We start from the raw sequence: 144,179 nt of genomic DNA on the forward strand, positions 1-144,179 counted from the left end.
ATCTAATATTTGGAACATTTGCTTCCCCACCTGCTAAAACCGAATAAGTGCTAAAATTATCTGCCACTCAACAGCACTTTTAGAACATTACCTATTTGCTGATTTGGGTCATAATGCCATAATTCAATTTATGTATCAAATGTATAGGCTTTGTAGAGGCCAATGCAGTCCAGCAGGGGGAACATTAGTCTGAATTCCAAGGCAAAGTATTAGCCCATTTGGCCATGACTTCATTTCCTTTCACTCCCCAGGTGGATGTGAAAGGTCTCTAGTGCTTTTGTAATAGTTGAACAAGGAGAGGCTCTTTTTATTTTTTAATTAAGCAAGCCTTGACCTTCAAGGCTGTAATTGCTCTTGACATCTAACTTATTGCTTAATTAAAACATGGTGAAATAGGGGACTTCACTTCTAGAAAAACAGAGTCATGTTTATTTGTTTTTTTTTAAGATTTTATTTATTCATTCATGAGAGATATCTCTCTGTAGAGAGATAGAGAGAGGCAGGGACACAGGCAGAGGGAGAAGCAGGCTCCATACAGGGAGCCTGACATGGGACTTGATCCTGGATCTCCAGGATCACACCCTGGGCTGAAAGGTAGTGTTAAACGGCTGAGCCACCCAGACTGCCCTATTTCTGTTATATTAAGGTCCCTCTTTTATCTGGAAGATATGGGTTGAGTTTATCATTAGACTAATGTCTAATCTCAGGGAGAAAGGATCCAGCAAGTACCAAATCTAAGGTGAATCATTATCCTTCTGAAACAACTAGAGCTTCTGAAATTAACTGGCAGAGAAAGAGGGGGAAAAAAAAACTACAAACCTAAATCATTTTGCTGAGTTATGTCAGAAGATGGAACAATAAAAAATTAAGGATGATGGCATTTCAATGAGCAACTGAATAGGAATAATTATTTCCCCCTGTTTTAAAAACAAATATTAAATGATACCAATTTTCTTTCTTTATGTGCTTCTATCCCCATGTTTTTTTAAGTGCCTTTGTATCTGCAGAAAAGAAAAAAAAACAACTGGTGAGGCTTTTGTTTTTTTAAAGTCATTGAGGCTTTTAAATGACAATTTTTTTTAAAGACCAACATATTTTCCTTTCTCCATTTTCAAAGGAAGACAAAAAAAAAAAAAGATGAGGGCAACAAAACAAGCAATTTGCAAGTATGGCAGTATAGATGATTTCTGTAGATCATCCTAGTAACTTGGAAAATGTTTAGAAGTATTACTGTATCATTAAATATGTTTAAGTGTTATGGTGACTTAACTAGATAAATCAACAGAGCTTCTATTCATTGAAGATTGTCAGCCTTCTAGCTTAATTGGTTAGAATAACTCAGCAACTCAGCATAAAATTTGTAGTGTTGAGATAATGGAATCCTAACATGTTGGAGTGAGAAGAGGTCTTAAAGGTCACTAATTCCAGATCCTTCTCTTTATAGATGTGGATGCTGAAGCTGAAGAAAGGACACAGAAAGCACAGTAGGTAGGTAATAGAATTGGGAGATTAACTCAACCATTTCTGACTCCCTTGCCTCAATATAGAGCCATTTTCCCATCACTTAAATTGAGATACTGTCCACATGGCCACACTACTCATCTCTTCTAAAATTTCCCTATTGGGAAAGGCAAACAAAGCTATTCTTTTCCTTAAAGATTAACATTTACACTTAAGATGTCTTTTTAACCTAAGTGTGTGTGGGGGTCTGTGTATGTATTTACAGTATTTGAGTCATGCCTTCTTTCACTAAGCACTGTTGCCTAAGAGTTTTCTAATGCCATCAATTTTATTTGAAAAAATGATTTGGCAGAGTTGTATCCCATTTTACCAAATTGACAATAGCATAATCTTCACTTATTGGATATTTAATTTAAAAATAATATTTATATTTTTAAATAGTGATGGACATTGTTAATCAAAATCTGACCGCATTATTGATTGTTTTCTTAACATGAGTTCCTAGACTCAGAATATCTGGGGAAAGGGCAAATCTGTTTTGTTTTGTTTTGTTTGTTTGTTTATTTTGACATATTTTGCCTTTGGAGTCTTCAAAAGAGACTAATAAATAGGACTCCTCTTTCCAGCATGGATTCTGAAGAGTGAGAAGACAAAAACTAAGGTAGATGGAAGTAAAAATGTCACAAAATTGTTAAGATTGGAGTAGAAGACATATCTTAGCCTAAGAGCCCATGGGCTTCCTAACTAAATCCTATGGTCAGACTTATAGTATGCAAGAGTAGGGGAGAATGAATACCTGCTTCCTGTGGGCAATGCATTCAGAAAAGAAAAAAAGGAGCAGCTGAGAGGAGCAGGCATAATTTCTTTTCCCAAAATTACCTATCATGGAAGTCACTCCATTTAGTCTTGGTGCAGCCAGTAAACGAGTAGAAATATCTAGGAATAACATACATATTAAAATTCTGTCTACATAGAAGGACATGTCAAGAGTGGAAGAAGTAGGAGGAGAGGGTTCAAGATGGTAACATATGAAGATCCTGAGCTTACCTTCTCCCATGGGCACAGCAAATCTACACCTACATATGAAATGATCCCTCTGAAGAAGACCTAGCAACTGGATGAACAGAGCTGCCACACCAAGGGACAGTAATGAGACAGGTAGAGGAGGGAAAGATATAATCTTGTTAAAGAAAAAAACCCCCACACCTCAGGCATGGCATTCTATGGTATAGAGGGATCTCAAAGGTATGGATTTTTCCCTGAGGAGGTAAAAGATTTAAGCTTCACATCAGACACACCAATCCTTAGAAACTGCATGGGAGTGATGAGTCTCTCAAAAACCTGACTTTGAAAACCAACAGAGAGTAGGTCCAGGAAAACTATAGAACTGTAAGGAAAAGAAAATCTGCTCTTAAGAGGCCAGCACACAGACTGAGAAGAGTACAAAAACAAGATCAAAGATCACAGAGACCACTGTTGAAGGAAACCCACTTACTAATCTCAAAGTACCCGCTAGTAAGTCAGGAAGCAGCTAGGACTGTCCTTGGGGACTGAGGCATGGCAGCAGCCGTTTTTGCTGTCTCTTTCTGTTCTGCTGATCCAGACACTGGTGGGATCCATTTTGAATCTTCCTTCTAGACTGCTAACAAACAGGGGTTTGTCCTGCTGAGAACTCTGTACCCCATGTGCCTTTGCTGGTCCTCACAGATAAGAGGATGATAACCCTGTACACCGGTGTGCCTGCAGTAGTCACAGCCCCACCACAACTGGGTGGTGCATACAGCCCATACAAGGGCTTTTTGTTTTGTTTTGTTTTGTTTTGTTGTTTAAACAGCCATTATAATTGCTAAACTGTGAAATTAGCATTATTTATGCCTGATCGGCTATACAAAACTCATCAATTTTTCTTTAGAAAAGAGTAGAAATTCCAAAGAATAAAGAAGAGACTACTAATTAAAGGTCACGTTTTACACCTGTGGAGCACCTAGATCTGGTGGCCAGGGAGAATTTGCTTCTAGGCTCCAACAGTCCACTCCTTCAAGACATGAATATGTAGCTGAAATACCTAATACATAGAAACAAACACAGAGAGTTAGGCAAAATGAGGAGACAAGAGAATATGTTCTAAAGGAAAGAATAAGGTAAGTCCCCAGAAAAAGAATTAAGCAAAATGAAGATAAGAAATCTACCCAATGAAGAATTCAAAGTAATAAAGATGTTTACTGAACTCAAGAGAAGAATGGAAGAATACAAGAGAGATAGAAAACATAGGACAGAAAAGAGGTAACAAAGACATAAAAAATATAGGAAAGTACCAATGAGAGCTGAAGAATACAATAACAGAAATGCAAAATAAACTAGGGGGAATAAACAACAAATTGGATGATAGAGAAGAATTGATCAGTGATCTGGAAGACAAGATAGTGGAAATCACTCAAATTGAACAGCAAAAAAAATAATTTTTAAAAATGAGAATAATTTTTTAGAGGACATGTGGGACAACATCAACTATACTAACATTCACATTATAGGAGTTTCTGAAGGTAAAGAGAGAAATACAGTGGCAGAAAATTTACTTAAAGAAATAATACCTGAAAACTTTCCTAACCTGGGGAAGGAAAGAGACATCCAGATCTGAAGCACAGGAAGTCCCAAACATGAACCCAAAGAGATCTACATCAAGCCACATTATAATTAAAATATGAAAAATAAAAAAATAAAAGCAACGAGAAAAAAGTAATCAGTTATGTATAAAGGCATACCTATATCAGCTGATTTTTCAGCAGAACTTTGTAGGCCAGAAGAGAGTGGCACAATATATTCAAAATGCTGAAAGGGAAAGAAAAAAAAAACAGAATTACAAACAATAATAACCTGATAAGGTTATCATTCAGAATTGAAGGAGAAATAAAGTTTCCCACACAAGCAAAAGCTGAAGAAGTTCATGACCACTCAGCTGACTTTAGAGTAAGTATTAAAGCTACTTGTTTAAATGTCAAAGAGAAGGCTTAACTATATATATGTATATATATATATATACATATATATATATCCATATACATATGAAAATATCTCACTGGTACAGGCAAATGTATATAAATATAAGGGATCAACCACTTATAAAGGTAGTATGAAGGTTAAAAGATAAGAATAGCAAAATTGACAATATCTACAATAATTAGTTAAGAATACACAAAAACATATAAAATATAAACAAAGAGAGCTGGGGGAGCAATACTTATATCAGACAAAATAAATGAAACAAAAGTTGTAGCAAGAGACAAAGCACATTACATAATGATAAATGGACCAGAATTGGTCCAACAAGAAGGTATCATGCTTGTAAATATTTGGATGAAAACTTTTTCCATTCCTTTACTTTTAGTCCCATTCCTTTACTTTTAGTCTGTGTTTGTCTTAAGATCTGAAATAAGTCTTTAGATCTGAAGTAAGTCTCCAGTAAGGGGCATATAGTTGGATCTTATATTTTTATCCATTTAGCCACCCTATGTCTTTTGATTGGAACATTTAGTCCATTTATATTTAAAGTAATTATTGATGGGTGTGTATTTATTGCCATTTTGTTAATTGTTCTTTAATTGTTCTTGTAGTTTTTATCTATTCTTTTCTTCTCTTGCTCTCTTCCCTTGTGATTTGATGACTTGCCTATCTTACAAGAGGCACTCACTGTAAAGTTCTGCTTGAGAAGTTTTCTCAAACTTGAATGTGCATCTGAATCCCCTAGAGGGCTTGTTAAAACAGTGATTTCTGGAAACTACCCCCATAGTTTCTGATTCTAAAGATCAGGAGTAGGGCCTGAATATTTGCATTTCTAAAAGATTCCCAGGTGATACTGATACTGCTGTTGGAGTGGAGGGGACACGAATAACTGCTTCATATTTTATGCTTTTTCAGTCCTCTAAATGCATATTTGTGTGTGTGTGTGTGTGTGTGTGTGTGCATTCCTGAAGGCAGAGACCACAAGGGAACAGGAATAAGGTTGCAAACAGTGTGATTTCTAGGTTGTGGATACTTTGTGTGTGTGTGTGTGTGTGTGTGTGTGTGTGTGTGTATAGTATGTATATACAATATATTATATATTTCATATATATATCAAGTAATATGAAACAATAAGCACAATAGAAAATGTGCTGTCTGCTATTCTTCATATCTGATGATAGCTCTGAGAACTCATTTCCTTCAATCAGGCTCGTGGGTTTGTTATTTTGTCTAGGCACACTATAAGCAAAATGACATGGTGATACTTAATCTTTCCTGCAGCTGCCAGGTGAGGATGAGACCTGAAAAGTCAGTCTGTAGTGGCTACAAGTAATAATAGTTATTGTGTGTCTGATATTAAACTAAGAGCTTTATATATATATATATATATATTGTTTTTTTTCAATCCTCACAAAACCATATGACGTTTGTATTCTTTTTTTTTAAGATTTTATTTATTTATTCATGAGAGACACACGGAGAGGCAGAGGCATAGGCAAAGGGAGAAGCAGGCTCCCCGCAAGGAGCCTGATGTGGGACTTGATCCCAAGACTCTGGGATCACAACCTGAACTGAAGGCAGATGCTCAACCACTGAGCCACCCAAGTACCCCTATTTGTATTATTCTTATTCCCTTTTTTCCAGTTAAGATAATTAGGCAGAGATTAAATAGCATGGCTTAGCTATGTGGCTGGTGAATGGGTAGGTCTTTGATTTGAACCCTGGTCTGTCTGACTATAGAATCTTTACTCTTAACCATCAACTATATTGGTTCCTGAGTCCATATGGATATATCCCACAGAACAGGATAACTTTACTCAATGCATATAGCAGAGATAACAGAATTAGAAACAAGGCAGGTGATTTTTCCAATGTCATACAGTGAATTAACAATAGAATCAGAACTAGAACAAAGATATCCATGTTCCCTGAGTCAATATCAATGGCTTTCCTAGTTACGATGTTCTTGCACTTAAGCATCATTATTACCCTGCCTTTCTCTTTGTTCTTCTCCATGACAACTGGGTATCTTCTTTTTTTTATTTTTTTATTGAAGTTCGATTTGCAACTGGGTATCTTTTAGTCATCCCTCTCATGACTCAATGCTGACATGATTTGTGCCCCACCTATACTTATTTATGCTACAAGTCCACTTCCATTCCTTCCCATCCCTATCCTTGTCAGCTCAGGAGGTTTGAGTGTCTTTTTCATTTATACTCATTTTAATTAACCTTATGCAGTTTATCCTGGATGTTAGGTCTGATTTAGCCAAAACTTTATGGTAAGAGATAAGAACTCCATTTTGTCTATCTCATTGCTAAGGGAATGATACTATATAAACCATGGAAGATCATTTGTTCACTCTTATTCATTGTAAATAATTATCAAGAAACCCAGAAATTGACTCCTCAGGCCTTCATGGGCAAATAGCAACATGAGCTAGCCAATGACTACAATCTGTATATTCACTCATGTTCAGACCTGGAGAAAACTTGGACAACTTAGCTCCAGTGGCTTTATAATCACATCTTTCATCAGGATAATAAGATTGAGCCCCTCATTGGGCTCTGTTCTGGGAGTAAAGTTTGCATGGGATTCTCTCTTTTCCTCTCCCTCTGCCTCTTCCTCCTCCGAACCCTCCACCACTCACGTACTCTCTCTAAAACAAAGGAGGGAAAATGAATGGGAAAAATTAGAGAGGGTGACAAAACATGAGACTCCTAACTGGGAAACAAACAAAGGGTAGTGGAAAGGGTGGTGGGTGGAGAGATGAGGTAACTGGGTGACACACTGAGGAGGGCACTTGAAGGGATGAGCACTGAGTGTTTACTGTATGTTGGCAAATCGAACTTCAATAAACAAAACAAATCAAAACAAAACTATGTATATAAAAATCTCATCTTCCAAGACAAAGAAACTACCCAAATTAAGAGAAATTGCTTTTCTATTATCTCCTGGAAACACTATGTCATCCCTTTCTATCAGTGTCCTGTGAAAGTCTGGATACAATCCCCTGTTCTGCATTACCAGAAAGGCAATACTATGAGCATAATGGTGATAACCAATAATATCTTGAATGTATTACTGTTTTGGAAAGTGAGTGGAAAAAATAATTCCAAGGAAAGTAGACATTTATTTACCTCATTTCCACTGGCCTAAAATAAAAATATAATGCTTTCCATGTTTTCTTAGATTCTTCCATTGAGTTTAAAATTTTCTGACCAACATTGGTAATACCTTGTTCTGATTTATTATTTATAATAAAGACTCTGGATGTTACTAACCATAGGATCTGGGAACTAGTGATAATCTGGAGCAAGCTTTCCAAATTCTGATTCAAGAGTGGCTGTTTCTGTAATGTTTCCACTAGTTCATGGTGAAATGATTAAATAAATCAGTGCAATGGGTAGATTGCAAAATTTCCCACTTCCTAATTTTCTTCATGGGATCTCCATTAAGACTTGTCTCCTTCTTCATCACAGTATTTCCTTCCCATCAAGAGTAGCATAGCACACAATGAGCCTTCAGGACATCTCTTTTGAGTAAGTGAATGTAGTCTCTTATTTTGAGAAGAGCTGTTCTTTATTCTGTGATTATATATATATATGTATATATATAGGTGTTAAGATATCTTTTTTATTAAAGGACATAATGCTGATAGAAGTTACTTTCAATCTTTTACTTGACAAAATTAAAGGCAAAGAATCCTATCTTGGTAATCGAAATTTGACTTTTGAAATTTCACTAGATTGAGAATATAATAACCTGGAAATCATTGCTGTAATCTAGTTTATATAAAAGTGGGAGAACTGTTGCTCAGGGAGAGGAAATAACTTGAATAAAACCCCAGTAAATGGATTATTACCAGTTCTCCTCTGTTCCTTTTTATTTTATAGAATTGCAATTATAGGTTGATTCTTTTTATTTTCTTTCTTTCTCTTTCCTCTTTCTTGTTTTTTTCACGAATCATTGTGGTCTCTTAAACAATATTGTAAGCTCCTTGAGAATGTGATCATGTTATATTTTTGTTTTGTAGGGCTAACAACACCCCTTGTTTGGGATGCTATCCATGACACTGAACTTCTTTCTTCAACATTAAGCTAAGTGGGTTTAGATAAAAGGAAATCTTTATTTTGGATGTTACCCCTATATAATATAAGGTTTACAAAATTATCCCATTCTGTAGGCTGTCTTTTCATTTTGCTAATTGTTTCTTTTGCTGTGCAGAAGCTTTTGAGTTTGATGTAGTCCCATTTGTTGATTTTTGATTTTCTTGTTTGTATTTTTAGTATTATATCCAAAAAAACATTACCAAAACCAATATTGGAGAGCTTCTTTTCTGTATTTTCTTCTAGGAGTTTTACAGTATCAGTTCTTATGTTTAAGTTTTTGGTGCATTTTGAGTAAAATTTTGTGAGTGATGTTAAGATAGAAGTCTAGTTTCATTGTTATGCATGTATTTCTCCAATTTTTCCAGCACAATTTGTTAAAGAGACTATCCTTTCCCCATTGTGTATCCTTGGCTTTCTTGTTAAATAATAGTTGACTGTATCTGCCAGGTTTTAATTCTGGGCTCTCTATTCTGCTTCATTGGTCTGTGCATCTATTTTTGTTCCTGTACCACACTATTTTTATTACTATAGCTTTGCAGTATTACTATGGCTCTGAAACCAGACAGCCACAAGCACATGAAAATAAGTTTAGCATTACTAGTCATCAAAGCAATGCAAATTAAGACCAATTTGAGATATCACCTCACACCTGTTAGAATGACTATCATCAAGAAGACAAGAAACAGGGCAGCCCCGGTGGCTCAGTGGTTTAGCGCCGCCTTCAGCCCAGGGCATGATTCTGGAGACCCAGAATTGAATCCTGCGTGGGGCTCCCTGCATGGAAACTGCTTCTCCTTCTCTCTCTTCCTGTGTCCGTGCTTCTCTCTCTCTGGGTCTCTCATGAATAAATAAATAAAATTTTTTTAAAAAAAGAAGACAAGAGACAGCAGGTGCTGGTGAGGCTGTAGAGAAAAGGCAGCCCTTATACACTGTTGGTGGTAATGAAATTGGTCCAACTACTATGGAAAACAATATGGCATTTCCTCAAAAAGATACAAATTGATTTGCTATATGACCTAGCAGTTTTTTTTTTCTGGGTATATACCCAAAGGAAATGAAAACAGGATTTTAAAGAGATATAGACACTCCCATATTTATTGCAGAATATTCACAATAGCCAAGATATGGAAACAACTAAAATGTTCATCAGTGGATGAATGCACAAAAAATAAATGATATATATATATATATATATATATATATATATATATATACACAATAGAATATTATTTAGCCGTGAGAAAGGAAGATACCTTGCCATTTACAACATAGATATACCTTGAATACATTATGCTAAGTGAGATAATTCAGATAGAGAAAGACAAATACTGTATGCTATCATTTATGTGTACAATTTTAAAAGGTCAAACTTGCAAAAAATGGAGAGTAAAACTATGATTACAAAGGGATGCAGGTGAGAGGAAAAGATTGATGTTATTTAAGAGTACAACCTGCAGTTTGTAGTAAATAAGCCATAGAGATCTAATGTACAGTATAGTGCATATAGACAATATTGTACTATAATTATGTAATGTGATAAATTTTGCTACAATGTCAATAACATTACAGTATATAAATGTATCAAAATAACACACTATACACCTTAAATTTATACAATGCTGGGACACCTGGGTGGCTGGCTCAGGTGGTCATCCTGGGATCCTGGCATCAGGTCTGGCATCGGGCTCCCTGTGAGAAGTCTGCTTCTCCCTCTGCCTATGTCCTTCTGCCTATGTTTAAAAAAAAATACACAATGCTTTATATCAAATTTATTCAATAATTAAAAACAAAAGCAAGGAGATTCTATTAATTATCAACCTCATTTCAAAGTATAAATGAAGATAAGGAAAAATAAGCCTAAACCTGACATATAAACCAAATAAAAATCAGTTATCTGATCAGTCCTGTGTAGGGAAAGAAATTGATTTATAACAGATCAGTCAATTCATAAAAATGAGTGAACACATAGAGCACTCTTACCCTGTACATGGATTTTGGGACTAGGTTTGCAAAGGTGATTGATATCCCCTGCCCAAGTAACCCTCAAAAACAGAAAAAGGATAAAAAGGAACACTCTCAATATTGCATGAAAATAACCCATTTCTAATTTTTAAATCAAAGATAAAACATGTAGATATACATACCTAAATTAAATGAACTTTACTAATGATGCAATGAATATTGGATAGATCTAGTAGGAAAATCATAGTTTACTTTTGTCTAAGCATTCTCTGTAGATGCCTGGCAAAAAATAGTAGACCTCTCTTTAACTGTGTGGTTATACATTTTGTACTTTTCTACTTTACCTATTATTAGTTATGCATAAATATCTAATTAGTAATCTTGTTGAAAACTCCCTTTTACACTTTACTCAAATTGACCTGATCTACTAAGGATTGTTCTTTCCCTGTTTGATTCTAATTCCTATTATGTTTTATTTTTGTTTCTAACTTCAGTTGTAATTTCTTATATAACTTTGTTCTTGTTTCTTGTAAAAATTTTTTTTCCTTATATCTCAAATAGTGGGGTAGTAAGGAAAGATTCATTTTTTCCTTTGCTTTTTAAATTATCTGAGTTTATATTATTGCGTGCATTAATTGTGCAACTTAGAAAAGACACAATGAAAATAAAAATTAAATTAAGCCCTAATCCAGGAAAGGACCAAGTGCCTATATTCTCTGTCTGACTCTAAATTTGTCCATATTCTTAAAAACAATTAAAACAAAATTAATTAAACCTGATTAAGGGGATCCCTGGGTGGCTCAGCAGTTTAGCACCTGCCTGCAGCCCAGAGCGTGATCCTGGAGTCCTGGGATTGAGTCCTGCATCAGGCTCCCTGCATGGAGCCTGCTTCTCCCTCCGCCTGTGTTTCTGCCTCTCTCTCTTTCTCTCTGTATCTCTCATGAATAAATAAATAAAAATCTTAAAAAAAAAAAGCCTGATTAAATTTGGGGGAAATTTTAGGGCAATTATTATTATTATTATTATTATTATTACATCTGGTACATTTAAGTACAGCCCTAAATGTTGCCATAGATAGATCATTAAGGATGAGCCAGGATACCAAGTTGGTTTTCACTGCAAGATGCCCATATGCCAAAAGGGTGGGGGCGTGGGTAATATAGGCACGGCAGCTCTGAGAAGACACATTCCGTATCAATGTTCCAATCAAACACTTGGCTATGAGCCTTTGGATGTCACTTGTCTTCCTCCTACTGCAGAATGTCAGCTGAGGAGAGCCTGTTCTTAATAAGAAGAAAAGAGATAATAGAGAAGGAAGCAATTCTTCTGAAATTGGCTTGATGCGAGTTGCTCTCAGTGCAATTATAGCCTTAGGAGGTGAAGTCATCCAGTTAGGCTGCTGCCATCTGGGGGGCAAAGTACCCCATCCCAGGACTGCTCACAGGAACCTATTAATTTCTAGGAGAATGACAAAGGTTCTTGTATACATTCCATATAGTAGATCAAATGGGTTAGGTCCAGCCCACTTATGTATTTCATCCACTAGTTCTCTGAGGACTCATCTGACTTTATAGACAGATTAGAGTCTGTGTGTGTGTGTGTGTGTGTGTGTGTGCATGTGTGTGTAAGTCTTTAGGGATGGCTATGGGATATATTTATCAGAAGGGTACAACACCAGGGCAAAACCTTCTGGTGAGTTTAAGGCTGGAGAAATTTAGAAAAGGTTAAGTTTTACCTATTATTACATTTTTACATCATATTTCCATTTATAAAGTGCTTTCACATTACAATCTGCTTTATATCTTAACAAAAGTTCACTGATGCTACTAGGGCAGGCATACTTATTCCTGTTTTTTTTTTCTTCAAATGATGCGACTAATGTTACATTAATAGCCTGAGAACACATAGTTGCTAAGTGGCACAGCAACCAGGTCTCCAATATCTGACTTTTATCTATAACCATGGTGTTATTTCCCTATGCTCGTATTTGCTGACCAGTAACCATATAATAACTAATTTGTTTGCCTTTATGTTAACTTTAAATTCTGAATGCATCAAACAGCTGAGAAATCTGATTTATCCTTTAATGGTAAGGTCATATTTTTCCTCTAGTATAAAAAGAAAATTTTTCATAAAGTTGCAATGATAATACTGCTGATATTCAAATTGTCATCACACAGATTATTTTATTTGAATTGCAGAACAACTTTCCAAGATGAACAGGCAAGATGGAGTTCTCATTTAGTGTTCATAGCAGTTTATTTGTCATATATAGGAAAGGCCTCCCTAGCCCATTAAATGCACTTCCAGCCTTTGAGAGTTTCTCTAGTCTTTCTTTAATAGCACTGTTTACTTTTCTTGCTTGACTTCAACCTTGGATATCTTTCTGTCCTCCATTTTCTCCATCTCCTGCATTCTATAAGTCCTGTCTTCTAGCTCAGCCCTTATATCTAGTAACTAAACTTGAAGACAATTACACATCCTTCTTTATTTGGGGAAAAAGTCAGTTAAGCCCATTTGACAGGCAGAGAAACTGAAGCTCACATAGTTGAACAACTTACCCAGAGGCTGCCAAAAAACTCCTGATATAGTGTGGATATAGTTGGAACTTTGCTGTTATGAAGGCCTATCATACACGATTCCACATGAGAGCTGATGTTTAGAACAAACATATTTACCATGTGTCTTTGGTGTACTTCTTAAACATCAAATAAAGAAGTATTCTATTTGGTATAGTAATTTCAGGGGTTCCCTAAATAGCCCCTCTCATGGTTGACTTATTGCCAAAATTCCACCATTGGATAAAAACTTCATTATGTCTTTCACTGTCCCTAGCTATTTGTGAATACCATTGGGAAGAATAAATAGTAACTCCCTTCTAGTCACTATGCCATTAATATAAACTAAGTTTTCAGTCCCTTTGTCATTAGGATCGTGGGGAGAGAACATGAGGATAAATTGAAGGAGGGGGTTGAATAATATTCATAATAATAGCTACTTGTTATATTCCACGCACTGTTATACAACTCTACCTACCTCTTACCATCTATTTTTTAAAAACAGTTATATGATGCATAATGTAATCAGAAGAGGAAATTAGCTTATATAGAAGAAATCATTTTTCCAAGATCATGGTGGTTGAAACAGATTTTTAAAAAAAAATTTTTTTTTAATTTTTATGATCGTCACAGAGAGAGAGAGAGAGAGAGAGAGAGAGAGAGAGAGGCAGAGTCACAGGCAGAGGGAGAATCAGGCTCCATGCACCGGGAGCCCGACGTGGGACTCGATCCCGGGTCTCCAGGATCGCGCCCTGGGCCAAAGCCAGGCGCTAAACCGCTGCGCCACCCAGGGATCCCCCCAGATTTTTGTTTGTTGTGTCATTGCCTATGATTATGACTTTTCTGTTATACTCTCTGCCTCAGTGAGATATTTTCAACGAATTGGACAAAACTGAGTTGTTGTTTGTTTGTTTTTAATGCAAAGGTCACCATGGAGCTTCCTATTATTATAATAGAAAAAACATATCTGTCCTACTTCCTTTGTAGTCCATCACTTTTCCATAATAGTGCCCTAGAACCTAAATGTTTACTTATATACTCTTCTTTTCAATTAAGCATATTGGTCTCAGACCCACAGAATTTGAGAGCCTACTCAGAAATTTTAAGAAAAAAGGCCAACAAGGATTTTTTTTTCCTACCTGGTTGAAGTCACTGAAGCCCAGAGCAATTAATCCTGGAAATAATTCAGCCCACACCTGCCTCAGAGGCAGGTCTTACTCAACATGGGAAGTCAGAAATAAGTCTTTGGCCTCCCCAGGATTTCTAGTTGTCCTTTTATCCTTCTTGGACATAAGTCTTCCACTTTTCTATGGAGGCCAGGATGTAACTGTACTCTGTTGTGCATTTCTGTCTCTTTTCCACATGCAAAGGTCCTGTTTTTAGGAAAAGAACTATTAGGCATTGTTTAGCATGTTTGAGAGGAATTTGATGTTGGACTAGGGGTAGAAACTATTTCCAGCACCTTTGGAAGTTTATCCCAAAGAAGTCACTGTTATGGGGGAAAGAGCCTCAATCTGCGTGTCAGGGAAACCTGGTTTCTAGGCTGAGCTTTGACACTGAGCTCCTCCCTGGACTTGGACAGCCACAGTGAGCGACCACATCCACCCAGTAGATAATGCAGTGTGGCTATGGTTTCAATTACTAGTGTTCAATACAGCTCTGTGGTAGGCAAAGACCATCATTGTTGAAATCCCCACAAGAGTCCTTTCTCAGGCTTTTGGACCTTTATATATGTGTATATATATCTATATATATATTATATATAGATATATATATATTTTTAATTGGAGTTCTATTTGCCAGCATATAGCATAACACTCAGTGCTCATCCTATCGAGTGCCACCCTCAGGGTCTGTCACCCAGTCACTCCAACCCCCCACCCGCCTCCCCTTCCACTACCCCTGTTCATTTCCCAGAGTTAGGAGTCTCTCATGTTCTGTCACCCTCACTGATATTTCCCACTCATTTTCTCTCCTTTCCCCTTTATCCCCTGTCACTATTGCTTTTGGACCTTTAAAATAAGTGGACGAATATAACACATATAGGGATCACCTCTAGAACTGCGACTAGAGACTAGTTTTCATGGATTGTGAACTGGGGAGTGACAGCTAATGGGTACAATGTTTCTTTATGGGTTGATGAAAATGTTCTAATAAGATTATGGTGATGATTCCATAACTTTTTAAATATCTAAAAGCCATTGGCATATATATCTTAAATGGGTAAATTGCATGGTTTGTGAATTATATCTCAATAAAGCTTTTAATTTTATTGTTTTTATAGTTCATAACTTAGCCTTTTTTTTTCAACTCTTAGCTCATCCTTTTGTCAGTTTTTACCTCAAGAAATTTGTGCATTTGTAAGTCAATCGGAGAAAGACAAACAGTGTATGTTCTCATTCATTTGGGGAATATAAATAATAGTGAAAGGGAATATAAAGAAAGGGAGAAGAAATGTGTGGGAAATATCAGGAAGGGAGACAGAACATAAAGACTCCTAACTCTGGGAAATGAACTAGGGGTGGTGGAAGGGGAGGAGGGCGGGGGGTGGGGGGGGATGGGTGACGGGCACTGAGGGGGACACTTGATGGGATGAGCAATGGATGTTATTCTGTATTGTTGGTAAATTGAACACCAATAAAATTAATTTATTAAAAAAAAAGAAATTTGTGCATTTGGGACGAGGTATACTTCTTCCCAAATAATGACAACATATTCTTTCCACAGAATACTTAGGGTATGCAATAGGCTTATTGTTTCTACAACTGTTAGGATAGAAAACTACACTTTCCTCTTTGATATGACATTAGCCACACTTTTCTGGAAACAAATTAAATGTGATTGAGAGAAACTAAGGACCATCCATCCCAAATACCCACTTCTACCCAAAAAGTCAGTTACTGTCTTTGCGGATAAGCTTTTCTGTCTCTGGCTCTCTTTGCAAATCCAAATCTTACTTTGAACAAATACTTTAAATCTTCAATTTAGGGCGAATTGGTTGACCTAGTCTGTTTCCTGTGTGACAACGGATGTGATGATTACAATAGTGTTGAAATTCTTGGAGAAAGTATTGAAAAGTAAAATAAGGATTGGAAGTGGAGGAGAACAGAGAGAAGATATGAGACCAAAATAGTCTTTACTAAATTTATAGTCTATGAACTAAAGCTGTAGAAATGTTGACGGTAGGAGAGGTGAAAAATCAAAGGTCAGGGTGGCCTTGACTAGATGCAAGTTGAAATTGAAGAAAGAATGCTATTGAGAAGAAAAGAGAGTATTTAATTGGAATTCCGTAAACATGATTCACTCCACAGATCTGTACACTTGGAAAAATTTATTTGATTAGGAGAGGAAGAAAAGGAAATTGTTTTAAAGAGGGAAAGATGGCAGCAGAGTCAAGACAAAAATCATTAAAGACCAAATATGTTCCTTTCGTCCTGGATTCCATGAACCTGAAGCTACATAATTCTCTCTCCTGAACAACTTGGATGAGATGCAGAGACTAGTGGCATGGGAGATCTTTTGCTTTTGTACCCCTCTACCTGCCTCTCCTAACACAAGAGATTTTGGGGGGGAATGTCCTCTTCATGAACTCCATTCCTAAGATTCTGTAGAAGCAGGCATACTTCCACATGATCCCTCTGAGCTGTTCAGAATTGTTGTCTAGGAATGAACGTGTAGCTGACCTATATAGAAGAGTCCCTTCCTTAGGGGCTTCTGACGCCCAATAACTGCTTTCTCAATAAATGATACATGCCATAATATTATTTTAACATCTATGTACTCAAAGGGAGCTCTGAAGAAAATATTTTTGATTGGCATTTCTTTCATTTTGTTGAATTTTAATTGACATACAGTATTATATTTGTTTCAGCTGTACAACATAGTGATTTGATGTTTTATACATTATGAAATGATCACAATAAGTCTAGTTACCATCTGTCATCATACAAAGTTATTATATTATTGATTATATTCCCTATGCTGTACATTACATCTCTTGACTTGTGTATAACTGGAAATGTGTACCCTTTAATCCCTTTAACCTATTTCACTCATTCCCTACCCCCACCCTCCTGCCCGGCAACCGCTAGTTTGTTCTCTATATCTATGAATCTGTTTCTGTTTTGTTTGTTTTTTTTAGATCCCATCTATAAATGAGATCATATGATATTTGTCTTTCCCAGTCTGACTTATTTTACCTAGCATAATACCCTCTAGGTCCATCCATATTGTTGCAAATCAGTAGATATTTCTAATAAAGGTTGATGTTGTTATTTGATCCATGGACTGCATACTCCATGGACTTGGAAAAAAATCTAAGACTAATGAGAAACTGGTATTACTTGAATTGATTTATAATAGTTCAAGCCACACACAATAATCCAACAATTAAATTGAACACATCATAAACATCCATCTTGACTCTACCTCCTGGCTGAGCAGATGACGCTACCTTAAATTTTTAAATTTCATGATAAAATGCTTATGCTGGTATAATATAATAATAGGGCATTAGCATTAGGGGTAAGATCATCTCTCTGCTATTTGGCTGTTTTATGGAGAGGGAGAATGTATTGCTATTACTAATGATGTTTCAGGGTCAAAAGCATAGCTCTTGCTAGGCAAATATTTTTGACCTAGAAGGATCTAGCTGAAGTAGAGAAAAAACTGGGGCTTTGTTCTATGTCCAGCTCTGCCCATTTCTAGCTGTGCAAACCAGACCAAAACCTTTCCCCTCTGAGCCTTGGTTTCCCCATTTACAAATTATGATATAAGATTAGATACACTTTAAGTATTGAATTTAAATATGATCTGTGTCACATAAACTGGGACATTTAGCCAGATAGACCCTAAACATCATTACTGTTCTATAAATAATTTTATAAAAACATCTCACACTTTGGGTTCAGAGGAACCAGTGTTTGAATATCCGATCTGCTACTTCTTGTGTGTCATCTCTTTACTAAGTCACTTAGATGATCTAAGGCTAGGTGTCTCTGTGACTAAAAGTGGGTATAAGTCCATATCATATTACATCTTACAGAATTCCTGTAAATACAAATGAAGCTTGTAAATATACTTGAATTTTTACATGGTAGAAATGGTGGCAGCGAGTAGTAGTATTCAAGTAATTGAGATACCACCTCAGGTTTATTGAGCACTAACTGTATGCTATTCACTCATTTGAACATTATACAGGTGCTGTCTCATTTCATTCCCATAACAATCACTTGAGAAAGGTGCCTCAATCTTCCCATTTCATAGTTAGAGAATATGACTAAAAACTTCAAGTTACTTGCTCATTGACACAGTTAATAAATTGTGCCACTCAGATGCAAACTTGGGGCAGTCAGACTCTGTGAGTGTGTGTGCTTTTACCCACTGTGTTACACTGATTTATTCCTCCAGTATTAAATAGATTCAGATTTATATGTAAAGATTCCTACTTCCAGCAGTGTTCTTATTTGAAATTGTATTCCACAGAGAATACTGGAAAAGTTATACATCCAAAATCTGTTAAAGATATTGGAGAGATACTAAGCAGTGGGGAATCAAATTAAAAAGATCACTGGGTGTCAAAAATATAAGTATTGGCCAAGGACTCTGAGAACATAACAGGATCAGAAGAAATTCAGATATTAAAAATTATGAATTTAAAATAACTATGTCTAATATGCTCAAGATATTAATAGACAAGATGGAAAATATCCATAGGAAACTAGTATCTACAAAAAGAATAAATATCTGTAAAAAGGAATAAATAGAAATAAGAGTATCTGAAGTTAATAGCACAATAGATAAGTTTAAGGGTATATTTGGCAGATAGAGAAGTGAAAGGAAGAAGAAAATATCTCTGAAATAGACAAAAGGATGCTAGTGTGAGAAAGAGCATAAGGGACATGGAGACATAGGAAAAGAGTTAACATAGGTAGAATTGGGACCCTAGAAGGAGAGGAGAGAAAGAATAAGCTGAAGCAATACTTTAAGAATCAATAACTTGGAGGCATCTGGGTGGCACAGTGGTTAAGCATCTGCCTTTGGCTCAGGTCGTGATCCCAGGACCTGGGATGGAGTCCTGCATCAGGCTTTCTCCCTCTGCCTATGTCTCTGCCTCTTTCTGTCTCTCATGAATAAATAATAATTACAAAAAGAAACAATAGCTTAGACTTTTCCAAAAGAAATAATTTTGTATATATATATTTTTCTATTTTGACACCAAATTGCTAATAAAAATTTAGAGTCTGGGAGTTATTGTTCTTCACTTTCTAGCTAAAAGAGACTTTTCAGGTAATGGAAATTTCAAGCAGCTCTGAAATAATAGTTGGAAAAAAATGAGATTTATGGACATTCTACTTTAAGTACAGAAAGGACCTTTCATGATGTGGAATTCATTTGAGTGAATGAGAAATATGGGGAAAAGATGAGGAAATTTGTATTCAAAGTCTTGCTTCTTCAGTATGTGGAACAACAAAAAGATCATGGTTTTTGGACCAGAAGGATATGGGGCAGAACCATTAGATATGTGTTTTGAGGGAGAATTAGGGAAGTGACTACTTCTATCCATTCTGTGATTAATTGTATCATTCAGCTTCTCGGAAGCCCAGCACCCTTATCTGAAACTAGGAATGACAACACATTCTTCACAGAGTTTTTATGGTAACTGACAACATATGCAAAGAACTGCCCTAGTGTCTGGGATATTCGAGGTGTTCCATTAATGTCAACCCCCTTTCCCTTTCTTTCCCCTATATTAATTACGAAAATCATTTCTGACTTTTGTGCACAGCTTCTTATTTCCCTATTAAGGTAACAATGGTTTTCTGCCAAGCAGAACCAGAAAATAAGGGATAATAAAGAGTTCTGGTGCAGAGCAGTTTTATTATCAATAATATCAATACCTCTGAAAATTCAGTTACCTAGATGCTTGGAGAAACGACAAGGCAAACCATTAGAATTAGCAGGTACTTTTGAGAAGTTAGTGTCCCAATTAGGAAAGGAATCTGCTAATAAATAAATCTCTATTTTCAAGAACAGTAACCAGTATTCACAGGGCTATTGGGGAAACCCTTCTATGTGATCACTTCTAGTGCAATGGTTTTATTTCATCAGTGTGCTATGGTTTCACTTTCTATTTCATCACTCAAGATCTTTCTCTTTCCCTAAAAGCAGGTGATATGATGTTTCTTGTATTTCAGTTTCTTTCTGGTGACATAATCAAAATTCTTATTACACATACTTATTAGAGTTGATATTTTCTATGTTATCAACCAACCCATAATGTGATGTTAGATAACATGCATTAAGCTGTTTTTACCCAATTACAGTGAGTTAAATGGCTGGGTTGGGTTAAGGATGTGACTAATGTCTATCAAGGTCTTCCAGTTGCCCCTATCATACTTCCAAAGGTTCCAAACCATTCTAATATATATTGCCTTTCTACCATATTTATTCAGTGGTAATATTGTGAGAGCTGGATGAAGTAACACATGTGGATTCTAAAATATAGAAAACTTTTAATAATGGTTGTTTTAATGCTGAGGCTGATGATAATGATGGGAGCCAGTGTTTTCTAACAGAAGTTGCAGACAAGTGTAAGACAAATAAAAGAAGATTATTCCTCTCCATGGGGAAAGGTATAAAGTCTGCTGGATAAAGAGGTACCATAGGTTAAAACTATAATAAGGTTTTGGGGAGATGAAATTAATTGAGACTAACTATTAAAGTTGCCACAATTAATTTAGGGAAGGTTACTCAGTCATGTGATCTGGATTTAAGTCCTCCAAAATGCCTTCACTATTAAGTGTTTATTACTCTTTGGGACAAAAGCTGTCTAACAAAATGTAAACAAGTCAGGCAGCTTGTCCCATAGATGTATACTGAAATGAGAGGTTTTCTCTTATTTTGGACAACTTTTGACTTAAAAGGAAGAGCGAAAATGATAACTTAGGTCCATATTTCCTTAGATGTAACTGTTACTTTGTGCTTCAGAGACATGTTCCTAGAGACAGGCTTTGTATTTAGGAAGCAACAGACCATCCCCGTTGGAAAGTTAGGAAGAGCAGAAAAATGTTGATTGACTTAGGTGACCATTGGTAAGGTTGGTGATAAAAGAAAAATGTGCTATTCAGTTTCCCCTTCAAGGACACATGTGGCCCAGGCAACTGGGAATGCTGTCAGTAAACAGCCTTCAGCTGGTAACACCTTCAATGATTGCAACAGCTGTAGACAATTACCCCAACCTACCTCACAGTCTGCCCAGGTGGCCCACCTGCCTAGTTGGCCCACATCCAATGGCTGATTGAGGTTGGGACATAAAAGTCTGGCCATTTTGGAAGAACGTGGGCCTTTGTATTTCCTCAAGTTCCCTGTGGACTGGTGGAGCTCATTTTCTCTCTCTGTGGAATCCAGTTTCCTCCCCCTTTCCACATGTTAATTGCAAGAGTGCTCCCCCAATAAATATCCTGCACATTTAATAGTTTCAGAGTCTGCTTTCCAGAAAACCCAGCCTGTGATGGATTTCTACTACATGGGGTAACTAGGGAAAACTCTGGATTTAGAGACTGAAAACAAAGGATTCTAGTGCTGTCTGTGCCACTTATGCAACCTGGGGCCAGGTATCACAGCTCTTGGTGGCAGGCCCTTGTGTGCTGTGTTTGTGTGTGCGTGTCTGTATAAAATACATGTAAAAATACCTTTCTTGTGGCATCATGTAAGAAATAGGGGGACCCCTCCATGGCTCAGTGGTTGAGTGTCTGCCTTCAGCTCAGGGTGTGATCTGGGGATCCTGGGATCCAGTCCCACATTGGGCTCCCCACATGGAACCTGCTTCTCCCTCTGCCTATATCTCTGCTTCTCTCTCTATGTCGCTCATGAATAATAAATAAATAAATAATAAATAAATAAATAAATAAATAAATAAATAACAACCATTAAAAAATAGAAGAAATAGAGAATAGTGGTGAAAGTGCTCTAAAGGTACAATAATTTGCATGCCACAAAGCATAATGATGATGATAATTACTGAACCCTCATTGTGTATTTCTTTTTTTTCATTGTGTATTTCTTTAACCTCTGAGTAAGATCTCTGTAGATTACCATTTCTGTAGTTAAACATACATGGAAATGCTAACACATTTCTCTCTTGAATACTCTGAGAAAATATTTTGAAAGAGTTCTTGAGTAGTCAAAAGCTTGAAAATATAGGAAAATGTATTTCTCATCAAATGAATGGGTAAAAATATAACTGGTAACTGGTAACTGGTGTCTTGGACTTTATTGTAATTATCTATATTTGTATTCATGTAGCACAACCTCACACTCTTTCATCTCAAAATAAAGATTTCTATGGAGAGAGGAATAGAGAGAGCAATATATAATATTTAGTTTGAATTCTGTTTTTTTCCATGTTCTTCCAGAGATAAGTCCAATATTTTATATTTTTAAGATGCCATAAAGAACAAAACCAGAATTGGGTAACCATGCATCTAATAGCCCTATAAGGGAATCAGGGATCACAAAATCCAGTACCAGTGCAGGAATCTAAGCACTGACATCTGGCTACAAGGGGCCTGTGGTTATGTCCATAGATTATAAATAAAAAGAAAAAGTCTACCAATTAACAGGACTTCCAAGCCTTAGACATTGCTTTATATTTATTAATTCACTAATTTGTTCACCCCAAATAATTGCATGTACAATTTACAAGGCACATGGTCTATGCCCAGAATTTGGCACAGTGGTTGGCACAGGGTCAGTGCTCAAAAGTGTTTGTTGAATTGTTGCATAAATAATTTAATGGAAGCATTAATATGGGTTCTGTAGCTGAAAGCCAAAATGAATTAGACATAGATTGTAGATCTTTGTCTCTTTCTGATGTCTTTCACTGGATGTTTCCTCCTCCACTTGGGATGTAAATATTGCTGGTTGTCAAGGTTTCCGCTATTGTTTACCTAAGGAAGTTCATCAAACTCAAGAATTTTTTCCTTTAAATTAATTGGAAATATACATACAAAAAAGTGCATAGATCATAAATGGAGAGCATCATGATTTGTACAAGATGAATACACTCATGAAACCAGCAACTAGATCAGGATATGGAATATTAGCAGCCCAAAAGTCCCTTTCAAGCCCAATCTGAGCCATCATCCCTATATTTCAATTTTAGTTTTCATAAGATTTTCATTCTGTTTTTGAACTTCATAAAAAATGGAAACACAAGGAATGTACCCTTTCATATCTGGCTTATTTTGCTTGATACTATATTTGAGATTGATCTCTGGGTATAGTAACAATTACTTCATGTTTATTTCTGGATATTGTCCATTATATGAATATAGCACATTTTATTTATACATTCTACTATTGATGGATATTTGGCATTTGAGTTGTTTTCAGTTTTGGCTACTAGGATTAATGCTGCCGTGAATAATTTTGCAATACTTTGGTGCACATCATCAAGGATTTTGTAGAGCATGTATTTATGAGGGTAATAGTATATGCACTTTGTATTTTGAATACATGTATATATTATCAAGGTGGTTGTGTTGGATAAACACTGTATGAGAGTTCCTCCTGCTCCACATCCCTGCCAATACTTGCTATTTTTTGTTTTTTTTCATTTTAGCCTTTATGATATCTCATTGTAGTATTAATTTACATTTCTTTAATAATGAAATTGAAGATCTTTTCATATCATTTGGATATCCTCTTTGGTGAAGTACTTGTTGGACGTTTTTTTGTTGATCTTTAGGGGTTTGTATATTCTGGTTGTGAGTCCCTGTTATATAAAAGTATTGCAAACATATCCTCCAACTCTATTGGTTGATTTTTCACTCTTTCTATGGTGTTTTGTTTTGTTTTCTGATAAGAGGAGTTCTTAAATTTCAAAACAGTCTTGTATAAGAAATTCCCTCCCCCCAAAGTCATAAAGATAATTTCCTATGATCTCTTCTAAAAGCTTAGGATTTTGTTTAGATGAAAATTCTATCTAGATTAATTTTTGTGTACAATGGGGCTTTGGATATATTTTTTTCCATATGGATATCCAATTTATTTAGCATAATTTATTGAAAAGACTGTGGTTTCCCTACTTCGCTGTAGGATCTGTCCCATCTATCATGTGACCATATGTACAAAAGTCTGTTTCTGAACTCTTTTTGTTCCATTTTATTTCTTCCATTTCATTCTATTGGTCTATATTTCTATCCTTGTGCTAATATAGCATTGTCATTGTTACTGCTACTTTTAATAAATTGTGATTCTTGTAAAGCTTCCAACTTTGTTCTTATTTTATAATACTTTTAATATTACTGGTTCTTCTTGGATCTTTGAATTCTATAACATTTTAGAATGAGTCTATAAATTCTCTATCTTCTCTCACACACAACCCATACACACACAAAACTTCAGTGAAATTGGTTAATAATTTAATATCAATTAACACAATTTACATTATTAGAAAAAGGGGAAATATATTTTAACTATTATAGTGTGAACTCCACAATACATTATTGTTAATATTTTTTCATTTATTATTTTTATTGTTACTGTTACTTCCTATTTTCATCGCTTACTGCATTCCTATGCTTACATATAGTATTACAGTTGATCAGTCTTGCCATTTTATAGTAGTTCATTGGCTTCTTTCTTTTTCTTGAGTTGCTCTGTACCTTTGTTTCCATGACAACTCTCTTCTGGCTTACTTCATTCTATACTGACCCTACCTTCTCTGTCCCATGGAGGCTTACTTCCCTTTGATCCTTAAAAGTTAATGTTTCACTGCTATCTTTCACTGATTTCATCTTTTAGTGCTAATGTCCCAGTCAGGCAGAGGAGCAGGCAAGCCCTTTTGAGGTGGCAGAAAAGAATCTCCTGGTGGAAGGAGGTAGGTTATGGAACTTAAATCTTTATCAAAAGGAGAAATGTATTAAACAAAAATAGTAATATTCCTTTTTTGCCTCCTGTTTGTGTTTGAATGAAGCCACCTGCTTCTGTTCCTCAAATGCTAACTCTTAAATCTCTAGAACTTCCTCAGAACTCTTAACTGAGCATATCCAAATATCAAAAGGATGGTCACATTGAAATGTCCCATAAATACCAAACACCTAACACATCCCCAAATAAACTTATAACCCAGCCCTATTCTGTCCTACTAAATGCCATATATCTGTGAATGATACCATTTTTGACTCAGCTATTCACAACAGAAACCTAGGAGTTCCCTATTTTCCTTTTAGTCAATAGTCAGCTCAGATGACCTATTCTCCCAACTGCTCCTTCCAAGGATTTTAGTTACATTGAGTGTATGTGTGTGTGTGTATGAAATATTATATATTATACCATATTCCTATATCTTTTGACATATCTATTCTACTTGATTCTAAGTTACTCAGTGGCAGACACTGTCTAATTCACCTTTGAATACCTGGTGCTTGTAAATATTCTTGAACAATCTGCATAATTTAGGGTTAAATAAGAGACGTGTCATGGAAGTAAGAACAGAGGGATAGCTGTATTGATCATCAGAAGGAAAGGTTTCTTGGGACTGGGAACATCAAGAAAGGCTTCATCACATAAGTGGTAGTTAAATAGGATTGGACAACTAGACATGGCAGGAAGGGGATTCTAGACTGAAACTTACTATGATGTTTCCGGTGGCAAGTTGTATAATATGTGTAAGCCTCTGTTCTTTCTTGTGTAAAATTGAGGTCCTTGGGTTGCTTTTTTTTTTCTTTTTTACTTTATAAGAATTAAATGAGATGGTACATGGAAAGCAATTATGAGAAAACCTGTCACACAATAACCACTCAGTAAATGTTAATTGTTAATATTTAATGAAGGAAGAACTAGAGCACTGGCAGTTAGAGTACAGAGTACAGGTAGGTTATAGAAGATTTGTGTGGTTTGTAAAACAAGACATGAAGGGGAATATTGCAAATTTAGGTGGAAAGTAGAGGGAAATTTAACTCATAGAAGACAGAAAATGCCTTATGTGGTCTTAATTTGAAATATATACTTGTCTGAATAGTAGGACTTAATTAATGGAAGTGCAGCAGATGGGGCATAGAGCTGGCATGTAGGCCTTCACTACCTCAATTTTGTGCCCACAAACAGTACAATTGAATGCCTTACCCGTGTGTGGCTTCCACATTCTCCGTAGATTGAATGCCCACCTGCACCAGTCAACCAAGAACCTACTTACAATCTCTGAGTAGCAAGTGTCTCTGTATCTCCACTTAATTTTGCTTGTGCATATGTAGCCAAAATAAGGAGAGAAATTAGACAATCACTAACCAAATGATGTGAGAGTCATTGAAAGAATAATTATTAGTTAAAAAGCACATTTCTAGACTGTATCCTGAAATATCCAGGCTATTCTTTTATCTCTTGCCATAGTATAACCAACACATCAGAGCTTTCAAAGTCAGTATACATTGTCTCATTTTATCCTCAGAACAGTCTATGAGGGCTTGGAACCAAATACAGAATTCACTTCACAAATAAGTCAATTGATGCTGTCTGATACCTTCAAAAATTTCAGAGTGAATTACTGTTAGAACCAAGTTGAAATCCTGGCCTTGTATACCTAATTCCAAGCTGAGGAAACAGGGCTGATTTTTATGAGTAGGTTTTGCCCTCTTCCTCAGTATTCTAGTGTGGATTCAGTTTCCAATTAACTACAATCATAAGCTTTATCAGAAACACCTTTCCATTCTTTTATTACAATTCCCTTTTAGTTTATTTTTATTTCAGTTACTGAGCTTCAGAAGTAATCTTTGAAAAGAATAGATGCTTAATTAATTGCAGGTTCCCTCCTATTTCTTGTCTAGGGGGCCTGTGAAATATTGAATTAATTGATCCCAGAGACACCCCGTAATAGGAGAATAATGACTTTTTGTCAACCTCAGCCACATGCCGACAACATCATTTTAGGAGCTGGCAGTTTATGTCTTTTGCTCTCTTGGATCTCCTCAGCTTATTTTCTAGACTCTCATCAGGAGGCAGACATGGGATTATTCTATATGCTTGTTAATTAAGACACGTGCAGTATGGCCTCATTAGAGAGGCACAACTAGTAGGAGCAAACCATGTTCCAAAGGAATAAATAGAAATGGAAAGCTGTGTTTTTTTATAACCGAAATGCTCTCACCACCCCTTTCTGCATCACTGGTCCCCAACGACACACCCTTCATAGTCAAGATCAAATTTCTTCTCCCGTGGCGACTTGCTGTTCCTGACCTTTAAGTGACAATCTTAAACTTTATCAGAAAGACATTTTCTATCATTATTATTTTTCTCTCTTGTTCTCTCTCTTGTCCTTCCTTCCTTCCTTCCTTCCTTCCTTCCTTCCTTCCTTCCTTCCTTCCTTCCTTCTTAAATTCTCTTTTGGTTTATTTAGTTTACTTAATGAGCTTCAGAATAATTTTTTTAATTTTTCTTTTTCAGAATAAATTTTGAAAAGAATAGATGCTTAATTATTGCAAGCTCTTTCCTGTCTCTTATCTAGGAGGCCATTATTCTAGATGTGGTTCAGAAGCTCCTCACCTCAACCCTATCCATCAAATACTTCAGGAAAAAGTCTAAAACTGAGCAAAAATCATCAGTAAAGTTTCCTTTACTACAGGACTCAGCCCTTTTGCCTCAAGGAGGGTAAAATAAAAAAAAAACTGAGCAAAAATGATCAGTAAAGTTTCCTTTACTACAGGACTCAGCCCTTTTGCCTCAAGGAGGGTAAAATAAAAAAAAAAAAACTGAGCAAAAATCATCAGTAAAGTTTCCTTTACTACAGGACTCAGCCCTTTTGCCTCAAGGAGGGTAAAATACTAGTGAGTGCACTTGTTTTTTCCATGTATTTTGATTTCTGATTTCTGATCACATTTTACTTCACTTTCTGTTTTATAGTGAAATTTATCTTTCTTTATATTTCTCTAAAGTGAGACTCTAAGCTTCTTGAAACTATAGATGTAATAGATTTATTTGTAGCTTTCATAATACCCAAGATTCTATTGAGATTGTGTTATTAATTCCAAGTTTCAAATATGGAAACTGAGAGTAAGAGAATGAAGTGAGTTTTTTAATATTTCTACTCTTGCCCAAGAATTCTTTGGCTATATCGCCTTATCTAAGTTTTCTTGTCTATTAAACGGGAATATTAATAATAGTATCTACCTCATATCTTTTTAATGAGAATTAATTGAGCTAAAGAAATTCTGTGGCACTGTAGATAGCATCAATGCTCAATAAAGATTATGTATGTTATTATATGCAGATGAGTACATGAAATAAATTAGAATATATTGTGGCCATCTATCACATAACAATGTAACTGAAGTCTTTAGCCAAGTTGTCTTCAGTTCAGCAACTATCATTTTGCCCCTAGTTTATCTGAAATAAGAACAACTTTTTCTCTTGATGACTCTCAAGTAGTTCAGCCAGCCACTGAAAGACAGAACAGCTTGACTGTGGAAGACATTCTATTCCAAATTGTTGGGTTATAATAGGATTCAACCCTAGGCTCACTGTGTTCTAATCTGGAAAGCTCTGTTCCTGTTTTGTATGACCTCCCTCCAGAAAGAAAATATTCTAATTTAGTATTGGGGATAAGGGTAGAAGAACATGGTCAATTTTAGCATATCTTAGCTTCACTGTTTTTGTAGACCAGGAAAAGTATAATGAAAGCTTGAGAGAAGGGAATGAGAAAAATAAACAAGTAGAAACAAAACTTATTACATGTTTACAAGTGTGTGAATTTATTTATTTATTTATTTATTTATTTATTTATTTATTTATTATTTTAAAGATTTTATTTATTTGAGAGAGAGCAGAAGCAGGGGGAAGGGCAGAAGAAGAGAAAGAAGCAGACTCTCCATCGAGCAGGGAGCCCAATACTGGGTTCATCCCTGGACCCTGGGATCATGGCCCAACCTGAAGGCAGACACATAACTGACTGAGCCACCCAGGCACCACAGTGTGTGAATATTTTGAATTTGGAGATATGAGTGATGGAGTAGAACAAGAGTAGAACCTGGAATGAGAGAACCAAGATTCAATCCTGGCTGTATCTTTAGTTTGTTGTGTGTGATAGCTTGAATTTATTTTCTCATCTGAAAGTGGGTACAATAATAACAGCTACCCCATAGGATTGTGGTGAGGGTAAAATGAGATAATGTAGGGGAATCCATCCAGTAAACATTCACTATTGTCATTAGAAGTGAAGGACAATGTTATAACCAACCAGAAAATGTGACATTTCCGCATTGTTCTAGCCTATTATTTGGAGGGAACATAAAACAATATGCTCATTTCACAGAAGCATAACATTAAGGGCACAAAAAATTAGGACCAATTATTTGCACTACAACATGCTTCCAAGTCATTTTTAAAAAATCTCTTCCGTGTATTTACATTGAAAACACATAAGCTTCCTTGGTATACAATTGCTTTTTAATTCTATAAAAGAAAAGGGTTTTGAAGAAATAGAAGACTGAATTTTATTATTGTTTATCGAGGGTCAATCACAGATAATGGTTCTTTTTTTTCTCAAGATTTTATTTATTTATTCATGAGAAAGAGAGATAGAGAGAGAGAGAGGCACAGACACAGGCAGAGGGAAAAGCAGGCTCCATTCCATGTGGGACTCGATGCCGGGTCTCCAGGACCCTCCAGGACCACACCCTGGGCTGAAGGCAGCGCTAAACCGCAAGCCACCAGGGCTGCTCACAGATAATGGTTCTAACAACAATATACTCTATTCAAGTTGTAGAAAATAGCATTTGATTTGCCAATGTTAAACAAATTGCTAACTTTGGGAATACTGAATGGAGGTGTACATATAGTGGTTGAGAACACAAACTGGTTTCAGACCAGGGTGTTATTTGCAAGCCTGACACTTGTAAGCTGCAAAAACGTGGACAGATATGTAGTCCCCTTACCCTCAGTGTTCTAACCAGTATGGTGGGAATATTAGCTGTGTGGCCTATAATGAGGATTAAATAAGATACTACTTTTAAAGGCAATGCCCAGTACTTATTAAACATCTAGTCTAGTTATTTGTTTTCCTTACCCTCTTGCCTTGGGTACTGTTGTACCTTACACTACAGTTATCTAGGGAGGTAGATTGTACATAATCCTTTCTGTATCTATTATATCTTTTTTTAAGATTTATTTATTTATTCAGAGAGAGAGAGAGAGAGAGAGAGAGAGGCAGAGACACAGGCAGAGGGAGAAGCAGGCTCCACGCAGAAAGCCCGACGTGGGACTCGATCCCAGGTCTCCAGGATCACGTCCTGGACTGCAGGCGGCGCTAAACTGCTGCGCCACTGGGGCTGCCCTGTATCTATTACACCTGCTTAAACTAGGAGATACACAGACTATAAGAACTGGCCAGGGCATTAGAGGTTATTTGGATTCAAACCATCTTTTCTCAGAAGGGTTTCTGATACTCCAATTAGCTTTGTTCTGTTTGGAGCCTGGTTCTCTATAACCTGTTCCTCACAGTCCTCTATTGCCTTCATCCCCTGAGGGACATTTGAGAACACAGTGGAAGGGAATGGCCTTGAAAGGTAGAGAGTCCAAAGGCTATGAGAGGAATTTAACCTGTTAGGAAACTTGGAATATGTTTAGAGTTAAATCAGAGGAGAAACATGCCCCTAAGCCCTTTTCAAATAAGCCCATAGCCAAAGGCAATCACTTGGAGCAAAAGAAAACATTGAGTTGAATGAATTAGAAGTTATGTGTGCCAGGGATCCCTGGGTGGCTCAGTGGTTTAGCACCTGCCTTTGGCCCAGGGCGCGACCCTGGAGACCTGGGATCGAATCCCACGTCGGGCTCCCGGTGCATGGAGCCTGCTTCTCCCTCTGCCTATGTCTCTGCCTCTCTCTCTGTGACTATCATAAATAATAATAAAAATAAAAAAGAAGTTACGTGTGCCAAGGTGGAACATACTTGCGAACAGTGAGAGACCCATTTAATGAATAGCAGCTAAGGTATAGATTGATGCACAACAAAATTCTGCATTTGACAGTTTTTTGCTACTCTGAATTTCAAGTTTGTACAAAAGTTAATAATTTTTCTTAAAGGCTATTCTTCCTAAATGCATTTAATCAGTGATAAGAACAACAAAAGGATTTCATCCTATGCCTCACTCTTTATAGTTCTCTGTATGCTTTTACTATGTTTGAAATAAAGTTGCTCATTGGGGAAAGGGTTTAATAGGCTTGAGCAATGCTTTGAATTTTGGGTTAGCACTGAGGAATGTCAGGTCTGAAAGTGTCCTTAGGGATCCCGTTAGAGGTCATTTTATGGGAAACCAAGTTACCAAGGTGATATATAGAAGAAAACCAGGTTCTTCTATAGAAATGTTTTATAAGCTTCCAGATTATAGGTCTTAAGCTTGGGAAAATAAAGTACTTGTTGATCTGCTTATGATTGAGATGCTTCATCTCTACGACCTCCAAGTATATAACTTTGATATTTGAAATTCGAATATTCTTTGAGCCAAGCTTTACTTTAGCCATGCAAAGGGTTCACGGTAACATGCCACTGGCACCAAGTGGTGCAAATAGAATATAGGATTTTTCGGGGGAAAACTTAATGGAGAAGTAGTATATATAATCTTGAAATCTCATTTTCCATGTCTTAGGCCAACCATAACTGTTCTGAAGGCATCATAGTCAGCATTCTAATAGAGGGGCTGTGGTATAATACTCTACATAATTAAAGAGTCAGAGGGACAGGGAACATATACATGACTGTTTTAGTAGTATACTGGAGCAGGCTTATACTACCTCATAAAAGCTGATTCTACTCACTTCTTCCCAGCAGTGCTTTCATGACTTCACTTTGTTAGCTTGGTATTAGTCGTGGTGAGAGTATTTACACATCAAAAATTGACAAATTATATATATATATATATATATAATATTTTTTTTGGAAAGGTATCTTACTGGCATATCACTGCAACTGTGTAATAATGGAAGCTTTCTGGTTCGAGAAGTGCACCTGTTAGAATGATAAAATCTTAGGAGTTAACTCTGACCTGCTGAGGTCATTTCTGCAAAGCTACCCAAAAAGGATGGGTGGGTAATGAACCCTATGGGCCATCCAGATTTGTCCCTCAGTCACTCTCTTCTAAAGGCCTCATTCTCTAAGGGGGAAAAAGACCTATAATAACAGCTAATATTAAAAAAAGCCTTTACCTTATGCCAGCTGTTGTGCTAAGGACTTTACATACATTGCCATGTTGTAAATGAGGAAGCCAATGTTGTAGATGAGGAAACTGAGGCCTGCAACTTACTTGAGGAATTAGAGTTTTATTTTTTTAATTTTTATTTTTTTAATTCTTTTTTCCCTTTTTTTAAAAAAAGATTTTATTTATTTATTTGATACAGAGAAAGAGCACACTCAGGGGGAGTGGCAGACAGATGAAGAGGGAGAAGCAGGCTCCCCACGGAATAGGAAGCACAATGTGGGATTCAGTCCCAGGACTCTGGGATCATGACCTGAGCTGAAGGAAGAGGCTTAACCAACTGAGCCACCCAGGCACCTGGGATTAGAGTTTTTAAAATGGTAATGGTAAAAGTCTATTAAAGTCAAGACCTGGAAATCCTAAGCATGACTATTCTATCAATCATTCCTTTAAGACAGTGACTTCCAATTTATGAGCTGTGGATACTGGGGGAAGGGAGGTACAAAATGAGCTGCAGAAGACTTTCAAGGAGTAATCAAATCCATAGGCACAAGAGTCATTGTCTATAAATCAGATAATTGTCCCAGATGTGTTCATATTACTGTTTTCAAATCTAAGTGCATATTGTTGAGATGAATGCATATTTATATATTGAATTATATTAGTATTTATATTTACATTAAGTGCCTACTATATTTGAGACATTCCACTATATATTGGCCATATAGCCAAGAACTAGGTGGATATATTTTCTTTATTAATAAATGCTATACAGATAATAGTATCATTTTGAGTGAACAACATTTTTACCATTATAAAGAACACCTTGTTCTGGAAATGTCTGGGAACTCCTGCTTTTGTAGTGAATGCCTCATGATACCATAGTAGTCCCCCCCAACCAAATTTCACTGCCATTCATCCTATACTTGCTAATATCTTCTCTTGGGACTAAGATGATAACTCCCTAACTGATCACTCCATTTACTCTTGACCCTGATCTTCCTCTTAAGCACTGCCAGGACCTTTCTAAAGCTTAGAGTTTTGTTTTTGTTTTTGTTTTTGTTTTGTTTTGTTTCCTTAATGCTAGCTTTAATAAAATGATTTCCTTGGTCATGTCTGAAAAACAGAATATGGATTTAAAAATCAATGTATGTTTGTTCAAATATGGTGTAAATGCATATAAGTGAAACTTACTCTCATTTCTTTAATGTTTAGTATTCAGTTATGTCTCCTTTATCCCCCTCAAGATCTATACCCCCCCACACACATACACACCCCAAAAGAAAAGAACAAAGCAAAATAAAACAAAAGGTGCATAAACAACAAAAGCACTTCTCAAATATTTTTAAAGCTTTGGGTAAAGCCAATATCCCATTTTACCAAAAGTTTAGGTGCTGACAAATTTCTGAAACATTCTTCTTGCAAGTCACCAGAATCTCCTCTATCAAATCTAAAAATCTGTGTCATTTTCTAATTCACAGGCAATTTATTTTTGATATTTTCAAATATAATTGGTAACAGAAACATACTGTAGATTAAGCATCATATGCCAGATCTGTTAGTCCTCAGCTAATATACTTTTTTTTAAAGTATGTATACTTTTTATATATACTTAATATACTTTTAAAAATCAATTCATATGTAACTTGAGAAAACCACCTTTTGAAATCTTAATGAAAACCGATTCTGAGAACATTAATTTGAAATGTGCTACTCCTGGGGTGTCTGGGTGGTTCAGTTGTTTCAGTGCCCACCTCTTGATTTTGGCTCAGGTCATGATCTCATGGGTTATGAGATGGAGCCCCACTATGGGCTCTGCACTCAGCATGGAGTCTGCTTGAGATTCACATTCCTTCTTTCTCTGCCTCTCCCCACTCTCTTTCTCTCTAAAATAAATTTTTTTGAAATGTGTTACTCTTTTCTTCCCCAGCCATATGAGGTGTTGCTTTGTATGTGTGTAATCAGAATTTGCAAGGGGAATTTTTCCATATTCCTCTTCACAGACTTATTCTTTAAGGGAAGCATACACTCTAGTTTTTTAAAAAAACAATCAATATATTTTTTTATTATGGTGTAGAAAATGCCAGAGTAAATCAAGTGTGATTTTGGAGGGCTGATTTCTAATTTAGTTGGGCCAGTATAGAAACTCTTGGATTGGTATAGTGATAAAATCCAAAGAAATCATGGATGAGTCTAGGGGGTCAACCTCCCCAACCTCCCCCTCTCAAGTTTTGATGTTGCACTCATTGTGGAAATGTTCCTAGCATTTTGGTATTTTCTGCATGGCCTCCTGCTTGTGAAACCACATGCTAGCACTCTATAGCTTCATTAATGAAAGAAGGATAATTGGAAGATCTCCCTTAGATTTGATAGTGAACATCTGGTTGGGAACATTTGTAATTTTTTCTCTTCTTTCTTTCTTTCTTTCTTTCTTTCTTTCTTTCTTTCTTTCTTTCTTTCTTTCCTTTCTTTCTTCTTTCTTTCTTTCTTTCTTTCTTTCTTTCTTTCTTTCTTTCTTTCTTTCTTTCTTTTTCTTTCTTCTTCTTTCCTCCTTCCTTCCTTCCTTCCTTCCTTCCATCCTTCCTTTCTTTTTTGGCTTCCAAGTAGAACCTCACATTCAATACCAAGATGGAAGTATAATTGAGACCTTCCCTGCTGTCAGCATAACTGCCTTTCATTGCTAAAGCACAAATAATTACTTATAAAACAGCAGGTGGTCTGCTTAAAAAATCCAAATAAATGTTCTAGGTATTTTTAGACATCCTTTGCTACAAGCTCTCCTCATTCTCTCCTAGATCAAGTGGCCACTCTTAAAAGAATCAGCATGATGAATACACTGACATCTGTTTTCTATAGATGTTTTCACCTTAATTTTTCTTTTTTTTCCACTTGTTGAAATTGATTTTGTCCCTTCCCTAAAGCCTGCTACATCTGAAGTATATGGCATTCCGTGTTTTTCTTTACACAATTCTTTTATCCAAGGTCCCAATCGTGAATTTAGTAATTCATTGTGTTTGCCTGTTTCCATCAGCCAAGTACAAGCAGAGAAGCTAAGAAGTTTGTTTGCTGAAAGGAAAACTGGGGCTTAGAATTCAGCATATCAAGTTGGATTTAAATTCCAACCACATATCAAAATTGACTTTTCTACCTATTGTACTTGAGTCTTTCTTTTCCCTTTTTCTTTCCTGTCCTTTATAAAAGCCCCCAGATTATTGATCATATGGAAAGCTATTGGTATCAGGGTTATCTCATGGAATAGAAGCAAGAGAAACTTAATTCGGCTAATTTAAGTACGGACATTTATTTATGGAACATTGGCAATACAAAGGACCAAAGGAAGGTAGTGGCCATATGCAGTAATCAATTGATATTCTGCCTATTTTTCAAGTTTCAAAGTGTTGGGAGAGAGGAAATAATTACTTGAATTTGGGGCATATGCCCACCACCAAACTTTACCTCGGTGAAAAGAGCATGGCTTTAGCAGTAGTAATCCCGAGGAAGTTCCTTAACCATGGCAACATATCTCAAGTAGATTTGTTCATTTGAAATCCTGGAACAGAGAGTGTAATTTATGTGGCCAGTTTCTCAAGTTTTTCAAGAATGTTGCATAACTAGTACCATTTTACATGCATAGGAGAGAAATAATTATGCACAATGAATGCCTTAGGCATCAAGGCTTGATTCTTTCCTGGAACCTAGGTAGCTCCATTTTGTAAAACAGGCATCTTAGCTTACTAGCCCACTGAGACTTCCCTCAAGAGGGGAGATAAAATTTCTTAAAAGGAATCAGGTTGCTATTAGAAGTAGAAGCTGAACAGTCCCAATCCACCCCACTCCCCCCCCAAAAATCTGTTCTGCTACCTATACAATAAATTCTTGACATTCACAAGGCAGCATTTTCCAGTGTTTCACATGAAGTAGTAGTATCCCTGAAGCTACTGATAGGTGTTTCTAGATAAAAAAAAGTTTGGGAAATAGTGTATGTTAGGATCTTTCCCTAGGAGATTAACAATATGAAAGGCTCTAAGGTGTTTCCCAAGCTTACATGATTATCGAATCTTGATAATATATTCCACAGAATTACTATTGTAAAGAAAACACTACATAAATGGTCTTGAAATTATGTTCTGAAACTTTCAAGAATGCTTCAATTTGCTAATATCATTCTAGTGTTTAACTTTACTATTTGACAGGATAATAACCAAAATGGAATACCTTGAAATGATGCCTAAATTAAATTTTTGTTATTCCTTGCCAGTGTATTCACCACTTTCCCATGTATTTTCATGTTGGCCCTGCCCATAAAGAGTGGGAAGATGATTTTATGTGATCTTCTTCTTTTACTTTGGATGCATATTAAGAATTACCTGGTGTGGGACTCCTGGGTGGCTCAGCGATTGAGTGTCTGCCTTTGATTCAGGGCTTGATCCCTGAGTCCCAGGATTGAGTCCAACATCTGGCTTCCTGCATAGAGCCTGCTTCTCTGTCTGTCTGTCTCTCTCGGGGTCTCTCATGAATAAATAAATAAAATCTTTAAAAAAAAAAAAAGAATTACCTGGTGAGCCTTAAAAACAATTGTCTTCCATCTTGAGCTATGAACTCTGCCCTATGTATGTGTGAATGGTGCCTTGAGAGAATAGCCAGTGATAGTGGGGAGCCATCACGAATAGCAGAAATTTTAAAAATAAGCATATTGTACATGAAGACATACCGATACAATGGTTCTGAAGCTTTAGCATGCCTTAGAATGACCAGAAGGGCTTCTCGAAACACAGATGGCCTGGTTGTACTTCAGAGTTTCTCATTTAGTAGGTCTGGGGTGGGGCCTGAGAATTTGCACTTTTATCAGGTTTCTAGGTGATGCTGCTTCTGCTGGTCCCAGGAGCACACTTTGGGAATCACTATGTAGAATATGAAAATATATGATCTACAGAGTTTTGAGCCAGATAGTCCTGTCTACTTCTCAGGTTGGTGCATGTATCTGTGTATATGAGGACACACTGTCCTTTGTCAAGTGCTATGCACTCCTAGAAGTTTATTTTCTTCTTTACCACTCTAGAATGCAGTGAATCTGAGATTAAAATTTGTTGCCCAGACTTGTCTACCATATACAGTGAAGGCAAGTGATATGGTCAAAATTGAGTTTTAAGAACCTAGATTTGTGTTCATTGGGGATCAAAGGCAACAGGGAAAATGTGAAATGTCTCTTAGGTATTTGACATCAGGGATGGATATTAAGGGAGATTTTTTGATATCCCTTATTACAAACTGTTTCTAGAAAGAAAAGAAGAAAGGAAAGAAAGAAAGGAATCTCATATTATAAAAATGCCAATTACGGGTAGAGCCTCTGCCTTTGTATAGATACCCAGAATAAATTCAGGTGGTATTATTTGAACTATTCCCTCAGTCAATAAAGTTATGAAGAATCATGTGTTTGTGAGGGTCATTTTCAGCTCTTAAACTTAAGTATAGACATAATCAGAAACAGGACCTGAATCTTAGAACCAAAGCTTCAAACTGGTTTACCACAAAATGTTAAACAAATTGTTTTAAAGAAATAACAAAGAATTTTTCTAACACATTGTGTATCAACAATAAATATATTTAAATCTTATTTTAAATTATTTTATAACCTCTTTTAATTGTTTACTTTATCACCAAAAAAAATATTTTACAGAACATGGTGTATTAAATATTAAAATATAAGTGCTCATATGTAATTTATTATACACATACAGAGCATTTTCACTGATATGATATTCAATAAAAAGGTTTGGAAACCACTTCTTTAAGAAGTCCCAAATGTCATGGGCATGCTATTTGAGATTTATATCTCTTTTGTGGGTATGGAACCATCCATCTAAAGTGTACCAGGCAACATGTCAGCCCTAGCATTCATTAGTTAATGTTAACCCATCTCTATATGTTGTCAATAGGTTAACTTGCATTTGAATAGCTACTAAGTCCTAAAATATTGGACTGGTTTTTAGACAACAGGGGATTTCTTTGAACCAGAGTTATTAGCTGGCTTTCAACTCATGAACCAGTGATCTTGTAAAAGTTTATTGTCACATGTTAAATTATACTGAGGCATCAATTGCAAAAGATGAGCAGTCCTCTAAGGCACTAGTTATGATCAATGGTTGCTAAGCAAGTGCTCAACCATAAGGTGCTGACCGTCACCTCTTACTATTTAGCTCTCCAATTCTAAGCATAATGGGCAGACAAGAGCAAAATGGAAAACATTAATTGTATGAGGGGAAGGAATTTCTGAAGTCCATTTTTGCTGTATTTATGGTTTCTAAAATGCTAGAATATTAGGGTAGGAATGTTCTTTGTGATAATAATAATATTTATATAGTTCATACCATAGGCCAGCACTGCTCTAAATATGTATTACTCCTTTAAATAAAAAGAAAATATTAAAAGGTATGTACTATTATTTTCCTCACTTTACAGGTGAGGAATCTGAGACAGAGTGTGTAAATGACTTGCCTCAAGTTAAATAGCTAGTGAGTAGTGGAGGTAAAATTCAAAATGAGGTAATCTGATTCCAGAAGTTTGGCTTCTAACTACCTCACTATGTCCAGTGTTCCTAGACCAAGGAGTAAATGTCAGAATCAAGACAAGGAATTCATAAAAGTTACGTTGGCCCAAATTTCACTGTAGACCTAGTGCACTGGGAATTATTCTATATAACTCCCACGCTATCTATACCTATGACCACAAATCTTAGGAACAAACAATGTCATCTAATCTCTTTGTTTTATGACTAAGGAAATGAATCCTACCTGTGCAGTAATGAGTTAATTTGGCAAGGGGGCTGCTCCTGGAAGTTAATCCTTGATTAGTCCCTGGAATATAGACTCTAAACTCTGGGATTATCCTGCCTGATAAGAGTGTTCTTATATACATGGGAACTTGGGTCATGACAGTTTATGCTAACAGTGTTATTTATGATAAATGCCCATTTTTATTCACCTGGGACTCTGGGCCATGATGTATCAGTTTGTCCTTCAGAAGGGTGGTAAAGAATGAGTAGTTAGGGTCATTCACACAAGTGTTCCATGCTTGTGTAAGTACCTCCACTCTGTGCACCAAGGCTCAGGTGAGCTTCTCTGGTTGGCTATGCTTCATGCATGTTGTCACATATTGTTGCTGGGAGAATTATTCACTTTTCTTGTGCCTCCACTGGGAGAAGACAGCTGGAAGCTTGTACCTGTTTCCTTCTTGATTCTGTCCTATGTGCCTTTTACATTTACTAATTTAATCTGTATTGTTTTGCTGTGATATACTAATATTGGGAATATGACAATTTACCTGATGATTAGCCTTCTCTGATGATTCACTAAAGCGCTAAAACTGAAGGTGTGATCTTGTTGATCTCTGGCACCCCACCCAACCCTCTACCTGTTCATAGTTTAATTTTGATATTAGGAATCAAAATTGTTTCTCTGCTTGTTTTCTATCTAGAATGTGCTATCTATTCCATCGTATGATTGACTAAATAAATTGCTTCCATTATTAGGGAAGAGATCTTTACCTAGTGAGCCTTCAAGCTGTTCAACATCATCAAGGGTCCTATCTTTGTCCCATCCTTTCTCGCTGGGATTTGGATTCCTCATTTCCCCTGCTCATGGCTTTTGGCCTTTGTCAGCACCAACCCATTTCTTTCCTCTTTCTCAAGATTTGGGATAAATGGAAAGTGGCCTTGATTTTATAGAAAGTCTATGACCTATAAATAAGAATTTATCCCTAAATCATGTGTCACAGAAGCAGTATGGTGTGCATAACAAAGGGCCATCTGAGGAGAGAGAGGTCACTTCCAGCTGAGATGATCACACAAGCACAGGGAGGAGGTAAAACTATCCCTGGCTTTCAAAAGGTACATTGAAATTAGATATTTGAAGAGACAGAGAAAAGAGCCTTCTTGGTAGATGGGAAAAAAAATGAGTAGTCGCCAAATTAGGAAAATATTGGTCATACATTGAGAATAGCAGGTACTTAGTTTGGGTGAAATTTAGGAAGTATTAAGCAAGTAATGATTAAATAAGAAAATGACTGGAACTAAGTCATGAATCACTTCAAATAACCAAATGAAGACATTTGAATTTTACCCTTCAATCACTGATAGCTATTGAAAGCATCAGAGGAAGGAAATCACATGGTAAAACTGCCTGTTAAGGAGTTGGGAACTTGAGGGGTTGCAATGGGAAAAGGCACTGCAGAAGGAGAAATCAGTAAGGAGACTGTTGCAATACACCCCGGAGGAAAAAAACAAAAACTGTTTTTTTTTTTTTTTCCATCTTTAACTTAACAACAGTTTGCAACAGAACTACATGTCCCTGAATTATCAAAAGCAGCAGCATGTTCATTCTTTCGGAGCCTTGAAACTGGCTTTCTTTTCAAAGGAAGCATTTTGAACCCATTGTAAAATCATACATCAGCTGGGAACCACAGAATTCCCCTGGTACTTTTCGAAGGTCATTACAGGTAATAAGAAGGACTTAGGTAAAAAAAAAAAAAAAAAAAAAAAAAAAAAAAATCAGCATAAAATCCCCTCAATCTTGTTGCACAACAAAATAAATGAGATTTCCCTCCCATATCTTCCCATTTAACATTACTTTACATAGGTGTGTTAGTAGCTTTGTTGACTTATATTGAGTTTAAATGTGCAGAGTAGATATAGACCAGAATGGAGGCAAGTATTAGGAAAATGCAAACCAAATTAAAATTAAATGAACTGATTTCTGGAAGATTTCCTAAGTTCAATTTATGATCAATTACTTTAAACCCTCCATCCTGTTCATTCCATACACCCCTCTCTCTGAAAACCCCTTCTCTTGCTAACTCACTACCTCCAATACTGACTCATCATCTTTTAACCCTACTAGGTCCTCCATTCTGTGGTCCTACAAAATTCCCATTATCCCTCTTGATGCTCTCATTCCTTTTCTTGTCCTGTATCAGTTATTACAATCCGTTCCTTGGTTCTCATCTCTCTTTCCATGGCTTGGCAAAACACAGACTGGTTAAATCCAACCTCTTACCTACTCCAGAATGCAACCCTTTCAGTTTTTCTTCCACTCCCCTGATCATTCCTTGATATTCTTTGCTGGTTCCTCCTATTCTTCCCAACCACCTAATGATGCGATGCTTATTGTACATATTCTATCTCTCCCTGTTTCTATGCTGCTATCATCATATCTTGGATTTAAAAGCCATTTTTAGGGGTGCCTGGGTGGCTCGGTCAGTTAAGCAGCTGCCTTCAACACAGATCACGATCCCGGGGTCTTGAGATGGAGCCCCCATATCAGGATCCTGTTCAGCAGGCAGCCTGCTCTCTCTCTCTCCTACTTGTGCTCTCTTGCACACATTCTCTCTCTCTCAAATAAATAAAACCTTAAAAAACACACAATTTATATTTTATGTGTATCTCCATCTGAGACCTGTCTCCTGATTTTTATATCCAATGGTCTACTCAACATCTCCACTTGAATCTTGGGCTGGTTATTTACCTAATGGCTTTCAGCCCAAAATCTACTCTGAAATTCTGCTCACTGATGCTGGTCATGGTCGTGGTAACACTGAAAACTACATTTTTGAGATTCTCTTGCCCCCAGATCCCTTTAGATTTTCCCAAATAATGTCTTGAGACGGAATGGAATGTAGGTATAGCAGGTCCTGTGGAAACCTTGGTTCATATGCCTTTGACTCCCATCTTATTTCAAGTACAATATGGTGAACAGTGAGTTCCCTGCATGATGACAGTGCTCTAACTTAAGGGCTAGCCATTGCCTTTCAGCTTTTATCCTTCAGTGTTTTCTTCCAAGCCAGAGGACTCAGCCTGTATGAAGGGGCAGCACAGAAATTCAGGTGACATTCCTGCAGAAAATCCTCAACCAATGCAATTGACTAAATACTCCAGCCTCCTGGCCTTCACATAATCAATTCTAGGAGAAATTTTTGATATTTCTCATAGGAACAATCTAGTCCCTACTGCCTAAAATCAACAACCTTTATAATGGATCAATTTTTGGCTTTTGTTTTTTTCCTTTCCTATCTCATTTTTCCCTACTCCTCATACCTGCTTCTTGGGATCATCTCCTAAATAAACTATCTGCATCCAAGGCCTTATACTTTACTTTCAAAGTGATTCAGACTCAGATGACAGGAAAGTTTGAAGAAGCTACCTTTTGCTGTTTTTTGTTTTATTTTCCCTGAGTTCTTTCAGGGTTATTCTACAGTGGCAGCAGTTGACCCAGACTCTGGCTCCTTTCAGCATTGCCAGACCCTGTAAAGTCTACTTTTTTAAAAATAGCATTTATCACCTTCTAATATGCTATTCAATTTGCTTATTTGTTGTTTTTGCTCTTTTGGTTTTGTTTTTGCTCTTTATGGTTTATAGATTTCCCTCTTCGACAATAGGGATCATTGTTAATCTTATTCACTTATGTATTCCAAGTGCCAGAAAGGGTGTCCAAGCCTATAGAAGGTATTCAATAAACATTTATCAAATAAGAGAATAAATGGTGTTGCCAGTAATTATTCAGCTGGAGAAAGCTCCTCAAAGTTTTTATTTCTTTGCCTATAAAATGTGAAAAATAATAGTACTGTTTTGATAAGGTTATTATACAGGTTAAATGAGTTAAAGTAAAGGGCTTAGCACAGTGCCTGGCACATTTAGTTGAGTATTGATACTTCATTCATGGTATCATAGAAATTGGATAATGAGACACACCATTCATGTATCTTCAGGAAAGAAGCAACAACCAGAAAGTTGCTTAATCATAGGCAATCAGCATGGTTTATGCAGACCCAACCCAGCTCTGTCACCTCCTATTTCCTTACTTGGCTCCCTACTACTTAGGAAGACATACTGCCTTCCTTGAAGCTCAGTTGAGAATTTATAACTAAGAATACTCAGGTTTTTCATGATTAAAATTGAGCCTTCAATTCACTCTACCTTCAGGAGAAATTGGTTTATAAATAAAGGCTCCATGCCAAGCAGCTAGATAAGAAGTTAATTAATTGAATGTTCAGTGTGTACTATGGTCAGAAATTCAATGTTTTATAGAATTTTTTCCCTTTTGTTCTAATTTTTTTTCCCCAAATAGCCATAGACTGTTTATTCTCTGCTGATGTTGTGGAGTCACTGAATATTTGAGGTCGACCTTAGAGATACTTTGGCTCGGCAATGTTACACATGGGGGTGGAGGGCAACAATGATGCATCAGAAATAAATCCAGCTCCCCTCAATGGCACAGACACATGGAAAACAAAATAAGAAAACAGGGGCTGTAAGAGGTCAACTGACTTTTTAAACATTATCAAGCAGGTCAAAAGCGAAGGCAGGACTGGATTCCTGGGTATCTGATCCCTGGTTGACAACCACCTGTCTGTTTTCTTATCTTTATGGAAAGATCACATGTAGTTCTTGAAAAATAAAAAACACACATAGTGGGGGGAAATCTGCTTTATCCTTTTTAAACAAGTCTTTTTGAGTTTTACCTTTACTATGCAAGGAGGAATAAGCTTTTTTCTTCCTCCTCCCTCTCCATTGAGCTGTTCTCTCTTACATTTTTAAAATGCTGCATAAAGAAGAAAAAAATCCCCAAATGGACCACATGCTGACAAGCTCCTGGTGTTGTCAATTGGAACTGAAGCATTATGTTTCAAATTTCCTGGTTGAGAACTCTGCCTTCTACAATGGTGCTTTCAATTTGGGAGACTAAATGTTCTCTGGAGAAGGAGGTGGGGTGATAGAGAGGAAGCACTAAACAAATGGAATTAACCAAAAATCAAGAGCCTCTTTGTTAGGAAATGATGCCTTTGCAAACCTGAACTGTTAGAAACCAGATTCTAATTTACAAGCATTTTGGTACTACAGAACCCTGCCCATCAGGGACAGAAAGATAATTTTCTTAGGCACATCAGCAGATGGAAGTAAGCTGAAACTTGTGTCCCATCAGCTGTTCCCATCTGACAGTGAAGCTCTCCAAGAAAAAAAGCATATCAAGCCCTCTAAGCTCTCAGTTTTGTACCCAAGGTGAATATCCATCTGTTTCATAACTTTCTCTTGTGAGGTCCAGCCATGCTAAATTTTAAAAAGTCTCTCCAATGAGTCATACTCTCTCCTACCTCCATGTCTGCATATATGAGGCTCCTACCTAGAACACTCACCACCCTCATCCTGCATTCCATCTGCTTGCCATGTGGTTAAGAGCAGTCCTCCCTTGCTTCCAAACCCAGGTATTATGTTTACTAGTTGTCTGACACTATATAAGAAAAGCGTTGACCATCTCTAAGCCTTACCCAGAGTGCCCTCATCCAGAAAATATAAATAATAACAGTATCTGATAAGATGGTCCTGAGAAATAAATGAGGAATCATCCTATGTAGAGCACTTAAAATAGTCACTGGCACATGATAAGTGCTCAATAAATAGGAACCCTATTATCATTAAGAAAGTGCTTAGATTTTGGAGCCAGATGCACTTGAATCTAATGTGAATCCTGGCTTGGCCACTTACTAGCTGTGTAATCCTGAGCAAGCTACTGAAGTTTTGTCATCTGTAAAAGATGCATCTCATCTCATCATCATTGTCATCACCATCATCATCATCATCAAATTTACCCTCAGAATGTGATGGAAATGAAATGAGTAGCACGCCTGCAATGTACTTAATATTAATCATTCCACTTATTCTTCTAAGTCTCAGCTAGGATATTATTCTTTCTAAATCTGAGTTCTATGCCCCTCGAGGGAACTTACACAGCATCCTGAATTTTCTCCTGCTAAGACTTGCCTTACCATTTTGCAACCTCTGTTTACTTGTCTGTTTGTCACCCTAGCCTCTGAACTTCACCAAGGTAAGGAATGTTGCCTGGTTTATTTCCTATTATATCCTAATCAACCAGCACAAGTCCTGGTACATAGGAGGTACAATAAAAGAATGAAAACCTTTGGTCATACCACTGTATTCTCATCCTGTTTTTTTTCTTTTGATGGTTATAAAGATATCCAGATATGTTTCTTCAAGAACTATGCCAGAACCAGCAAGACATGAGATTGCAGGGCTTTTTGTTAGACAGCATAGAATTTAACTTTTTTGAATTAGTTGTCAATCATCTAAAAATCTGAGGATTTAATAATTACATCTATATTTCTGGTTTCTTATGAAAAAATTGCAAGATATGACAAGACTGAATTCATACATAAAGTCTACTTACATATATTTTACTTATATATATTCAAAGTTTCATTTTGTAATATAGGCTGGAGGCAGATGGTAGTTTCCTCTTTTCTAGCGTGTTTGTTGAAGTCCTCACTCAGCCTGTTGGCACTCATTTGTGTTCCCCTCTGGACTTTATAAGTATTTAACTTTGAAACCTTTTGCTTTAAAGTCTCTGCCCTTTGGCTAAGTTGAATAAATAAACTGATGTTGGATATGATGGGAGAAGGGTCAAAAAGTAGTAAAATTCCATTATCAAGAAAGCTATTTTTTGTCTTAGTTTTTTTAATTGAAATACATTTGACATATAATATTCTAGAAATTTAAGATGTGTAATATGTTGATTTGATACATTTATATATTGTAATAGCCACAGTAGTAATAATTAGCACCTCTGCATGTAACATAATCATTTTTCCTTTTAATGGCTGGAATCATTAAAGTTCTAGTTTCATAGCAAGTTTGATGATTTTAATATATTTTTGTTGTCCATGTTGACTATACGTGCATTTTATATCTAGGACATATTTATTACTTGTTGCAAATGTATAACTTAAATAACAGCTGTACTACACCCCTGCCCCCTAGCTCCTGGTAACCACCATTTACTGTTTTTATGGGTTTGGCTTTTTTAGATTCCACATAGAAGCGATATCATATAGTACCTGTCTTTCTCTGACTGACTTCTCTCACTTACCATAATTTGCTCAAGATCCATCAATATTGTTGTAAATGGGAGAATGGCCTTCTTTCTAATGACTAAATAATATCCCACTGTAAATATATATAAAATCATCTTCATCCATTTATCCATTGATGTGTACTTAGATTGTTTTCATATCTTTGCTATTGTGAATAATACCATAAGAAATATGGGATTGCATATATCTCTTTAATATCACGTTTGAAGGATATTTTTTATTAACCTAAAAAAATGTTTTCATCTTCTTCAAATACATATTTACTGAGCTGTTGTTGTATTCTAAGGAAGACAAAGTTATAGTAAGCCTCTAAAAATCAGAATGTATTTGCTTCCTCTCAGTGCTCTGAGACTTTGGGTGAATGGCATCAGTTGTATGGGCCAGTATTTTCATCTAAAACTAAGGCTAGGGCAGCCTGGGTGGCTCAGTGGTTTAGCGCCGCCTTCAGCCCAGGGCCTGATCCGGGAGACTCCGGATCAAGTCCTGCGTGGGGCTCCCTGCATGGAGCCTGCTTCTCCTTCTGCCAGTGTCTCTGCCTCTCTCTCTCTCTCTGTGTCTTTCATGAATAAATAAATAAAATCTTAAAAAAAATAAAATAAAACTAAGGCCAATAATATCGTGCCATCACAAACATACCACCACCTAATATAACATAGGTCAGTTTAAGGTAAGTGTGAAGAGATCTGATTCTGGAACCAAACAGATTGCAGTTTAAGGTGCTTTATTAGGAGCATGATATGGGACAATATTTTTTGAAAGATTTATTTATTTGAGAGACAGCATGAGCACACATGGTGGGGGAAGGGCAAAGGGAGAGAGAGAAAGAAACTCTAGGAAGATTCCACACTGACCATGGAGCCCAATGTGAGTTCTAAGCCAGGCTCTATCTGACAGCCTTGAGATCATGACCTAAGTGGAAACCAACAGTCAACTTCTCACCTGATTGCACCACTCTCAAGCACCCCATATGGGGCATTTTTTAAAACTTGTATGAATTCAACTGAATTCATGCAATTCCTCTTGGTAAAATTAGGGTAACAGTACCACTTGCCTCAGTGTGTTATTATAAAGATTGAATGGCATAATTGATTTAAAGAACTTATGTTTTCAGAAAAATGATAAGCTTTCAAATGATACCTGTTAGTAGCAGTTATAGCAGCAAAAAGGGATTATTTACAAAGGAGTTATAGAGTAATTAACAAGAACTTCTGAAGGATTAGAACCCTCTAGAAGCTGTCCACTTTGTAGAAACATTGCTTTTTGAAAAAAGTACAAGGACCATTATAGGACAATAATATTTTATTCCCATAAACCATTCCCTCTGATCCTTGACTTCTGGGAATTAATAGAGTAGTATTTATAATTATAATCAAATGTGGAAGTCTGAGAAGCATGGTTTGTTTATAACTAATTTGTTGGGATAAGCAGAAGATTCTGATCCAGCCTATAAAAACATACTTCCTAGAAAAAATATTTACATAGTAATTGAGATAGTGAGTTTTGGAGTAAAATTACTTGAGTTTAAACTACTTGAGTTGGCTCTACTACTTACAAACTGTGTGATCTTGAGCATGTTATTTAAATTCTCTGCACTTCAGTTTCCACATGAGTAAAATGGGAATAATAATGGAATGTCTTAAAGAATATTGTGTGGAACAAATTAGTTAAAACACAACATGCTTAGGACAGTGAATAACACATTGTAAATACTCAATAATTTTTAGCTCATATTATTTTATATTTAAGATGAATCTAACCAGAGTTAAAATACAGATATTGCAGGAAAATTTAACACTAATTAATGCGCATGAGAATTAGATTCCTTCATTTGTCTTATACACACACTCTTAATTGTTGTTTTGTTATTCTTAATATGCTTCCTTTAAGTGAACCAGCCAGAAAAATATGCCTAGAGTTATCCTAGAATGTAGAATAACAACCCAAATTTAATCTCAACCTAAAAAGTATCTTTTTACCAATACAGACTGTTGCCAATAGAATGAGTTTCCCAGAAGCCTGGTAAGTCATTAGGTATAAAAGCATTTGTAGAAAGATAAAATGTGGAGGGATAACATGATTCCTAAGACTCTTACAACCTTTTGATTCCATATCAGGATCCATATCCTATCTTTTCCAACATAGAAAAGAAGGATCAGTATTGTATTGCTAAATGATTTAAATTTTTCCTGAAGAAAATTATAGTGTACTTTTATGTGTATCTCCAAACAGTCCTACAGGAACAGAGAACTAGGGTAGCAAAACTGAACATTCACCAATAATACCTACAATAAACACAAAGTATGGAAGGCTGGGGACAAACCACCAATAGCTACGAAAATCCTGTGTGTGCCATATTAGGCTCTGTTCAGGAGGAAGCAGAGGGAAGTAATGGAGTGTTGGATGAAACAGAACAGTAGAATTCTAAAGTCACAAGTAAGAAATCATTAGAAATCATAGTAGATTAAGAAGAACAGAAGACATCAAAGGATTCTTTGCACATTGCAATTCAAGAGTGAACACAAAGGATTGATGGCAATGTCAGAAGGGACCAAAGCACAATGAACCTGAAGAATTCTCAAAACTGCCAGAACTAAGGAAAATTACTATGGGTGGAATCCAAATGGATTAGAATAGGTATAATGGGGAGAAAAAGAAGGTTCAGATAAAATTGGGGAAGGACAACAGAAGAAGATTTGGGAACTACAAGATTATATTGGAGTGTGTGTGTGTGTGCATGTGCTTCAAAAACAGCAGCACACACACACACACACACACACACACACACACACAAACCAGCAAAAGAAGCTCTATATCAATAAGGCTAGAAAGGTAATCCTGGTTCATTCAGTCTGCTTTCCTAGAAGTTTAGGAAAACTAATCATAGGAGTGAGCAATGGGAAAAGAATAGTGTTCAAATCCTATACAAAATTATAAGAGCAAAGGGAAAAATGGAGCAGAAAAACATTCTACACTCAATGAGCTAAAAGAAATAAAGTGATACAGTAAATATAAAAACAACATAAATCAGAATAAAATCTCTTTAAAGTAAAAAATGAAGTGATACAATATAGGAAAGAATTATAAGTAAAGAAAATTTACTTCAGAGATGAGGACTAAACCAGAAGGCACAGAAGAGCAAATAAACATCATAGACATCTTAATGGAAAGTGAAAGTTGAAAGGAAGAAAATTATGAAAATTTTGAAAAGAAGTAAAGAAAAAAAAGGAGTTTGAGAGAAATGGGAGATTTGAAATACAGCAAAGTGTATCTAACGTGAATAAACTATAAGATCTCTGAAACAATGAAACAAACCAATACTAAAAACTACAAAGAACAGTTTCTTGAAATAAAAGCAAAACTTGGAACTACATATTAAAAAGACACTCGTGTACTTGGGAAACTAACACAGACTGACTAATAAGATATTTTTTTCTAGACCTACTGAACTTTACAAACACACACACAAACCCAAAATGGAAAGGCAATCCTTTGGGTACATAGCCACCCATGAAGGAAAGAAAATCAAATTTGCTTTAGGTTTTCCAACAGAAATACTTTGATTCTCAAAGACAGAAAATTTAATGTGTAGAATTTATAACCAGCCAAACTGACTTTCAGTTATATGGAGCCACAAACATTCTGTTATGAACACAATAAGCTCAGTTAATATTGTTCCATGGAACTTCACTGAGAAATGTACCGGAAAATAAATTTTACATAACCAAAATGCCTAAGAAGACAATTATATAAAGACTTATGGTGGGCCTTAATTGTGTATTTTTATAGAATAATAAATGATGGTTATAATGAAGACAGTATTGTATACTTTGAAATTATAAATATATTGTAACTCAAAAAATGGGGAGAAAATGTTGTGAGTATACGAAAAATAATCTTGCTGTTTTCTTGTTAATATTTAGAAGTAAAAGAATAGTACTTCTCTTTAGATGCTAGATGAGAGTGAGGCGAGAGAAAGTTAACTACCTAACTCAATATTGCTCATTATTGAGAATTAACAGAAAATATCTAAAATGAAATAAAAACATCTAAGGGTATTACATAAAGGTATAAAAGTGAAAGCATATAAATAACCAACAGAACAAGAATGTACATTTTCTTTTTTTTTTAATATTTTATTTATTTCTTCATGAGAGACAGAGAGAGACAGAGATGCAGGCAGAGGGAGAAGCAGGTTCCCTGTGGGGAGCCTGATGCAGGACACTATCCCTGGACTCAGGATTATGCCCTGAGCTGAAAGCAGACACTTAAATACTGAAATGCCCAGGTGTCCCAAGAATGTACATTTTCATAAAAGCAAAAAATATATAAAAGAAAGCAAAATAAATAACATTTAAAAAATATATGCACATAAAATACTTGTATCTGCCAACATAATAAAATTAATGGACTTACCAACTCAAGTAATTCAACTCTATTAAGGAAAAAACATTTTCTGACTGTTTAGCAGAGGGAAATGCTGCTATATACAATATATATATCTAAAATAGATTCAGGTGGGGAAAATTTGAACCTAGCAAATGCAAATAAAAGGAAGAGGAGGTCATGATATTGTTATCCTGATAAGGCAAAATATAAAGAAAAGGCATCATAGAAAAAGTAGGAAACCTTACTTATAATGCTAGAGGCTAGGATTCATAATGAAGGTGTGTCAGTTGTTAACATTTATACACAGTAACAGCAATATTTTCATTAAGCAGAAACCAAAAAAAGATGCAAGGGGAAATTGACAACAAACACACTAATAAGAGATTTTTGACAAATTTTTCTCAATCTAACACCAATGATATGATCTAAAAGTGAGTAGGTATTTAGAAGATTTAAACATAATAAAATATATCTTATAGACATTGAACTGTGAACTCACATACAAGAGAATATTTCTGGTGAAGAGCACATGTAATGTTCACAAAACTTGATCATATTATAGGCCACAAAGAAAAGCTTCATAAATTCCAAAGAATAGGAATAATATGAAGAGCATTCTCCAGTTGCCATGCACTAAAATAAGCTATAAAAAATTGAAATCAGAAAGGCCCTTTTCTTAGAAATTAAAAAGAAAACAAAAGCCTCTATTACTAAATAACTCTTGAATCACAGAATTTCTTGAAAACACACAAAATCAGAACCTCTGGTATACAGCTAAAACCAGAGGGAATTTGACAGCATTAAATACATACAACATTAAAAATTGAATTCAGAAAGTAAATGAGTTAAAGACTCAAGAACTAGAAAAGAAAAACGAAGCAAAAAAAAAAAAAAGAAAATTAAAGAAATTCAGCTAGAAAACAGAGGATAAGTAGAATTAATATGTAACTCCAAAAGCTGATTCTTTAAAAAGAAAAAAAAATAAATGTAGACAAACTACTAGCTAACTTCAGTAGGACAAAAAGAGAACACAGATATAAAATTAGAAATGACAAGAGGAAATAATCTTCAAAACAGAGGAACTTTAAAGTCATCACAGATTATTTTGCACAACTCTAGGCAATTAAGTTTGAAAACCTAAATGAAATGGATAATTTTAAAGAAGAATATAGTTGATCAAAATTGACCGCCATAAAGACTGCAAGTCTAAAAACATCAGATATCCATAGGAAAAAATAGACAAAGACCGTTGTTCTTTTAACTTTATTAACTATCAAGGATTGTTAAAGAACTCATGCAAAGAAAACATCATGGGGTGCCTAGGTGGCTCAGTCTGTTAAGCATCTGCCTTCAGCTCAGGTCATGATCCCAGGGCCCTGGGATCCCCCCAGCAACAGCCATCAGCAGCCACTGGGTCAGCAGGGAGTCTACCTAAGTCTGCCTCTGCCCCTCCCCCTGCTTGTACTGGGGCTTGCTCACTCTTTCTCCCTCTTTCTCAAACAAATAAATGAAATCTTTAAAAAAAATCGAAAAGAATAACAAAGAAAACATCATACTTAGGTTTTGTTTGCCAGTTTTTCCCACATGGTAACACTAAATAAAAAAGGACTGGCCAATTTGAAGAAGGTCTCACTGGCCACATGTAACTATTTAAACACTGACAAATAACTGCAAATGACTGACCAATGTCTTATCTATGATGTTAGTATGACAAATCCTAATTGGTCACCATTGGCAGGTGCTAGTAAACCAATCCATCATTTTGGCAACTGGTTAATAGCAGGGAAGAATCACGCATTTATCTTGCCTTTCCTGTATGAAGCACATCACTTGGTACACACACAAATGAATGGCGAAGGCAAATTTTTCTACATAGAAATGTTACAGCTAATAAGTGAAAAGCATTATTTTCAATCTGTAATAAAATTAATGGATTATGTTATATATCACAAAAGTCTGCTAACATTACAAAAAGGCAACCAGATCTTATATGTCTCCTGATACAAGAACATAATATCACTTGTGAATTAGTCTTGCCAAAAAAAAAAAAAGAAAAATTAACCCTCAGTCTGATCAAGCCTTTAGATCCAAACAATTTGCCAGAAACTCAAAGATAGAAGCAGTGAAATACAGACGTCATGAGTCTCTACAGGGCAAGTGATCTGGTTTCTTTATTAAGTGGAAGGAAAAAGACAGATGGAAAAGAGCTTAAAGATTAAAATGATTTTAAGGCACACATTAACCAACAGTCAACATATGAATCTTATTGGTATCCTCACTGAAGTGGTAAAAAGAGAAAACGTGAAATAATTGGAAATTGGAACATTGGATATTTGTTAAATTAACATTAAAGAATGATTATTCACTTCTGATTGAGATGTGATAGTGATATTGGACTTTTGCTTTTAAAAATAGAGAGATCTTGCCTTTCCAAGGTCAATACTGAAATATTTACAGATGAAATGATATGATATCTAGGATTTGCTTCAAATAAGTGAGAAATAGGAGGAGAAATAAATAAAACATAGATTGGCCATGAGTTGAAAATTGTTAAAGCTGATTGAAGGGTATATGGGAGTTCATTATACTTTTCTATTTTTTGTATGTATTTGAAGTTTTCTTAATATAAAAATTAATATATTATTAAAATTAGGGCATAATTCTCATGAATATCACATGATTTTTGTTAACTAAACTGGGAGAAAGTGTTCCATTATCTCTGCTTTAAAATATTTGAGGTCACTGCAACTCTAGCAACAAAGGAGTTATATGTACACTAACACAGGCAATAAATTCTCTTTCTTTGCTCCTCTGATTCTTTCTCCATTTCCAGACATTCATTCAGCTTGTAGTTATAGAGCTGCTGATATTGTAAAAATGTTGCTTAGCAACATGTTAATGGGGAAAAACACTCCTTAAAACATTAGGGTTTTTGTCTTTTGAAATGTACTAGTTCAGCATATGATACCTCCCACAGCTCAATTTAACAAGAGGAAAAATATCAACTCTCTGAATATAGTTTTTTTTAATCTTAGCTCGGCCTGAATTTAATAAGAATATAAGAAATGGAATATGACAATGACCCTGAACTACATACAGTTCTGTTGTTTTTTTTTTTTTTTTTTTTGTCTCTTTTGAAAGAATGGTTTGGATGTGAGGAACTACAGTGCTTAGTCCCTTACTTATCTGGGATGGGGTGGAGGTGGTGGGGTGGAGAGAGAGCATCCAGGGAAAACACCCCATCTTTATCCTCCATTCAGTATTATTTCCAAAGAAAATGCTTTGAATTGAGTATTCAAGGATCTAGAAGGTGGGCTCAGTGAGTCACTCTTTAAGCCCCAGTTTCTTTTCTAGGAAATCAGGGTATTGAACCAACTGCTTTTGAAAGGCATTTCTAAGTGTAAAAGCCCTTAGGCCAAAGCTTCTGAAATGTCATTGTGTCAACTGTGCCTTCCTTGGCCATCCTATGAAAATGCAGATTCTGATTCAGGAGTCTGATGTAGGGCCATAAGTTTTTGTATTTCTAACAAGCTCCCAAGAGATACTGATTCTGCTGGTCAAGGGGAATCACACTTTTATAGGAAGGTTCTCTGTCACTCTGAACAAGCAGAGAGACAAGAAGATGTTACTTGTCAGCCTTGACATGGTGTATGGATAAGAGGACAGCCTGAACATCTAAGAGACCTAGGTTCAAATCTTGGCTCAGTCTTTAAATGTGTTACTGAGCCACCCCAGGCTTCAGATTTGTCATCTGCAAAATGGAAATGTGAGCATTTTTTGAGAAGATTGAATGAGAGAACAATATCACTGTAACGTTCTTAGCCAAGCACATAGTAAGTACTCTGTGGTTACCGTAATTATTAATTATTGTTGACCTAGAGAAAAGCAGGGCATTTATGAAGGATCCTGTTGTAGTAAGAATCTTTGCTCCTTATTTATAGGAGTTACAAAAATTGAGAAGACTGCGGACTGATTGAGGGTGTTGTAGGTTCTTTTTGTTACAGCCACAAATGTGGCTGTCATATCCTTTTCTAGGCCTCAGTTTACACATCTGTCTGGTGAAAAGGTTGAGCTCATTCCTTCCTGGTCCAGACATCCTAGGAATGTATTTTAGCTTCCCTGGATGACTCAATGCCATGAGCTATACAAGGAGCTCTGAGGAACGAACTCCCCATTTAATAAACTGTGAGGGGAGGGAGCAGTAGGTGGCAGAAAGCTTATCAGAACTAGATGAAAAGCTCAGACCCACAAGACTCTTCCCAGCAGGAGTTCTATTTTAAAACCCAGTCCTTTTTAGCAACAGAGAGCCAGGACAGTGATTTAATTACTGATGGGCTACAACAGAGGCAAAATTGGAGCCAACATCCCAGAATCAGGACCAAGGGCCAATGGATGAGCTCTAGCGAGGACAAGTCTTCTGAACCTTCCCAACACCTTTCCTGCTGATGTATTTTCTCGAGTCTCTGATGTGCAGGGCTTTAGATTTTTAAACAAATGTTCTTAGGACTCTATGATTTTGCCCATTTTCTGAAGGATTTTCTAAGCATCTGTCAGCTTCTGTCTGAATCATACATACACGTGTGTATGAATCACTTCCTTTCCATTTCATGCCACAATCCCCACCCCCTTCTTTCATAGACATCCGCCCCCCCCCCCCATTTGTAAAGGACAAATGAAGAAACTGGGGATTTTGTGGTGATTATCATATTTGCAATGTTTCTTTTTTGAAACCATGGATGCTCAAAATCACTTGGGAAGACTTCCCCAGGAGGAGGATTCTAGGGGATCCTTAAAAAATGAGGCTGGTTAAGTGAGAACAGCTTATTCCATGGAAGAGAACTGACATGACGACTCTGAACTGGAAAAGAACTTAAAAATCATGTGAGCCTCAATATCATGATTCAGAAAATCCTGGAGGGGCACCTGGGTGGCTCAGTTGGTTAAGCAGCTAATTCTTGGTTTTGGCTCAGGTCATGATCTCAGGGTCATGCCCTTCCTGGGGCTCCCTGCTCAGCATTGGAGTCTGCTTGGGATTCTTTACCTCTTCCTCTCCCTCCTTTTCTGCCCCTCCCCACACACATGTGCACACACTCTCTCAAATAAGACCTTAAAAAAAAAAAAAAGAAATTCCTGTAGTCTTACAGGGAAGGCATCATAAATTACTTAATGAAACCTAAGTAATTTGGTAACAAGCGTGGGCTTTGGAGTGGGATAACTGTAGCTTAGATTCCTGCCTCATCATAAATCAAATTTGCTTAACTAAATGAGCAACCTTGGACAAGTCACTTCACCTTCCTAATCCTCTTTGCCCTTAGTGTAAAAAGGGTAACTACCTCTGTCTTACGGTTCTTGTAATGATAAGATGAGATTTCACATTTAGAATACTTGGGATGGTTCCCAGAACAATGTCGTAGTTTCTATAAAGTAATAACAGTAGCATTTGAAATTGTTCATAAGTGGATTTTTCTGGGGCTTCTTTAACTCCTCCAGTGAAGGATTGAGAGCAGCAGGTCAAACAGATGGTTTATGGGCTGGATTCCACCTGCAGGGTTATTTTGTCTGACCTTTACAGCAGTGGTCAAGTTGCTTTTTGGTTGTTGTTACTTACCAGTATTTTAAAATTAGCATTTTTTGCATTATAATTTTTTAAAAGATTTTATTTATTTATTCATGAGAGACAGAGAGAGAGAGAGAGACAGACAGACAGAGACACAGGCAGAGGGAGAAGCAGGCTCCATGCAGGGAGTCTGACATGGGACTCGATCCTGGGTCTCCAGGATCAGGCCCTGGGATGAAGGTGGCACTAAACCACTGAGCCACCCGGGCTGCCCACATTATAATTTCTTGTAACATTTTGAAATATCACAAGATGTGGCAAATACCAGGCCCACATTCCTGCATAATAATCATCAGCTGGAGGTGACTAGGGGCTGACCACTTTGCCACAGTCTCCACTTTTCTCTGCTGTCTTACTCCTACATTATTTTACTTCATGTGCATTGCCTTTACTATTTGGACTTGCATCTGCCATCCCATGACATGGTGCCAAAAATGTAACATTATGCTTCAGTATGATTTGATTGGCAATGGCAATCATGATCATGATCATAGATGCATCCACTAATAATTTGAGAGACTATCATGTAACAGGGTGCATTATTAGAGTAGCCCATATTAGGGTACCTGCCCAGGTCATACTCTATTCTTTAAAATTATTTGCTCTTCCTACCCCCAGGCCTGTAAAAGGGAGAGGAGTTAGGTAGCACCAAGGTACCCTATGAGACTACTCTTATGTTGGTCACAGATGGATTGAGAAGAAGCCAATACCTGATCTCAGACAAACCAACCAATTCTGTCTCCTAGAAGTTCTAAGCTGCGATAGTGAGAAGCTGGGTCTGTGGGAGATAATGGCAGCACTAAAACTAAATCTCACACAAAATGGGAGCTGAATGGTGGTTGCAGGAGACATACACAAAGGTCATGAAAACTGAAGTATCTGGAGGAGCATATGGTATCCAGGAGTCACCAGAAGAAGTCAATCTGCTAATAGAAATAGGAATATAGAGGAAACTTGTAGAAATAAACAGTGGAAATAACCATGCAGCCAAAAGTATCCATTTCTGACCCTCATCCCTGGAGTTGGGCAGAGTGGTTATACACACTTTGCTATCTCCCTTCACTTATTCCTTGACCCCCCCCCCTTTTTTTTAATTTTCTTATTTCTCCGAACACTTCTTAGTCTCCTTTGTTGGCTTCTTTTCCTACACTTGATCTCAAAATGTGGAGTTCCTTGGACTCCACTAAAAGTTCTCTTTCTATTCACATTTTCTGTTTTGGATTGAATATTTGTATCTACCTTACCCACCCCCAAATTTATATATTGAAATCTAATCCCCAATATTGGTATTTGGAGCTGGGGCCTTTGGGTGGCAATTAGTGCCAAAAGAGACCTGGAGATCTCCCTCATCCCTTTCACATTGTGAGGACACATGGAGAAGACAGCTGTCTATGAATCAGAAAGGAGGTTCTCACCAGACACTGAATCTGCTGGCATGTTGATCTTGGACTTCCTAGCTGCCAGTATGGTGAAGAATTAATGTCTGTTGTGTATAGGCCACTTAATCTATGGTACTCTGTTCTAGCAGCCTGAATGGACTGAGACATATTCATTAGATGATCTTAGTTCAACATTAGTTATAGTCTTATATATCCTAAGTTTTTATGTTTTCATTTTTTAAAAAATTGTCTGATTTCTTATTTGAATGGTGGCGGGGGGGGGGGGGGGGTCAGTCTCCTTGGGAAGACGTTATCTTCTCGTTCAGAGCAGTGCCTGACACAAAGTAGAAGTAAGTATGTGATAAAAGAATGGATGAAGGAACAAATGAGCTGGATTTTTGTCTCCTGCCCAGACCTAAGCCATTCACCCTGAACCAATCCCCTGGCATACTGGTTATCTCTCATTTTTCTGGTTTGTCAAGCTTTTTCCTGCCTTATAGACTTGGAAGATGCATTCCCTCTACCTGCAAAGCTTTCCTTGAGCTCTTCCTTCATGTGTTAGCTTAAAAGCTTTCCCTTCCATGGTATCCCACCATTTCTCATGTCCTGTCTGTAATTATACCCTATTCATGGCATATATAGCATCAGCTTCTTTTCTGAATTTGTGAATACACATGAACTTTTTTGTTTACAACATATTTGCCTGTGTCCCATTCTGTTTTTCATTTCCTTTTCTCAAATATGCTGTTAACTACCTTAGTCAAGGACTTACCTCATTTTAATATATTCAACATCCAGCATAGTTTTTTAGAACAGTGTTCAATAAATACATGTTTAATAAATGAATGGATACTTATGATGGGCTTTAGTTTATTCTCTCACCAAACTTCATTTTTATATAAACAGCTTATTTGGTTTTGGTTTCTTGATCAAAAAGCTTTAATTATAGCAACTATAGTGATAAACAGCAGTTTATACTTTTTAGGTGCTTTTGCAACTATCTTGACAGACATAGAAAAAACAATGATCTTCACAGATGACTTTGTAATGACATTAATCATTTATATTTCTATAGTTTACAAAGTGATTTGCATCTATTATTACAGTTAATTCTTAGATAATTTTGTATAACAGTTTTACACAGCAAAGGAGAGTTGAGACAAAGAGGTCAAAACTAATAGGAATCAGGATAAGAGCCCAAGTTTTCTGTTGACCAGGTCCTTGCTCTATTGACTTGATATACCACATGGCCTCTATTACTACTGTTCCTACCACTACTTCTACTGCAAGCGAGGGTTTATTGAGCACTTAATACATATAAGACACTGAGCTATGTGCCTTCTCCTAATCAAATCAGTTAATTTTCAAAACAATCTCATGGGGTTGATACTTCTATTGCTTTCTTATGACAGACAAAGAAACTGAGGCAGGGTGATGCCAGAGATTTGATAAATGGGTAAGCCAAGACATGAGCCCAGGTGTTTCTGATCCCTGAAACTAAACTACAAACTACTGAAGTCCTTCTTGTTGCAGAGAGAAGTAAAAGAACATCTGGGATGTTGAAAGTCATTCATGCAGAACAATCCAGGACCATGTTGTTGGTAATTATCCCAAACCTTTTGATGTGTAATGAAGAGTTATTTCAAACCTTGTGTGAACAGGAAGCACTGAAAGATGAGACTGAATGTGAATTGCTTCACCAACATCCCCTCTGATACAGGGCTTAATTAATGCACTTAATTGTTGAGAGATATGTAATGAGATTATTCAGAGCCTTGGCTGTACACTTCTTTCCTATTGTTAAGTGTGTTAATTTGCAACAATGCTCAAATGCTGGCTGATTGAAAACAGACTAAATGAAAACTCTATTTTTTTCAGAGTGGGAGAAAAGGTAATCACACAGGGTAATTTGATTTTGATGCACTGCTTTTCCCCCCTTTCTAAGCCCACATACTCTTTGCAAGTAGGTAAAGGTGTGTGATCATTAGGAGACCATAGGAAGGCTGATTACCACAATTGTGGCAAAGGGAACTCTGTCAAGCCTTCCTCCATGTGGCAGATTCCTGGATTATCTTTCATTCAGGCAAAGAAGAAAGAGAGGAGTGAGGGATAAAGGAAACTTTCAATGAGTGTGACTCTGTGTAAGGCATTATGTCAGGTTCTCCCACACCCATTCTTTAACGGAATCTTTAGAAAGCTCCTGGGTACAGCTATTTGTACTCCCATTTTACAGATGAAAGGAGCTCTTGACTTGATTCCTCCTGTGACAGGAACTGAGAGAATAGTTAAAACACTCAACTGTCATATCTAGAAATATACCAAGGAGACATATTAAGAGATGTGGAAAAAATAGAATAGAGGAATGGGGTTAGTGGTTGGGACATGGAGACAGGCTTATCTTATATTAGCATCAAAGAATCAAGTACCTATACTCCCAGACTAGATTGGGTAATGATTGTATTAGATAGTCATACAAGTTCTTATGCAACTTAAAATATATTTAGTTACCTGATTCAAGCTACCAATAATAGTAGTAATGATAATAAAAAACATGCATTTTCAAATTCAAAGGTGATTTTTTTTGTATCCGCCCCCCCTCCTCAATTGATTTAATTACATTTGAGTACTTACTTTGCCCTTCTTTCAACCTTTCTAATCTGAGGTTTGATTGAAAAGCAAATTATCTTTATACAGAGCCCAAACCCTCTTGTTTCTGGACCTCACAGGGAATGGCTTTTCAAGTCATTTTCACTCAGTTCACACTCTGAAAGATCAAAGAGCTATGCCATATGCCCATTCTAAAAGTCCCTCTGGGATTAGCCCATCATGCATATAAATCATTATATTTGTTATGTTTCCCAAATACCCATTCATCATCCATCTTAGCATTGTTCAAAGAGACATGGGGTCAATTCAGCTCTCACCTTCACAAGGCTTTGTAATTCTGTTTGTGCAGCCAAGGGAGTGCTGGAGACAATTAGCTACTCACTGCTGTGGCTGCAGCCAAGGGCCTCCCCCATGGGGATGAGAAGAGGTATCCTCAGGAGGAAGCTCCATTCAGGCATCAAGTGTGGCTCTTGGCCAAGGAGGCAGCTCTTCTTTCTCCCCTCCCACTCAGGTCCTTTTTTGTGTAGCTAGACAAAGCAAACAATGGCTACTTCCTCTCTCCTGGAGGTGACAAGCAGAAGCAAAGTATAAAGCTAGCTTTTGAAAACTCAGCCATTGAACTCCCTGCCACCCCAAGAACCTGACCTGAATCTGCTTTCTTACAACCACAGGAGGTAATTGTCCTTTTCTTTAAGAAGCTCTTAGCTAGGAAAGAGAACACCAAGAGGGAAAGGGATTATCTTCCAAAAGGGTCTTAAAAAATATCAAAGCTGAATGATCTCTGAATGATTATGGAGTCCAACCTCTTCAATTTATAGAAACCTTAAGGGCAGGAAAGATTTAGTGTAAACTGTACAGCCCAATTCAGACTTTCCCAAATATCATCAGAACAACCTGTTGATCAATCAAAACCGAGATTGTCAACCACTGTGGTAAGAGAAAGCACTACCTACCTAGACCGTCTTGATTACATCTCAGAGGCCAAGAGCAGTCAAGGTATTTGTTGATACCTTGAAATCTGGTTTAAGGATGGTCCTTCAAGGGAATAGGTGAGGTCTTGTTAGGATTGGATGAGGATCATGATATGATAGTTTAGAACTGGTAAACACAAGAGGGCAAGATTTTAAGGCAAGGGATTGAAAGTCTTGAGGAATAAACAGTTACCCAGTGTTTCCTATTGAGGGGTTGATGGATCTCTCAGAAACTTCTTGGAATGCAAAAGTAAATTATTTGCAACTTTTATCTTTCTAGGCAAAATTTCCTGGAATACTGTATCTGTGCTGATGAAGACAGGGGACTAGTAAAATCATATCAGAATAAACAGTAAACTGTGTGGGGATAGGTAGTTTGGGGTTTTATAATCCAAGCCCTCCAATTTATAAATGAAACCTTGCTCCAAGACACACAGCCCTCCCACTTCAGACATTTAACTGGAAACTGGGTCTCTAACTCCCCATCCACAGTCCATGTCATGACCAGGAATATATTATTTGGGCCAAATAAATAAAACTAATCTCTAGACTTTAAAAATATTTTTTGAAAGTTTGGGAAGAAAATAAAAGCTAGGAATGTGATAGTATGTGTCTGAGAGCAACCTGGCTACCTCAGAAAGGAGTCCTGGGAAATCTCTCTGAGGAGTTGACATTTAAGATGTACCCAGAATATGCCAAGAACTTAGGAGCTCTCCAAGCTGGAGGAAAGCAATAGCAAAAGCAGAAGACAGTTTGGGATTTGAGGGAAAGAAAAAAAATGTGTATGGCTGGAGCCCAGTGAGCAAAAGAAGAGAAGTAGGAGATGAGGTCAGGCTTGAAGAGAAAGTCAGATCATCAAGGGCCTTTGAGTGGTCTCAGAATGCTTGACTAGGGTGGGTTGGTCTTGAGGTTGCATATGTAGAATGCATTGTGCTTGTTTACCTCATGAAAACTCACAGTTAGGGTCATTCTTCCATAACTGGTGAAGCAGACCAGGTCCAGATTCTCCACAGAGAGGGGCTGGAAGATATTCAGACATTCAGTTTTTCATTTTTTTTCTGAGAAAAGTAAAAAAAAAAAAAAAAGAATCAACTAAGGCAGCTGTGGGCCTTCACAGAGCAGTAAATTATCTTTTTTTTTTTTTTTTTTTTTTTTTTTTTTTTTTAGTTTGTTTGCAAGAAATGACTATGATTCCAGGATATTCCCCTCTTATTCTTGGCCATTATCACGCTCCAACATCATTTTCAATTTCTAATGTTGAGCTGGGTGGTTTTTATGACATCTCAGCTAAAGAAAAATAAAAATGAATGTACAAAATGAAAGATAAGATTTATTTGGGGGGTACTTGTAATTCTTTCTAAAGCAAAACAAAAAAGAACCTTTTAAGTAAGATTTCATTAGGGACACAATTTTCTTTTTTAAATGTACACAGGCAATTAATTGGAAAAATTAATATGATATATGTCTAGTATTATCAATAGATGATTAAAAAATTTTAAGAGCATTATTTGATGCTTGCATGAAACCACTCAATAGTCTATATGCAAGCTAACCAAAGCTGTGTAATAGTTCTGAAAAGCTAGGAATTCAGTGGCTAATAGAAAGTAGGAAAGTACTCAATTCATCAACTAGAATAGTTATTCTAATTGTATGAATTCAAACACAGAAAAGTATTTGCATACTGACATTTGGATGTGCATGAGCCATTTTAAAACTCCTTATTTTTTCATTATTACATCTCAAGAAATGAACACTACCATTGTAGATAAAATTATTGGGCAGAGTCCAACTGGTGGTAGTTTCAAGGTAGGCCTTTCCCCAGGACTGGTTTGGACATTATAAATGATCCAGGAGGTAGTGATACCCAAAAGTTAAGGGTATGGATTTTCAGTTTTGAATCTTTTCTAACCTGAAAAGCTAGCTTCATGACCTTGGGAAAGTTATTTAATTTCTATGAGCCTCAGTCTTCCAGCCTTTAATATGGAGATAACAATAACTAATTCATGGGGTGTGTCTGAGGATGAAATCAGACTGTGTAAAACTTTTAGCTTAAGATCTAAACCTTTTAAACTCTTAGCTAATATTATTATGCAGACTGATTAGGAGGTATATTACAGTCAATTCCAGAAATAAATGGGTACTTGTGTATGTGTGTGTGTGTGGGGGGGGGGTGTTTGGACACACGGATACATGCACAAGGCAAAATACCAAATTGTATATGAGAGTTAATGACAGAAAGTTACAGTCTCTCACTTGCCTATTTCTATGTCTTATCACATTTTCTGGAGGAAACCTCTCTTTACTATTTCTATTTTTCCTTTTCTCTGAGGGTACCAAAGTAATATGCATGTCCACCATTTCTTGATTCATCAAGAGTAGGCAATATCTCTTTTTTCTATTATGTAAGAATTGAAGATTTGTTCCATTATTCTTTCCTCCTACCCTCTTGTTTCTGCCCAGTGTTTGATAATCATATTAATATTTTTATTTCTTCTATTGCTCCTTTTTCTAACTTTTATATGATACAGGTATACATATTTGTGTTTGGTTCTATCAATTTTAGGAACTCTCCAACTTCTCTCTGTAACTTGAAAATATTTGTTCCCCACCCCTTTCTTCCCTAATTTCTGAATGCCATCTCTGGATGTATTTGTGAGATGTCTTAGGGAAAGTTTTCTAAAACCAGAGCCTGAAATGGGTATTCTTGTGCATGCAATTTACAGAGGCTGTCCTTCCAGCAGGAATCTATAAAGGAGTGAGGGAAGTGGGGAGGTCACCCTTTGGACCTCCCTTATCAGGCAATTACTGGTGGTAGGTTACCTGTAAAAGGAGCATGACTTTTCTGTGAGGTCCTTCAGCTACAGGCAATGCCCCAGAGAAGGGGGCAACTGTGAGCTGTTACCAGCCAAAACTTCTCAGCAGCTAGAGAACAGATGCACGTGCTAGGTAAGAGGACCTGGGTGGAGTACCAACAATCACTAATACATGGTGATGAGGAGCCTATGATGAAGACAATGGTGCCGGCCTCTTCATCAATTCTCACATGTGTTTGAGATTCATGTTTAAAAATATTTTGGAGGTGCCTGGGTGGCTCTGTTCATTGACTGTCTGACTCTTGATCTCACCTCAGATGGTGATCTCACGGTTGTTAAGTTCAAGCCTCACGTTCAAGCCTCACTTGTGTTTTTCATCTGGTCCCACCCATATATACACCACCATCATGACCGTCACCAAAAACACCAACAAAACAATGGGAGAAAATATTGGTATTATTCTCTTTGTTTTATAAGTTAAATACAGGATCACAAAGTGGTTATATGTCTTGCACAATACTCTACTATAACTGCAAAGTATAGGACCTAATTCCAGGTAATCTCACTCTAAATCTAGTCTTCTATATGAACACCCTGAGTTTCTTTCTTCATAGCACTTTGCATTAAATTCATTTGCTGTATACTTATGCTCTTTCATAGTTGGCCTAATTTTGTAGATCAACTTTTTTTTCCTCTAAACACGTTTTTTTTCTTTTTATTTCAGATTGGTCTCTCAATATCTCTGGTTGGTCTTTTTCATTTCCATCAGCCAAGGCACTTTTAAGCCATGGAAAATAGACTTACTATACGTGGCTTAAACAATAGAGATGTTTCCTATTTCACATAAAAAGTCCAGAACTAGACTAGTCCCATATTAATCCCGCTGAGTCATCAATGTCATTAGGACCAAACTTTCCTCTTCTCTCTGCTTCCATTGGGTGGTGGCTTTCCTCTTTAGCTCAGTCATGCCAGGACTGCCAGGTGGCTACTGCAGCTCCAAGCTTCATAGTTTCACAATGAGTTTCATTTGCAGAAAAGGGGTGGTTTCGTGTCAGTCATCCTCTTTAAGAGAAGACAGAGAACATTTATCAGAGCTCTCAGTTATCCTCTGCCTTCATTGACTAGATTAGCCAGATAAAATTTGCTTCTGGTAGAGGAAGCTAAGAATTTAAGGACCTGGCATCTTCAACTGTGTATGTATGTATGCATGTGTGTGTGTTTGTGTATGTAGATGATTTCTGTCAGCAAGGAAGGGATGGGATGGGAGTGGTTTTTGGGTAAGCAGCTAATAGCCTTTCCTCCAGGATCTCTTCTCATTATTAACACACACACACACACACACACACACACACACACACACACATAGATAGATGATAGATAGATAGATAGATAGATAGATAGATAGATAGATAATAGATTATAGGCAGATTATTCTTGTAGCTTACCAACTTTTTGTGTATAATTGCTTAGTTCTCTGGTTGGTGAAGTACCAATTAATGAGATTTTTTTTATTGTTGCTTTAAATAAAAATCTTCAGTTTCTGCTGATAGAGCACAAGTTAATCTGGCAGTAATCTTGTGATTTTGATCAACAAAGCAGAGTACAGAATAATAGTCTTTGGTCTGTCTTACCCTAGCATACTGTCTCTATGTGGTATATGAGTTGACTATTCTGGAGTAGACCTTGGGAGATAACACTATCAACTACTATGGTAGCTTATTGCCTAGATCGTTCTCTTTGGAGAATTATTGGATGTGATGTGTGCACATTTGGAGTAAGGGGTTATGGGACAGCAGAAACAAATGGGAGTGGACCTGTATCTGAGAGGCCAAGAGCTGATACACACAATTCTGAAACAACTGTGGGCAAAGCTAAAGTTCAATGACAGAGGGGCCAAATGCCCAGTGTGTATTCCTCTGATTTTGGCAGAAATTATTTGGGTTGTAAGAAGTAAGATTCTGGTAGAAAAATAGACTCCTGGAAATCTGTGGGATAATGGCTTAGTTGAAAGTATAAGAAAACACGGCTAGCATTTGTTTATACTAAAAAAAAAAAACACACCTATTGGCTCAGATAAGGAAGAACAGCTGAACATTGGGGTACCATTGACTTTAGGCTTGTGCTGGCATTGAAGGCTCAAATACTGTCATGAAGACCTAGTAAGCTGCCATCCTCTCTCTATTACCCAGTTTGCAGATCTGTATAGTGGCAAGATAGTAGCAACAGTTCTGGGTTCATCCTTTTATATTCAAGTAGGGTGAGGAGAAGGAGCTTCTTTTTCAGTAGTTTCTTCAAAGGGGCTGAAATTTCCTCTGTTTAGCCCAGTTTAAGTTGGCATCAGGAAGAAGATACTTTTTACCTTAGACCTGAATCACTCTGAGGTTAGTGATAATGTCCCACCCAAACCATATAGACTAGAAATGGGGTTGTGGGTATTTTTTTAGAAGAAATATGACCGAGGAGGAATGAACAGTTCCCTGGAGAACAACATATGTCCACTTTAATGTTTTAAAGGGAAGAGTGATGGCTAAAGTCTGGGAAACTCAAGATCAGCCAGGTTATACTTCTTTGAAAGGGAACTTCACTAGCAAAAGAAAAAGTCTCATGTGCTGGTTTGGATACATATTTGGAGGTACTTGTTGTATTGGGATTCCCATAAACCAAATAGCTTTGTCCCCATGAGCATTATAGTATGGAAAATAAAAGACTGCACTACAGTTTCATATTGCAGCCCACATGCCTTGAGAAAGTGAATCTAAGCTCTCCTAAACCCATCTCCTTGCCAGAACAAGCGGTAAATAAAACATAAACCACTTTTGTACATGCTTCAAATTTGGGTGTAGATGAAAGGCAATTTACTCTGGGCTGAAAATGAGATTCTGGCAAAAAGCAATGCCTATTAACAAATGGAACAGTCCCCTGGTGACAAGATGGAGGCGTGCAACTGGGTACATTTGTCATTTTAACTCCAGGGGCTGACTTGAGGTATTTTAATCACGCTAAAGTAGAATTGCAGGTAGAAACAGCATCATATTTGATATAGGAAAGAATGCCAACATTATTCTTTTGAACAAGTTACTTTCTACATGTGAATAATTCGATAAGAGAACCTAATATTCTATATTTACTCGGTTCCTAGATATCTAAAAGAATTATAAATGGCCATCTTTGTTCAGATTTCATCTTTCCATCCATATGTGTGCAAATCACTTCTCTGAATGCACTGTTCTAACCACACTGTCCCTCTGTTCAAACACTTTCAAAGACTCTCAGTGTCCATAGGAAATATCAGATTCAATAGCTAAGCATTTAAGGCCTTCTGAAGAAGAGATCTCAAATATTTTCCTATACTTTATTCTCATCATTTTTGTATGAATCAGGAGAGGCTAGTTTATGTTGTGTGCCTTAGTTTTCTATTGCTGAATAATAAATTACCACAAACAGAACAGCTGAAAGAGATGTATATTTATTATCTCACAGTTTTTGTAGGTCAGGAATCTGGGCATAGCTTTAACTAGATCCTCTGCTCAGGGTATAATAGGCAATAGTCTAGGTACAGGCTGGACCACCACCCTTTCTGGAGCTTTGGGGCGTCTTCTAGGCTTACATGGTTATTGGAAGAATTCAGTTCCTTGCAGTTGCAGGCAAAGAAGTTCCTGTCTTTCCTGCGGCTGTCAGCTAGAGGTCACTCTTAGCTCCGAAAGGGCCCCACAGTTCCTCGCCATGTGGCCTCGTACCATGGAAATTTTCTTATTCAAGACCAGAAGAGTTAAAGATGGAGTCTTACATTATATAATGTAATGACAGAAGTGATTTTATCCTTCATCACTCTTGTTATATTCCATTGGTTAGAACTGGGTCACTACCCAAGGGGAGGGATTACAGGGAGTAGATACCAGGGGGCAGGAATCTTGGAGGCCGTATTAGAACTCTTGTCTAATGCATTGTGGTAGCAAACAACTCCTAAATTTTAGTGCCTTAAAGCAACCATGGTTTATGCTTATTAAGGACTGGCTGAAGGCCTTAGCTCTGCATAATTGGCAGGGAACTGCCTGAAGAAGGCATCAACTCCACACTCCACTAGTGTCAAGGTAGGACAAATAAAATGTAGCAAATCTCTGCTTTTTACCCAAATCTTTGTGGTTGAGGAAAGTGACAGGGCTACCTCTAAGGAGCCCGGGAAGGGCACTTATACCTGGTGCCCAAAGAAATGGAAATATTTAATGTAGAGCAGAAATAAGGACTAAGTTCTTCTCCAACAAAACACCTTCTTCCTGTGTTCTACATAGATCTATTTCTCTCCTTAGGTCATTGGTTCATTGTATTTTCTCAATCTGAATGATCTTTCCTCTATATCCATGTTTCCAGGTTTCTTGTGTGTTATAAAAGCTCTTTCTCAATGAAATATTTTCTGATATTTCTCATCAAAATTACTTTTTCTTACTTGGCTATACCTTTATGCTACTCTGTACTTTCTGCATCTATCTTGTATGACATTTATAATTTTCTAATTTTATTCATTAATTATTTTAGATGCCTCAGTTCTCATATTGGATTGTGACCATCCTGAGGACAGAAAACACCTCTTGAGTCACAATTATTTCCTCTAGAAGTCCAATACAGGGTTATGCTCAGTGTGGTATTGTTTGTTGGTTAAGTGAAATTGATCTTGCCCCCCTAGAATGTCTATTTACAATGAAAGCTTTTGGCCAAATTTTAACTTACTTAGGGAGAGGAATTGTCTAATTTCTTTATTACATCGAAAGACCTAATACTTAACAGTTAGACTCTTTCCTAACTATAACCCAAATCCATTTTGTCTTTCCCCCTCATTTCCTCTTGTTTATCCATAATGAAGATCCTAGGTTACGTAACACAGTCGGGAGGACCTTAAAGATTGTCTAGGTCGGTGATTTGAAAATTTTTGTTTATTTTAAGAAGCTGACTTCTTGGGCAGCCCTCGTGGCTCAGTGGTTTAGCGCCGCCTTCAGCCCGGGGTGTGATCCTGGAGACCCGGGATCAGTCCCACGTTGGGGTCCCTGCATGGAGCCTGCTTCTCCCTCTGCCTTTCTTTCTCTCTGTGTGCCTCTCATGAATAAATACATAAAATCTTTAAAAAAAAAGCTGACTTCTTTACCCAAATGAAACCTTAAGCAGAGAACAAAAGTATAAAACAGCAACAGCAATAATAATAATAAGCTGATGTTCTGACTGAATTGGGAATGGTAAGTGCAGAGTTCTGGTTACTTAATACCTCCTGACCAATCTCCAATTCCCAGAGTAGATCTTAGGATGCCTCTATGAAATGCTAGATACTTAATTTGAAACTTGATCATGATGAGTTAACTTTTCATTTTATAGATAGGAAAACTAAAGCTAGAATGTCTTATCCAAAGCCACACAGATATAGAGATGGAGAATCTATTTCAATAAACATTTATCGAGCACCTACTGTAAGTGAGTTTGGCTAATAGCAGATACTGCAAGCCTCTTGGTATAGGTAGAAATAGAAGCCACATTTTCTAACTCAGCCTCATGGATGGGTTATATAGTCAAGATTCCCATTTCCCTTAATCCTATTATGTGACTTAGTAAAGTCAAGGTCAAAGAATAAATGGTTAATTTTAAGCTCCTGGTTTCTATAGTGGATCTGAGAATTGGGTTCGTGCTGAGTTCAAAGCCAGGTAAGATCCTAGCTCACAGCCAGAACTTCCTGTGAAGGTATATGGCAGTGCCATTTATTCACCCTGAATTCCTGGAACTCTCACTCTCGTCAAACACAGGAGAAAATGTCAGCCTCCTAGACGAGCTCACTCTTGCTGAGAATTCATTTATATTTCATGCAGATTGGCATCCACGTGCATGAAAAAGATCAGAAGGAATAAGTTGATCCTATCCATCCAGCTGCTCCTGCACAGGGTGCTCCTGTGGCTACTTAGCTATAATTAGAAGTTGACTTTCTTCACACATGTGACTTCAATCATTGGCATCTACTCAACATTGGCCACAACAATATATCATCTCCATATCGTGGAATTTGTATGCTGTTAGGAGGTTTGAAAACTTGCATAGACAAAACAAATGGAAAATATGCTAGCTAATATGTAATAAAGCTTTAAATTATGTAGTATGAGTTCCACTGTAGTTTGAAAATGGCACTAATCAGTATATACTTAAAAATTGGTATAAGTCTTCCATGAGGAGGAAATGGCAATGAGGGTCTTGAAAGATAAGTCAAATTTGAATTGGATGGTTGGATAGAAGTCAAGTAAGAGGGGTATCACTTCAGGCCATGGATGAAGACATGACATACAGAACAAACTTATCTTCATAGTACTAAAATGAATTGAGAAGTGAAAATGCTTTTTGCTTTGTATGTATCACTGGACTGTGATAATCTTAAGAATGACCTCTTGAGGAGGAACTAATATTATCTTTGTTTTACATGTGAAGAACCAAAAATGATTAAGTAACTTGTTTAAGATCCTATGGTTAGTGAATTATGGGGTTAGAATAATCCAGGTCTGTAAGATGCCAAAAACATTATTAAACAAAACTCCTTACTGACTTTGGACATGTGTAGGAAATAAATAGGAGACAAATGTGATAGTTTGGAGCAAAAGATGTGTTGCGGAAAGAGTGATAGAAGGTTGAATAGGTAAGGGGAGTCAGCATTGGCTAATGGTCCTCAAGTGGGGTCATGTTGCCCCTAAGGAGATTTGGAAGTATCTGAAGACCTTTTTGGTCATTGAAACTTGAGGTGAGGAGGCTGCTTCCAGCTTCTAGTTGGTAGAGGCCATGGATGCTGCTAATCATTCTATAGTTCACAGGGCATAACCCCACAGCAAAGAACTATCAAGTGGCAAACAGCAATAGTGCTGAGAAAACTTGGCATAGATATATTGAGTATGGATTCTTTTAGGCAATGGGTCCTTGTTAGAGGCCTGAAAAGGTAACTGTGACTTCTAGTTTTGTCATCTTACACTGATGATCATTCATTGTCTACTTCTCCAAAGCAGACTCATCATCCCTCACAAAATCATCTGTTTTCGTTGTTTCCTTAAATCTCTCTCTTATTTTCCTCCCTCTTCTCCAGACCCACCTCCAGTACTCCACAAAGCTGCCATTTTCCTTTAGTATGGTGATAATACCTGAGTAAACCTGCTTTTTTCAACTGTGACTTCCCATTGGGAAGTTCTCCACAGAGCCATTCTCACAAAAGGTAAATCTGAGCAAGTCATGGAGCTCTCCAAAGGCTTTCCATTGCTGGAGCTAGAGGGCCTGCCACAGGCCCTTCACATCTTTCTCTCCTGTCTCCTACTCTTTCATTTCCTTGGAAGTGCCCCTCTTCTTTTCCCCTAGACCTTGTTGCATTTATTCCTTTGCTGGAAACTTATTTCTCATCCTATCCCACTATCTTCATTTCTTTCATTTGGATAATGCCTCTTCATCCTTTGCATTTTAGCTTGAACATCACTTCCTAATATAAGCTATGGCACATGACCTTACATTTCTTCTTTTATATTGCTTCTTTGTGTGTGTGTGTGTTTTATTTTATTTTATTTTATTTTATTTTATTTTTATAATAATAAATTTATTTTTTATTGGTGTTCAATTTACCAACATACAGAATAACACCCAGTGCTCATCCCATCAAGTGCCCCCCTCCATGCCCATCACCCATTCACCCTCACCCCCCGCCCTCCTCCCCTTCTATCACCTCTAGTTCGTTTCCCAGAGTTAGGAGACTTTATGTTCTGTCTCCCTTTCTGATATTTCCCACACATTTCTTCTCCCTTCCCTATAATGCTTCTTGCACATCTGATTATTTTATTAATATCTTCTTCCCTGATGAACTTTTCATGTAAATGATGATTATTTCTGTCTGGGCCAGTGTCATATCCACAACACTTGGGGGGGGGCAGTGTCAATAAATATTAGTTTAATTAACAAATAAATGGATACTGAATAGTACAAGAAAGATAAGTTTAAACCCACTCCTTGCATAATCCTGAATTTCAAAATGTGTGTGGCATGGGTAGAAATGAAAGTAACCACAGATGTTTCTAATTCAGGGAAAAGAAATATTAGACAAGTGAGAAATTCCAGTGTACACAGGATTTGGATAATTGTTGGTAAAACCCTTTATAGAAACACAATATAGGCTATAATATTCTAAATAATCAAAGCTTTCTTTTTTCCTCCTTAGCATGGCCACCATAGCTTATTAAAATAAGGACTATTTGCTGAGTAGGAGCATATCAGCCATGCAGATTACAGACGATGTCATACAATTATTTGTACCTGAAGCTAAAAATCACTTCTATCCCCTCAACCTGAGAAGACACAGACAAGATACAGAACATTCTTCCTCAGAGCAGTAAGCCACTAAAATACCATTTTTAATGGGAGAGCAAGTATTTCCCACATTTTCTCTATGAATGTCAAATCTGTATCATTTTCTTTTTCTTTTTTTACTGCTACTAATCCCTAGCCTTTCTTTGGAATGAGATTTCCACTGCAAGACTAAACCTGGAACCATTTAATAAAGAGAAACTGGTAATATGCTTACCTGAAATTTACTGATATCTGACACACCAGATCCCCTAAGTGGCACGTAGGGAATGCATTTATTATGTATTTGTTTGTTTATTTATTTATTTATTTATTGAGGAGCAAAAAGGTAGCCCTCTATAGTTTGATTTTCTTCTTTCCATAACTATTTATAACAATTTTTAATTTTATTGTTACAATGAAAATTCAAGTCTCATTATTAGGAACTTGATTAATTGGACTTTAGCTCTGAATGACAAATTAATCTGGAAAATGTCTTGTTAAAAGACAACTAATGTTCTGTTCTATAAAAGAAAAATAGTTCAATCCTTTATTCTCTGTTTTTGAAGAGTGGGTGTACCTTCATGATTACAAAATTGATATCATAGAGTTATTGTTCATATATAATCAGGCATGTAGCTAGTGCTAAAGAGAGCTTTAACAGGTAATGTTTACTTTTCCATCTTTCTTTCTTTCTTTCTTTCTTCCTTCCTTCCTTCCTTCCTTCCTTCCTTCTTTCTTTCTTTCTTTCTTTCTTTCTTTCTTTCTTTCTTTCTTTTTCTTTCTTTCTTTTTTTCTTTCTTTCTTCTTCAAACCCTCCTTCCCTCCCTTCTTCCTTTGCTTCCTTCCTACAAGTATACGTTGAATTCCCACTCTAGACCAGATGTCATTCTATCTAGACATTGGGAATCCAGGAACGCAGTATGAATCCCTAGTTTTCATAGAGTTTAAATTCTAACAAGAAAAATAAAATAAAGACATAGCAAGATAAATTAAGTAAATATAAAAGCAGTATAACTGCTATAAATAATACCAAAAAAAAAAAAGACAAAATGATGAGTTTGAACCCATTGTGTAAAGATCTGAGAGAATGTTGCTCTAGACAGAGAGGCAAGAAAAGTCAAAGACCATGAGTTAGAGCCCAGCTTAGTATATTTTTTTGGGAAAGAAAGAAAGCCAGTGTGGTGGGAACAAAGTGAACATGAGGTAATGAGGGGAATGATTAAGGTGGGTACAGAGGTGATGATCTTTCAGGGCTTCAGGGCCATTACCAGGATTTAAAAAGAAAGCATATTCTAATATTGAAAAACCATTGGGGGACATTTAAGAAAAAAATTATATAAAATATGTACATTGTAAAAGTTTATCCTGGTTTATGTGGAGGATAAATTTTAAGGGGTGGCAGTTGGAGACAGGACATCTTTCATGAGCTTTTGTAGTGTTCCAGGAAAGATATGATGGTGACCTGGACTAGATGATAACAGTGAAGACAGAGAGATTTACATGAACTGGGCACACTGAAGGACTGCTGTACTACATAGGTTGGGATAGGGAGAATTGCATCCTCACTATAGTAGTGCCCGTGAATGGCATCTTCTGGAACCTGGTTCCATTGTGCATAAGGAGGCCCATCTGCTTTTGGACTCAAAAAGTAGTATTTCAGGTTTTGAAAGATACCTAAGTAATTATTTAGCCAATTCCCTAGAAATCTATATTTATCCCTAATAAATTTCAAGCTTTAAAATTCTTTCCATTAAAAAAATAATAAAATAAAGTTATTTCCATTACTGAAACACATTGAGAACTTTTAGAATTCTAAAATGATCATACAAAATATTTATTGCTCCTTCCAGCTTTGTAGAATACACAAATTCAATTCAAATGCAATTAATGTACGTGTCCAACCCAGACATAAAAATATTTACTGGGGCTTGACTGAGGACAAGTCTGTGTGTCAGGACACTAGAAACCTCTCTTATTTGACATCAGTGCACTAAGCCATACTCTAATTAATGGCAATTTACCTTTTAAAAAGTCTACCCAAATATACCATTGTTAGTCCTTCCCACCCATGACAAATTTAAACATTACCATTCATTTGCAGGAGAGATCTGTGATACAAATCTTTTAAGCTCCCCATTTTACATCATATAGGCATCCCTTTCAGTCTTATACAACAATCAAAACTTCACGTTTTGTCCATAACTTCTAGGCTAGGCTCAAGTTTGTGTATATGTCTGTCTGTAGAAATATGGAGGTAACAGAACTTGAAGAGCTGTCCGTCCCATATCTGGCCTCTTGGACCAGGTATAAACTACTTCGAAAAAATGGAAATCAGTTTATCAAGGTGAGTATCACTTCATTTGTACCCATGGGATGGCCAAATCTTGAACAAACATGGGAAGTCTATCACTGGGAGTAGGAATTCCCAGGGCTGGCTGGTTAAGAAGTATGGCTGGCCATTGGAAGCAGGAGCACATTTCCTTTGAACTTTATGTTGCAAAAATTAAAAAAGAAGCACACACATAACCTTATCAGATCTTTTCAAACCAGTTATTCTTCCTACTCATAAATTTCCTTAAAAGTACACTGGACATACAAAACAAATGTAAGATTTTACATTAAGCTGCTTTATAAAATACTAAGTGGGAGTGACTCAAGCTAGTGCTTTTAACCTCTTTCATGTTGTAACACATAAAATATTAACATATTTATACACACACGGAGGTAATTAGATGAAGTTAATTGGCCCAAGGCAACAGTTCCACCTGAAGGCTGAGGGATCAAGACCCAGGCTCACCAATTGGAAGCTCGCACTTAAGAAACACATGATGGGGGAAAAAAAGAAAAGAAAAAAAAAAGAAACACATGATGGGGCAGCCCTGGTGACTCAGCAACGGTTTAGCGCTGCCTTCAGCCCTGGGCGTGATCTTGGAGACCCAGGATGGAGTCCCACGTCGGGCTCCCTGCATGGAGCCTGTTTCTCCGTCTGCCTGTGTCTCTGCCTCTTACTCTCTCTGTGTCTCTCATGAATAAATAAATAAAATCTTTAAAAAAAAGAAAAAGAAAGAAAGAAAGAAAGAAAGAAAGAAAGAAAGAAAGAAAGAAAGAAAGGAAGGAAGAAAAAAAGAAAGAGAAAGAAAGAAAGAAAGAAAAGAAAGAAAGAAAGAAAGAAAGAAAGAAAGAAAGAAAGAAAGAAAGAAAGAAAGAAAGAAACACACGATGAACGTTGGGACTGCCTGCAGTTATGTTTTAGGAAGATGTGACTATATCAGAGCCTACTAATTTGAATTAGTGATCATTTAATCTTAACCTATCCGACATTTGCTTTTATGATAACAAAGGTATTAAAATCACTAGTGGTGATGTGCTAGATGAATTGGAATTGAGAGAGACCAGAGGTGGTAAGAACAGTTAGGAAACTGCTATAGGAATTCAGGTGAAAGCAAGAATAAAATGAAGGATTTAGGATGAAACCTCAGGAATACATCTCATTCACCACCTCTTATAGCAACTCTTTCTTCTTTCTCTTGCTTTCTTTCTTCTTTCTTTCTTTCTTAAGATTTTTATTTGAGAGAGAGAGAGAGAGACATGTGAGAGAGACAGAGCACAGCACAGGCAGAGGGAGAGGGAAAAGCAGACTCCCCACTGAGCAGGGAGCATGAGGTGGGGCTCAATCCCAGGATCCTGGGATCATGACCTGCTGAAGACAGATGCTTAACTGACTGAGCCATTCAGGTGCCCCATCTTTCTTTCTTTTGTGGTAAGAACAGTTAAAATCCATTCCCTTAGCAAATTTCAAGTATACGATATAGTCTTGTTAACTATAGTCACCATGCTGCATATTAGATCTCCTGAACTTATTCATCTTGGGTAATTGAAACTTTCTATCTTTGGCCAACATTTCCCCATTTACTCTTCCTCCCAGCACCTGGCAACCACCATTCTTCTCTGTTTCTATGGTTTTGATTATTTTAGATTCCATATATAAGTGAGTATCATGCAGGATTTGTCTTACTGTGTCTGTCTTATTTCTCTTAGCATGATGTTCTTGAGGTTCATCTACATTGTTGTAAACAGCAGGACTTCCTTCTTTTCTAAGGCTGAATAATACTCGTGTGTGTGTGTTTGTGTGTGTGTGTGTGTGTGTGTGTGTGTATTTTTTTCTCTATCCATTCATCTATTGACATATATTTAGGTCGTTTCCATACCTTGGCTATTGTGAATAATGCTGCAATGGACATGCAAGAGTTGCACAGAGACAATTGTTTCTTTGGGAAATGAAGAGGTGGGAGTGTGGTTAACAACACATTCTCCACTAAAAAATAATGATAATAAATGCTTTTATATATATAGTAAATATTTATTATCATTATATATATATACTCATGTGTATATGTGTGTATAATATTCATTCTTTGTCATTGGCCCTTTAGCATTCGTTTTCAACAAATTGCATCCTGAGTGCTAGAAGTAAGTCTCAGAGTGTTTGATAGTATTACAAATAATATTTTATAATAATACCTTGAAGTGTTGGTGAGTATACATTTAGAGGAATGAGCAGTCTTTTACACTGTTGAAAGGAGTGAGATTTAATGAATGATCAGAAAAGCAATGTGGCAGAATTTTCACTCCAGAACTTCATTTCTAGACATCAATATTAAGTTTTCTAAGGCTTCCGTGCCAATGTACATAGTGTTGGGGGCTTGAGCAACAGGAATTTATTTTCTCACAGTTCTGGAGGCTAGAAGCCATAGGCCAAAGGATCGACAGCGTTGGTTTCTTCTGAGGCTTCTCTCCTACTTTGCACAGTAAATGGCTGTCTTCTCTCTGTATTTTCATGTGGTCTTTCCCCTGTGTGTGTTTGCATCTTAGTCTTCTCTTATAAGGATACCACTCATATTGGATTAGGGACCACCCTAATGACCTCATTTTAACTGAATTACATCTATAAAAATTACCTCTGTGGTCTCTAACCAGAAAGGCCTAATTAAAATATCCTGTCTCCAAATACAATTGCATTCTGAGATACTAGGACTTAAGACTTCACCATATGAATTAGGAGGGAGGAAATACAATTCAGTCCATTCCAGCCTCTATCTTGAGTATTTAATATCCAAGTTAAGTTTATTAGCACATTGTTGGTAATATAAGAGGAAACAATCTAAAGTTTCATCAGTAGGTAATTGGTTGAATAAGTCATGCTTCATTCATACTATGGGTTATAAGGCAATCATTTAAGAGAATAAAATCAAAACATTACATGCTAATATAATATATCCCTCAACATATCATTATGTAGGGGGAAAACACTTACTAAAGATATGTATGATGTGAAACTGTTTCAAAAGTAAAAGATAAGTGTATATGTATGAAAATCTATGGAAAGGACTTACATAACAGAGTTGGCTAAGATTACCTATGGGTAGGGGTGTGCATTAGAGATGTGGAGGAGGAGGGCTTTCTTGTTTTCTCTGTATGCTTCTGTAGTCATTGAAGAGTGAGATACTAATTAAGATTTATTTAGCATTAAAAAAAAAAAGATTTATTTAGCATTTACTGTGGGTTAAACACTTATCTAAACATTTCAGATGTATAAACTCGTGATTCCCACAGTAATCTTGATATATGTACTATTATTATCCTCAAATTACCAGTGTGGAAACTAAGGCAGGGAGAGGCCAATCTACTTGTGAAGGTCATGCAGCTGGTCAATGGGAGAACTAGACCCCAGGTAGTCTGGCTTCCCAGTCTATATCTTTAACTACTATACATACCATCCACTAATGTACCACTTCTCCAAAAAGTGTGCAAACATTTTATTAATGTGTAAACATTAATAAAATTATCTTTATATGTTCTCTAATTAGGATTTTGTCTCAAACAACCTGACCTTCTACCCATTTAGACAGAAGGAGTAAGGGGATACACACTTTTATTTCCCCCCTAGATGTAAGTGTGGTTTAATAGAAAGAGCTAGGCAAGGAGTCTAGGTCCCAGAAAATCAACTTCAAGGCTCAATTCCACCATCTTATCGGAGTCACTGTAAATCTCTCTAGGACTTCTTTTCCTGGCCAGTGGAACATGGTATCTTCCTGGTCTGTCCTCCAGCATTGCTGTGAGGACCAAATTATGTCTCATATCTGAATTCTTATTCATGGAGGGCTGCTTATATATGCTCAGCCATTATTCTGAGGTGAACACTTCTTAAATTTATGGGCAGATTTACAAGAATCCACTAGAGGAAAATGCATGTTTGAATATATTATTCACATATGGAAGTTTATAGGTGAACAAAATCTTGCGAAGTAATTTGATGAGAGCCTTGGATCTTTGGGACTGTGAGACGAGATGAGCACAAAATGGTGGATTTACAGCACTGTTCCAAGTATTGTCACCTTATTTATTCCTAGCTTATTCCTAATATGATGCTAGGGACAGAGATAGGTGTCAAAATTTTGTTGAATAAACATGGAAGATAAATAAGATATTATCCCTGATCTGAAAATTCTTCCTGAATAAAAGGAGAGATAAACACAAGCTGAGGGATGTATAATTAGGTTGTGGACTATGCATCTTGTCAAAATTAAGAAGAGTAAGAATTCCAGAACAATAGAATGGAATCATGTGAGCAAAACTGGAAAGGATACAAGCTGCCATAAATCAGTGCTTTTTAAACAGTGCTTTACAGAATCTTAGAGGTTGCTGGGGGTCTCTAGGGGCACTTCATATAGTTTGGGAGGGATCTATGTGGCATATCACATCCAATCAGGCTGGCTATGTGTTGTTTCTTTTGAATATTGGACTTCCTGGAAATATTTTTTGAATAAAGCCTTTTTAACTAAAAAATCATTTGAAATCCACTTAATGACAAGTTCCTTTGTTAACAGAGGAGAAAATGGAGGTTAGGGAGAAAACCGCTGCACCTAAGGTCTTGAAGAGACTACAGCTTTTTCCTTTGTATTGGAAGGGAATTGAGACAGGTATGCAAAATATAACTTAACAATACTGGGGGAAAAAAAAGAGAAAACACAAGCCCAAAACCCAAAATCATATTAACAGAGAATATTTCAAAGTTGTGTGAAGTGGTGAAATAAGATAAGATCAACACAAAGCTTTTTGTTTTTGTTAGTCTTTTATTTTGAATAATTAAGTATATTTTGGATTTTTAAAAATGATTTTATTTATTTATTCATGAGAGACACATAGAGAGAGGGAGAGGCATAGGCAGAGGGAGAAGCAGGCTCCATGCAGGGAGCCGGATGTGGGACTCGATCACGGGACTGCAGGATCACACCCTGAGCTGAAGGCACACGCTCAACTGCTGAGCCACACAGGTATCCCTATTTTGGATCATTTTAACCAAGACCTCTAACAGAGAATAGTTTATGAGAAGTGTTGGTTTGGGTCAAATAGAAGGAGGATTTATACTGTCATAAAAGAGTTGAAATGGTTTCCCCAAGAAGAAACAGCACATTGTGATGTTTTTCTTGCTTCTTGATGACAGGTAGATTATGATTATAGTAAAAACTCCTTTTATGGATATACTTTGTTTTGTTCACTTTCGATTTAGAGAAATCTTTTCTGTTGTTCTCTAAACCTACTGAAGAAATTGTAGAAAATTTTCTCTATGCAAATCCTTACCTATGTTGTCTTGAAACTTTTATATCTTTTTCTCTTTCTAGACTTAAACCCTTGCATATTTTGGGAAACTTAATGAAGATTACAATGTTTATCTCCTATGCCTCCTAGCATTTCCCAAGTATCATTTAGGTAAAATCTCAGGAGAAAAAAATCAACAGATTTCTTTTGGAAAGGGTTTTTCATTTTTACAGCATCACTTGCCAAGGACAATGGCTGAGTAAATACCATGTCCCCGTGTAAATATGAACAGAAAATTGGTTTATCTCCTTTCAGGTCTTGGTCCATATGCCTGTAAGAGTTTTTAAGGGTTGGGATGCCTGGGTGGCTCAGTGGTTGGACATCTGACTTTGGCCCAGGGTGTGATCCTGGAGTCCTGGGATTGAGTCCCACATTGGGCTCCCTGTGTGGAGCCTGCTTCTCTCTCTGCCTGTGTCTCCACCTCTCTCTCTCTCTCTCTCTCTCTCTCTCTCTCTGTCTCATGAATAAATAAATAAAATCTTTTTTTAAAAGAGTTTTCAAGGGTCTCTCTAAACATTTGAGAAGAAAATAGTAAAAATTTGGTGGTAATAGCCTTGCAAAGGAGTAAGCCAAAATGTTCAAGTTTATAGGTAATCTATTAATGTCTAGACGCTGCTTGGGTCGCTGTTTGGGTGACTTCAGTTCCAGCTTCTTAGCATCCCTAAGCAATATCAGATTCATTTGGAAAGTACCAGACAGGAGTACTTTCAGCTGCAAGAAAACAAAATCTGAATTCAATGTCTTTAACAATAGGAATTTAATTATCTCATGCTAGAAGAAGTCAGAAGGTAGGCAATCCAGGGCTTCTATAGTAGTTCTATGATCCTCATGTATGTTGCCTCATGGTTACAAGATAGCTGCTGCATGCCTGGGCCTCATATCCATCTTCCAGACAGGAAGAAGGAATAAAAAATCTATTTCTAGCAAGTCTTTGTATTTATATGTAGAAAGAAAAGGCCTTTCCAGGAACATTTTTTTCAATCTCATTGTTCACCTTGGTGTAACAGGGTGAGCACATCTGTATATGCAAATGACAGCAGGAAATCAAGAATTTTAGCTTTTCTGTCTTTTGTAGTACAGAAAGGCAAGAGAGAATTGGGGTGTGGATAAACTTGGGAAGGCCAATGCATTATGAAAATGCATTCCAGAGAAGCTCAACTTGAAAACCAATCTGACACAAATTTTTATGCAGAGAGCCAATGAGGCATGTGAATCTGACATCATTTTTTTTGCCCATGCCTAAGTGCAAGGTTGGTTTTGCCAACTCTCTCCTTAAAATTAACCTGCCTCAAGGTCTGCAAAGCAACTGAATGATGAATTTCTGTGGTATTATTTTACATTAGATAGTACTGATTAATATAAACTTTATGTTTTGCCCCTTCATGGTGAACACCTGCAACTTTTTGCTACCAGAATCCATTCCTTTTTCCTCTGGCAACAGGAAACCCGATTTTCATATCAGAAGCTACCTTACCCAAACCCTCAGTCCATATGCATGGAATGGGGTTGACCCCATTTCTACATATGCCAATCAGCCCATGCCTTTCACCAAGATTCATTGGATTGACTGATTTCCCAGGGATAGGCATACAATCTGACTTGGGCCAATAAGGGATAACCCCAAGCCTCTGGTTGACACTGCTGAGGAAGACACTTCTTTTTTCATTAGCTTAGAGCCACAAGGGTCTAAATTTGGAAATATTGGGAGTACTACATGGTGAATATCTTCATGAACCTCACACCAACATGGAGAACAGTGGAACAAGCAGGTGGGAAGAGACTATACCCTGGATCCAGCCATGTCTGATGCCAATATTTCCCTCCACTCCCCAGTTGTGTTAGCCAATAAATCCCCAGCCTTTTTATTTCTGTTTAAGCCATTTTCAGTCGAGTTTCTGTCTCCTGTTCTGACAATGCCCTGAATAATACATCACCTAAAAGAAATTTTCTCTCTCAATGTAGACTGTGTCCTTAGTCAGAGAAATAAATTTCTATTGGTGAAAATCTGAGCACAAGGTCATACAAGTGTGGGAACTGTATTTCAGTCCTTTTAAATCACATTATATATATATATATAGGTGAAAATCTGAGCACAAGGTCATACAAGTGTGGGAACTGTATTTCAGTCCTTTTAAATCACATTATATATGTGACTAAATACTTGTCTATGAGTAGATATGAAGAAAACAAGATATTGTGACTTACTAGCTGGCAGAACAGATGTTCAGGGATTAGAGTTCTAGTTCTAACCCTATAAATAATCTTCTCTATGACCCTGTTCAAGTAATTTCAGCTTTCTGAACCTTAAAACTTTGATTTCCAAAATTGTGTTAAAAACACTTTCTTTCTCAAGCTGCCAGTTGAGGCTCAAATGAAACAATATATGACTTGTAGACCTTTGTGAAAATAAATCACCATACAAGCAAAATACATGGACTAGACAAGAGGTCATCAAACTATGGCCCAGAGTCCAAATCCTATCTGTTGCCTATTTTTGTAAATAAAATCTTATTATGCAGCCATACTTAATCATTTAAGCATTGTCCGTAGCTGCTTTTGTGTTAGAGGGAGAAGTTTCAATAGACACTGCATGGTCTACAAAGCCTAAATATTTACTATGTGGATCGTTATGATAAAAAAAAAAGTGTCCCTTTTAACACTATGGAAAAAAGCTCTTGTATCTATTTAATATATCCTGGGAGATTAGTGGGTATTCACTTTGTACTCTGTGTCTACTCTCCTCAACTATGGTTTTAATGTCATCAACACTGAAAAACTGAGCAGTATGGAAAAATGAAAATGGGAGTAATTCAAAAATGTTCTTTTTAAATATGCATTGCACACAGCTGTTGAACTAAAATTTGATTATTATTCTATTGGAACAAAGGCATTTTGGACAGCTAGATTAGTGCTTTAAAATACATGCAAAAAATGTCTCAAGTTGGAATCCAAAGAATAACTTCTGCTTTGTCAGCTTGTGTGTGTTGCATCAGCTGTTTGCATGTGGCTAGGCACGTTGAATCAGTTGCTCAAATAGTCCTGTCTGAGGATTTACAAAGGGAAGAGTAGAATAATGTTATTTGCTCTTTAGTATGGGTTACTTAACACAACTGCTCTGCATCATATGTTCATTCATCAGTACAAAGTTATTTATCGAGAGTGATATATGGACCTGGCACTGTGCCAGGCATTGCAGTTAAGACATTTGACAAGACAGAATGATGGCTTGTAATCCTTGACCTTATGGCACTTAAGTTCTATTGGGGAATGCAGTTTCATTTAGTTTCTGGTTGACTCTGACATGCCATTGATTAGTTTTTGCTTAAAGACACTAGCAACAGGGAACACATTTCTTCGTTGAACAGATGTAATCATCAGAGAATTCATTATTATCATTACTATTGTATTATTATTATTAATCCAAAGTAAAGTTCCCTGTAGCATCCTTCTCCTGGCAGCATACTCACAGCATCACAGATCTTCTCTGCTTTCTTTTTCACATAACAGCTTTTCAGATAGTAAAAAAGTTCTCATGGTCCATTGCTTATCTCCAATTTAAGAAATCCATGATTCTTCTGAGTATAAATTTCAGAATTTTAGTTGAGAGTCTACTAAATGCTAACCCATGTTATTTCCATTCTAGATTATCCTAAGTGTATGTGAATTTTAGGATTTGCAACAAAAGGCCTATAATTAATCTCCATGAGGCATAGATTAATTTATTTTGCCCCTAAATTTGATAGGGGTAATACATAACATCTCCTTATTAGGGGGTTTTCCAATTCTAAGAAATTCATCTGATTATTCACATTAACTCTGAAAATTGGTGCTTGTTACTACCTTGAAAAACTGAGCGGGGGGATATAAGAAGTTTTGATTTTTCAGAATTTTTAAATTAATTATATGTCAGATAACATATCTTTTTACTACTTTTAGGTTTAGCTTAAAAGTTTTGAGTTGCTTTGTAAATGACCTCTTACAAGAGCAAATGAATTCATTCTGGGTAATATTATCCCACAAGAAGAAAAGGCACAGGCTCTCAATACTCTAAGTATATACAGAAATCCTAATCTTTGCCTTCTTTAAAATGATTTATTGATTTTTAAAAATAGCACACATCTTTAGAAACTGTACCACTGCATCTATGAGCAGATCAAATGATTCCTTTATTCCCGCATTACCTGCCAGGATTACTTCCTCCTCTGTTTAATTGTTGCCTGATAGGCCAGAGTGGAATAACTGCTTTGAACTAGATCTCAGAAGCAGTTATGATGAAATGCTCTTACCTTATAACATGATTAATCTCATAGATTCAATGATGAGGAGTTGCCATAATGGCCATCCCATTATCCTGACACCATTACTCTCATCCCCAAAGGATCGCTAAACTTGTCCACACCTACCTTCCTAAACAAAAGGCAGGTGGGATAATGCTTCAGCTACCTAAACAACACATAATTTAATAGCTTAAAATAGCATTTATTTTCTCATAAATCAGCAATGTGGGCTCAGTGGAGACTGCCCATCTCTGCCTCACTTGGAATCAGCTAGGCAGCTTAAAATCTGGGAGGTGAAAGCATCAGAAAGCTTGCCTACTCTTTCCTTAAAAAAAAAAAAAAGATTTATTTATTTATTCATGAGACACACAAAGGCATAGACACAGGCAGAGGGAGAAAGAGGCCCCTCACAGGGAGCCTGACGTGGGACTTGATCTCGGATCCCAGGATCACACCCTGAGCCGAAGGCAGACGTTCAACTGCCGAGTCACTCAGGCATCCCAGCTTACTTACTCTTCTATCTGGTGCCTGGGCTGGAAAGGGGAAAGCAGCTGGGGACTGGAATGTATGGAGCTCCCTCTACCACTATGTGGTCTCACCATGTGATATCTCCAGAATGACAGTTCCAGGGTGGCCTGATTTCATATCTGTTGTCTCACTGCTCCAGGGACATGTCCTAAGAGGGTGAGCAAGGCAGAATTTCTAATACTCTTGATAGCTTAGCCTCAGAAATTACATAGCACCATTTCCATGGTACTTACAAGTCCATCCAAATTCAAAGGCAGAGAATAGCCTATCTCTTGAAGAAGAAATGTTGAGGTCACATTGTAAGAGACTATGTGGGATGAAAGATATTCGTGTGGATTCCTTTGGAAAATTAAATGTGCTATAGGCAAGGACAGAAGCTCTACCCCGGCTTTTGCTGTTGAGAACATTTTCCACTTGGAAAACTTATTTAAACAACGTGAATGAAGGTGTGAGGAGTTTCCACAATCATTTGCTCCCTCTGGTTCTGTAGATTTGTGAGGTTATTAGAAAGTGTTCTCTTCCCTCAGTAGAAAAACATGGGACAATCATAAGGTTCAATGTGTTAATTTATTGTCTCGCTGTGGTAGTTTTATGTAGGAGGGCAAATTTGGTCCCTCTTCTTCCATTTTAGTCAATTATAGAAGTCTGGAGTTTATTTTTTGAAAGTCCTATTTGTGGGATGGTTTTGAATGGTCCTGTCCTATTGCAGGTAAATGGATGAAATAACCTGCTCTCTCTCAATCACCATGAGTCCTGTTTCCTGCTGCTTGGAAGCTGTTTGTTCTGAGAAAATGTTTCCAGAAACTTGGGTTTCATCTTGGGGTCTATAATTTCCCCTGCCTGAGTGTTACAAGGCTGTAACCACAGCTCTTGAGAAGGAATTCTTAAATGTTGTCACTGTCCTTTCAGGCTTCAGGTCTTCACACACTGGCATTGTCATTATTACCTCTATCTGATTTACTGTCAGGAAACACAAATCTCAGGACACCTGGGTGGCTCAGTCAGTTAAGCATCTGCTGTTGTCGGTTCAGGTCCTGATCCCAGGGTTTTGGGATTGAGCCCTGCAACCAGATCCCTGCTCAGTGGAGAGCCTGCTTCTCCCTCTCCCTCTGCCCCACCCCCATGCTGTGCTTTCTCTGTTGCTCACTCTACTCTCTTTCAAATAAATAAATAAAAGCTTAAAAAAAAGAAACACAAATCTCAGACAAATCATCAATAGAGTGTCTAAAAAGGCTTACATCTGATAATTTCCCACCCCCTCACACACACACACACACACACACACACACACACACACACACACTTTTATGGAGAAAAATTGTTTCTGTAGGTTCCTGACAAAGGAAGGCACTGTCGAGATCATTGTAGTTGAGAAGGTGGTAAATATAGTTTTACCTCCCCCTGTGCTTCCCTTTCCATTCTATTTTCTATTTTATTCTAAATTGATTGAGGCTAACCTACCGTACAGCCTCCATTAGGGCAATTACCACTTGACAGAAATATTGAATGGGCATCCACTGTGGGGGTAGAATTCAATTCTCAAAGCCAGAGTATTATCCATGGGATTCCATTGTGTTTCTTAACAGTGCTGGCCACATGCTGTTCTCTCTCTCTCTCTCTCTCTCTCTCTCTCTCTCTCTCTCTCTCCCTCTCCTCTCTCTCTCTCTCTTTCTCAAGTTTCCTGGGCTACTCAGGCCTTAGCTCCATGGGAACCCAATGTGGTATATTGAGTTCCTGACTCTGCAATAGGACTGCTTATTGTTCAGTTGGTTTTCAGTTGTGAAAAATGGGATTCAAACTGTGAGGATCTAATTCAATCCACTTTTTAGGAATGGGGAAGTGGAGGTTTAGGAAGAAGATAGGCCCAAGACATACAAAACAATTCTGATTAAACCAGAGATAGAACATAGCACACCCTGTTCCTAGCAAACTTCAATATCATAGTCATCAATTCAAGCGCTCTAGAAAATATCAGAGACAATAGATATTATCTGCACCCCTACATAGCCTCCTCATAGGATTATGACATGTGAAAGCAATTTTTTGTTAGGCCTTATTACAAAGGAATTTAGTCAAGTCCCTAATTCAAAACCTTTTTCAGTCTTCCTGAGTTTCTTTATCAAAACTCTCAGTTGCTATAATCAATAATTATATACAATAGGAGGACAATAACAATCTTCTATATTAGTACAAGAGTATATTTTTTTAATTTAAATTTTAGTTAATGAACATGCAGTCCAATATTGGTTTCTGGAGTAGAATTCAGTGATTCATCATTTACATACAACACCCAGGGCTCATCACAAATGCCCTTTAATATCTATCACCCATCTAGCTCATCCCCCCCGCCACGTTCCTCCATCAACCCTCAGTTTGTTCTCTATTGTTAAGTGTCTCCTATGGTTTGTCTCTCTCCATTTTTTATTTTTTCCCTTCCCATATGTTCATCTGATTTCTTTCTTAAATTCCACATATGAGTGAAATCATAAGGTATTTGTCTTTCTCCGACTGATTTATTTCACTTAGCAAAATATACTCTAGCTCCACCCATATTGTTGCAATTGGAAAGATTTCATTTTTTTGGTGGCTGAATAATATTCACATATATAGATATATATGAATATATATTTATATGAATATATGAATATATGTTTGAATATATATGAATATATATATTTATATATCCCAACAACAGCACAAGAGAGTTTCCCTTTCTCCACATCCTTGACAACACCTAGTGTTTCTTATGTTGTTAATTTTAGCCATTCTGACATGGGTGAGGTGGTATCTCATTGTGCTTTTTATTTGTATTTCTCTGATCGTGAGTGATATTGAATGTCTTTTCATGTGTCTGTTAGCCATCTGGATGTCTTCTTTGGAAAAGGGTCTATTCATGTCTTCTGCCCATTTCCCAAATGGATTATTTGTTTGTGGGGTGTTGAGTTTGATAAGTTCTTTATGAATTTTGGATATTATCCTTTTATCTAATATATCATTTGCAAATATCTTCTCCCATTCTTTAGGATGCCTTTGAGTGTTGTTCGTTGTTTCCTTTGCTGTGCAGGAGCTTTTTATCTGATGAAGTACCAATAATTCATTTTTGCTTTTGTTTCCCTCGTCTGTGGTGACATGTCTAGTAAGAAGTTGCTATGACTGAGATCAAAGAGGTTTCTGCCTATGTTCTATAGGATTTTTATGGTTTCAGGTCTCACATTTATGTCTTCAATCAGACAATTTATGTCTTTTGAATTTACTTTTGTGTGTGGTGTAAGAAAGTGGTCCAGCTTCATTCTTTTGCATGTTGCTGTCCAGTTTTTCCAACACCATTTATTAAGAGACCATCTTTTTTTCCTTTGGATATCCTTTCCTGCTCTGTCAAAGATTAGTTGCCCATATAGTTGTGGGACCACTTATAGATTCTCTCTTCTGTTCTACTGATCTGTGTGTCTATTTTTGTGTCAGTATCATACTGTCTTGATGACTACAGCTTTGTTATTTAACTTGAAATCAGGAATTGTGATGCCACAAGCTTTGCTTTTCTTTGTCAGGATTGCTTTGGCTATTAGTGGTCTTTTGTGTTTCATACGAATTGTAGGATTGTTTGTTCTAGCCTTGTGAAAAATGCTGGTGGTATTTTTGATAGGGATTGCATGAAATGCAGATTGCTTTGGGTAGTATAGACATTTTAACGTTTGTTCTTCCGATCCATGAGCATGGAATATCTTTCTATTTCTTTGTGTTCTCTTCAATTTCTTTTATAAGTGTTCAATAGTTTTCAGAGTGCGGAGCTTTTACCTCTTCAATTAGGTTCATTCCTAGGTATCTTAGTGTTTTTGGTGCAATTGTAAATGGGATCAACTCCTTGATTTCTCTTTCTGCAGCTTCATTATTGGTGTATAGAAATCCATTTATAATACAAACCCCCAACAAAGAAGGTTGAGAGGGAACATACATCAACATAATAAAGGCCATATATGAAAAACCCACAGCTAATATCATCCTAATATGGGGAAAACTGAGAGCATTTCCTCTATGGTCAGAATATGACCACTCTCACCACTTTTACTTAACATAGAACTGGATGCCCTAGCCATAGCAATCAGACAGCAAAAAGAAACAAAAAGCATCCAAATTGAAAAGGAAAAAAATTAAACCTTCACAATTTATGGATGGCATGATATTCTATATAGAAAACTTGAAAGACTCCACCAAAAAATTCCTAGAACAAACACATGGATTCAGCAAGGTGCAGGATATACAATCAATGTGCAGAAATCTGTTGTAATTCTATATCATCAGGGAAATGCAAATGAAAACTACAACATATCACTTCACATATTTCTAAATGTCTAAAATCAACAACACAGGAAACAACAGTGCTGTTGATGATGTAGAGAAAGGGAAACCCTCTTATACTATTAGTGGGAATTCAAGCTGGTGCAGCCATTCTGGAAAACAGTATGGAGATTTCTCAAAAAGTTAAAAATAGAACTACCCTATGATCCAGCATTGTAGTACTAGATATTTCCCCCAAAATACAAAAAATACTAATTTGAAGGGATACATGCACCCTGATCTTTATAGCAGTATATATATATATACTCGAATATTACTCAACCATAAAAAAAGAATGAAATCTTTTTGCATTGCAAATACTATTTGCAATGACATGGGTGGAGCTAGAGAGTATTATGCTAAGCAAAATAAGTCAATCAAAGAAAGACAAATACCATATAATTTCACTCATATGTGGAATTTAAGAAACAAAACAAATGTGCAAAGCGAAAGAGAAAGGAGAGATTGGCAAACCAAGAAACTTAACTATAGAGAACAAACTAATGGTTACCAGAATGGAGGTGGGTGGGTGGGGGTGTGTGAATTAAATAGATGAGGGGGATTAAGGAATGCACTTATGATGAGCACTGAGTTTTGTATAGAAGTGTTAAATCACTATATTGTACACCTGATACTAATATTACACTGTATGGTAAGTAACTAGAATTTTAATAAAAACTTTAAAAGATGGAAATCATGTAAGCACTAAAAAATACCGTTAGCTTATTCTTAAAAAAAAAAAAGACTTTATTTATTTATTTGACAGGGAGAGAGTGCACAAGGAAGGGGAGCAACAGGAAGCATCAGAGGAAGAGAGAGAAGCAGGCTCCCTACCAAGCAGGCTCCCTACCAAACAGGCTCCCTACCAAGCCCAAGGCAGGGCTTGATCCCAAGGCTGGATCCTAGAACCTGTGATCATGACCCAAGCCAAAGGCAGACAGTTAACTGTCTGAGACCCACAAGTGCCCCCCACTCCCCCTTTAGCTTATTCTTTAGAAAACAAGTGTTTTTGCATAGTCAAGCTTAAAAAAACAATATGATTAAACTCTCCATACTGATTATATGATAAAAAAAAGAATGAAGAATGTGGGTACAAAGACACACCAAGATGGTATTGAATAATATCCAGCAACTATCATCTGCATGGTGTATTTCTATTTTCCCTGGTTTCTCCATTGAGAATGTCAGCAGCTTGCTTGACATGGGAATCCATGAAACTAGTGGTACATACTTCAAAAGTGGTACTCCTCCAAGCTTGGTTGATGAGGCTACTTATTGAATTAGATGGTACCTACCTCACCAGTATATATACTCAACAGGCTACATCTAGAACATATATGGTTTATTTATACCTTTGCATAATTTCCCTTGTGGGGTTTATCATCTTGGATTTTCTTTCTTATGATCCCCTGGTACATGAGCATCCTTCCACAGGCAGGGGTTCAAGTAGTGTCTGCTTAAATGGAAACTTCTTGTTTCTATCAGTTTTCAATTATGTAAGTTACCTGTTAATCTACTAGTGAGTGACTCTTTTATTGCTTAAGCTAGCTAGGATAGTTTTCTCTTACAGCCAAAGAGTCAGAAATGATTCATAGCCTTACATTACCCAGTAAAGTTATCAAAGCTGAGATTGGAAGATATATTTAATATATGATGAAATTAAAACTTAGATCCAGGCACTCAGCATTCTAAGATTAGTGAGTTAGCAACAAACCTGGAATTACAATTTGTGTCTTGACTTCTAATTCTGTACGTTGTCTGAATTTGGTCTGTCACAGAATCAGGCCCTGAGATAAGGACTGGAACACAAGCAGTTTATTTGGAACATAATTCTGGGAAACATCAGTGGGGAAATGAGTAGCTGGGACAAAGAAAAGAAGGCAGACAAAGAGTGTGCTCTCAATAGCTAGAACTCAATTGCCTGGAGAGTTCTGAAAGCCAGTGTTGTGGACTAACTTGTGTCATATATGGAAGCCCTCACCTGCAATGTGGTTGTATTTAGAGATAGTCTTTATTTATATTTATTTATTTATTTATTTATTTATTTATTTATTTATTTATACCATTTTTAAAAAGACTTATTTATTTATTTGACAGAGAGAGAGAGAGAGGGAGTGAGCATGAGTCAGGGGAGGGGGAGAGGGAGAGGGAGGAGCAGGCTCCCCAACCTGCAGCCCCAAGTGGGTTCCATCCCAGGACTTTGGGATCATGACCTGAGCTGGAGGCAGACACTTAACTGATGGAGCCACCCAGGTGCCCCTGGAGATAGGATCTTTAAAAGGGCATTAAAATTAAATGAGATCATAAGAGCAGGTCTCTAATTCAATAGACTGGGATCTTTACAAGGAGAGAAAGAGATACCTGGGAAGCATGTGCACAGAGCAAATGCCATGTGTGGACATAGTGAGAAAGCAGCTATCATCAGGACAAGGACAGAGACCTCATGAAGTACCAACATTGCTGACACCCTGATCTTAGACTTCTAGGTTCCAGAACTGTGAGAAAATACACTTCTGTTGTTTAAACCACACAGTCTATGGTATTTTGTTATAGCAGCCCAAGCAGACTAATGTAGCCAGTGTGAACCATGTACTTCAGAATTATCCTCCTTGAGGAACAAGGACAGAGGGTACCTGCACCCCAGTGGTTCTTAGTCCCAGGACCAATAGTATCAGCATCACTTGGAAATTTATTACAAATGCAAATTTTCAGTTTACTCCAGACCTACTGAATTAGAATCTCTGGGGTTAGTCTCAGCTATCTGTCACTTAATGAAGACATCTCCAGGTGGTTTTGATGCCTACTAAACTCTGAGAGCCACTAGGGTCTACCAATTTTCTTCACAGTTTGGTTGAGGTGCTCCTGGAGGCATTAATCCCCAGCACTTCTGGCCTGCCAGGTAGGTTATCAGAGTGGGCTCCAGGGGCTAGCAAAAGATACAGCCAAAGAGATGCAGAGTCATGTTGGAAAGGTAAGCTAGTACACATGAAATGCTAAGGCTCAAGGGATATAAGGGTGAAGCAGCACCTGCTAAACTAATTGTGATGTTGATAGTGTATAAGAATTCTATCATATGGTACTTGAAGTCAGTGGCACTCCCTTGTAACTACTTAATCGTCCTTGCTTTTTGTCAAAATTTCCAAGTGACTGAGAATTTGTCTTTCAAAGTAGATGGTAATATCTGAGAGCACCTGAGCAAGTGAAGGAAAATCTGTGACAATCTATGATGTTTCCGTAAATATAACCCTCCTTGAATGTGCTTAATCTTTGCAATTATCCTGAAGAGTAAATACCATTATCCTACCTTAATAGTTGAAAGGGTTGATATATAAAGGAATTTTCCAAAGAAAAGTAGTGGTGAAGCTAGGATCTGTACCTGCATATGCTTGACCAAAAACCCAAGTCCTATCCACTATCTAAACACTTAGGCGTTCATAGTGATTTCTCAAGAAGTATAATATATTTTAACATTTTGTTGTGAGCATGTCTGGAAGAATAAAAATTTTAACTTTCATTGGGAATCTTCCATTTAATCAACATGAATATTGGGGGAGGAAGCCAAGACAGAAACCATCATGATCATTGGGATTTGCTCTAAAATTAAAAAAAAAAAAAAATGTCTCTATTACAAATGGCTGTTCCTAGGAGACTCCTAGTCTTCCCTAATAATCTCTTCTTAGTGCAGCTTTCTTAAGAAGCCCGGGCACCAGGCCAACACTCTTAGCTGTGGTCTTGTATTTCTCATCTGTTGAGTTTAATTATGTGCACAATGTTCCTTTAATAAGAAAGCTGGGGCAACTCTGTTTTCACTGCCCCAGCAATGAGGGGAACCCACATAAAGATCTTGTGCAGAGAGACTACTTAGAAAAAAAAGTACTCATTGATACTAAGTTTCTTGTAGGCTGATTTTTGAGTGAAGAGAGCTCACCGAATGTCACCCAGACTGAGCTCCCAATGAAGGATGAACTCCTGCCTCCAACAGATGATAGGCAAAGGCCTACTTGATCTACCAAGCACGTGAACTATGAAGCAGCCCATTCTGGTGCACAGCCATTGAGAAAACAGAAGAAAAAAAAAGTGCAGTTTTTCAGAGAATTATAAGCTGAATGTGGCCTTTATCAGTGGGACCAAGGCATGACTTTTCTCTCCACGGAGTATATCGCCACCAAGCTACATCTTCCATATTTCTTCGGATTAGCAACAGGGAAATCCTAAAGCAGGTAAAATTTATCTTTAGGTCTCCATCACTTCATCTTTTGCCTTTTCCTCCATTTAGGGGATCAAGGGGTTGGACAGTTGGAACTCAAGAGGTTTCTCTTCATTTATTGTAGTGATGCCAACTAATCTCCACAGTATTGCCTGGGAAATCTTTAACTATCATCAAAGAAGGGAATTGCACCCATCCTTCCTGGGGAGTTGTCTTTATGAAAAGCAACTCAATGGTAGACAAAGCTTGCAATCTGGGCATCTGTTCCTATGACCAGACTTGGGATTCTTAATTAAAACCATGGTTTGAAAAAAAAAAAAAAAAACATGGTTTGCTTTCTCTAGCTATAGTATCTTAATATGTATGGGATATTTCCTGGGAGTAAGAGTTGATCTCTCAATCTCCTTTTTAGCTTCTCTTAAGGAAGACTCCTTTTTGTCCTGGGGGTGCTCTACCAAAATCCCACAGAGTCAACATTTTTAGATCACACCCTCTTAAACTCATCTTTCAGAATTAACAAATACTTCCCCAGTTTTTCCCACTCGATGCAGTATCATACAAAGAAATATACTGAAAAGTACTTTTATAGCTATGGATATGCATTATACTTATCAACATATGTAATTGCACACTTTATGCATATGATTTTAAAATCAATAATTATGTTATCTGTCTCTTCTAGATCTTTGTTTGCAGATTTGTGTAAAGTTAGCTTCAGGGCCTAATTTCTTGTCCTTGTACTCTAAGACTTTAATATCATCTCCATTATTTATGTGGGTTACTGGGAGCTTCTATCTACTTATCTATGTATCTGTCTCTCTACCAATATAAGGAACACAAAGCTTTATTGCCCATTTTAATAATTTCTCAGTCATGTCAGACATTTCTCCATTTTATTTTTCCACATCATGTGGATGACAATGGCTATACAATATTCTACTATGTGGATGTGCCATAATTTATGTAACTCATCCCGTGATTTTGAAGACTTAGTTTATTTCCAACCTAGTTGATATTATTGTATAATCTTCCTTATTTACATTTCTAATGATTTCCTTAGAATAAATTCCTAGTGGCAGAATGTCTGGGTCAAAGACTATGCTTATTTAAGACTTCTAATATATACCACTGATTGTAAGGGGGCACTAAATTATTTCCTCAGTAGCAGAGTATGGGATTCTTTGATTCTCTGCATCCTAGGTATTAGCATCCTTTCTCTTTTTAGACAAAATTATACCCTAGTTCTCGCTGAGACTTTGGCACAAAATGAAAATTATAGAGAAAGCAGATAGCTCAAATAGGGAGAAGAAAGAAATACACAAAGATACACACACACCACATGGTTGCATTTTTCTTGATTAACCTTGTAAATTAAATTCTTCAGCATTGATGAAAATATATTTTCTTCTGTCTGACTCAATCTAGACTGTGAAACATTATCTACTCCTTCAGCCTAACACTGCCATTAGCCTCTTCTTGAATATAAGTTGTAGCTTATATGACAAATATAATATGCATGTTCAGTAAGATTTAACAATCATTCATCAAGTCTGTGCTGAGTGTAATGCTATGCCTGGCATTGGGCAATGCTGAAGAAAGAAATGAATATGACATGGCATCTGGCTCTCTCACAACTCACTGAAAGATTGTGGATATAATCCAAGGCCCACTGGGTATGCAAAGGCTATATTAGAAGTATAAAATTCAATGGGAGAACAGAAAAGTAGCAGTACTAATAAAACGACAACAAAAATAATGACAATAATATGGTTGCTGCTCTTTAAGCTATCCCTTTTAAATACTCATTATGTACCATGTAATACATTGAGTACTTTACATATTTTATTTCAATTAATCATCACCACAAGAGTATGAGGTAGACGCCATATTACCTGTCTTTATATATGAGGAAACTGGGAAACAAGATACGCAAATTGCCAAAGGTCATGTTGCTAGCATATACTGGAATCATTGGAAAGACTTTTAGAGATGCCAGCCTGTGCGGTCTAGGAGAATGGTTGGTTAAAATTCAGCATATAGAGACTAAAGTAAGGAGCATTCCAGGCAAGAAGCACAGCCTGAGCAGAAGCCCTGCATTAGGAAAAGGTAGGTCTTGTATGACAAAGCAGGATTAAAGAGCCAAAATAAAAGAGGCTGAAATTTGAAATGGAAAGCCTAGAATGCTTTAAGATTTAGATAGGTTGATCTTATTGTTTTGACAGCCGAAGGGATACTTTTATTTTAATTAATTAACTAACTAATTAATTAATTAATTTCCTCTTTATTTTATTTCATTTTAATTTATTTTATTTTAATTTTAATTCCAGTATAGTTAACATACAATATTACATTAGTTTCTGGTGCACAATAGTGACTCAGCAATTCTATATATTACTCATGGCTCATTATAACAAATGTATTCTTAATTCCCATCACCTATTTAATCCATCCCCCACCTACCTCCCCTCTGGTAACTATCAGTTTGTTCTTTATAGTTAGGAGCCTCCTTTTTTTGGTTGCTCTCTTTTTTCTTTGTTCATTTGTTTTATTTCTTGAAGTCTACCTATCTATGAGTGAAATGATACGGTATTTGTCTTTCTCTGACTGACTTATGTCATTTGGCATTATACCTTCTATATCCATACATGTTGCAGATGGCAAGATTTCGTTCTTTTAATGGCTAAATAAGATCCATCCATCTATTGATGGACACTTAGGTTACTTACATTTCATAGCTATTGTAAATAATACTGCAATAAACACAGGAATGCATGTATCTTTCGGAATTAGTGTTTACATTCTTTGGGTAAATAACCAATAGTGAAATTTTAGATTATAAGGCAGTTCTATTAGAAATAGTTTGAAGAACTTCCATATGTTTTCCACAGTGGCTGTACCAGTTTGCATTCCAAAGAGATACATTTTATTTTTAAAGATAGATAGATGATAGATAGATAGATAGATAGATAGATAGATAGATAGATGATTGATTTTTAGTGAGAGCTAGGGAGAGGCAGAGGGAAAGAGAGCATCCCAAGCAGACTCCTCACTGAGCAGGGAGCTTGCCATGGGGCTTGATCCTATAACTCTGAGATCAAGACCTGAGCTGAAATCAAGAGTCTGACATTTAACCAGCTGAGCCACCCAGGTGCCCCTCATGATACATTTTGTATCTAGATTTCATATTTGAGATCCTATAGTTAGAGTGGAGCCATAGAAACAATAATAACTCATATTTTTGTTGGCATTTGCTCCTGAAATGAAATTATTAGGAACCTCAGAGTACTCTCCCTTTACTTCTCAGAGCTCTTCTTTGCCCAAATGTACATACTTGTGTCCAAATCAGAACAAATATAGTCAAATTTATAAAGAGCTTTTCACCACCCTCTCTTTGTTATCTGTATATGTTTTTACCTGATTTCTAAAGAGAATTGGTGCTTTTTGAGGGCAGGGTTGACCTTTGATTTATTTTTATTGTAACTGCCCAATACTTGCTCAGTGTTTTGCACATAATCAGTGTTAAATATGGAATAAATAAACCACAGATCAAACTCACCAGCATCAAATACTTTGTTGCCTTTGTCTGAGTGCATATCTAAAGCTACATCTGGGTGTCTACCAAACTCCAGCCAGTGTCCATCAAAAGAGATAACATTTAGCACATTTAGACATGAGGAACCTGTTTACATTTATATTGGTGTCTAAAGTCATCTGTTGGGACTGAGCTCATCTTAATTTATTGCGGCCTTTACTGCCTGCCAGGAAGCAATGATGTGCTTAAATTTCACTTGCATTTCTTAGCAGGAACCCAGTTTCAGTCAATATTTGGGGAGGATGACGGTTCTTGGGAAGGCTCAGAATCTGATTCTAGCTAATACATTATGATCATTCATAATAGAACTATCATCAAGACTCTGATGAAAGAATTTGCTAACAGCTGTTTTCTGTAGTTAGATTTGTTTTTGTGTCCCGTGGATAATCAGCAGGAAAATTTCTCTGAGAATAGATCTAGGTCTTCAGAAGTCACTTAGGAAAATACTCCTGGGTTGGGAGTCTAGAGATCTGCTTTTTCTCTAGGCCTCAGCTGCTAGTAAGCTGTTGGGGATTGATAGTGGGTCTCCTGAAAGATGGGGATGCCAACCTAGCATTAGGACTTTGAGATCACCTTAAGGCTAACTTGCTATGGAAAAAGTAGAGCCATCTCAGCCAAATGAGAAGCAGGTTGTATTGGGGCAATCTGATAAAAGTTCAGTTAAACCAAGGGCTTGGGGGTGAAACGAACCTTTGAAATAACCACACTGAACTGTCTCTATCAGTCTCATACTCTAAGAAGAACTTAAAATACTTACTGAACAGACCAGTGACTACGATATTGTCCAAAGTCACCCGGTGGCACTGGGGTCTATCCATTCCTACCTAAGCATGTGCTCTCAGAGTACCTGTTGCTTCTTAGCTAGGGATCAGATAATCTCCACTAAGCTAGTAAATGACAAGGCTTTCAATCATTGCCTCCCTCAAGAATATTTACCTTTGAGGACCAAATATTTGATTTCTAATTGTGAAATTCCCAACACTGCATGAAATAGAGATAAAAGATTTAGCTAAGGGTGAGCAGGGACTCCTCAGATTTTACAATGTAGGACTGTTTATGGGAGACAATAGATACTAGGCTTTTAAATGATGAAGAATCATTCTGTGGTCTTTGAGCTCTCATTTTTAAGTCTGTACCAATTCCTAATCACTATGAGTCAGATTCTGGAGACTGGGAAGTGACAATAGCATTAAATGCTGATTTTAAGAACCAAGTCTTGCTTGCAAATTTAATACTGACAGACCGTATGAACTGGGATATAACCATTTCCTTTTACTAGGCCTCAGTTTTCCTTTTCTTAAGATGGAGCTGTTTTTGATGGAGTACTTCTCAAATTTTGATATGCATACAAATGTCTTGGGGATTTTGTTATGATGCAGATTTAGAATCAGTAGACCTGGGATAGGGGCTGAGAGTCTGTATCTCAACAAGCTACTGGATAATGTTGAAGCTGGATCCCTGAATTATGCTTTGAGTGTCAAGATTTAGAGGATTCCTGAGTTCAGCTCTTAGAATTCAGTCACCATATATTTAGCGGAGCCTGACTGGCTCAGTTAGAGGAGCATGTGACTCTTGATCTTGAGGTCATGAGTTCAAGCCTCACACTGGGTGTAGAGATTACTTAAATGAATAAAATTTAAAAAAAAGAAGTCAACACACATTTATCCAGTATAGTTATGTGTTGGGCATTCTGCTAAGGACTGTTAATATTAAGATGAAGAAGACATAGTTTCTTTCCACACTAGAAATACATTCCAGACAGGAAGCAAGACAAATACAATTTCAAAACAGTGTGATAAATAACACAGTTGAAGTTTGTACAAGGAAAAGAGGAGCCACAAAACAGAGAAAGTGTAATTTATTCACGGATGGAGGTAAAGCTATATATGTCAGAAAGTCACACATCATGTGGAAAAGTGCTGGAAACTGCCAAATGTTATATGCATAAAGGGAGTCTCTTCATCTCAGAGGACACTCAAGAATTCCTTTGTCCAAGGGAGGCACAGCTGTGGGTATTGAAGAGGAATTATTTTCATCAGTAATCTTGACTACTTCATCTCATTCCATGATTGCTTTCTCTGCCTTCCCATCCCATGGCTGCCTGTTAGCATCACACTGATGAAAGATTTACTCCTCTGGCTGAAACTGGGTCTGTTTGAAAGCTACAGCAAGCAGGAAGCCAGCAGAGGCACAGTGAAGGCAGCACCTTCGCCCCCGCTCAGCTCCCAGCAGGCCAGAAGCAGTGAGTCAGGAAAGGAAAAGCAGGTGGGTGGAAAAGGATGCAATCTACATCTGGATGAGGCAGGGATTATGTTTTCTAAAAGAACACCTGAACATAGAGACCCTGGAGGAGACAGGGGGTCCCCCTCCCCTGAATAATAGGAGCCTAAGCAGCTTGATCCAAGGATTATGGGTAGGGTGAATGAGGGAACATCCAGGGTGCCATCTCCCTCTGGCTCATGATAGGTTTTATATTGAAATAGGTTACTATCATGTCAAAAGGTGATCTTTGCAGAAAAAAAGTCCTCAAGTAGTAGTTGGGGGAAGTGGGTTCTGGCACCAGCTGACTTATAACCTTAGGCAAGTCAATTCCTCTCTGAGACTCAGTTTTCCTGATTATGCAGTGGGAAGGCTGGGCACAACTTCTCGAGTGACTTATAACTCTGAGTCTATGATTAAACAAATGTTCATGTCCCAGTTCAGTTATCCTGCCCTGCCATTATCTAACAGAGATTGCCCTTTGCATGCTCACCACCTCCACCTGCCCCTCCTTCTATACAACAAGATTTATTGACAAATTTGGTGACTTCAGAATCTGGATGTCTGTTTCCCACAGATCTAGATAATTTCCTGTCTTTATTCAGGCATTGAGCCTTCATTTCCTTTCAGAAAGGGAACTGGACATCCAAGCTTCCATTATCCCCTGCCAGGAGTATTGTAGCAATTCCTGAACATCCTGGAACCACTCCTGCACCCTAATACTTCTTTATCCAGGTGCAGCTGCAGAGATCTCTTATAATGTAAATGAGATAGTGTTATCCATGCTTATAATGGCGTCCTTATGTGTAAAATAAAACACAAACTCGCATATGACCAGTAAGATCTTTTACCGTCTGGCCCTCTGTGATCCCAATTTCTAGCCTCATCCCATATTTACTGCATCCTAATCATTCGAACTTCTTTTCTCTCCCTTGAAAATTCCAAGCTTGTTTCCACCCTCAGAGCCTTTGATCTTCCTGTTGGCACTGTCTGCAATGTCATCTCTCTAGACCTTCACATACAAGGCTCACTCTCATTCAGTTCTCAGTTCAAATGATGCCTCATCATTCAGGCCACTCTTGACCAACTGTCCAAAGCACACACCCCTACAACATGTCACCCTCTAGTCCTTAATTTGGGTTTGTTTCCTTTATAGCATTAATCATTACCTGACATTATCTTACTTACCCTTTGCTTCGTGTGTACTGTCAGCCTCCCGTTCCTCATCCCACTAAAATGCAAGAGCTGTGAGACCAGGAACTTTGACATTGCCCTTAGAATAGTGCATGTTTCAGAGTAGGTACTCAGGGAATATGGGTTGGATAAATGGATGAAATATGAAAAAAAAACCCTAAGGGACAAAAGATAAGAAGATAAGGGTGTAGGAGAGAGTAGGGGAAATTAACATTATTGACATGACATAGACCTGGGTGTTCTTCTTTACTCATGTGATGTAACTTAATTTTCACAACTGCCCTGCAAGGGAATAGAGGAAGAATACTCTATGATTTGAATCCAGCCTTTTATAGCTTCAAAACTCAGAGTAGTTAAATACGTTGTTGAGCAGGTCTGAGCACTGACAGGTACAATGTGGTGCCACCTAAGTAGAGAGCCAATTTCAGCATCAATCAGGAGGAAGGATGCAGTTTGAAAAGTGGTAGAAATGGCTTCCAATACCACAGTGCTTCCTGGACTCAATGATGAAGCTTTAACCATACTCTATTAGAGCCTGAGGCAGTAGCTTTAAGAGTTTGATCCTTATTTTTAAAGCAAATTCATCTAAGAGGAGTAAGGCTTACAGCTCTTTTCTTTTTCTATCTCTTCGTGAATAACATTAGCATTAGTGAGTTTAAATGTAGGTTGAGAGATGGAAGGTGAGGGCAGAGGGGCAGACCCTGAAAGACAGTGCAAAGAGAGATTCTCAACTCTGGCTGCATATTACAGCCACCTGGAAGATTTTTGAAATATTCATGTCCAGGCCCATTACACGTTTCTGATTCAATTGGCCTAGGGGTGAGGCCTGGATTAGGATATTTTTTGAGGGGTGCCTGGGTGGCTCAGTCAGGTAAGCAGCTGACTCTTGGCTTTGGGTCAGGTTTGATCTCAGGATCCTGGGATCAATCTTTGTATCAGGCTCCTTGCTCAGTGGGGAGCCTGCTTGAGGATTTTCTCTTTCTCTCCCTCTAACCCTCTCCCTGCTCTCTTTCTCTCTCTCTCTAATAAATAAATAACTCTTTTTTAAAAGATATTTTTGAAACCTCTCAGAGTGTTACAGCCAAAATTTTAAAACCTAAATGGTGGGCTTCAGGAGGATACAACTTGTTCCAGTCCAAATCCTTCTTACTATCTGGTAGTTTTGCAGGGGGATTTGCTGGGCAATTGACAATTACTGAAAGCCAGCTACATATAAGATGTGGAGACAGAGGCTGTAGGGGATGATAACAGAACTTTCTCAGATCAGCCCCTTCCCCCAGGGACCATACAAAACAAAATATGGGCTGTAGGCATTAATAAAGTATCAAATACATGATAATAGTTTAAAGCAGGGTTTCTCAACCTTGACATCACTGGCATTTTGTGCCAGACAATTCTTTTTTGAAGGGAGCCAACCTGAACATCATAGAATGTTTAGTAGCATTTTTGGCTGCTACTCACTAGATACCAGTAGTTCCTCTTTCCCAGTTGTGACAATCAATAGTATTTCCAGGCATACCAGGCTGTCCCTTGGGGAATGAAATCACCCCAGATTGAAAATATTTGTAGTAACAGGGATCATTCAGGGATCAAAGTTCCTCTGGAGAGGTGTCAATTTAGCAGAATCTTTATGGATGGTTAAGATGTGCATAAATAGAAAAGAAAACTGAGAATAAGTATGCATTGAATTCTTAAAATATATGGGTGATGAAATTTTGGAGATATTGGTGTTTTTCTTCCACATGTTTTTCTTCTTTTATTCCAAGTGTAGAGTTAAACAACTTTTTATAGATCATTTAAAATCAGGGGTGGGAATGACAACAGAATTGGAATAGAGAAAAAAATGTCTAATCCCAGTAATACAACCATAAGGAAATAACTTATTATGGAGGTTTTGAAGACCCATGGAGACCTTTGAAGCTTTACTCTCTGGAAACAGGGAATGGAGACTTTTTATTTCAAAATAGAGTGGTCCTATTCCTAGGGGAGAGAGATTGGTTGGTGGTACCTGGTGAGACTCTGAGAGGAGATAGATTTTTGTGGGCTTCTGAGCAGACACCTGAGGTCTTTCACGGTACTACCCTTGAGGTTATATCACCTCCAGTGGATGATATTTGAATGGATATTTGTGGGGGCTGGACACTCATCACCTAGACTTTGGCAGCTGGGCAGTTCTTCAAGATTAGAGAGACTGACAGCTCAATCTCAGTTAATAAGTTGCCTTCCTTTAGTTTACTGTAGAACTACCAGCAAATGTGTAATACAAAGAAAACACACTAGAAACCCACAAGTGAGTGGAGCAGCTTCCAGGGTCAATGTAGGTAACACAGAATGAGGGATCCCCAACCACAACCAGGTTAGAGGAATAAAGGAACCATGAATTCCATGCCTTTTGCCACAAGTGCACTTTAAAAGGCCATTGACCACATTAGGGGTCAATTTCTTTCTGAATATCAGCTACATACTTCCCTGTCTCCAGGCTAGAGTGGGACCCACGAAGACCTCAAAGTGAGTATGCCAAAGCAGGTGGGAAACTAGCTACTGATTGCAACTGTGAGTACCAAGAGGAATGATGGCAATATCAAGGCATTGAAAACCACAGAGGCCTTGACCCTTTTTTTCTGAAATACTTGAAGCCTAGGAAATTTTATAACTCAAAGAATGGTAGACCAACAGGGAGACTGATGAATATTGAAGCCAGTAAGGGTTCAGGCCTGGATTGATTTGATCTAAAAAATACAGATTATACATTATCTCTTGTATTTGAGGAACATAAAGTAATTTATTCTTGTTTTGATTCTACTTTTACAATTTTATCCTAATGAACTAAACAAAATTGTTTAATAATTTAGCTATAGGGATGTTTATTACACAGCTAATTACAATGAAAAAATGAAAAGATGTAGGTGTTTATCGAGTATCAGTTAAGTACATTTTAGTTCATGTATACAAAGTCATGTATATACTATAAACATGGCATTACAAAAATACATTTAGCTACTGAGAGGAAGTTAATACTTAATGTAAGTGGAAAACAGATTTGAAATAGTACACACATTTTTGAAAAATAAAATAGAACCAGTTGGATACATATGTATCAAAAGAGTCTGGAACACATACAGCATACTCTTGAACAACACAGGGGTTAGGGGTGTCAACCCCAGGGCAGGTGAAAATCCATGTATAATTCGTGACTTCCCCAAAACTGAAGTACTGATAGCCTACTATTGACCAGAAGACTTACTAATAACATAAACGTTGATTAACACAAATTTTGTATATGTATTATATACTGTATTCTTACAACAAAATAAGCTAGAAAAAAGAAAATGCTGCTAAGAAAATAAGAAAGATAATACAGTTATAGTACTGTATCGTATCAAACAAAGTCCTCATATAAGTGGACTGTGCAGTTCAAACCTGTGGCATTCAATGGTCAACTGTATATTAAGGGGTAACAATAAGAATTTCTAGTTGACAGAATAATATGTTATTTAATTTTCATCTTTTTGCTTATATGTTTTTATTCTGATTTCTCAACAGTGAATATATGTTGCTTGTATATCAAGAAAAATACATTAGAAAAAATATGGCAATAGATATCAAAGGAAAAAGAACAAATCTCACCCAATAGTACTTAACAATATTGAAGAAACATGGATTTGAAATGGATGTCATTCATCCTTGGCGAATGACCCTTCTCTTACCCTTGTTTCCTTGATAAAACAGCCATGTTGATGGATTGACAATTGGTTCCTTCACCTCCTCTAAAACCATATCTTCTTTCAGCTGCTGAAACATCCCACTGAGGCCCTCTGAGCTGACTAAGGGGAAGCATTTTCAGTTTCCCAAGAAGGAATCAGAGCAGGAAGCATGCCCCCAAAAATTCCTATCCACATTGTTTTCTCTCTTTGAAACTCCCAGCACATTTATTTTTATAGTGCACAATTCAGCTAGACCGCAGAGCATCTTGCATCGTTCCCTAATGGTGTATAAGTCTCTTCCCCAAACTGGACTGAAACTCAAATTCAGTATACCTCTTCTACATGACTTTTGTGTGGTTACTATTCCTCTCGTTAGCATCATTGGTGACAACTTTAGGGAGAATCTCTCAGGGAGGTGAGGTTTGAGTTTTGATGGGCTTTGGCTTTGAGGATTTGATAATCAAACTACAGTCAATATACCAAAGAACGAAGGGAAGGTGTTATTCTTAATAATCGCAATAATAGTAAAAGTAATAATGTATATGTGAACACTGTGTAATTGTTTTATTCTTCCAAATCATTTTCAAAAATACTACATCATTAATACTCATAGAGTGAGAAGGCTAAAAAAAGTAGGCACTTTCTCCATTTTTTACAGGTGAGAAAAATAAAGTACAGCTACCATCCAAATGATTTACAGTGCATTAGTTGCAGAACTAAGACTGGAATGTAGGTTTCCTGATTTCATAACTGAAACTATTTTCATATCATCCCCAAACCACATTCAGGGCTGAACTTTAATATGTGCTATTCGTTTTAGGTTTTTCAAGTCATACAAACAATATTCCTCTCCTCTAACATTTGTCAACTGTGAATCCTTTGTAATGAAGACCAGAGAATTTAAAGGTGGAACAAATATTGGAATTTATCCTTTCCCATAATTCTAGACCAATGTAGAATACACATAAGGGTCAGAGGTTCAGTTTAATAAAAGTGAGAGCATTTTGAACATCCACAATGGCAACTCAATAATCTACCAACAGCAGGGCAGTCTAGAAAAATGGATTGGGAGAATAAATCCTAGATCTAATACTAATTAAGGCCATTTCTCCCTTCCCAACCTCTCTCTTCCACCAAATCTTTGGCAGAACCAGATCCTCAGAGCAGTTCTTGAGTCCAGCAGCATGTGTGGAATACACGATGGGAGAACTGTCAGCTTGAACACCAGAGGGAGACATACTAACCAGGTCTGTTAGGTACACAGTGAGGGACCAGACCTGGGACAATCAGTCCTACCTTCTTCCCAGGGCAGAGTAGGAGATGGTAAGTGTTCATTTCTACCTCCTTCGTTTCAAGAGAACTCAAAAGTAATACAAAAGTCAATAGATATTATCTCTTAGCTATTAAGAATAATACATATTATCTCTTAGTGTTAAACTCAATTCTTACTATGGCCTATGAGGCTGTGTTCCCTGTTCTCTCTTTGATGTCATTTCTTATATCCTCCTCTCTGCTCCAGCTGCATTGGTCTCCAGACTGTTTCCCAATCATGCCTGACATACTCCTGTTTCAGGGCCTTTGCACTAGCTGTTGCCTTTGCTTAGACGTCTCTTCATCTACATATTCATACGATTCACCCTCTTGTCTGCTTCAGGGCTTTATTCCAATATCATCTCCTCAGGGAGACCCTGGCTATCCACTGTCTCTTCTCTTTAAAATTGCACTTCACCTACCACTTCCTTGCTGTGTGGTACTTATCACCATTTTATATACTATTGTTCTATTTTGATCTACTTTGATCATCGCCTGCTCTCCTTACTAACATACACTCTTCATGAGAACAACAGAGACTTGTGTCTGTTTTGGTCATTGCTGATTTCACATGGCTTCGTTCAATATATATTGTTGAATAAGCAAATGAAAAAATAAACTGTTGATATGATACATGGACGGTACAGAGAAATGAAGTGATTTTTCCAGGGTAAGTGGAGAAGTTTCCTTACAGAGAAGATCTTATCACCCATTAGAACCCAGGTCTCCTGACTCCTGCTTCGGTTTACATCTTACCACCACTCTATGACAGATGTCCAAATAGGGAGTCCTGCTGTTATTAGATGGCTTTGTATTAAAAGATCATAGAAGAGCATTTTAGTTTGGCAAATTAGCATAGGGACAGAAGAGATGGAAAAATTCAGTTCTCCAGCTAGAGTAGGCAATCCCTGCTGGTTGGACTTTTAGAATTTGGGTTTTTCATTCTACTCCTACACAAGAACTGCTTTTGAACAAGAGAAATCTAACTTTGCATGAGAATGAAGGAACAGTCACTTTCTCATCTGATAGAGACACTCCAGAGCTATTTCATGAACAAAGTGCAAACTCAAAAACTAGGGCAGGGATCCCTTACCCTTTGGGCTTTTATTTGCCTTCATGGTACTTTTCTTCCTAAAGCCCACTTTAAGATTAAGGAATCATCCAATTACAGGAGCCTAGCCCTTGAGAGCTGCAAGGCCCCAGGGAGGATGTAGACCGTGCACAAATGGTAGTGAGGTACTCTTTAAGAAGCCAGAAGTTAACTATGTACACTGTTCTCCTAGAACTAAATACCTTATCTACACGAAATGGATTAGTACAGAAGTTGGAAGAGTCCTCATGAGGGGATGGAATATTTCTCAAGCCACAACACAATGTGATTATTTTGGGTCTGTGATTTCCAGACTTTTTCCATTTGAGTTTCAGTCTTCCCTTAATATAAAGTCAGCCATACTGTTTTGCTGTGTGAAACTCCTAGCAGCTTCCCACTGACTTACTTCTTCAACCTCATCTCCTTTCACTCTCTTGCTCATTTTCTCTCTTCTACCCATGATGGCCTTCCTTTAGCTCCTTGCGTAGAGGTAGAGGTCTATGCTCTCTCGTGCATAGAGGTCCTCCACCATAGGCTATTTCCTCTGTGTGGACATCTCATAATGCTCTTTCTGAGTAAATGATCCCAGTGTTCAGATTCCAGCTGAGATACTGCTTTCTCTAGTGAGCAGTTCCTCCTCTGGCCCTCCAACTCTATGTTTAACAGCCATTGCAAGGGATCTAATAGAACCCTGCACTAGTGTGCTGGGTCTCTTCAATTTTCTCCTTCAGACCCACTTTTACCCTTTATCATCCTCCTTTGTACCCCAGAGAGCTGATCTTTGGGCTTCTTACCCTGCAGTTTTCAGTTTGGTTTTGCCTGGCAGGAGAAGAGTGGGATGAGAGGAGAGTGAGGAAGAGGGAGGGCTGCAGGGGGTTGTCTATGTCTCTATACCCAAAGCTGTAGCTTCTGTCAGGCAGTTTTCTCCACACAGGTATCCTCTTTCTTCTTCCACCTTCAGACCTAGGGGTTGATCCTAAGAGCTCCTGGCTCTTCCCAGCTCTAGGGTAGTGCACTATCCCTTGTTAGTGTCCTCCACTCTTTGGGAAATAGCCTCTTCACTACCCTCAGATACATACACTGTTTGTTTCTGTCAGACCCAAAGGATACATTTGCTAATTACATTGCGATTCCCTGGTTTCCTTTCTTGTCTCTATTCCCTTCCCTCCTGCTCCATCCCCTCCCAGGTAGACAGTAAATTCCCTAAGACAAAAGATCCTTCTTGTACCATATCATGTTTAGGATACTACCATAATGTCTGGCACACTGTAAATGTTAGGCAATTTTTTTTGAACAATTGAAAACATCTAGTAGATTATGTGTTTATATGAGACTGTAAATAAAAAGCACAGAGTTTGACTTTTGGTTTCATTTGAAGGCAGTAAAGATCGTAATAGAATTATCTTGTAACAAAGATCAAGAATTAAAGTGAAAGAAACGAGGAGAACTGTGGGTATGGAAAGAAATTTTTTTGTTGTTGTTTAAAGGCCAGATTGGGAAGGAATAGGAGAAAAGATACAAGTGAGAAGGATCTTGAGAAGCGGGCAGACTATTAGCTAAGGAAAAGTGGTGTGACTCAGCAGTGGGAGCAATATCTTACAGGGAGCTGAGAGACCTGAGTTTTTGTCTTGATTTAACCCTACCTCTCAGTGGCATTTATGAAAGAATTCATTGCCAAACCCACTTAGTTCTCCCGTTTTCCCCCACAATAAAATGTCTCTCAGAAAGTTGAGCTAGTATTTTCTGAGAGTGTTCTACTTAGTTTGCTAACAGTGTGTTTCATTCAGAGTTTGGACAAAAACAGTTTTATCTTCTCTCTCCATCAGCTCTTTTGTAAATTGACTTTCTTACAGCATCCACATTCAGTAAAGTGTACTAGTTAAGAAACACTTAAGTACTTATTCTCTAATAAAGACTATAAGTAAAAAAAAAAAGACTATAAGTGGGTAAACTATTCTAATGCAATTACTTACACTATTTTGGGGTTGAATAATAGAGCTACATACTTTTTGAGCTAGAAAAAAAGCATGATACTGTTGTAAAGCACAATTAAACATCATGCGGTTTTGTAAATGATTGTTTATTCATTTATTCCCTTACTCTTTTATACTTACATATACTATAAACACTTATTGTGTATTTTGTGCCAAAGTGCCAAGCTTTGTGACTTGAGCAATGACTCCTGCCCATGGACTGTGCAATGTCCATGCATCACCTACTGACTCTGGAGATAAGCTTAGAAAACATATATTCCAAAAATTCCCCCAGGAGATTTAATAACCATTAATTGATCTTTGCAGAATTCTGGCAATCTGCGGACTAGACAGTTGGGTTGGTGGGGAGAATGAGGGGAACCTCTACTACAAAACACCAATGATCCTGATAAAATACAAGAAGACTTTGTTAAATACACAGACTTTGCAGACCTCGAGGAAATTACACAGGATCCAAAAACAAAATCAAGGCAGGAATCCAGACTATTAAGCCAAATAATTAAGCCTGGCAGAGCAGCTGCCTGTGGGCACACTGGGAGCCTTAGACTTGGGTTCCAGAAGCCAAACCAATGGCAAGAGAGAAGGCCTTGCAGCTACACCTGATAGATATTTAGTAATGAGACCCCATCTCAATCCTTAACTGGTCAAATGAAGATTCCCAATGGATGGTGACTGTGCTCACCCAGGACAGTCCTGTTGTCTCTGCATTATTGCTAATAGTACCTGCTTCCGTCTTCGAAATATGAAGGTTTGAACAATGCATTGCATTGTCACTCTACACAAGTGCTACATAGTGAGACCATGAACAAGGAAAAAGAAAAAGTACACAGCAGCTAAGAGAGGCAAATGGTAACATGTTCATCTTGACCTTGGCTATGTGTAAAAGAGATTTAAAAATTAACAAAATATGTCCCCTGAAAATTAATAGCTAGAGCTGTGTCCTTACTTAGAATGGGAGTCAAAAGGTTGTATATATGGATTCTATTTAAAGCCTTAAAATCACTCATAATTTCTTTAACCAAATAAAAACAATGTTAATATTGTCTTTTTCCCCCTATTCAGTCTTAACACTATTTTTTCTTTGGTTTTATATAGGTCATATTTAACAAAATAATCTTGTGTACTGAATTTTCACTAAACATAATGAAGAGTTTTATTTCTATGTTGCAAACAATATTTAGAATGCCTGCTTTTATTCCATTTAGTGACTGTGATTTAAATGAAACCCTATGTTGGGTATTTAAGTCATTACTAATGTTTGCTATTAGTGCAAATATCATGATGAACATCTTTGAACATAAATTTTCTTGACATTTAGGATAGATTCTCTTAAGTGAAATTACTGGGTCAAAGAATAAGATTGCTGTTAAGTTTCTTGACATACGTTATTGCCAATTGATTTCCAAAAGAGTGTATCAGTTTTCATTCAGTTTATCTTTGACGGGATTAGGCAGTCATTTATTAAAACATCTTTTTACACAGGTTATGAATATCCAAAGCACACTGAATCAAGCACTCTTTCTTTACCACTGAGAGCCATGCCCAGGAATTATTCATAAATAACTGCTGAGTTCAGGGACATGAATCTGAGATGGCTAAAGGAGGAGGGAAAGAAACCAAATGAGCCACAGCCTGTCACTGTGAATCTTGGCAATAGGAATCCTGTAATTCAGACAGTCAAGATATAAAAGGAATATTAAAGCTGTAAATAATTTCCAATTAACATTATCATCTACATCCTGGGCAGCTGAGCTGTAGCTTTCTGTTAGTAACAGGAGAATGGGGATGCCCTTTACCATGCTAAAGAAAAGCCCTCGGGATCCCTGGGTGGCGCAGCGGCTTGGCGCCTGCCTTTGGCCCAGGGCGCGATCCTGGAGACCCCAGATCGAATCCCACGTCAGGCTCCCGGTGCATGGAGCCTGCTTCTCCATCTGCCTGTGTCTCTGCCTCTCTCTCTCTCTCTCTCTGTGACTATCATAAATAAATAAAAATTTAAAAAAAAAAAAAAATAAATAAAGAAAAGCCCTCAAGCCCTGTCTGGAAAAAGAGAGAGGACACTTGTAGCCCAGCCCAAGGGTAATCTGTGGATTTTAAAGAACATAGACTCTGTTCAATGAATAAAAAGCACTCACTTTACTTGGGAGAATCCTGGGGCTTACAGATAATTTTGAAGATAGATTTTCCATTATAGAAATGGAAAGAGCATTGGATATGAGGGTAATAGATTGGAGTTTCAGTTTTGTTTTTTCCAAAAGTAACCATGTGACATTGGATGAAGGTGAGGAGGATCATAATGATTATGATAAAGATTTATCCAATACATATTTATTCTGTGCTCACGATGCATGAGGCATTGGTCCTGACTCTGGGGATAAATTAATGAACAAAACAGACAGGCACTGTCCCAAAGGAACTAGCTTCCATCCTATCCATGTGAGGCAGATGAGAAATATGACAAAGAAGTACAATATATAACAGGTTAGAGGATGAAATGATGGTTAATTTTCTATGTCAACTTGGCTAGGCCTCAGTGCTGAGATATTTGGTCAAATACTATTCTGGATGTTTCTGTGAGGGTGATTTTTAGAAGAAATTAATATTGAAATGGATGAGTTCTGAGTCAAGCAGATTGCCCTTCATAGTGTGAATTGTCTACATCCAATTAGTTGAAGCCCTCAACAGAACTGATCTCCCCTGAGTAAGAAGGGATTCTTCCAGAAGATCACCTTTAAACTTGAGCTTGTGTCTGTTCTTCCCTGGGTCTCCTGCCTGCTGCCTACACATTTTGGTCTTGTCAGCCTTCATAACTGTCTGAACCAATCCCTTAAAATCCCTCTCTATGTACACACACACACTGGTTGGTTCTTTTCTGCAGAGACCCTGGACTGACACAGGTGATAAGAATTTTAAGAAATCATAAGAAAATAGGAAAGAGTGATTGAGAGTCCATTGCTTTTCCTCTCAAATCTTCTTACCTCTTTCTCCTCTGATTCCAAAACTATGGGTTTGAACTAGAATCTGTGTGCATGGTTTTATACACAATACAGGTAATTTTAATATACAGCCAGTATCTGGTTTATTCTTTAAAATAATCTGTCTGGGATCCCTGGGTGGCGCAGTGGTTTGGCGCCTGCCTTTGGCCCAGGGCGCGATCCTGGAAGCCCGGGATCGAGTCCCACGTCGGGCTCCCGGTGCATGGAGCCTGCTTCTCTCTCTGCCTGTGTCTCTGCCCCTCTCTCTCTTTCTCTCTGTGTGTGACTACCATAAATAAATAAAAATTAAAAAAAAAAAAACATTAAAATAATCTGTCTGGATTTTTAAGCCCCAAGGTTTGTTTACACAAGGAGATGATGATTATTGTCTCCTTGGAAGCAGAAAAATGCCTTTTTTAAATATCAGAGTTTATGGCATTTTTGAGCTAGTAGGAGCACTAGAAGTTATATAGTTTAGCATTGCTCAAACTTTAACAAGGATAAGAATCAGCTGGGTTGATGGTTAAGCTACAGATGCCTAGGCACCAGCCCCAGGACTCTGATAGCTGAGTTTAGGCTTAAGAATATGCGTTTCACTGGCATCCCAGGTGATTGAGTTGCAAATGGAAAGAAATATACTTTGAGAAGCACTGGTCCAATTTATATGTTTTAGCTGAGGCCCAGAGAGATGATGTGTAGCACTGAAGATTACCAAGGGCAGCAGTGGTCCCTGACCAGTCCTGCTCTTTCCTTGTCAGGTCCAGCTTTTCACCCTCCATCTATGTCTCCCTTAGACCAGTAGTTGATAGCATCATTTGCCGTCTGACAGGAAAAGCAGCTTCTTAGACCCAGACCTAGACTTACTGAATCAGTAATGCTAGGCCCAGAGATGTGTACTGTATAACTCCTTCAGGTGATCTTAATGCATACTAATTTGAGAACCATCGCTCTCCCCAAGGCTTCTTTGAGAACTGCTGGATCAGCACATGGCAGTCAGAATGTAACATGTACCCTTATTACAGGTGTTAGGAGTTTCCTTGGTTACATGGCATGAGCAACTCCATGTTAGCCAGGTGTTGTCCATCAGCGGTTCTGACATTCTATTTGACTGAACCAACTGATGAGTCCTGCTGCTGTTTTTGACCTCTTCCAGCCAGTCATCTTCATGGACCCTAATGCCTGTCTGTCCATCTCCCTTGGTGTCCACAACGTGCATCTACTCTCAGGGCCAACACCAAGGTAACTTCTGGTTGTTATATGTGAAGTATGTCTCATTTGTGAAGAGAAACAAGGACTTGGATCAGAATGTGGCCTGAGAATTTCAAAGCATTTGTAAGAGATTAAGCTACTTTGCCTATCAATGATGTTAAACTTGAAAAATCAAGTGTCAAAATTTCCACCTAAGCTGCATTTTTTTGCTGTCAATGGACAGGAGCCAATTCAGACATTTTATTTACTATGGGAAGGAGAGGGTGCAGAGACAGAGCTTTGTTCATCCTGAACAGTCGCTTAATGATAATGATAATGAGCTGCATTTATATGGTACCTTTCATCCAAATAACTCTACAGGCTGAATTTATGCTCACCATTACTTAAAACATACTTCACAGAGTCCCAAGAGTATATCTTTCAGAGCCCTGTAACCCCTGCATTTAAGTGTTCTGTGGTCTCTCTGCTTATACAGCCTGCAAAGAAAAATGGATAATGAGCAACGGTGGTGCTGTAATTAAGGCTAGAGACTGACAGAAAGGAGATTTGATCTATTCTGACTTTCTGGGGTGTCACTGGTCCAATTCATTGATGTGTTTTTCTGATTTTACATCTTTGTCAGGGGTTCTCTGGGGAGAAATTGCATTAGAGTGTGGGAGATGTGCAGTTGAACTACTAAAGAGCAAATCTGAATGTTTCAGACCTTTTTAGGAGAGTGGTGCTCTGTGGACTCTCTCCTCTCTGATGAGTCCATTGCTAGGAATCCTCTTCCCAGCAGGCAGGGAGAGAAAACTGAGTTGAAATGTATGGAGTCTTATGGTGAATTAGCAAGTAGGGAGAGCCTGTGATGGGTAAGTATGTAGCTTTTTCCAAGTTGCTAATAACTGAAGGTAAAGTGCTAATTTTGTCTGTGTCATGGCTCTGTGCTGGGGTATAGGGGGCTGTAACTGGGAAAGCGGGTGTAACTGGGGAAGATGACCTGTCTTCAACAGGGGTTTCCACTTTCAATGCTCATTAGAATGATCTGTTGTTGGGTTCCTGGGTGGCTTAGTTGGCTAAGAAACTCTTGGTTTCTGCTCAGGTCATGACCTCAGGATGGTGGAATTGAGCCCTGTGGGGGGGGCTCTGCACTCAGTGAGGAGTCTGCTGGAAATTCTCTCCCTATGTTCCTCCTCCAACCTCTCCCCAGCACACACATTCTCTTTCTCTCTCACTCTCTTTCTCTCCAAAATAAACAAATCTCTATAATAATCTAAAAAAAAAAAAACATGAAGAAATGACCTGTTGAGCAAATGGGAGGACAAGGGGGACTTTAACGGTGAGGTTGTAATTCCTTTTCAAAGAAATGCAAATCCGAGAAACAAATATGAAAATTGCTTCAACTCCAGGTGGTAGGTACAAAGTATTTTTGTAGTAGCTTTTGTGCTTATCCCTAACTCCTTAAATGTCAAAAATAAAAGTGGTCTCAGTGACTGCAATTAGAACTACTGTACAAGGTCTCCTATCTTCTATAGTATGGCCCAGGGGCTTGTATTATTGAAAGCTCCTGTAGCGATACTGATGGATGTACCTGGGTAAGTTTGGCAGTCAGTCTCTGGAAAACTTGTTTTTTGAGTCTGCTTTAATTTACAACTCTAAGTCAAGATTTGTCTAGAAAGTATCTACTCCATATCTATTTCTTATTGTTCTAGGCCACTCACAGGTTCTATTATTCAGGTTTGACTCCTGACTTGGGCTGATTAATAGAGTACTATGACCTTGGCTACATTTCCTGAGCACTTTTTGCATAGCAGATCTGGGCCATGTGTTCATGCATTGTTTTAATTCTCCCAAAAATACATTTTGTACTTGAAACTACACTTCAAAATTATTTGAACTTAAAATTATTTGTTCCAGATCGTGTAGTTAGGAAGTGATGAAGCCAGCATTTGAACCCAGGTGTGTTTGACCCTAGAGCCTGCATTCATGATAACCATAACATATCAAGACTCATTTATTTGAGATTTATAAGTTATATAAAGATATGAGTCCAGAAGAGAAGAGTCCAAGGGCAGTAACATTATAGCCAGTTATAGAATAGCCCTGTGACACCTCTGCTAGCTTTGGACTTTATTTTCATCTTGTCATCTGTAAGAATCTGAGGGCTTCTCATCCATGTGGTCTCCTGCTTGAATTCTCCATCCTAGAGTACAAAGATGCCCTCTATTTTTCACCTCTAGTTCCTTCAACAAAACATGTATTCCAGAAGTCCTGGCACAACCTTTTTCTTTGCAAGTATGTGATTAGGCTAGGCATTTATGCTTTCCAAGGCTGCCCAGTTCATAGTAGAGAGTATGACTGAGTTATAAAACTGATTGCTAGGTAGGGCATCATTAAATAGGGTGAAAACTAACAAACTGACATGCAGTTCATGACTCATGAGTCATGAGTTCATGAGTTCATGAGTTGGTTTCCCAGAACCTTTTCTTTTTAACAGTTTTCCCAAGAATGGAGATTTGCGGATACCTATGTAATTGCAGATGTGCTTCAAGTGACCTTTACAGGCTACTCTCCTCTTTGCTTGGATGGCGGATGCCCTGGGTCAAACCTTTTTATCCCTTAGAGATATTCAAGAAGCCATATCATTTGAATGTGAAACCCTTGATTATGGCACATAGCAAGAACTTGCCTAATAAATAAATGAATTATGAAGGCAATATTTCCTAAAGGTGGAATAAATACCACAGGTATGTAAATGAGTTAGGGTGGTTCATGGACATTTTCTGAACTTTAATAGTTATATTTAATTGGTATTAGAATGAAAGAAATGAACACATAAAGCTGTAAACTAGAGTAAAAAATTTAAAGTTACTTTGCAGGAAATATTAGATTTGAACAAACACAGCATATATGCATGCTTTATAGATTAAATCATATCTTCAGAAATAGGTGAATTTGTTATAAGTTGTGAAATTCAATACAAGTAGAAATAGAATGTGAGTGTAGAGGTGGGGGCCACTGAAATGAAGAGGGGTACCTTGACAGGAGAAGAAGATGCATGCCTGATGCTATGAATTTAAAGAGTACTCATCATTCCACATTTTGTCTATAGATCTATTCTCTCTTTTTTCTTTGGCTCTTACCATCTCATCTAGGAAGCCCTCTTACCAGAGGTTAGAAGAGCTTTACAGCTGCTATTTGTTGAGTTAAATACCATTTTCATTTCTTAGGACTCCCTCCCCCAAGAAAAAAACAAGTTTATTTATTTTTTTCTCTCTGGGTGGGAAGTAGATGGGAATGGAGGGATTCCAGGAAATCCAAAGGCATGACGTTTTATCCAGTAAAAGTCATGATACAGTCATGGTAGACTGAGGGGCCAGCATCATTTTTTAATGACTTCCTGTTCTTGGGAGAAATCTAGAAAAAACTTAGAAAATCATTTCATTTAGGACCGCTTGACTTCTTTGAAGATGAGAGTATCTGAGCCCTAGAGATAGGAAGTGACTTAAGGGAAGCCACACAGTAACAGGCAGATTCCCCTTTTCATCAGTTTGGGAGCTGATGATACACACATACAAGGTGTCTCAGTCTCCCACGAGCTCGTGGGAATAGAGAAAGAAGTTGGGGAGAAATGTAAGGAAGTATTTACATAAATCTTTTGGCAATTAAGGAAGTAGGACTAGATATTCTCCAGTTATATCTGACTTCTTTTACTAAAGCTTATTTTTTTATTTTTAAAATTTTTTAAAAATTTTTTATTTATTCATGAGAGACACAGAGAAAGAGGCACACAGAGAAACACAAGCAGAGAGAGAAGCAGGCTCCATACCGGTAGCCCAATGCAGGACTCGATCCCAGGATCTCTGGGATCGTACCCTCGGCGAAAGGCAGATGCTCAATTTTTTTTTTTTTAATCGAGGATTTGGGGGAATCTAATCAAAACTGAATCCTTTCCTCAGAAAAACATGGAGAGTGCTAATTTCATGTTGAATGGAATATAGCCTCCTCCTCATTCTAATGTTAAGAGCTCTGTAGCAGGCTAAATGCTAGCCTCCAAAAAGATATGTCCATATCCTAATCTCTGAAGCCTATGAATATTACTTTATATGATAACAATGAATATGAACTTTATATGCCAAAAGATGTGATTAAGCTAAGGGATTTGAAAGGAGGATTTTGTCCTGGATTATCCATGTAGGCCCTAAATCCAATGACAAGTGTTCATAAAAGAGTGATGCAGAGGGTTATTGTCCATCAAAAGTGGAGGAGGCAATGTGACTAGGAAGGCAGAGATTGGCATGATGGGGATACCATTTGAGAATGCCAAATACACCTCTGTCTCTACGACTGTGAAATAATATATTTTTGTTTTAAATTATCTAGTTTGTGGTAAGTTGTTATAGCATCTAAAGGATACATAGAAGCCCCTACTTGAGAAAGTAAACCCAAGGCTCTTAAGAGTCCACACTACTGTGATTAAGAAGCACATGCAAAGAAGGGGGCAGTAGAAGTTTCACTACACAGGGTATGTACACATGATCTTCAGTTTAAATTTTCCATACATCTGATTCTTTTCTATGTACCCAGATTTATTTTTCCTATATCTTTGGTCCATGTGAATGGGAAACTTTTTAAAGATTATGTCCTTCCCTCATTGAGAAAGGATGAACATTGAGAGTCATGATAAATGCATTCTGGTATAAACTGGCTGCTTTGATAGTTGCTAGAAATATTTTATAATGGTCCACATAGTTTTGCCAAGAGATATGTTCTTATATTAACATAAATTTTGGCATACATAATTAAAATGAAGAAGGTAAAGCAATAGTTAGATCCTGCTACTAGGCAGAGTTTACAAGAATAAAGTAATCCTAATTTGGATTGAATGGTCAATAGAGCAACAAACCGGAGAGAGTGATAGAACCTGTTTCTGCTGGACAGGATTTGAAGAAATACTCTATATATGACCAAGACCTTGTCAGGAGAGATGAAATATTATCTTTGGAAGATGTGCTGAAACTAAGTCTGAGCCCTTGGATCACTGGTTCCCTAACTATCATGTGTCCAAGCCTAGCCTGGGAAGCTTCTAGAGATGTAGATCCCAGGGACTTTTGGGTGGTTCAGTGGTTGAGCCTCTGCCTTTAGCTCAGGGGGTCGTCCTGGGGTCCTGGGATTGAATCCTGAATCAAACTCCCCGCAGGGAGGCTGCTTCTCCCTTTGCCTGTCTCTACCTCTCTCTGTGTGTCTCTCCTGAATAAATAAATATAATCTTTAAAAAATGCAGATCTCAGGGCCTTCCACAGCCATCTGTTGAATCCACCTTGAGGAGAATGGCCAGGGCATTGAGACTTTAGTTATTTTTTTAAAGATTTTATTTATTTATTCATGAGGGATGAAGCAGAGATATAGGCAGAGGGAGAAGCAGTCTCCCTGCAAGGATCTTGATGTAGGATTCAATTCCGGGTCTCCAGGATCATGCCCTGAGCTGAAGACGGCGCTAAACCACTGAGTCACCTGGGCTGCTGGACATTGATATTTTAAAACAAGATTCCCAGTGGTTGTTTTGCAGGTGGTCCATGTGGAATATTTTCAGACTTAACACCTCAGAGAGTCTATAGAGAGTTGTCCTGATTGAACCCAAAGAAGGGATATTAAGATCCAAATGGAAGAAGTCATTGATATATGTCCTTGGTATCCAATCCAACTAGAAAGAATGATCATATCACAAAACTATGATGGGTCAAGATCAGCTTGGGAGAAGAGGAAAAATGAGTGATTGGTTTAACTTTCTTTTGTCTAAACTGGTATCCTGTGTTTTGTAAGGATCTGGAGTTCAGTGGTTAATTTTATCAGACCATGTAGACATACAAGGTATATCTGAGAACAGATTATCCCTTTTCTAACCTCCCCAAAACCAGATTACTGCCTCTCGAAACTCTTATGATGTGCCAAATTTTCTCTCTGGTCTTATCTCTAGTACCTCTATGTGTGCAATATTCCTATTTCATTCAGTATTGTTAGTAGAAAATAATAATTACCTCCAGTTTAAATAGAAAATTTATTGAAATAGTATATGGTAGTTAACAAGATTCAGGGAGCCAGTGAGCTAAGCTTTGAGGCTAGGAAGCCAAGAATGATATCCAAAATTATGCCTAGGGATCCCTGGGTGGCACAGCGGTTTGGCGCCTGCCTTTGGCCCAGGGCGCGATCCTGGAGACCCGGGATCGAGTCCCACATCGGGCTCCCGGTGCATGGAGCCTGCTTCTCCCTCTGCCTGTGTCTCTGCCCCTCTCTCTCTCCCTCTCTCTGTGACTATCATTAAAAAAAAAAAATAAAAGATTAAAAAAAAAAAACAAAAACAAAAACAAAATTATGCCTCAAACTGCTCCACTGAAGATATTCTACACCTGACTCCTTGGCAAACAGCCCCTACTTCCTTCAACATCCAGCTTCTGATTAATAGTTTGGGGTAGGAACATGATTTGGCAAACCAAGGTCATGTGTCATGTCTACACTGAAAGAGCTGATTGGGGAAGATCATGTGGCACTTGTTGTCTCTATATGGGGGGGGGGGGGGAGAGGCAATTCCATCTTAGATGGTAGGGAACTCCTAAAATAGGGGAAAAGTTTCAGATATTAAATGGCCATTTAAAAAAATTTCCTCCTCTGCAATTCTTAATCATCATTCAAGTGCCAACACAAATTCAGTTTCCTCAAAAATTTTCTTAGTAACTCAAACCACATTGATCCTTCTCTAGTATGATCTATCTCGTAGACAGAGTCACACGATACAATATCTAATCACGAACCATTTTTGGCCTGTTTGCAATTGTCTCACGTGCATAGTCTATTACCCCAAAGTCAATTGTCAGCAAGTCTAGAATAGAGACTATATTGGTTACTTATACACATAAGTTATCATGAAGCATGTGTGGTCCTGTTGGAGGTCATCAGCTAATACTTGTTGCTTGGTTTTAGTGATGCATATTTTGTATGTATAATCAATTACCTATGATCTGTGAAATGAATATCAGCCTAATAAACATAATATTTAATAACAGAAGATCAGCAGCTAACATAGCATGAACTCACCCATGGAGGAAATAAACTTTGGAAAAAGAAAAAAATGTCACCTATTCTAACTATGAGGTCCCCTCATAGTGACTGGAAGATAATATTAGGCAAAAAGCATATTTCTCTAAATAACAGACTCCACTTGAAATTTTCCCCCTGTAATATTCCTTGTGCTTTTGGGGTAAACACAGTGGGGTGGAATACTACAGCACACTTGATGAAAAACTTACTCATGAGCTTATTCTTCTAATGGTGTTCCTTGCATAATTGCAGTGCCTATCAGGTTCTGTCCTTGGTGAAATATTTAGGGAGATGTCTATCAACTTTCCTCTATAATATCATCAGTGTTTGACCAAACATCAGTAATTCTTCTGCATTTAAATCTGTCATTAGTGAAAGACTTGATATTTGAATAACCTTGGGTTTCTTGATTATCCACCTGTGAGAACAGATGAAGTCACACCAGTTGTTATTTGACCAATTCAAATTTCCCTCAAATAATCTGCCATCTGGGAAAATCCAATACCGGATTTTCCTCTTCCTACCCTGCCTATGAGGAGAGTTTTCTCAAATCACCAGGAAGGTGTGCATGGATGTTTGTTGGATGTATATGCTACAGAGCACCAAGCTGCAAGGAGCATATATTAGCTGATGTAGGAGCCTCCCTGGTATCACAGTTGTACCAAGTGTGTGGTCACATGAGGGAAAGCCACTCAGCTCTTAGCAGTTCATCAGTATATGGTCCTAAAAGCAATGTTACTTGGACATCCCAAGTTTCTTCTAATAAATGAACTGCATAGTTCTTTAGTCTTCAGGAGTAACTAGAATCTTTTTCCTGCCCCTTCTCTCCATTCTTCAACCCCCATCTTGACAGGTTCAGCATCCATAACAGCTATCCTAGTGTATGCAAGGTCTGGACTTCCCCACTGTGGTGACCATGTCACTATTACCAAATCAGGATAGTTCTGCTTGGCATCTTTATTCTGTGGGATGCACCTTGCTGCAGGAGGCCCCTCAGCCCTTTCCTTTTCTATCTCCATTCAAAGGGAATCACAGCATCAGCAAGCTGAGGAGATTTGAATGTATGGAGGTGAAAAAGGTAGTGAGGGGAGATGGACCCTTCCAAGTAGTCCTACTCTGAAACCTCAGACTTCTAACCTCTAAATAATATCTTTTGTTCCCAATCACTTGCTGAGCCATGAGAATTAATTTGCTTTTAAACCTGGTCAAACATATTGTATAGAAAGAACTACTTGTTAATAAACATTGCTTTTGTATTTCTCCAACTTGTTTTGTCTTTATTCATGGGAAAAGTTTAATGCTAAAATCTTGAATCTCAGGAGGAAGGCCATGAAGACCTTTAATACTATATAGCCATTGAGATAGCAATTCTCATTAAGGAAATGTCCACTACAGGGATGCCTGGGTAGCTCAGTGGTTGAGTGTCTGCCTTCGGCTTAGGTCATGATCCTGGGGTCCTGGGATCAATTCCGACAGGGAGCCTGCTTCTCCCTCTATGTCTCTGCCTCTCTCCGTGTCTCTCATGAATGAATGAATGAATGAATGAATGAATGAATGAATGAATAAAATATCCCCTATAACTCTCTGGTTCCTCATGTCTGAGCCATGTATCATTGAGTATCGACTTCTTAGGCTGAGAGTTCCTATCATCTCTGGGTTATAGTTCTTCCCATGGCTTCTTTGCTCCAGGAATCCAGTGGATTTTAAATAGCTTATGGGTTTTCATGGGAAGCAGGAAGAGCGAGCCTTGAAAGTCCAGTGCAGTATAAGCAAAGGCAGATGTGGAGACAGAAACCTGATAGGAAGACCACACTCTGTCTGAGAGGGCTCTGAATTAGGGAAGGATAGGTACATCACATATTAAGTTGTATTTACTAATCACCATCTTTAATGTGTAGACCTTGTACTATGATCAGGCATAGTAGTTATTAATTAGAGGTGGGCATTGAATTACCTGTAGTTTGTTCTGTCTTAAAATAAGCATGCTGGGTCCTTCCTATGCCTACCTATACCAAATCGATTTCTTTGGGGATAGAGTCTGCAGATCTAGGTAGAAACAAAATAATTACACACACACACTTCCATAGTTGATTCTATGCTCATGCCTGTTTAAAAGCTTTTTGACCATGGTGTCCAAGTGGAAAATTCACAGTGCTTGTTCTTGATGTTAACAACCTAGTAGCAGTTGTAGCTTAAGAAAACAAAGTAAGTCAACTCTACTGGTTTAGAATAATTATGAATGATGTATTTAAATGTGTCCCCCATCTTCTTATAGCTATATAAACAAAGAAAATGGTCTCATTTTCTTTTCTTAAAACTTTTTTGGTTTCATGTCAAAATATACTGGCCTCCTAGTAATTGAAAGTTTTCATTTGCCTTTTTTTTTTTTTGAACCTATTAGATAATAAAATAATGAAGTTCTTGCTGGTTAGAGTCATTTAAGATGGTTGTTTAAACTTTTTTTTTTTTTTTCCTGAGCTGAAATTTGATTACTTCTTTTGATTAGTTTGTTTCAACTTTCTATTGTTTGGGTGATGATTATTTTCCTAGAAAACCAGTCATTTTATAACCAGCCATTTTATTTTCTATTTATCTTTGTCATTCAGACAACAGATAGAAACTCTGTCCTACTACCAGTTATGTCTCTTCTTTCCTAGTATTTGTTTTCTTCCAATAAGCCTAGCTAAAGCTTTGCCTATTTTCTAAAGATAAAGCTTTTGAATTTATTTTCTTTTACTCTCACACCATATCTTCTATTAGATGAATTTCTGCTTTTATCTATTTTTCCTCCATCTTTTTTCATTTGGTTTACTATCTTCTATTTCAGCTTTTGTAGATGAATGTTTCTATTTAAACCTTTACAAAAATATTGAGTATGGCTATAATTCTACCTGTAAGGACCATATTTTAAAATCTACTTCCTACCAGTTGTATCATAGGCTCTTTCGATTGTCATTCAGTTACAAGAATATCCTTTCCAACTTGATTTTCTTTGTATCACATAAATTATTTTAAGCTTCCAAATTTAAGATTCTTTTTTTACTGTTGATTTCTAATCTAAATCCATGGTTGTCAGTGATCCTTTGTGATATTGTACCTAGACAAACTTTCTTTGTTCCATGAGTTCTGAAACATGTATTTATTGCTTATTGGGTGCAGGAATATATATGTATGGTGTATTATCAAATTTTCTTAAATTAATAAAGCTTGATTAAAATAGATTAAAGTATATTAAAAATCTATTACTAATTTTTTTCAAGACTAAGCATACTCAAGAGTATGAAAGATCTTTTAATTTTCAAAAGCTTGTAATAATAGTAAAAATGTATATATTGTTATCTAGATGAACCAGTTGTTACTATTTTACTCTATTTGTTTTTAAGTGTATACTCTACGCCTGAAAATATATATGCATACATTTTTTGTCTGAACCACTTAAGAACAAATTACGTCATGGTCCTTTAAGCTAAGTACTTTAGTATATATTTTTTAAAAATATAGATATTTTCTTAAATTTATATATTATTCCTTCTCACTTAGAAAACTACCTAGGTGGCATGTCATTCTCAGGATATACCCCTGGAGGCACACTATGTGTGTCTGCCCCTCATTAGTAATCTCAGTTTTGATCATCCAAAGTGTGGTCTTGCTTCTCCACGGAGTATTTTATGAATACAATATTTTACCTTACAACTAAATAAGACTGAATAAACAAGATAGAACCCATGCAAAATTTGGTTGGGGTTGGGATGTTGAGATTGATTGATGATGCCACACAAAAATCAAGAAGGGGTGAACAAGGTGGAGATTATATATATATATATATATATATATAAATTTTATTTCTTCATGAGAGACACACACACACAGAGGCAGAGACATAGGCAGAGGGAGAAGCAGGCTTGACACAGGGATCCCGATCCCGATGCTGGAACTTGATCCATGGACCCCGGGATCACACTCTGAGTCATCAAAGGCAGGCACTCAACTGCTGAGCCACTCAGGTGTCCCTGAACGAGATATATTACTCAAAGGGTGTTTTTTGTTTATTTTGAGGAAGTGACGCAGGTTTCCCAAGCTGGTCCAAATATGGCTTGAGAGAGAATAGGGAAAGGAAGCGGGTGCAGCCTGGATGAAGCTTTTTATTTATTTATTTTTTATAGGTGGGCAGAGGCTTAATTGACTTGAAACTCCTGCCAGCATCAAAAGAGGAAACAGCTGGCTTTCTTATCACCTTTCACAGATATTGGCCAGAAAGAGAAGACCTAAGGATGGGGCTTATAGCGTATTGACAAACATCAAATAATGAAGTCAAGCTCTTCAGTACAGAAATCATGTCCTGATTCTATGCACAATATTAATGCATAATATATGCATATAACAATATGCATATTCTTAGCATAATGATGCTTGCATGAATTGGTTTATGTTATAATCAAATAAAAATACTGATTTTTTTTCCAATCCTCCTCTCCCCCCAACCCATTTATCAGTCAGCCCTCAATATTTTACTATAAACAGGAACCCTCCCTCCCAAACTGGTCCTCTTTCTTACAACTATATGGCAATCTAGTTACTTAGAAATAAAAGTATAATTAAAACAACTATAATTATTTTTATAGTTACCAGAACATTTACTGATATTTTAAATCAAGATATGTCCTCATTGTACTTCTCTAAACTTCATGCCTTCCCTTTGAGTTCACTTCTCTTTTAATAGTTGTTTTGGTTTGGGTAAATTATCTTCATCTTCATATGCCTCTAAAATTTTTATTTTGTTCTGGATTTTTGAATGATTGGTTGGGTAACATTTCTCGATTGACTATTTTTCCTCAGCACTGCCCAGAATGGACATCTAGTGTTGCTAATAAAAAGTATGTTTACAATTTAATTGTCATTTCTTTGAAGATAATTGGTCTTTTATCCCTGGTAATATGAGGCTTTTCTCCCTTGGGGTGATTATAATGTGTCTACATGTGGACTTAATGCTATCTATCCTTCTCACCACTAGCAGTTCCCTATTAATAAAAAATGTGATTTTCTTTTATTCTAGAGAAAAAAAAATCTGTTACTGTTATTCAAATAATGCTTTTTCAACTTTCCTTATTTGTTTCTTTAGAATTTCTATCGAATACATGTTAGAACCCTCAATCTATTTTTCCTGTCTCTTCTTGTTCTTTCATCCCTCACTCCCCTCCCTATCTCTCTGTTTATTGTTGCCTGTATGGACACTGTTTGGGGCAAATGGATGTTTATAGTACAGAGAGCTCTATTCCCTTCTTTAATGGAAGTTTTCTGTTATTTGTTATTTAATCCAATAGAAGAATGTCTCTTGGTTTTGTTGTTCTTGGATAGTGATGCACTGAAGATTTCACTGATGCTATTTAATTGACAAAGTTTTCAGGGTAGCAAACAAGTTGAGTAATAGTATTTGTATTGCTTCTGTTTTGTTGTTGTTAGTTTTTACTTTTACTTTCTTTAAAAGTAAGTTTCCTTTTTCTTTTACCTTTTCTTCTCAGTTCTCCATGCTTGCATGGTTTGATGATTTCTTGAAAATACACCCAATAGCAAATTTTGTTCTGGGGGAGGAATAAAAAATCTGGTGGATACTCCTTTTTGACCTGAATGTTATTTTGGACTCTCTGATTTGGAGGACATACTTATCCATGAAATTATCCTTGTTTTAGGTTCACATAAATATCCAGTTAAATGACTGATCTGTCAACTATTCTTAGGTTTAGATTAATTAGAATTTCAAACTTAGTACAAATAATGAATACAGTTCTGAGTTGAAGCCAGTAGTGATTTTGACACTATGAAAGCTGTTCTCCATTTTAACTACTATTGGAAAAACTTAAACCCTGGATATGAATAAAGACTCACAAAGAACTCTTCTACATATAATGAGCTCACATCAAGGGTGTATAGGTAGCATAGAAAATACATCCATCTAGACACTTAGATTTTCTCTGTGAGGACAAGTGTTCAACTATTCTGATAGGAATGACAACTATTTCAGTCAATCACCCAGACTCTCAAAGTTTTATATGAAAGCTCTCTATTCATAGTGCTATTGTTTTCACTCAATTAAGTGTTGTCTCTAAACTTACCTGGTTCTGTGCCTTTTCCTTGCCTAAGTTCTTTTGTATGTAGACACAGCCAGTTGTTTTGACTTGTCAAATCAGTCTATTTGCGTCTGTCATTCCAGGTATAAATGACAAGTATTTGCCCAGTGTTTGTGGAAGAAAATGCAAATATATTCCCACCCTATAGCCCCACCCCCTCCATTTTGTCTATTTTATTTCATTTTTCTTTTTTGAAATATTTTATTATTCATGAGAGACACACACAGGCAGAGATATAGGCAGAGGGAGAAACAGGCTCCCTGTGGGGAGCCTGATGCAGTGCTTGATTCCAGGGCCCTGGGATTAGGACCTAAACTGAAGGCAGATGCTCAACCACTGAGCCACCCAGGCACCCCATTTTGCCAATTTTAAATCCAGTGTTCATTCCTGATTAGGATGTTAAGCAGTCTATTCTAAACCAGATCTTTAGTCTTTCTCCCTTGAAAGGTGTTCTTTTTTTAAACTTGCATTCAAGTCGCACCTGGCTTTGTTTACACAGTTATTCTTGCTTATGTTTGCCCAGGCCAGTAGCACTTCTCAAAGTGGTGAAGATGGCTTTTTCAGGGGCAGCTGAAGTCACAGTGGGGGAGCCAGAGACCACAGAGCACTCTGAAAGCAAGGCTCAATGGCAGGTGAAAATTTGATTCTGAGAGGTGTGATGGCAATTTTGAAGCCATAACGTATAGTCAGCTTCCCCCCAAGTGACCTGTGCACCTGCTCTCTCTATATACATTTACATTTTCTCAGAATATCGTGGTTAAAAAAAAAGAAGAAAAGCAATTCCCTGGGTTCTGTCATATTGAATTGAATTTCAGAAGTGGCTAGGGTAAGGATAACAAGGGTGATAAATGTGCAGAAAGAAAGCTAGCTGTTTTTTTCCTCCAGTATATTTGCAGGATTTTCAGTTGGAAGGTGTTAAAGAGATCCATTGTTTGCTCTGGGGAGGCCTAATATCCAAACAGAATCTGGCTGAGTTGTACAGACTCACCGAAGCCTGTAGACTTTGCCCTTGTCTTCTGAAAACAGGCTGAAGAAGAACTCTGTTTCTCCTGTGCCTAGCAGTTCTTATGCAATCCTTTTGTTCTTATAATCCCCTCCTCCAATATTGGGCCTAGGGGGCAAACACTGAAGCCTTTGTGGTTCCTTTTTGCTGGAGACCCTTGTGATTGGGTTATAGGTAAGGAAAACCTGAAGCAGGGATCTTACTGAAATATAGTTGTAAGAAGTCATTATTACAATAATAAGAGCAATCATTTGAGTTAAGTATGGCCAAGATATTTACCTACATTTATGCAATCCTTAGTACAACATTGCAGTTTTTAGCATCATTATTGCCACATTTCTGTTGAGAAAAATGACTCTGCACCAGGTTCAGCAGTTGCCTAAGGTCCTACTGCAAATAAATAGCCATGCCTAGATTTCAAGCCATTGTACTCCGACAGAGCTGGCAGTATTATTGGCAAGAATTCACTTTATATTCGGTCTATGGAATAATGAATCTATTTCATGTAAGACTTTTGAAGTGTGGATACTATCAATTATAGACAGGATATATTTTGTTTTATTGGAAGTTTGGGAACCATTGGAAACCTCTGGAATTAGAATTATTGATCATGAAATGTCAGAAATAAGCAAAAATACACATCTGTGACTAAGACTCCAGGTCTGCTTTTAAGAACCTGTAGTTCAGTAGAGGAAAATGGACACTGACAAAGCAGTTACCAAACTAATTATATGATGACTATTGTTGTAAGTATTATAAAGAAGATAGGCTGGCACTGCTTACACTGGGAGAGTCTGATCTTACCTGTATGTTTTTGTTTTCTTTGTAGCAGAACCTGCCTCTCATTCTGGAAGATAAAAATATATTTTGTTTTCCCACTTCCTTTGCAGTTAGAAAAAGGACCTATAACCAGTGCTAGCTAGTTGGAGCTGAGAAGTCTGTGGTGGTACTTCTGGGAAATAAATGCTTTATATGCTAATACAGATAGACCTGAAGGAAAATGTCTCCCCTTTCTTTGGAAGCAGAGGGTCTCCCTGAGATGTCTAGGACTGTGGTAGTTACTTTATGAACATAAGGTGAGAACAGAAAGATGGTGAGACCTAGGAACCTGAAAAGACTACTGAACATCCAAGTCAACCCTAGAACTCTCTAACTCCAGATGTCCTATTATACAAAGAAGTATGTTTCTCTTTGTTTTTTTATTTAAGATTTATTTATTTATTTATTTATTTATTTATTTATTTATTTACTTACTTACTTACTTATGATAGACATAGAGAAAGGCAGAGACACAGGAGGAGGGAGAAGCAGGCTCCATGCCAGAAGCCCAATGTGGGACTCCATCCTGGGACTCCAGACTCCAGGATCACGCCCTGGACCAAAGGCAGGTGCTAAACCACTGAGCCACCCAGGGGTCCCCTCTTTTTGTTTAAACCATTTAAATCACAGTGTTTTCTTGCCTGCAGCTGAAAACTTCATAAATGATAAGTTTCTCTGAGGAAGAGGCATTGGGCCTGGATTATAAAGGATGAATAGTTGTTGACTAAGTATAAAAGGGGTAAGAAAAATTTCAGAGCAGAGGGTCAAGTAGAACACAGGGACCCGGGTGGAAGTGGTTTATCAGATTTATAAGATGGAAAGGAGAGCAGAAAAGAGGGGAGGCAGAAGTGGTACATCTTGAAGCTGAAGTGAAGACATTAGGCCACAGTGAAGGGACGGAACTGGATCATAATAGTGGGTAATATTTCAAACACTTTAAGCAGATATATGATCTAGTCAGATCTGCACAATGACTTGGAGCAAGCAGGAATGTTGATGGAAGTGGGAGAAAGCAAGGATGGCTAAAGGGCAGAGCCTAAAAGAGAGAATGACCAGAAATGTGGTTGCTCAGTTGGGCAAGAGGGAGCTAGAGCGTAAATTTGTAGGTCATACTGTGAATAAACAGGTCTTCCATGGTGAAGTGACCGTGAGGGTCTGCAACTTGGCCCATGGACCTCCTCTTCCTACCTGCTCCTTGCACTCCCAGGCACAGATGTGTGACCTTCAGAACACGCATCTAGGCTCTATTTCTTCCCTGCCACTCTCTAAAACTTTGCTTTGTTTTACAAAATAGCAACTGGGACTTGGAGAGGGTAAGTGAAGAGGGTAAGAACACGCATCTAGGCTCTATTTCTTCCCTGCCACTCTCTAAAACTTTGCTTTGTTTTACAAAATAGCAACTGGGACTTGGAGAGGGTAAGTGACAAGTCTCAAGTCAATTAGACAATTCAGAGCCTGGAAACCTGGTCTCTTAATTCCCAGTCAAGCAATCTTTCCAAATGGCCATCTTTCTCAGAAATAGTTCCTAGAAGATTGGTATTGTTATGGGACAGAGAACTGGTTCCAAAGTCAGGTTTGGCTGCTCATCACTTCAAAATCAATACCCAGAGTAAGATGATAGTTGAAAAGGAAAGCTTGCTTTATTCAGAAACCAGCAACCTGAGAAGAAGGTGCACTAATGTCCCAAAGGTCATCTCTTTCCCATCTAGGCAAAGCTGGAGGGTTTTAAAGGGGAAGGTGTGGAAAATGGTGCTAGTGCAACAAGGCTCGTGCTCAGGTGGTTAGTCTATGGCAAGATAACTCTGAAGAGACTTGTTGGCTTCAGTGGCAGTTGTTCTTAAATATAGTCAGAACTTACCTTCCAGAAAAATCTGGTCCTTTATTCCTCAAGGCCAGTGGTCTGCAAATCTCCAGGAAAGTAGGTCAATTTTGCTTACAGATCAAGGGCCTTGGGTCAATAAGCAGAGTCATAAGCTTGAAGCTAATTAGTCCTTAAGACTAGTTGGAATGTGGTTACAGTAGGGCTTAAGTGGGATCACCCAGAGTGTTTTTAGTTCATAAATGTATTATTACAGTATTAGTTATTGTTTACTAAATAGTTGTAACATTCACCTTTATTTTCCCTCTCATGGACTTGAGACTGATCAGAAGACAAAACCTAGAATATGAGGTAAGGAACATGAAAGTGATTGGAAAAGGGGGTATTGGGAAAGATCAGGAGCCGATGACTTTTCGCATCCAAGGGCCAGGCCAGGGCAGTGAGTAGAGTTGGCTGAGTAGAGATGGGGAGGTAGGAACTGAAGAACTCCTGTCCCTAAGGGGGTCACTGATATTCATCATCAGCCAACTGTTGGCCTGCAAAATGGTGGGTGATGGGTTACTAGATCTCTCATTTTCCAAGACCTACCTAAAAGTTTGCAGTTGCATGTGAAATGGTATTTAATGTTCTTAAATGTTTGTTTAAATTGGGATTTAATTTTGGCTTAAGTTGCTTAAAAACACTGTCAGCAACAAGAAACAACAAATAAATAATTTTCACTTCTGGGGAGAAGTAATTTTCAGGTTTTTTTTTAAATCATATATCATTTTAAAGAAAAGAAATGTTTATAGATTATAAGTAAAAAATGACAAATATGTTATCTTTTAAAAGATTTTGTTTATTTATTTGACACACAGAGAGAGGGAGAGAGAGACAGAAATAAAGAGCACAAGCAAGAGGAGTGGCAGAGGGAGAATCAGAGAGCCCAAAATGGGGCTTGATCCTAGGACCCTGGGACCATGACCTCAGCCAAAGGCAGACATTTAACCAACTAAGCACCCAGGTGCCCCCATAAAAGTTATTAAATCTGCATACAACCCAAAAAAAGTTAGATTAAAAAAGTCTTATTAATTTCCAATGGCTATTGTAACAAATTACCACAGATTTAGTGACTTAAAACAAAAGTTTATTTTCCCCATAGTTCTAGAGTTCAGAAGCACACAGTCAGTTTTAATGGGCTAGAGCTGAGGTATCAGTGGAGCCATGTTCCCTCCAGAAACCCTTGGGGAGAATCCATTCCTTGACCCTGCCAGCTTCTGATGGCCGCTGGCATTCCTTCACCTGTGGCCACATCATTCCTATCTTCGAATCTCTTTATGTTCTATCTTTATTTCACCTTCTCTGGATGACCAGTCTCCCTCTGCTTCCTTTTTCTGAAGATACACATGATTAGGTTTAGGGTTCAACCTTATAATTTAGGATAATCTCATTTAAAAATCCTCAATCTAATCACATTAGCAAGGATGCTTCTTAAAAAAAAAAAAAAAAAAAAGCAAGGATGCTTCTTACATATAAGGTAACATTTATAGTTCCATGAAATAGATGATGAAAATATTTGGACAGATCTTTTTCACACTATCACATGAGCATTTTACATCTTATTAAAAAGTTTTCATACCTTTAATCTATTGCTCAAATAATAACATGTACACTTTAGAATGATAGTGTTATTGGTTATAGGTATGGATCCATATTTCAAAAAATCTATCATTATTTCAATATATCTTACTGATTTCTTAGCAGAGTTGACTGAGTGTTCACTGTTTCTACCCAGTGTTTTATTCCAGTAGCTCACTTGAGAGACCACTGGCCTATAATAGGGCTTCTTAACCTTGGCACTGTTGATATTTCTGCCCAGATAATTCTTCAATGTTGAGGGCTGTCTTGTGCACGGTAGAATTAGCAGCATCCCTGACCTGTAACCACTAGATGCCCACTAGTAACCACCCTGTCTCCCACCACTATGCTGGCAAAAATAGCTTCAGTGTGGGGAGAAATAAATTTCCTACCAACACTGACCTTTCCACACCAATAGGAAGGAAGGAAACTGATTTATTATTGAATTAATAAAGGGTGCCTGTGCTCAGTTAGTTAAGCATCCGACTCTCAATTTCAGCTCAGGTCTCTGTCTCACGGCTGTGGGCTCTGAGCTCAGTGGTGAGTCTGCCGGAGATTCTCTTCCTCCCTCTATTCCTCCTCCAGCTTTCTCTCACTCTAAATAAATAAAATATTTGGAATGCCTGGATGGCTCAGTCAGTTAAGCATCTGGCTTTGGCTCACATCATGATCTCAGGGTCCTGGGATGAAGCCCTGCATTAGGCTCCATGCTCAGCAGGGTGTCTGCTTCTCCCTCTGCTTCTGCATCTCCCCCTATTCAGGCATACATTCTGTCTCAAATAAAATTTTGTTTTTTGATTATTTAAAAAGACTTCTTTGAGAGACAAAGGCAGACGGAGAGGGAGAAGCAGACTCCCTGCTTAACACAGAGCCAGATACTGGATCCCAGGACTCTGAGATCATGACCTGAGCTGAAAGTCGATGCTTAACAGATTGAGCCACCCAGGTGCCCCTCAAAGTTTTAAAAAATATTAACCCAACGGTGTACATGTAAGAGATGATGAAGACAAAAATCGCAAAATATATATAGCAAAGCAAGTCTTGGAAATTAAAGGAACTATTTGTTTAATTAATTGTTTTCCTCTGAAAGAGTAATGAATTTTTTTTTCCCCAAGACCTCTTGGTTCTCCCCTGAAAGAGTTACGCCTTGAGGTGGGCTCCTGCCTTAACTCCATTAATAAGCTGTTACATTTCAAGAGTTCTGGACCTATGGCTTTGGAGACTGACCTCTCTGCAGTATAAATGGGGTTGTTCTAGTCCCTGGAAAGACTAGTCTACAATGTGTTACAGGCTTGTTACAGAAAGGATTCAGGACCACCATGTTTTCTAGGAGACTGTTCCAAGAAGGGAAGAGGGGGTAAGCTACTTCCTTTCCCTTTATAAGCAAAGAAAGTTCATTAAAAAATTCTCTTATACCAAAAGTAAGATGGCCAAATGTCCCCTGGACGATGAAATGGACCCCAGTTGAGAACCATTAGCCTCAAGCAAAGGATGACAAGGTTGGCAGTCAGGTGGCAACATGAAATCCAAACAAGAGCTTGGAGAAAACTATGGGAAGGAAAAAACTTTGCTTTTATAACAGTTTTATCTTGGATTTGTTAATTAAACAAGGAGGACATTAGACTTCGTTGGCTCTAATGTCATGGAAGTCTATGTAAGTAAATCAAAATCTGAAACCTTAAATGTCTAAGATTACTAAATTGAAACCCGAGGATAACCAATCACAAAGAACCAGCTAGACTTTAAGCTATAGCCAAATAATTTCCTTCCTTTGCTTCTACTTTTTTTTTTTTTTCCTATAAAAATCTCTTCCTGAGCTCCTGCCAGTGGCAAGCTCCTAACCACTTCCAGTCTGGTGCCAGCTGACTTGAATCAATTTTTGCACAAATTAACTTAAAAGAAACTGAGATATGTTAAAATTAAGAGTACCAAACTGCTTTTGATTATGGACTCATTTGGTTACTATTAAACCTTAATATTTTTATAGAGGCCCAGAATTAGAAGAAGAATGAATTTCAATAAAGGAAAAGTTTTATAGATCTTCTTCCTCATCCTTTTTTCTAGTTTGGAACCAGAGAATGGAGATTATTTCCTCTGGCCAGGGATAGACCGCATGGCTACCTTTTACTAATTATCTTTCACTATTCTCTTTGTTTTCTTGGGAAATTGCTTTGACTATCTAGCTGACCCTCCCTTCTCTTACCTTACTACTGCCATTTCATGGTTGCCTAATAGAAATCTAGTTTCCAAAAAAATAAAAAAAAAAATTAAAAAAAAGAAATCTAGTTTCCTTTGTCTGATAAATTTAAGACCTAGTAGGCTGCTACATAATATATATATAACTTAGGATCTTTAAAGCACTGTCAAATTTAAATATGGTGAGATACTGGTGAAGCTAGAGTGGCTGGCAATGTCCTCCTCCCTCATGTCTTAATTAGGAGTACTGTAAGTCATAGGATGTCATAAATAGCCCAGAAAGAGAGAACCATTGACTTTAACATCTTAGGATATAGGACATGGGTTATTAGGATGATGGAAGGAAAGTGAGGTTGGGAGGAAATTAGAAAAGACATAGTGACATGGGGGTAGTGAATCATGCATATATCCTTCATGGATACCCCTTGCTTTGAGGTAGGCTTGGGGAGTGGGTGTTTTCTTCTCTGACTGGTCCCATAAAATTTCCTAAGGTACTTTGATCCCTGTCTTCATTTTTATCTAATAACCTTAACGTGTCATAACCTTAGAAGAGAGTCTTTGTACAGGTACCTCATACAGATTCATGAAACTGTTGAGTATTTAAATGACATCTACACATGCATAGCACTGAGGGTCCTGGGTTTGTGTCTGGATGGTCTAATTCATGTTTTTGTCTATTTTGGCATAAGTAGGAAAGTGCCAAGTCCTAGTTCAAGCAGTGATAACTGAGGTGTGTGTAGAATGAGTATGAGCAGAGTAGGCTCCCTGTTTTACCCAGAGATGGCATTTACAGACTAATACCTGCTTATTCCCTCTTTCGAGTGCTTAATAGATAACTATGTAGAGCGAAAATGTGTGCCTCAGTGGAAAAGTAGGCATTATCTGTAGCACATCTTTATACCTCATGTCTTTATATTCAGATTCTATGGGAGCTACCTTAAAATTCTGTTAACTATAGGTATCTAATAGGCATTGAATCCCTGTCTGATCTGTCAGAGTTTCATTTGAATTCCTTCCCTGTTTCTCCTCTGTGAGGGCCAAACAAATACAATAGTTTTGCTTCCATTTTGTAATTCATTTCAAGGTTCCTTTATATAAATGCATGCATCTGTGAGATTTTCTCTGCACAGGTTGTAACATCTGCTGTTTCCCTCATGAGTTGAATAAACTCTTTAACTCCTGTTATTCATATATATATAATATATATGAACCATGGTTTTACTTTTTCCTAAAAATTACCTTTTAATAATAGACTTACCTGCTTTTGGCTCTGGAATGCTAGGGGTATGTGTCCTATATATAGTTCATTAAAACTAGGGTTTGGCTAGAATCCAGAGATCTGCAGCCTATAGATAGGATAAAAAATTAGGTTTTATTTTCTCAGCAGCACCCCACCTCCCCCCCCCCCCCCCGCCCCCGTCATGTTTACATGTGACCAGTTGCCTCTATCTCACCAATTGTGTTTTTGTTCAATCTACTTGTATGGGCATAGTTTCTTTCTTAGATTTATCTCAAAAACAATGAAATGAATGATTTCCTATAAATAGAGACATTGTGAATATTGTTCCATTGATTTTATGGTTCAAAAGACTTCAGGGCTTAAAATATTGGTTAGGAGATTCAGGTTTCATGAGCTAATAACAGTTTGTTCCCTGGGATAACTTATTTGAATTGTTCTCATTTTGCAGCATGGATGAAACCATCAACTATTGAAAAATGAATTCACTAGCTTGGATGTTTGGCATAAAGGGAAGCTATAGGTAGCAATGCCAAAATAAACAACTTAAATCTGATGTTTCTCTGATTGACAGAGTCATTTTTTCCTGAGAATATGGAAGGGTCAGTTAAATCTATGAAAATCAGAAATGTCATTCTAGCCTCTTTTTGTGCTTCTGCAAAGCTCTCATTCAGTGAAGAATCACACCTAAAGAAATATATCTTCTTGGCAGGGCCATTATCTTTCTTGATGAGATATGAGTGTATTAGAGGCGATTTTCATGATATTACTGATGGTGTTAGAAGGGAAAAAAAAGATAAAATTAAAATGAATTCACTTCAGACTAATAAGATATGAAATCAGATGTGGGAGATCAGTTGGATATGAAACTTCTATCTTATTTTTAATATGTAAAGATCACAGACACCTGGGAGATGTCTTGTGTTCAGGTGTAAAATAAAAGTGCAGCACGTTTGGACGTATCTGGAAGCCTGATTTTGCTCATCTTTGGAAGGTTTGGACTTATCTGGAAGCCTGATTTTGCTCATCTTTGGAAGGTGTTGTTTATACAAACACTGGTATATTCCCAGTTTCAAAGCAAACATAATGTAATTTCACATATGAAACATGTCTCACATCCTGAGATCCTCTTGTCTTGATAATAAATAATAATGGAGAGAATCTTGTACTGAAAAGTGTGTACCTTTTGTAAATATTAATATTTAATTTGGATTTTGTACCTGGGCTGAAAATAAAATTTTGATCCTACTGGGTCAGAACATAAGCAGAGACTTGAGTAGAGCTGAAATTTTGAACATTCTCTTCTCAGCTCTCAAATATCAAGCTCCTTTTCTTTATAGTCTATCATTATGAATATTCTATCGTCTGTTTGTGTAATGGATTGATCTTTGCATCGAGGTCCAGGCATAAACTTGAAAAATTAGGTATGCATCCTGTAAGCCTGGCAAGATCTGAATGAAGTCCCACTGGGAGATGGTTGCCTGTCAATGTTATTCCTCTAACAAAGAGGGAAGACCATAAACAGGAAATAACAGTCCTGGGAAACTAAGACCCCTGCTCATTCGTTACTTGGATGTATTTATTGAGCACCTTACGTGACAAATAAAACAACCAGGTATCTGTCAGTGAACATTCAGAGTCTGATCCTGTTTCATAATTCAAGGTGAATGGGCAACTCAGACTAAACAAATAGCCTAGTAATAAATTACTAAATATTTACCTGTTCTAAATATAGGCACAAGGAAAGCTTTTCTTAACCAATCATTTTAGGGACCTTTCTCAAAACTTTTTTTTTTTTTTTGCCATATTTTCAGTGGAGTCAGCTTGATGATAGCAGGCATGATTTTTTAAAATCTTCCCCTCCATAGTTCTTTTTGCTAGACCCCTCCATAGTTCTTTTTGCTAGAACCACTGGTCATTAATAATAAGGATAAGGGGACTATCACCAGAATAAAGAAGGTGGAATAGCAAACAGGAATGGGGAAGAGGTAATGCTGAGAGGAAAGTTGTGTTGGAAGATTTTTAATCTGCAAGGTTGTTCTCTTGACTTCATTGCTGTAAAGAAATAGGGAGCTGAGCTCTCTTATTGCTGTCATGATGCTTGGTAGTGAAATCAATAATGACTATACTATTATCTTAAAGTATTACCAATAAAAGAAGGAGAAGCATTTCTATTAAAAGGAATTACAGCAGCAGTTAGGCTGTTCTTGGAAATTCAGGAGAATAAGTATTATTTTGTTTATGCTAACATTTGAGTATTCTAGCAGTAACACAAACTTCAGTGCAGGAAAGAAACCTACAAGATGAACCTGATTCCCTATATGTTCCTGGTCCCGTTTTGTGCTGACCAACCAACTTAATAACAATGAAATAGATATTTCCTGATTTGGAGATATTGGAATTCATCCTTTTACAAAGCCTATTGGCAAGATAATGTTAAGAGTCCTTATATAGATGTAATTCAGGAATAATTTTTCTCATTTAATGCTGCCATATAAATCAGTGTTAATGCTCATTAAAACAAATGAACATGTGCTAATGACACCAACTCATACCTCTTTCCTGAATGGCAATTGGGGCTGGGAATATGGAGCTATTCTGTGTCCAATGGAATGTGTCCATTGAGACTAGATTGCTCACTGTCATGGACAAGCTAATCAAACACAGCTCAAACAGAAATCCAAATCAATCTCTTAATCAGTGACTCAATCCAGCAGCACCCCCGCCCCTGCAATCAACCTGGTAATTACTTCACCTGGAATGGCCTTGCTGGCCTTGGAAAGTTGAGGTTTCCTGCATTTTACAAAGCTTGATGGGTTTTAGAAAAGAATTGTTTTTGCATCATTGACAGGAAATTTAACCCTCATCATAGTTTCATATGATTTATTTGGGGTAAGGTTCAACTTACGAGATAGGGGTTACTTCAGTTTTTCAGAGAAAGAAATTAAGGTTAACAGAGTCATTATTATATCCCAGTCACTTGGCCATTATGTGTCACAACCAGAATTCAAACGAGTTGTTTTACACCAGTTATACTTTTAACCCATTATTCTATTGTCTTTGCTTATCACTCAGAATGGAGCTGAGATTTATGAGCTTGTTAAGTGACATCAATATCCTAGTTTGGAAGAAAATCTCTGCCTTTGCAACTACTTATAATTATTTACTTATATGATTTGTTTATATAGATTGAAAATGACAATTACTTATGAGGCTTCCCTACACATTAACCTCCCCACTGCCCCAGGATTTCCATTTCATTCTGATGATTTTTCAGCTTCCTTCTCTCTCTCTCTCTTCTATGATTCTAGTGTTTTATTCCCCAACCTCCTAGCATATACCCTATAGTCAGGGTTCCTTTTCAGTTTAATTTAAAAAAATTTTTTTCTCCCTCTAGGCTAGCAGGATAATGGCTTTAAAATAAGAGCAAGTAAAATGATGTTTCCATTTGTTTGCAAATTTTACTTTTTCCTTTTTTTTTTTAAGAGACAGAATATGATCCTCTACTGAACATCAAGCTTCAAGAATCTCATTGTTGCCCTTCAAACATTGGCTCTCCAGATACCAATCCACAGAGTAGCATGTGATAGACTCCTCTCACAAAGATACTAACAAATAGGGAACACCTTTGTGGTGGGCTCTAGGAGGTTTCAAAGATGCAGAAGGTGATGAATCCTTGTCCCTCTAGATAAGGTTTAATCCTCCTATTGTATGTTCCCATTGCTGTGTGTGCTTTCCCCTTCATGACGTTTCTCACAGTTGCAATTACTTGTTGGAATGTCTGCACCTAACAGTAGACTCGATGAAGTGATTCCATGAAGGTGAGCACTAGGGTTTAATCTGTTTTAGCTACTGTGATTACACTGTGTCAGGCACAGGACCACACTTAATACTGCATTATATTTAATTGAATTGAATCTAATTATTATCCTAATTGGTTTAACTATCACTTGAACCACTTACCCTGTGTAAGGTATGGTGCTCAACACTATAGGTTAGAAAGAGACTGGATAAATCCTTGTCTTTACTGAACTCACAAACTAGCCAAGTTGTGTAATGTTACACTAAATAAATGATAGTAGCATATAGGAGGTGCTATGTGCTGTTAGCTAGTGATTATTGATAACCATAGCCACCATTGATTGAACACCTATCTTGTCAAGTGTGTAATATGGATTATGTGATGTCAATTCTATATTCTACTCAGATTGCAATGGTGGACAACTGGAACTGTTCTAAGTCATATAACCACTATGTACCAGATATGGGATTTGGACCTAAGCTGACTCCACAGCCAAACCACCTGATCCTGAAGCATACTGCTTTATGTGGTAATCGCTGCATGTCTATAAGAAAGGAAAACAAATAGATTTGAGAGTTGGACTTTGGCAAGTCTTCTGGAGGAGATGATACATCAGAGAAATTTTCAAGGGGTTAGGAGTTAGCCAGGTGAATCTTTTAGTGAGTAGGAAATGCACATTCAAAGTAGAGAGAATACAAGCTACATTTCAGGAAATGTAAGGAGTAGATGATACAAGGCCAGATCACAAAAGAACATATTTGCTAAATGATGGAATTTATTTTTATAACTACAGGAAGTGTTTAAGCTGAGGGCCTCGTGTAGTCAGATATATCTGACCAGAGCAATGGGGCTGGGGGTAAAGTTTTATAGACAGGAATAATGGAAACTTTATTCACTTAGAGTCTCAACAAATACCTGTTAGATGAATGCTATATGCTTCTATAACAAGGCCTCTGCTCTGTAGAGATGAACAACTAAGAAATGAATAAATGATGGCAGTTTAGGCCTGTGATCTTTTTTCTAATGGGAAGGAATAAGATGACAGAAGTGGAAGAAAGCTATGTAGAGAAGCTGCCTTTAGCTGGATAAAGCCAGTTGTGCTCCTATGAGAATGGGCTATTCAAGATGATATCTGAAGAGTGGGGAAGGGGCAGCCATACTGTCAAGGCACAGAGACCAGCAAGGTTGAAGGGAAAAGTCCAAATAACTATGAGGAATTGAAGAGGCACTTGAAGGTATGGTGTGACAGATGTACAAATGGAGATGGCTATGAAATTCAGGGCTACATAAGCCATGTCAAACAGGTGACTTACAAAGCTTAGTGAGCTAGTCAGATTTACCTTTCAAAATGATCACTTTGTATTCTTGATCAAAGACTTTTTTTTCAGCTGCAGTGCTGGTGGTTCAAGCATAGCCGCGTTATTCTAATGTAGGAAGCAAAAGTAGAAAAGGCAGCTTGAAGCTGACATGGCAACTTTATGAAATCAACAGGAACCTAGATCCTGTCTTTTTTCTTTGCTGTCTTTAGCCCTAGCTTGCATCCTCACATATATAAAATGGCTGTTAGAGCTCCCATACCGCTTCCATTATCTACTCAGGAGGCAAGGGGAGGAGAGACAGACACTAGGATCATATGATAACTGACTGTCCTGGGTCCGTTCTTGGAAGTTTTGCCCACCAACTTCCAAATAACTAGATACCTACAACTGCAAGAGAGACTGAAAGAAAATACCTCCTTTCAAAATTGGCACATTTCTATCCAGAGGAAAAACAAGTTTCTCTTACTAAATAAAAATATTTATTGGGAAGGCAAATAGCATTTTCTATCATAAAAGCTGTGCGGCAAACAGATGATAAACAAGAAAGGGACCATTGTGATGTAGAAGATGTAGAAAGCCATTTTTCTTTGGCTAAAACTAGAATGGAAAGGAGGGTGATGAGGGGTGTAAAAAGTTAGAGATGGAGAAAATGATAAACTTGATCTATTCTGAAGCTAGAATTGACATGATTTACAGATTTTTCCTTCCCTTATGTATGCAGTTGAAGAATTGAGGATGACTTCCCAATTTTTTATGTTAATTTCTTCCTTATTGGTATTATAAAGTGGGGAGGAAAAGATGCAGAATGTTACTAGACATGGTGAGGAGAAATGTGACTTTATTTATTCATATGTTTTATAAATATCACTTCTGTTTTCAGGGAAGGAAGGTACCAATAGCTAAGTTACCTACTGATCTAAGAGCTCTCTCTGTGAAGGGGCTCTCAAAAGAGGTAAAGGGAACTCTTTATAATCTTTTTCAAAACCTGAGATTCACACCATGCTAGGTTTTATGCATTTGACAGCTTCCCGGTGTAGATAAACTCTGTAATTGCTTTGATAACAGACTTACCAGTGTTAAAAGGGGGAAAAAAAAGCAATGCTATGCAAATTTGGGGTGAGGGGGCAATTTTAGCAGCTTTCAATCTATTTGACTAAATGTAGTATAAAATTTCTTTATGTCAAATACAGCCCACTGAATACTAAACATTACTGTCATGAAGTAGAGAAAATCAGGTTAGCCAACTTATGAGTCTGGGTAGATTGACAGGCCTCCAAATTGTAATTCAAATATTTAGAAGCAATGAAGCACATCCAGATCATGATGGCTCTGAAGGGGTTTACAACACAGTGAACTGAAATATTAGCCAAGAAATTAATGCACATACAGTATAGTATAATTTGTTTTCAACACAACATTTGTCAGATTTCCAACTGGGGATATAGGACCAAAGAGCTTTTTTCCTTCTTTCTTTCCAAGAATGAAGATTGCACACAGAACCCTTATAAATTTATGTTAATTTAAGGCAAGAAATTACTGCAATGTCCTAAACATAATCAGACTGAGGTCAAAAGTTTCTGAGTCAGCATTCAGAGGAGGTGACTTTGATCCTTGGCTTCACTACTTCCAAGCTTTATGACCTTAGAAAAGCCCCTAAGCTCTGTGATCCTCAGTGTGAAAATTGGAAATAATTTTATTACTGATCTCTATAACAGTAATCCTACCATGGATACTTTGTGTGGGGCAATATTGAGATATCGATATAAATGAGAACCTACTTAGGGCTGAGTGGGGAAAGGAAAGTCCTCTGAAATAACTAGTTTCCCTATATTTCTGGTTAATAAATTTGATAGCCTCTTAGCGGGTTAGAATAAAAATGATAATCTAGCTTCCTGATGGGTTCAGCCTACAGATACACTCAAACACATGTGTATGTACATATGTACACATAGATATACATAGGCCATACATACATATGTATATACAAATACACACCAACTTGACCATCTAAGCCTGCCTTTTACCCACAAATATACATATAAAATTTCTTCTTGTATGACATCGCTTTGTAATTATTTTTAAAAAGTTGTATCAGTTGCCAACTAACACCATACAAATACAGAGATTCCTGGCTTCCTCAAATGCTTCCTTCCTGAGTGGCTTATCTTTTTAGGTGGCCTGTAGATAGCCAGGTCACCATAGCTCCTAAGTCTCACTGTGAGTTTAACTTGGCTTACATGATCCCTGAGGATATTCCTAGTTTTTTGTGCTTCAGTTAGTGTAGTTTAGCAAAGGATAAGATAAGTACTCAGTTCTTTTTGATAATGTTAGTCAATTTTGTCCAGCTAGTCATTCTTGAAATATGTGAAACTCTCGTGGGATGGACTATGCAAGACTACGTGGCTGAATAAGAATAACCACTTCGCTCTTTAAACACAATTTGTTGGGATCCCTGGGTGGCTCAGTGGTTTAGTGCCTACCTTTGGCCCAGGGTTTCATCCTGGAGTTCCAAGATCGAGTCCCACATCAGGCTACCTATATGGAGCCTGCTTTTCTCTCTGCCTGTGTCTCTGCCTCTGTCTCTCACAAATAAATAAAATCTTTAAAAGAAAAGCAAAACACTATTTGTTTATAATGATGGGAGAGAATTTGAAATGGCCAAGAGAGATGATTCACCATTGTAAGGGCATCATCTCTGTAGTCTTTTATAGCAAAGTCAGTAGTTTGCTAAACTTTCTTGAAATAGGCATAGATTTGCCCACAGCCATCCATGCCTGCTGTATCCTTCCCCTTGTTGAGATAAAAGGTGGAATCTTCTGAAGCTAGCACATTTATAGTGCTTTTAATTAGTGACCTTGACCAACTGAGCCCTGTTTTTAAGCTTTGACTCAAAGTCGAACCAACAGAGTCTCTTCCTGTGTAGTGAATTAGCATTTATATAAAATAGGATTTTATATAATCAAAAAACATTAGGGAATTAAATGTAAGGCAGCACAATACATACACTATTGTCAACTAAAAATAAGTTTATTTCAAAACAAGGTGGCTGCATATTGAGCATCACTTAAAGCAGTGGTTCTCAATTGGAGGTAATTTTGTTCCATTGGGGATATTTGACATTGTCTGAAGATATTTTTGGTTGTCAAAATAGGGGAGGTCCTACCAGCATCTCTGGTTGGTGGAGACCAAGGATGTTGCTAAATACCTTACATAGGACAATCCCCACTACCCTGTTACAAACATCTATGCAGCACAAAATGTCAATAGTGCTGAGTTTAAGAAACCCTATTTAAAGAATATCTTTTGCAGAAGCTTTCTTAAATTCAAGAGAAGTTTAGACCAGAGAATGTAGTACAAGTTTGTATTTATGATTAAAATGAAATGTAATTTGTGTCCTGTACAGCATTCCTTATCTTCCAAATTATTTAATGATAATTGAAGTCAGTTTGAATTGCATTAACTTAGCCAACCTAGAACTATACTTTCTAGAGTTTCCTTTCTTACACAGTGATGAGTTACCATGGGCAACCAAAGCCCTTTTTTTTTTTTTTTTTAAAGATTTTATTCATCTATTCATGAAAGACACACACAGAAAGGCAGAGGGAGAAGCAGGCTCCATGCGGGGAGCCTGACGTGAGATTCGATTCCAGGTCTCCAGATCAGGCTGTGGGCCGAAGGCAGGCACTAAACCACTGAGCAACCCGGGCTGCCCACCAAAGACCTTTTGTATGAAATTTGGAAGTCATAAATGGAACTATAACCATTTTTGTTTATTAGGCTCAGAAAGTTATACCAGGCTACACGGCACCACTGTAGCTCACACATGCAGTAACATAGCTGCCAGATGACCTGATTGGTCCAGAACAGTAGCTGAGCCTGTAGCAACTAAAACTCCTGTTGGATCCTTTATCTGTTTCTTTGACTTTTGCGACAGGTGCATGTTGCTCCATTATGAAGGGTGCACTTACATTTTCATTTCCCTTGGGTATATATGTAAATGAGAATGGGAGCACTGGATGTCTATATTTAACATTTTGAGGAACTGCCAAACTGCTTTCCAAAGTGGCTGGACCACTATATATTCCTCCCAAAAACCCAAAGTGTCTACCTTCTCCACATCCTGGCACTCATCTGTCTTTCTGATTCTAGCCATTCTAGTGATTATGAATTGATATGTCATTGTGGTTTTGATTTGCAATTTCCTAGTGGTTAATAATGTTAGGCATCTTTTCTTATGCTTATTGGCTAGTTGTACATCTTCTTTGGAGAATTGTCCTAGCAGATACTTTGCCATTTTAATTGAGTTATTTGTCTTATTTTCATGTTGTAATGTTATTTATATATCCTAGATAAGCCTCTTCTCAGATATATGATTTACAAAAATTTTCTTCCATTCAATGGCTTGTCTCTTCACTTTCTTGGTGGTATCCTTGAAGGCAAAAAGATTTTTAATTTTGATGCCAAGTTTATCTTTCATCTTTTGTTGCTTTTGCTTTTGGTATCCTATCTAAGG

The sequence above is a fragment of the Vulpes vulpes genome, chromosome 4, assembly GCF_048418805.1.
Source record: "Vulpes vulpes isolate BD-2025 chromosome 4, VulVul3, whole genome shotgun sequence".
NCBI lineage: Eukaryota > Metazoa > Chordata > Mammalia > Carnivora > Canidae > Vulpes > Vulpes vulpes.